This window comes from Metopolophium dirhodum, chromosome 1, assembly GCF_019925205.1.
Source record: "Metopolophium dirhodum isolate CAU chromosome 1, ASM1992520v1, whole genome shotgun sequence".
In the NCBI taxonomy this organism is placed as follows: Eukaryota; Metazoa; Arthropoda; class Insecta; order Hemiptera; family Aphididae; genus Metopolophium; species Metopolophium dirhodum.
In genome coordinates, this window is record NC_083560.1 from 93,090,475 (window position 1) to 93,234,653 (window position 144,179).

Here is a 144,179-nt window from a genome sequence, read left to right on the forward strand (position 1 = left end):
ATTATATGTTATTATAAAACCTTTAATTGCCGTCAATTTTGTACGCAATTATCAATATAACAGTATAAAATGAAATAAACAATTTGGTGAACAATTATTTTCATAAGCCATACTATAATTATTTTCATAAGCCATACTATAATTATTTAAAACATAATTTAACTTAAAATTAATTTGTTTTATTACTTATTTTGAGCTATGCTTAAAAATGCCACCCGAATTTTTAATAAAATGAGTAATAATCTGTTATTCCTGTCTAACACAATCATACTAACTTTAAAAAAACCCATTTTTACTATTTCTCACTTGATCCAACTGTTCAACTTAAGTAATTTTATATTAAAAATTTTAATAGCGACTTAGTTTAGTATTCTACATACTTAATACTGTTTTTAATACTTTTAAATATTCAAAACAGCTAGTATAGGGTATATAGCTAAAAAGCTACTAGCGTTTGGCTAGAACAGCTTGGCGAAAAAATTACCAACTAGAAAAACTGTTTTGCTAATAAATTTATGTATGTAAATAAAGACAAAATCTTTTGTCACCACAACCACAAATTTTGGCTAATGACAATACTGTGAACTTCAGCCAACAAAAGTGAATAATCTTAATACCAACCCGTACAATTATTATTATCCAACCACTGTTGGCAAAAGACCTAATAACAAACAATATCCATGAAAATCCAAACAACTTATACAAGCAATTGATTACATTTTAAATATTTATAACCCATCAAAATAAGGGGTCAAAAGTTTTTATAAGTCTTTATTAACCATTTTTTAAAAATTTAAGGTAGTTTTAAACCAATTTTCACTTGTTGAAAGAAAAATCTAAATTTTTTTTCCACATATAATTAATGATTAAATTTAAAACTTGATAAAATAAATAAATTATAAAACTCAAATGATTATTCATTAAAATATGATTTAATATAATATAAATAATTGATTGATACATGCATTTTAAAAATATTTATGAATGCTTGGTAATATTTGAATTTTTTTTTTTAATAGTAATTGTTTAATTTTTTTTTGGTCATAAGGTGGTTGTATAAAAAAAAAATGTAAGTGTAAGATTTTTGTGTATTATTTAAAATGTTTCAGCAAATGAATACTCTTACAAGTTTATAACATAAAGGGTTTAGAAATATAGTGGAATTTGAAGTGTCAAATTTGTTCTACATTTTATAACATGTAACAATTATAATTAATATTTTTATTTTTTATTTTAACACACATATCATCATTTATGTTATTGAATCAAATTGATTTTAATTTATAAATACAGTGAAACCTCTCCTAACACCTTCCAATAGCAGAGGTTTTTTTTTTTAGGAACGAAGACATTCTCAATAGCGGATACCTATTTTAATCTCCATTTAAAAATAATGACAAATCAACGACAGAAAAACACGCTAACACTAGTGTAACAATAAAGAATACTTTCGTAACACTCGTTATGGGACAATATAAAAAGATTTTTATGAATAACGACTGTTATGACAAAAATATCAAGCTCTTGATGGCCAATGTTTTGTGCATTATTGTTAGTTAGACCAAGCTAACCAATTTTTTCACACCAAATGTAATTGTTTTTAGGAAGTATGCATTTTTTTATTGTTGAAGAATCCATATTTATTTTTTGTTAAATATTTATTTAAATATGGATTGTTAAAATATAATAATATCATTATTATTATTTATAACTATTTTATAAATATATTATTACAATAAACAATGTTATATTAACCTTTTATGACTTTCTAAAATATACCCCCTCTAAATAGCAGATAAAATGTCTGTGATCGAGTTTCGCTATTCAGAGGTTTCACAGTAATGTTATTAAATCAATAGCCACACATAATTGGATAATTTTACTTATTGGTTGCTGATATCCAATATGTTGTCATTAGCCAAGCATCGGGCATTACTCGTAACACATGCCCAATGGAATTTTCAAATTTTTAATGGAGGGGCAAAAAAACTGATAGCAAATTTTGAAAACGAGTTGTATCTCCCTGAATCATCCCCACCCAGAGGCATGCTCACTGGTGGAGGTGAATGAGGGTGTCATATCCCCCCTTGGATTATTTTATCATATAAAATTCATCATAAGGCAATAAAAGTATACTTACTGCTATATGACGTGGTCTGAGAACAATAAAAAATGTACGCCCCCCCCCTTTCAAAGCACGCCACTATCACCACCAACACCAACACAATTACAATAGACATTATACATTGAATCTTAACAAATATAATTTTTCTTATACATCAGTTTTAAAAAAGTTTATAAATTTTTCTTGATTCTTTAGACATCAACATCACAAACTTATTTGGAATTAATAACCACTATTCTATGAATGACCAACAATGTTAACCCATTGAAACAGTTTTAAAAAAGGATAAAAAAAATGTCTTACTATATAAAAATGTCAGCTCAGGAGTTGACATAAAGAGCGTATTATGAGTAATAATTGTATACTAGACTGGTATGGTGCATAATATTTTAAATAATTGGCAAGTATAGAATGCAAAATGCAATAATTTATAAGCGTTTCTGGAAATTTATGATACTTTTAGTTTTGCATGTTATATTTTTAGTTTGGAAATAACAGTTTAAAGATAATTAAGAAAATGTTACACCGACATTTGTTGTCTCTGTCTTACAAGTGCGTGACATAGCAAATTGTACACTCAGCAGAATATGTTTAGCTTGCGGTTAGTTTCAAAATTAGAGCGAATTGACCTATTATACAATTTAAAGGTAAGATTATTATCCAGGCAATCTCATTGGCAATCTAATTATAACCTAACTGAGCTAAACATAATCTGCTGAGCGTACAATTTGCTATGTTGCACTTGTAAGACGGAGACAACAAATGTCGGTGTAACATCCTCTTAAAGATAAAATGTAACATGGTTTCAATTGTTTGATAGCAACAAATCAAAAGTGATATATTAATTATCACCAAACACATTATTTGCAATTAATGTAAGTGCATGAAAAATTTAAAAACACTCCAATATCAAAAGTACAAAATTATTTATCCAAATAACACAAATGGGATTATAAATTAAGGTCATGGCAAAGGGATCTATTTTATATATCACCCAGTGAGACACAAACATATATTATATTTTATAAAGTTTTCATTGTAAGAAAAGGTGAAGACAACAATTTATTATTAGTCCTGATCACACAATATTTAAATAAGGTTTTATTCTAATGATATGTCTTAATGAATTCAAATAATACCTGTACTAATATGAGTATTGGTGATATGAAACTATCTGTGTTTTCTTGATTATTAGTTGATTTATCAAGAGTCCAGCTCTCTCTAATCAACTCTTTTAAAATTGATTCAGTTTCAGAATTTTCAGAACTTGATTTATCTCCATATGATGTATTAGATGATGCTGTAGACGACCATGACGTATCGTCCATGTTATCGTCAATTATTGGATTCAGCTTACAAATATTATCATTTGAGTAACTTGATTCATCATCAATCATTTCTGATTCATCGGACGACATTTCTGATTCGTCTGTTGTTGTATAATCTAAATCTCGTAGTGGACACTGGTTGTCAAAAGTATATGGCATGGTTTGTGACGTTGAAGCTGATGATGTAGATGCTGTTGATGTAGATGCTGTTGGGATGTCACTCATTGTTCTGGTCAATAAATTCTAAAAAAAAATTAAATGCTTATCAGTTATTCACAATATAGATTTAAAAACATTCATTTACAAAAAGCATATTGAAAACATCCATCAGCCATTAAGTGCACCATCAACACATGATTATTCAATAGATAGTTTAAAATTTCAATAATTTAGTCTCATAAAATTTTAAGAAATTATTTTAAAGTAGTTATTTGTAATAATTATATTTAATGAACACTAAATTCAAATAGATTTAGTTAATAATTTAATAAAATGATCAGATAAATTTTTTTAAAGTATTATTTTTTATAGAATTTCAAAGAATAAACTATTACATTATATGTGGTTTTGTAATTAAATATGAGTTCATATTTAAAAATTAATACTATTATATTATATGAATTTTTTTTAGATTTATTTTGGAATATAATGATATATCTTACAATAAGTATATAAGCTAAAATATAATAATAAAACTTATAAAAAGCAGCCTCTCTTTTGTGATACTTGTATTATTAAATACATTATTTTATTTGAATTTATTAAATCTGCATTGTAATAATTTACCGCAATATACAGTAACATAAAATCGAGCTTGGTTAACTCAAAGTTATCGATACATCAAACTTTTTCCCTGGTCCCAAGAATGTCTTATTTAAACAGTGTAAAACAATTTTTTTAACTCAAATATTTTGTAGATAACTAGAAGTACCAATTTCATTAAAATTGGTGATATAAGGGTTATCCTTGTATGTATGTATAATTACTTTTTGAAATTAAGTCATTAATGTTATTGTTACTGATTAGTTTATCTAACAATTCACCACACATGTAGCAAAGCTAAAATTGTCAAAAAATAATTATTTTTTAAAAATGATAAATTATGGTAATAGTAAAATTAATATGTATAAATGAAGATATAAAAACAATAAATATTTTTTTGAAAAATATTGTATTAAAAGTAAATATACATGTAAATACAATATGGTACATGTGTACCCATGTACTTTTATTTAATACTTTTGTTTTTCTAGAATGACACACATTCTTTGCTGGCTCCTTAAACTTATAGTTGACCAAGTTTGATTATATTATATAATATATTTCAATTTATTGTATACCTATTTGCGAGTTTAGAAATTAAAGTTATTAAATATAATAACTTATTTAATTATCAAAAAATGAATGGGTATAATTTGCAATTTATATTTTATTCATGTCAAGAAAAAAATCATAAAATAACTTATTAGTAAATAATTAAGATCATACAGTTGAAATAAAAATATAATTTCAATGTAATACGTATTTAGAAGCACTGCAATATTTGTGTTTCAATTAACAGAAAAATATAACAAAATGATAAGTGGTGCCAATAAATCCTGATTTATGATATTGAACTGAATCCAAAGAAACCTCAATACGTTAGATTAATATTCAAAATAAAACCGAACCATTGAAATATTAAATTGAACCCATAGTTATAGAAAGTAGTTACTGAAAGTAAATGAACAATTATTGTGTTTAATTATGTTTATACATTAATAATTGTATCACATCATCAAAAAATTACTATACATTAATTTTCATAGTGTGTCATAATATGTTATTTTTGAAAATACTTGTTTTGATTTTGAAATAATATTTTATACTCATAAACAATTAATTGGTAAATAATATTAAGGATTTTTGATGAAATTCCGTCAATAATATTATATAATACCATACCCATGACCATGTCAAATAGTGAACAAATATGTTACTATACATCTAAAATATAAAAGGTAAGCGACAATAGAAATATTTAGTTAAATCTCAAAATAAAAATCCAATTATTAGAGTTAAGAAAATTTAAAAAGTTCCATCATTTTGAAGTGGAAACATTTATTAATTAGGTTATAGCATTGAGTTAAGGCTATTGACTTATAAAATTTCCACAGAATTAATTTAAAAATGTCGCCTTAATTTGCTTTGGATTCTTATTTTGATGAAAGAATTGAAATTTGATATATTTAGTTTAAAGTCACTAAGAAGATCCCGACATAAAAAAGTGTTAGATTAAAAGGCCTATCCAAAAAAAATATGAACATTTTTTTAAACTTAATATAGTGTTAGTATTATAGTACTCAGCTTGAAGTAAGGATACAAGAACAATTTAATTTTACTATTTACGTTAAATTTATGAAGGATCCAATCAAATAAGGATTGCTTTAATGCTTTGGTACATTTTTTGATACATCTATATCCATTTGATAGCATTTCCATATAACCAAACTATGTTGCCTATCAACGATAACAAAAAATAATAAGATTAATTTTGATTCAACCAGTAAGAAACAACTTTTGTTTTCACTATTTTTAATTTTAATAAATGTACACCACCAGTGGGAAAAAAAAATTTTAAAAGTTACATTTCTTTGGAACTATTCAAAATATCAAGATATTAAATATTTATATAGTAATCAATTTAGAGTTTTGAATTTAGAAACAATTTGGTGATGACAACATTTGAATAATTAAATTAAATTGTTTAAGTTAATTAAGTAAATTATCATAAATTATAATCCATAGGTAAGTGGTATATTTTAATTAATTAGAAAATGATAATTTAATTCATAGAATAAAAATTATTTTTTTTAATTAAATATAAAATATTAAGGAATATATTTAGGTGGGTAAGATTTAACTTAAATATAAATATATAAAAACCAAGTATTATATTTGTTGGGTAAATTAGAGATGCAAGACTTGATATATTAAATTAACTTTATTAATTAATGAGAGAAGAATTTTCCGAGCTCAACCGTCTGTTTAATACTTTAAATGTCAATTTACTCAAAGCTAAATGTTTACCGGTGTTACCTGTTTATTATAACATAGGCAAGTCGCCATAACCAATAATATTCAACCATAATTTTCCCACATACTAATGAAATACACATTAAAAGATTACAATAAATCTTTTGTATAGGAATAATAAAACCAATACTTTTAAGTAATAATATTATAATCTTAGAAACATATTTTTCTATATGTATATAAACAGTTTTACTGTGCACAATTCAAAGTAGTCTTATTTATTAATTGTATAAGAAATTTACATTTTAATTTAACACAGAAAACTAAAGTAATTAGGTAGTTAATTTAAAATCCATTTATTTAACTTAATTTTGATAGTTTGAATTGATATTCCCAGTCATTTGTTTAATAAACATAAAAGGTTTTGCAAAACTATAATTTTTACCCTATAATAATAATTAAAAATAAACATAAATGCAAAAAACAATATTTAAATACTGACATCATAAATTATAAGCTGTAAGTAAAAATAAAATTAGTACTTCAATGTGTGAAAAATATTTTTAAAATGTAAAATAAAAAAATTAAATTAATTATTTATCTTTGAAATGGATGAAAGTTTTTTAATCAAATAAAGTTCTAAATTAAAATACATTAATAAATAATTTTTCTAAACATATATTTTTAGTTAATTTGTAGTTCAAAATCAAATTGAATTTTAAAAATAAAGTGGTTTTCATAAGGCCTACTATTGCCTCCATTTAATTCTTGATGGAAAAAAAATATAAATAAAAAAGTATTTTATGGAAGTTTATTGGTAATGACTAATGAGGTAAGGGGACAGAATATAGAATTTGCAACGACCCATACAAATGTATGTAATAGGACTAATTATATTAACTAATAATATTAAAGGATTGCCTTGAACTTTCAAATTGATTCCTCTTAAATTATAAAAATTGATTATTTCTGCATGCGAAACAAAAGTAAGGCTGAGCCAACTACAAGTAGGCCAAGACTAATTAAGGTAATTTTTCACCATAATTCATATCATAAGTGGTAACTAAAATAAATAACATATATAATAAGTTTAAAAATTATTGTAATAAAAAATATCCAGAATAATCAATACCTAAAACAATATTATTTATTTAGGTACTTATTCGTCTACATTTTTTTATTAACTATATCTCACAATACCCAAAAATGAATTTCCTAATTTATGTAAATTCAGAGAAACTATTTGATACCAATTTGAAAGTTCTAGGAATACTTTGGTGGGATACATTGAGCTGACTTATCTGACTATAATTTTAATTTTATGTGTAGTTAGTTTGCTCGCATGTTATTAAAAATTGCACTTACAAATTTTTGTAAAAAAAAAATGGCATAGGATTGCTCTTGATATCTACTCGTACAAGTAGGTGGGACAACTTAACAGGCCTTGATGAAAACACAAAATTCGTTGTTGATCCATGAGCATCTGTAAACACAAAGTTTGACTACACACATACTTAGTAACGACCTGTGCATTTCACTCGTTGAGTGCATCAATTGGCGTTGAAAGCAAGGCCAATCTACACATCTCAAAATAATTAAAATAATCTATCGTGCAATAGAGACAAGTCATACTACATAATAAATATGTTGATGTTGACATTGTAACAATTTTTCTCATTCAAAGCGCATAGAAAACTTTAATTCTAGCGCGAACCCACAACAACACAATATTATCCTATTGATAATATAAAAATGCACAAGAACGTTATTGGCCCCCACACGCCATTAAACTGTAAAAGAAATCAAATACCTTATATTATATTATTAGTGAAAAATACATACTTAAAATTCCGGTTTAAGTACTGTGGTTGTCGAGTTCGGTTACAATGAGCCTATAGTGTAAGTTATCAGTTGAAAGAAATAAACGATCGTAAGTCGTGTCAAATCCTGATAAAAATTGGGTGCATTAATAAAAGCCGTCACAATAATGAATATAATGTTATTAATAATTATAATATATTATATTTTATACATATAAAAACGTGAATAAAAACATGTAGACAGTAACTAGTAAGTTGACTAGAGTTTCAACAATTTAAAATATATTCACGACGGACTAGCGACCACCAGTGATCGGGGGACGACTAATTTGATAAGACAATCGAGACGATAAGACGAATGACCTTAGATCAGTAACCACAGAATCACGACAATCGCTATCCACCACGTATTACGATATTGACAATTAGCATAATATCTCAATTCGTACTATCCACGGTGTGATGTGTCGAACAAAAATATTAATATTATTTGAATTTGTGGTGGTTCGTTCCGCATAGAAACAAACGTCTACGGTTGGTCAAAACTCAAAATAATATCTAACGGACAAAATACATCAAAATAATGTTTTGTTGTTTTCCTTTAACGATTTTTCGTGGGTATTGACACTCAGTTACCTAATAACAGTATGAAATAATTTAATCAAAACTCATTGAGTTAAGGCGCTTACGGTATACACGATGAGTTATGCGTGACGCCAAGTTTTTACATAATACATTATAAAATTGATTGTCCAGAATATTAAGGAATTGTCCTTGTTTATGTTTCCTTTGTTAAGTTACGTTCGATATCATTATTGTGATCAATTTAACGTTATTATAAAAAAAACACCAATGTTTATGAAAAACGTTTTTTTTAACTATTTTTTATCGTTATCATTTTTTTAAAGTTTTTTTCTCTTTTCAATGACAACCTCTGAACCACGGCTATAGATAATATAGCCGTAATGACCATAGATAATATAATATATTATCTATGGTAATGACAACATTAATTTCTAACTCAATATTCTAAAGTACTGGAACAGAATAATATTTGGGATACTTCGATCTATAAAAATCAAACTTTGGATAAGTAGATAGTATTAGTTATACTGGTATTCGGAAAAAAAAGCCCCGTACTAACTAAATACATAACGCATTTTCATTATAGTGTACATTTTATAATTTAATATTTGTATATAGGTAACCTAACCTTTTTTGGACATAAGTATATTCTATAACCATATTTACAGGGGCGGATTGGCCTATCGGGAAATCGGGAATCTTCCGGATGGGCCGGTATTTGTGAGGGCCGACCGGGCTGCTATAATTATTATATTAGAGTTACAAAAAAAAAATTATATTTTTTTCAATTAAGCATAAAGAGTCAAATTATTTTCAAAATTGTATGGTGTCAAAGGTAGGAAAACTTATGAGGAATCTTGTTTTACATTACAAATCTTAGATTTAAAAAGAACATTTTTTTATGAATTGCTAACTCAAAATAATTTGCAAATTTTTGTCATTTTCACTTATTTTGTCAATATTTGAACTTTAAATGCTTATAAAAAAATCGTAAATATGGATTTTTAATTTTTTGCATCTGCCTTTGAAGCAATATACTAGGAGCCTTCTATTAAATTTTCAAGCTTTTTTAAGCAACAAATAAAATTTTATTGATATTATTAAAAAAAAATGGAAACTGAAAATGTCCGTAAACAGCTCAAAATGAGTCAAAATATTTGGAATATAATATGGTGTATAGAAAATGCTAATATAAACATTCAGTCAAAATTTCATGTAACTACAGTCATTTTTTCTAGAGTTGCACCAAAAACCAAAATCGATTTTCTCAAAAACAGATTTTGCTTAAAAATTCCCGTTTTTCATTGATTTTTCGTTAGTTTTTCACGACGCTTTTGAAAACTAATGGGAAATTTTTACTCTTGACCCCCCAAAGTACCAACTAGATTCACTTTCCTATCAGAAAAGATACTGTTGAAGAAAATCTAAGTATTTTTACTGTCCTAAAAGATGATGACAGACACAAAAAAAAAATAAATAAATAAAAAAAAAAAGAATTAATTATTAAAAAAAACAAAACACACATTGTAAAATCAATACATTCATCGCTCCGTTCAGAATCTAAAATGTAATAAGATTAAACTTCAAGTTTAAGTTAGGACAGTCTGAACGGGAGATGGTAAACTGCGGCAAAATTAACCTTTGTCTAAAAGTTGATATGTAAACTATTAATCCAGATGACATAAGTACATAAATGAGTGAGAAAACATAACAAAAAACTAAGAGCATATGAGAGAGAAAATACATGTTTTGGCACACTGTAACGGCCAAATCCAAAATCCTCTCTTTTCTCTCTCAACGATCCCGTCTGGCGATTTCTCTCTCTATACCTACACTTTCCATAGGTCTACCTATTTTTAAATTCATTATAATAAGTACATAACTATTTATGATGAGTTATGATCAGTGGAATAGTGGAACAACATTTTGCGGAGTAGGTACCTCTGTACCACCACTACAACACCGCCACTCCACTTCGCTCATCGTGAATAAATAGGTACTTATAAATTATAACTTATGTTCAAAAGTATAAGTTATAATTCATAAGCTACTCGTTCAAAATTCGATTTTTATACATTGAAATACTTCATAGAATATTCTGCATTTCTGCTTCGGAATAAGGAATTAAAAATACATGATGTTTGATAACAATTAAAATAGTTAGTAAGAAACATAATTTTTTAGAAAAATATTTCTTAAGTCTTAACTAGGTAGTAGGTACTAGATAGGTTGAAGGTTCAGACTGATCAGAGGCGCAGGAATTATTTTTTATGAGGGGAGGCAAAACATAAAACACTTAACTATTATATATTTATTTGTGATTTAAAACAGAAAATCTTTCTTAATATTTTATAATTTTATAATAATTTTATAATTGTATTTATAATTAATAATACTATTAAAATATTAAATTGTTTAGTAGAACTGTAGAAATCTAACCTTAATTATCAAAAAGTTGAACCTTCTTAGTTTTTTCCATAAATGTCAATAAAAAATTGAATACAAGTTTCCTCAGAATTCACTATTAAAATAATTTAAAAATATTAAATTCATAACTTTTTTGTACAAGCATTTTAAGGGGTCTGCAGCCGGTTTTGTCAAAAGTCAAAACTAATGTAGATTTGACCAATCTAAACATTAATTTTGTTTGTTATAATGTTTTTCGATATATTTAAATTCCATATCATAAAATAAACCTTAAGGGGGCTGGAGGGGGCTCCAGTCAATGAAAAAAAAGTGACTTTTAGACCAATAAGCTAGACAAAACTGGAAGAATTTGGTTTGACAGATATTAATTTTGAAAACAGATTATGATTGATCAACAAGTTTACTAGAGAATTATCGAGGCAATTTTGAATATTCCAATTATTTTTAGTGTCATAATGAATAATATAAGTACAAAAATATCATATTTTTTTGATATTTTTATTCTTGGATATCAAAACTGATAAAAAAAATATTTAAAATTGCCTCGATCATTCCCTAGTAAACTTGTTGATCAATCATAATCCGTTATTATAATCCTGGCATAAGGTATTAAAATTCATATAAGTATCATAAATAATATTTGCTATTTAAGTTAACCATTATTATTTAAATAACTAAATAGAAGTAGATAAATAATAATAGTTACTCCACCATTGCTCCGGATAATCAAGGTTCTACTGTAATTGATTATTTAAATTGTCATCAATCAACAAACATTGCTTAAATACCTACAGGCTACAGCATATTATATTCTAGAAAATTATATTTTTACAATAAAACTATTTGGCAACTATAGAAATATTAAATTCCTTTAATTAATAGTTTTTTTGGTTTGTATCAAAAACACATTTTTTTTGCATATACTTTATTTTTAACTTTAATATTACATAATATGTAGTATACATTGGTAGTATTTAATGTAAGAACTACACTTTAAGTCAGTGGTTCTCAACTTTTTTATGTTCCCGGCACATTTTTCATAATAATACATTTAGATGGAACATTATATTAAAATATATAGTATGTAAAAGTTATAAATTATAAATAATGTTAATTTAAAAATGTTTTATTAAAACCACGACTAGTTTAGAAAATATTTACTTCTAACAACTAATAGTTATTCATAGGTTAGGTTAGGTTAACCTATAACTTGGCGACCACTAAACAATAAATGTAACAAAATATAATAATCGTTATTGATAATAAAAATTAAGTACTGGGAAATTTCTAATTTTAATAATGATACAATACAAATGTACAACAGTAGCGGCGTGAACTTTTTTATTTCAATGAAGCGACCTACGAATTGTTATCATGTTAATATGGATAGCAAAGCCTCACACCATCCCCAAAACCAAACCCATTTCATAAAAATACATTTTTTTTATAAATTATAAACAAGTTGATCATTAAGATTCTTATCCTGGACACTTCATAAAATAGTTATTCACACCGACACAACATATACACATGTACCGTAGAACACCGGTTGAGAACCACTGCCTTAAATGTACAACATGAACATAATAATATTTCCAAAATATGGCAACCAAAGGGAAATGGCAACACTAAAATGTATAATTCATGAGATAAAATAAAACAAGCCAACATAGAAGCAATTTAAACAAAAACTATGTAATTTGCAAAATATTATTTAATAATAATGGAATAGTTTTGATATACATGGTGATTCTTTTAAAGCAGTTTGTACTATTATTTTTTTGTTATAATAATGAAAATAAAAATTTGTATTTTAAGAAAATGAAACAAAATCAATATATTTTCATAACAATAGTAATTATATTTATTACTTTAAATTTAAAAAGAAAAGTACATTTTTGAACATTTTGACATGTTCTTATATAATGCATATGAGATTCTTATAATTATTTAAAATCAAGCTGAAATTGTTAACTCGAATATTTTTATAATAGTTTTTAATTGTTGACATTTTGAACACAATTATTATTACTATTACGAATGTGATAAAATGTTTAAAAATGTTGGGATATTTCCCACGATATTGTGTTGTTTGAGATAAATGAATCACCATATATTGATACTTCTTAATCATAATAACATTTTTAAATTCGACAGTCACACCTTTTTGTATTATTCAAGTTTTTGATTAACTCCATAATCATAAACAGATGAATGTATATGTGTACATAGATTTTATAGGATAAACATTTAAAAAAAAAAACACACAAACATTAACACATAAAATATTTCAAAACAATAATAGTTAAAAAAAACTTTGAATACATTTAAATTGTGTTTGTATTTTACTACTTACGACTACAATTTAAAATTGAACAGTTCTATGACTGAAACTACTATAAATATTTAAAGAGATAATATAATTTAAATAGAAATAGACAATCAAGAAAAACATAAACAATTGACATTTATTAAGCTAAAAATGTTTACTCGTAAAGTTTTCCGAGGCAAGCAACGGCACTAGTACGGACTTTAGGATTTGGATCAATCGTAAGATTTAACATTTTGCTTGATATCAAGTCAAAGGAAGATTTACTTGGATTAGCTTTATACAACGAACCTGAAAATGTATAAATATAAATATAATTTATTTATGTAATAAACTAAACAAAAACTTAACAGATAATATTATTATAGTTATTCTTACCGACAAATAATGCCGCATTGGCCCTTACATCAGGAAAAATGCTTTTTGAGTAAGATACTCCAACCATAGTATAAATGGTCACATGAGATAAAAATTCATCAGTCTGTCAACAAAAGTTTTAAATATAATAATTTATATCGGTAATTAGCTAAATATGAATATTGTTTTAAAATTACTGCACACAATGAATTATACAAACCATAATTTTACACATTTGAGTGATAAATTCCGTATACTTCAATCTTCCTTCTTCAATCAAATGATTGTGGGTCATGGTTATCATTTTTTCAGAATGTAATAAGATGCTTATCTTTTTCAATGAATATTTACAGGCCTATAAACCAAATTTATAAAAGCCTTAATAAGAACAGTATAACATAATATTCACAGGGAATATAAGTAATAAATTCAAATTTTAGTCTTAGATGATCTGTATTGAATGGATAGACAAATAGTAAAATATATGTATAATCCGTCACAGTATTAACCATTTTATTTGATATAAGTACTTATACCTAATACATGGACTGGAATTCAGTTGTTGTAGATGCAAAAGTAAAGAAATTAATCAGAGCATACAAAATGGGCAAATGAAAGAGGTGCATAATCAGGCACAACGCTAAGGGGTGCCTAGAGAAAGCTTTAGCCCCCTCTAAATATAATCCCGCGCCATCACCAGCCCACTCACTGAAAATGTAACAAAACTTCCATGTTTATAACAGTTAAATCATTAATTTTATCAGTTATTATTTTTATTGTTTCCTACAATTTCAACAAAATATATTTGGTGATTATAAAAAATAATAATAAATATTTTATTAATTTATTATTGGATTTACTAAATACCAATTATTAATTATTGAATGGAAATAAAGATAGGAACCACAAATCATTGTCTAAAATTCCAGTCCATCAAATTTATCTGCTTATAAATAATATACAATCATTTTAATTTATAATTATGAAACAAATGTTAAACGTAGTATACCATTCAGTCATAAAGGCGGTGTAATAAAAGTAAAATTTTAAATTTGTACATCATTGTTAATGTAATCATGCAAAGTCTGTGTTAAAATATTTCCTTATTTACATAAAAAAAATATTATGTAGCAATATAGGTAGTATCATTAAAACATTAGTTATTATTCAAAAGCTCATATATATTATCTATTAAGAACTTAGAACTAGTTAGAACATAAAAACTTTTGTAAAAAGTTAAATGGGTACTACTATAGCTATGTTATGTTAAAATAAATTAAATTATTTATTTAAGTAATTACTACAGTTTTTAAAAAACCCCTAGCCCATGCACAAATATTATCTGCTCCACTCAGCGTCTTTAATATTAACAAATATGTGTTTTAATTAATATGCAAGAAAGCGATAATTACACAAGAAAATATCAGATGGATAGTATTATCTTTAGTTGTAATTGATATCTTATCAATATTTGAAGAAGAAAATGATATAGTAAACAAAGAGATTAGACATTAAGAAATTTCCTTTAATTTAATAAAGTATTAAAAGACCAACATAGAAGATGATATCAGAAGATGATCAGAAAACTGATAGTAAATTTGTAGATGATAAGTATCGTAATAATAATTGTGAACAATGAAAAAAAAATTGAAAAAGTCGTTGAAAACCATGGAGATTAAACATTTAAAAAGAAAAAACTTTTAAGTAAATCCACAGAAAACCAAATTCTAATTTGTAGAAGAGTAAATGGTACAAAAATAGGAATAGATGTGAATGCAAAATGCATTATTTTTTGGGAAGTCCCAATGCTGTTCAAGTGCAAAATCAGTTTGATACATCAGAAAATTGAAAACTTAAACTTTTATTTTAGCATTTTTAGCAGTTTTGGCGTTTTTTAGAGCAGTTTCATAGTTAATAGGTAATTTTGTTTATTTGTAATGTATATTTATAAATTATATAAATTCTTATATTAAATTTAATTGGTATTTCAAAATATTAGCTCAAGAAATTTAAAATTTTGTTCCAACCATTTATCGTTTGTCAATTGTACTATTTATGATTTTGATATGTTTATACTTAATAACTTCTTTATCAATCTACCATAGAATAAATGGCTGTAGTGGGTGCGGGACTCAAACTAGTAACAAGTAATTAGTAATTTGTCAATTTGAATTACATAATAACTTCGTTTATTTCATTTATTTTCAGTTGCTCAAGAAGTGTTAAATATATTTTTTAAAGACATTATTGTGATTAAGAATGCATTTTTTGATAGTTTTTAGATTATTATTTGATAGTTTGTAGAGCATTTAAATCCGGCCCCTAATGATAACCAGTGAATTAGTGGATGAGTAATAATAATAAGTAATAATGCAAGAGACAGAAGAATATAGCAAAATGCATTTCCCAAGATAAAAAAGCTTTTAGTAAAAACAGAAACTATTAAATACAAATAATAGTTGTACATAGTGCATTCATGGAATATATTGAAGACATGTGTTTGGAGCATTATATTATATTGACACATAACCTGGGTGATATTAATAGAAGAACAAAAGAGATTAGAGGCATTAGAAATATGTTGTTACAGAATAAAGATGTCAAGAATAAGCTAGATGATGAAGAAGTACTTAATTAAATATAGAAAGAAGATTATGATGGAAAAAATTGATTATACTCCGGCCCACGAGAGAAGTAACCAGTGTCCCGACTGAATCGCGTATCCCCCACATATCGACGTTGCACTATCTCAACCGTTGACGTTCAGCAACGTTGTATAGTATGTATCATATGTTATGATTCATAACATATACTCGCTATAGTGTGTCAATACGTCTGTGTCACTATATTCCGCGCCACTTATACGTCTATAAACCACTTGTTTACTTAATTATTGTCGTTTTTTGTTGGTTAATATTTTTTTTTAATGAATATTTCTCAAGAGGAATGTCAATCAAAACATGACCCTGCTACATGTGCTGAAACAAGCATCGATGTTGCAGAAATACCTATTAAAAAAAATCGAAAAGGACAGGTAAGAATTTTTAAATTTTTTTTTATTTATTGAATTTATAGTTTTATTAACTCATTTTATATTTTTTATATATTATATAAAGGGTGTAACAGAAAGAACTGACTAATGCAATAACATTTGTTATAATCAATATTTTGAATTTTTTTTTATATATAATTTATATTTACTTGCGCAACATATATAATATAAAAAAATTATTTTTATTTTTTAATACTGAATATAAAAATTTTTAAATTTAACTAAATTTTTTTTGATGAGTTCAATACAACCAATTTGTTAATCAAATTATAATCTGATTATAAGAACAATTTTGATGGTACAAATATTTATCTAAGTATAATAGTTTATTTTTTAAAATTTTTTAAAATATCAATATTTTTTTGATTAAATTCATTTGGAACATAAAAACTTTTTTTTAAATAAAATTTTAGGAAATTTGTTGACATGAGTATATTTCTTAAATTATTTACTACTCATATAATGTTAAAATTTTTGTCCTACGTTAAGTTTAGTTATTTATTTTTTTTTTTTTGGTCAGGTCTATCTGTTACACCTTGTATATGTGTTACTTTATTCGTAAATTCTAAATTATGAATGAATCAAAATCATTTTTATATTTAAACGTCGTATTATAGTATTTTAATTATAATTATAATTAATAATTATTGTATCAGTTTGTTGGAAGAGGGCAAAAACAGAATATTGTTAATTGAAACAAGTCAAAAAAACATCAACAACCAGACATAAAGTACAAAGAAATAATAGCATCTATTTCAAAAGACATTGGGATTGGAAAGCGTACAGTGACAACCACAATAAGTGAGTACAAAAATACAGGACAGTTGAAGTCGCCATGTAAAACAAAAATTCGCGATAAAATTGACGATCTTGACAAAAACGCAATTTGTCAAAAAATTCATGGGTTTTGGTTTAGAGGTGAAATACCAACTTTAAAGAAAATTATCACTGCTATTGATGAGGATCCAGATATTCCGAGTTTACCTAGAACCTGTTTACAGTGGATATTGAAAGAATTCAATTTTGAATATACAAAAAGGAATCGGAATAGTGCGCTTACGAAAAGAGGAGATCTCGTTATTTGACGACAAAAATATATTGAGGACATAAGACGATATCGGAGTGAAGGTCGTACAATATATGTCCTTGATGAAACGTGGGTAAACGCAGGGGAGTGTAGCAGTAAAGTATGGATTGATACTTCGGTAAAATCTCATAGGGATGCATTCCTGAAAGAACTGTCTATAGGCCTCAAAAATCCAACAGGTAAAGGAAAACGTCTAATAGTTGTCCATATCGGTTCAGCAGATGGTTTCGTCGAGGGTGGTCTATTACGTTTTGAGTCGAAAAAAAACACAGCAGACTACCACGACGAAATAAATGTCGACACGTTTTACGAATGGTTTTGCGGAGTTCTGCCCCGATTAAAGGAAAATGCAATAATAGTCATGGACAATGCATCGTACCATTATATCAAAAAAGACCCGGTTCCTACAACGGCTTGGAAAAAAGACGACATAATAAATTGGTTGAAGTCCAAAGATATTGTTTTCGATAAACCGATGTTGAAATTTCGATTGCTTTATAAGGTAAACGAAATTAAACCTCTTCACAATAAATATGTAATTGATGAAGAAGCTTTGAAAACAAATTGACATGTATTACGTTTGCCACCTTACCATTGTGAACTTAATCCAATAGAACTTGCGTGGTCTGTAGTGAAGAATCATGTTAAACAAAATAATACAACATTTAACCTAAATGATGTTAAAAAATTGCTGATTGAAGGTGTCCAGAAAGTGACTTCTGACATGTGGGCCAATTTCGTTAGTCATACTATCAAAGAAGAAGACAAATTGTATGAAATCGACTTCATCACAGAAAATATGTTGGAAAATGAAGAATCACATATTATGACAATAACTGGTGACACTTCTTCTGATTTTTCTGACGAGTAATTCTTGTAAAATATATTATTTATAAAAGTGACTTAAATTTTTTTTTTGTATTCATGTACTAAATATTATGTATATATTTTTGTTTTTTATACGATTGTAAATTATATTATTAATACTAACATACCTAAATTACTTTTGAAAAATGTGAAATATCACGTTATATTATACATAATATGTACTTATATTATACTTTTAATTTTACATGTTTTTATACTATCACGTACAATTTTGTAAACGATTGAATATTTAAAAAATAAAAATAAATTTTAATTTAGATTTGTTCCACTATACGATAATATTATGAGTGATAATATATTATAATCACTCTGCACGCCACAGCCCGACACTGAATGACACAAAGTGGAGAAATAGAGGCCTCGGAACGGTCGCTGGCGCCAGTCTGCATGCGCGTAGCGGCAGGCCCGTATTTAGGGGGGGCAGGGTGGGCCATTGCCCCTGCTGGTGGTATTTGGGGGCGGTACATTTTCAGTTTTTTTTCCTTATGTAATGTGATTTGGTGGAGATTTCTCCAAAGTTTATTTTAGGATATTCTCTCAAATCTATTTTTATACTAACAACAATAATTCCTTGGAAAACTGATAACGGCATCGATATGAGAGCAGCCCGCGGCAGCTGCTAGCATTGTAAATAAGCAGCCAGTTTGTGTGCAGTCAGTTGTTGTAGTGTGGCAAATAATTATTTTTTATTTGTACAACATTTATATATTTTTTTTTCATCATCAACTCATTGCTGGCAGATACTAAACCAACATGCTGAGTCAACTCTAAAGGGACTTTCAGTAACAAGATGGTCTGCTAGAAATGATGCATGTCAGAGTCTTAATAAAAATTGGACAGCTGTAAAAAATGCATTGCAGGAGCTAGTAGATTCTGATAGTGAAAAACCACTTACACGTAGTGAAGCCAGTGGATTGTTACGGAATATAAATAAATTAGACACTGCATTTATGACATCGCTATGGTGTGATATTCTTCAAACATTTAATAATGTAAGTAAAAAATTGCAGTCTATTAAAATAGATCTCAGTTGTGTTGTTGAATTGTATAATACACTAATAGAATATATTAAAACATTACGAACAATGTTCAACACCTATGAAAAATTGGCTCAAGACAAATTTGAAGAAAATGTTCCTCAGTTTGAAACAAAAAATAGAAAAAGAAAAAAACAAATTGATGAATTTAATGAACCAAATACTGTGTTTAGTGGCTATCGACACTTTAAAATAAATACTTTTAATCCTATCTGTGATAATTTGTTGAATGAACTAGTAAAGAGAAAAGAGGCTTACGATAATTTAATTTCAACATATTTATTTATATTGAAATTACAAGAATACAGTCCGTCCACAATAAGAAAGGCCGCTAAAATGTTACGTACAGTTTACAATGAGGATCTGGATGAATTATTTGATAATGAATGTATACATTTTCAAAGTTTATTGAAGACATTGGAAGATCCACCAACAAGTTTACTTCAAATGAGTTTATTCTTAAGAAAATTTTATCTGGTAACTACTTTTCCATACATTAATATAGCATTAAATATGTTTTTATGTACACCAGTCTCAAATTGTTCAACTGAAAGATCGTTCTCAGCGTTAAAACGTATCAAGAATTATTTAAGATCTACCATGTCATCTGATAGACTTAACAGCTTGGCAGTTCTTGCTATTGAATTATCGATAACTAGTAAACTAGATTTTAGTGAAATTATAAAAACATTTGCTGAAAAACAGACAAGGAGAAAAAATATTTAAATTTATTGGTTATAATATAAGTTTTTTAATATAAAATATATTATATATTATATAGGGTTTTAATATATTATAAGTTAAGTTTGTTAAGTTTTTTTTATTGCAGTGTTAAATAAATAAAATTATGCATGATATGTTATGATTAAATGTATATTATACCTACTATTTGTCTAAACTTATTACCTTCATTATAATAATATAATTATTAATAATAAATGTGTTATATGTTTAATTGTTAATAAAAATTTATATTAATAATGGGTATTATTAAATTCGATTAAAGGCGAGATTCATGGCTGTAAACCGTAACGTTGCGCGCCTACATGAAAACAGAAAATCACAAGTTTTAGAAGGAAATTACTTCCAAAACAATGATTTGAACATTTTTTTTGTACCGTTGTTCTTAACTCATTTAAATATGTGTTAAAAAAAAAATTCATAAAAACGCTAGGTTAAACTAAATTTGTTCCTTTATTTAAAAATTAAAATACATGTAATGTTTTATAATTTGAAATAGGTATTTATAATTTTTATTTTTAACACTGGACATTCACCCCAACCCCCTCCCCCTCCCCCATGACACCAAAGGAGGGGGGCGGAAATTTATAAGTGCCCCAGGACACATTATTTCTAAATACGGGCCTGCGTAGCGGGTTACTTCTCTCGTGGGCCTCGAGTATAGAAGACAAAATTGAAGAATTATGTACAAAAAATCAGAAATAGAATAATAAAAGTTAATGGATAAAAGCTGTAGACAAATCTGAGGGTTGAAAAAAAAGAAGAAAACTTAAATCATTAAAAAAATCAATAGTATCATTATTCCAATTCAATATTGTAACTAACAATAATCAGTTCGGATGAACAATTTAAAAAAAATGCATCTATTGTTGAGAAATGTCATTTTACACGTTTTACTCCAATTCTACATACGTTTACGCAAGGTTTATCAATACTTTTGTGACAACTAATTTTGAGTTATATTTCGTGAGTGGAGCAGTCACAGCTATCATCAATTCATCATATAATATGTAATAGGTATGTTTTTTCGCATATTACTATGGAGTTGATACTGTTTTTAGATTTATTGAATCTACACATGTTTATGTATAAACTCAAAGATAATATGAATTTGGTTGAATAATGGTTTTGATTTCGCCTATTTGTTTATTGGGAAATTTATGGTATTGGATAAATTCAAATAAAAGTGACTTTTTGTAGGTAATTTGAGAAAAATTATTATTATTATTAATTATTCGTATAATATTTAAAAACGCGGTTGGTTGAAAACAAAATTGAAAATACTATAATCAGCTGTTTACTTTTTAAACCTTTGTCTCCAAAATCATGATCATTCTTATAATATAGGTATATTATAAATATCAAATTTTAAACAAAGAAAGTTAATATTTAACATTTTAAATTTAATACATAATTTCTTAGTAGGTACTAACCTTGACAATATTTGTATCATTTTCACACAAATGCAATAAAAAAGTAACCATATTGCTATGATGTAATGACATATCCACTTGAATGTTAAATTCTTTTGTTTTTGAACACAACTCACCATAAAGTCTTATGGACGTATAACGCATCTCATTATTTTCCTATAAAATTCAAATATTTTATGAATATTAAATAATACATACATACAAACTAACAAACTAACTTACATTCTCAAAAAATTGTTTTATACGAAATGTCAATGTCGTATAATGCTTTTCAAATTTATCTAATGATAAATGAGGAACTAATGATATAAGGCCACGTAATGCTTCTAATGTAACATCACTTTGTAGTGTTTGATATTCATCAAGACCTTGCATTAATGCATCGAGTATGTATTGAGACTGATTTTCAGACTAAAAAATAAATATGAAAATATAATTAAATTATATATTAAATAGATAACTGTCATAAGATTAATACAATAAATTAAAAATGAAATTGTAATTAGAATCTTATTCTTCATTTTTACCAAAATTTGCTGATGTTGACAAATTACTGTAAGACCTTTTAAACAGTACTTTTTTATATCATAAGAGGTATCGTTTAAGCACTTTAAGAAGATGTTTATTAAATTAGTTGTATATTTAACATCAGATGTTACGGTTTCTGTACACTAAAAATAAATATTTGAATAAATAAAAATATGATTATTGTAGATCATTATTTCTATAAATATACTTACACATAAACATAATACTACAATAGCAATTCGTTGACATTCTAGTGTATTGTTTAAATTTTGGTCAAAATTACTAATTATTTTTGAGATCAATTCAAAATGAGTTTCCACTAAACCTCTACAATTAAACAGAATAATTAAAATAGAGAAATATATTATTTTGTATAGCTTTAAATAATAATGAAAATGTAACCCAGATTGTTTTTACATATTTTGAAAATAGTATGAAAAATCTAACATATGTTTTCTTTTATTTATACAAATATTTAGGAAAAGGAAATAAAAGAACTTAACTAATAAAAATTTCTAAATGACAAAAAAATTGACTGATGTCTAAGTTATAAATCATAAATAGGAATAACAAAAAATGATAAGGTGAGTATTTTTCTAATATGATAAAGGTTTGGGATTTAACGATAGAATTGGCGATTCATAAATAAATAATTGTGAGGAATAGTTTAGACATAATAAGACAATTTTTTATGTCTAAAAAGAAGATAAAATAATTTATAATTTTAAAGTTGGAAAATAATTGAGATTTTAATGATATTTTAATGATTTCATAATATATATCTTTATATCCAAGAGGAAATAATTTTAACACAAAGCAGTCAATATTACAAAAAATTTACATTGAGATACATCTGTCAATCATTTTTAAGATTCTGAGCGGATCGAAGAAGCTAGTGATTTTACAATAGAGTTAATTCTATTTTTTTTATTGTGTATACGAAATTTCTACCAGAAAGAGTGCTTTAATTTCAACATATAGTATCTTTTAGCAAATTGGATAAAGATGGTACTTTAGAGAGGTAATTTTCGATTTTCTCAAAAGTTATTTAATGCCATGGAAAACCCACCAAAAAATTACGAAAAACTGCTAAAACAAGATTTTAATTTTTAACGCTTTATTTATTACCATAGTAACCAATGAAAATAATAATATTATAATATTGATTCATCTTTCAGACTATAATAAATAATAACAATATAAAGTATCCAGACTAACAAACCGTCTCCGCTCAGATTCGTTTTTCTTATACAATGATATTATATCATTGAATTCAAGTTTAATACAATCCATTATACATTGACAAACTTATAACCTACTATACAGCAGAGCGACATCCAATTATCCGCTTTTTTTTAAATATTAAGCTACTGTTGAAATATTATTTTAAATAAATTAAAAAATTACTTTATTATGCATGGTCCTAATTTATGCATTATAATATCAACTGTAGTATCCAAGCAATTTCCTGATTGCATTATATGATTGGAACATTCTTCTAATTTAATAGATTTGAATAAATGATATAATGTTTTATGAGCAATTCTAAAACAATTTAAAGTAAAAGATTAATAAAAAAAAAATCAGTTAAATAGGAAAATCGTAAAATATATGTATTACTTGGCAGGATTAATATCATAAGCTTCTTTAAAAGACACAAATAAATTCTTATTAGTCCCTCTTATGGGTGAACGGACATCAATCAATGCAGAAAAAGTCAAAAATATAATATTAAAAAGTTTTGGAAATGAGTTTATAGCTGAATCGTAAGAAATTTGTTTTAACACTTCATTCAAACCACTGAGTGCCTGAAAAAAATAAATATATTATTTAATATTTAAATATATCAGTAACACAACAATTTAAAGATATAGATGTGCAGCTATACAACTATACACTAATTAATATTGATAACATTTTTTGTGCATATTATAAAATTTTTAAGTTTTAATGCATTGTTAGGTTATTTTGGATATTATTTGATACATTTTGTCAAAAATATAAAAAAAATTTACATTTTTTTTGCTTCAAGATTTTATAAAACAATCCATATCACATTTCTAATTAGTTTATACAATAAGACGACCCAACTATTAATTGTCTTTCATCATAAAAAAAAGTGAAAGCCTGGTAGAACACAATATAGCAGTTTAGTGCTTAAAGAAATATGCTAATTATTATTAATTGATAACTAGCATAGCATTATATAATTCAATAAAAAACTGTTTTAAACAATTATTTTATAGGTTTATCTTAAAGTCAAAATAAATAAAAACATTATGAATAAGCTTATTGATTAAGTCTTATGAAGTTATTAACAAGAAAAGTGTTTAAATTTTTAAAACATTGCTGGAATATTAGATTTTTAAATGTAAAACAATAGTAATTTAACTACGCTAAGAATGTTATGATCATATAACATACAGCAGTGGAAGGCAAGGTATCAGTCCACTGAGTTTTAAGATATTAATCGGCTCTAAAAAAGTTAACAGTTCATTTTTAAATGAAACATTCTAATATTCATTATTTATTATTATTCATATTTTATTGTTCAGAGTTTGAGGTATTCAAATATTTTTGGACATATACTACTAACCCTATCCAAATTTTACGCGACCCACCTAGTTTTATTCGGTAACTCACCCGTCCTATCTGGATCTGATAACGTCTACTGCATTTAAAAATTGTCTATAAATACTTTTGATAAAATATACATTGCTAAGAACTATTAAGTACTGATAAAAAGTGACATAATTAGGAATTTGTTATGGGGATAGACATTTTTTTACACACAACATACTAAATTTTCAAGTACAGTGTTTAGTGGTATATAATATATCATATCAAATAAATTAAATGTGTGCCATGAGACCTTTTAGACCTTAACATGCACAATATACATAAATGTATTAATATGTATTAGTAGGACTCAGATTTTAAAGTAAAATTATATTTTAATATGACTTTACATTTATTATTTTTATTTTTTTATACCGAAACTAAAAATTTTAAATCTGATGTATCTCATTAATTTTGTCAAATAAAGTTGATCCAGTATTAAAAAAAAACATTAAACTTATAAACTTTTTAAAAGTATTTTATGAGAATTGTTTGATTGATACTTGTTAAAATCTAATTTACTTTTAAAAATATATTTACTTTTCAAATTAATGAGTTACTTCATAAAAAATAAACCATCTGACTTAGATAAATGTTTTTACAATCAAAAGTTTTCTAAAAACTAGAATTACAAATTGGCTATTTTTAATTTTCCAAAAAAATTATAATTAAATTTTATTTTTTGTAAAAAATAAAAATAAAAAATTAATGTTATACATTTAGCACAAACTTCAATAAATTATATATATAAAAATATTTTTAAATATTGATTAGGACAAAAGTTATTTCATTTGTCAGGTCTTCTTGTTACACCTTGTAATTGTATAATAATAAACAAGATTTTTATATTTTTTAAATGGTTTTAGTCATTTATTATTCTTAATTATTTCTATATAAATACAATTGATTTATGTTTGGTGTGATTAATAACACTGTAAAAAAGAATCCAAAATGAATTTGAACCTTAAATACCTAATACCTATATAATATTCCTAAAAATAACTCTACCAAAAGGTAAGTTTAGAATTCAATTTATAAAAATCGACTTACAAGCCTAAAGTATTAAAAATATAATGACGTTGATTAATATTTATACATATATAATACGTGATCGGAGCTCAGTGGATGGCACGACTACTACTAGTGCTTATAGTTCCCTAATCCCCCGTTTTGTGCCGCATTATTACACCTTGTATCGTAACTTGAGTAGATAATTGCAGTTTTAAATATATATATATATATATATTTATATTACCTTATCAGAGTAACGAGTAACCAAAAAGCGCCACCTATGATGACACGGTAGAAATATGAAGAGGGCCGGTCTATTAGTAAAAGGTATAGACCGGCTGTAGCACATCAGACTGGCAAAATTTATAGCCAAAAAAATCTTTCTAAAATCAATAGATAAAAAGACTAGAATAAAATTGGTTTGGGCATTAATTGTCGTAGAATACTAGCATTATACCCACCAGTCAACCCCTGCTTATGTCTTACATAATTAATAAATGTAATAGTCATATATTATCTTCAAACACACATATATTAACAAATAAAACAGATTCAAATAATACTCACTGAAATAGGAATTAGCGAAGCAACTGGTTTGTTTAAGAACTGTTTTGTACTTGTGTCATACAATGGTGTTAATGTAATGAACTCTATAAGTGTATCTATAATCTGGGAACACATTTGATCTTTCCCTAAAGATTGCCAAATAGCACATACAGTCCTGAAATTAATAAGTATTATATTATTGTATCCAATATAAATCAAAGATAATTTTCTAATTAATTCATAATTATAAAACAATGTTAATAAAACACACATAATTTTATAATATTGTATCTGACTTTTTATTGTCTATATATATAAAAATGGAGACAAAAAATTCGAAATTGCATCAGTTGAGAACGGCTGGGCCGATTTTGCCAAATTTTTTTTTAAATGATAGAAAATGTCGGGGAGCGGGTTTATAGCATAAATTATAGACCTAACTAATGTGAGTTAGAGATTTAGAGACAAAAACTGAGTTACACCGGTGGCGCCATCTAGCAGAAAAAAATATAAATAATATATGTATCTATACTAATATTATAAAGAGGAAAGATTTGATTGTTTGTATTGAATAGGCTCCGAAACTACAGAACCGATTTAAATGAAATTTGGTACATATATAGTTTAGACACTGAGAAACAACATAGGCTACTTTGTATTACTAAAAAAGGGCTGTAAGGGCTATACTGGTTCAAATTGAAAAATTATTTTTTTGTTGGATAGTCCATTCATTGAGGAAGGTCATAGGCTATATAACATCACGCTACATTAAATTAATAGAAGTGCTCAAACAGAGATTTTGAGATTTATGATAGAAATATTTGTTTATAAATGATTGTTATTGGTTATAAAAGAAATAATTAATAGAAATAGTATTTATTTGTTATTGGTTGCTATTGGTTAATCGGGCAGATCAGGTACAAGCATGCATCAAATCAAATTTTCACACATTGCCTACCAGGGTGGCTGAGTTGCACTTACTGCAGTGAGTTACACCAAAAAGGAGTTAAACAATCACAATTTATTTAAGAGTTGTCATTTTTTACAAGCCACAAAGTGTGCAGGATCAGCTATAGCCTATATTAAAATATATACGTTTGTGTGCAGATCTCTGTGAAGAAGATAGGCTAATTTAAAAAGAGTTAAATTTGGTTTTTATTCGTCGGAATTCAGTACGTTTAGGTTAGGTTAGGACTGTGTATTAATTGATTACATTAATCCGCCGTATTATATCAAAATAAACTTGGTATAACTTTGATACTTTAGAGTTAAATCATACACTTACGTACAAACCGCACCGGGTCCGCGATCTACCTGATAATATACTGCTGCGAACCAGAATTTTTATTCCAGGCATCAGAAAAGTTAAGATAAATTTTGAACACCGTACACCGAATATTAAATAACGAATTGAACAAAGTTTGAGTCATATAGAGTTGGTACATTTAACGGGCAATGAAGTGCACAGAATCAGCTAGTAATGTATACTTTATTTACAATAATTAATTAACTATAATCAAATTGTACAGCTTAACTGATATTTCAAACAATAGTTACTATAAGCACGCAATTAAATTATTAGGGAATAAGTAGGTTCTACTTGTTTAAAATAATGAACCGAAGAAAAAAATATGACTATATATCTGAAATATAAAATTAATAAATATTTTATTTGTAACTATATACTATTAGTTAAAACTTATGTTATACTAGGCAAAACAATAACGTACATGCCAATTGTTGAATCATATCTTATGCAATAATGTAAATTTTGGAACAGTACTTTAATTAAATTAATTACAATGAATACCGATTAATAAACTTTAAACTTAAATCATACCAAGAGTAGAAAAGAAAAACTTACTTATTAAATGGCAGGCTTTGATTAATAAGTAATTCTATAAAATCAGATTTGATAAACTTTCCAAAAGTAATCAACGCTTTTATATTGTTTGCCTTAATGATATCATTGGAGTTTTCAAGCTCTTTAAATAAATAATCTGTAAAAAAATAACTGATCTTAACATTTATGTTATATTAACACACAAGATTTAGCGTAAATGATAGATAAATTTAAGTTTGCCATGATTTAAATCGCTACTTAATATATAACACAAACATTTTCAAACAGAACACATGGTTTTCAAATTTTAAAATATTCTTCTAGAGATAAGAAAATTAACAAAAAATAATATATTTACACATAAAATAAAAAAAGCTAAACAAATACATAGTACATAATATAATAATATCGTACTTAAAATGTCATTACAGGCCTTCTGATTAAGTTGTTGAGCAACAATTGGGAATAATATATTTAATATTTCACTAGTTTTGAATTGACATTTTTCTTCATGGTCGTTCAAACCATCAATTAATAATTTACAAAACACAGGTAAATCTGATGGTTTTAATATTTTTTGTATAGCCTAAAAAATTCTCAATTGAAAAATATATTTATAATATAATATTTTTATAATACCTCCAAAAGATTTCTGCATGATTCGGGTTTATTGCTGTACAGTATTTTATCTACAAATTCAGATTCATTTATATAACTTTCAGTAAAAGTCCCTTTATATACAGCAGTTATTTTAAGTAAAACATCCAAACATTTAAAAACATTAAGACTTATTTTAAGATCGGGCTCAGCAATACGCACACACATTTTTGCAAATAAGGGTGCAGACGAATTCAAACAGATAGGCAGCTAAAAAAATATATGTATTTAAATAATATTTAACAATTTTAGCAATATTAAACATTACAGTTATTAATTAATAATTACATTTGTTAACTGAGAATTACTATGGCTATAATAGCAATTCAAAACACTTTGCAGTAAATAAACAGCGATAAATCTTTGCTGTTTCTTTTGTGATACTATGTATGGATCTAGTATAAGAACAATTTCATCAACTACTTCAAAGGACCCACTTCTAATTATAAGCAATTGATCAAGAATTTTACCTAAAAAATAAATTATATTCACATTTTGTTAGGAATTGCATCTAAAAAATCGTACAAATATAATTAACACTTACATAGATGTCCTAATGTTAATATTGTTTGCTGTCCATCAGTGTCTACAATCTCTGATGATGAGAGTAGAAATATCTTTTCAACACATTTTGTTATGATGTATGTCCTTGTACTTAAATCTATAGGTTCAATGTGTGGGACAGGTTTACTGTTAATGCATTTCATGAAAAATAAAACAAAATATAGTTTGATTTCACCTTTAAATCAATATCACAAATTAAGTACAGTAGTCACTCGATAATTCGAAATTCAGGGGACCGAGTTAAAAATTTGATTTATAGAGGTTTTTGATTTACCGAGTGTTCGAATTATCGAGGGAAAAAAAATTAATTCGAATTAAAGAGAGGTGGAAAATTGTACATAATGTATGTATGTATTATGTTTATTTTTACATTTACTTATTATAAATATTATTAAATATATATTTTAAAACTATTAATAGATATTTATTTATTATACATACATATTATTATATTTTACATTTATTTTTAATATTATTACATTTTAAAGAAATCTGTTATTTTTTTTTTGTGAAAAATTGTTGGTCACAATCTGGTCCATAGCGTTGTCTATCTTACTGATAGCATTGAAAATTGTATCGCATCTTTTTTCGTCCATTTCAGATTGCTCAAAAAATTTACGTAATCCTGACATAAAAAATTTTGCTTCTTTTAACGATATGACAGGAGCCTCCGCCTCCTCTTCCTCGTCATCATTGTCAGAACTGTGCTGATTGGCTAAAGTAGATTGAATAATTTCCTCGTCAGTAAAAGTACCAGCAGTTGCGACATTATCGTCAAAGTGAACAAATTTTTCAAATGATACAGGAACTTATAGTCTGTTCCATGTGTTTCAACTTCCTCACATTGAACAGGAATACATTCACCAATTGTCTGTCCGTCCTTAATAAAACCACAAGTTCTGAAGCAATTCGCGATGGTTTGTGCACTAACATTTTCCCATTCTTTGTGTACCATTTCCATAGCAGTGAGTATAGAAATTTTACATGGAACTTCACCAATGCACGCCAACACTTCTCGAACAATTTCCTTCCGATACATCGTTTTAAAATTTTTTATTATTCCCTGGTCTAGTGGTTGGAGAGTTGATGTAGTGTTGGGAGGTAAAAAATGAATTTTTATATTTTCAAGATGAGGAATATTATTGTGTGCGGTACAGTTGTCAACGAACATCAAAATTTTTCGATTTGCCTTTTTCATATCTACATCGATACATAACAACCACTCTGTAAATAATACACCTGTCATCCACGCCTTTTTATTTGACCGGTACATTAGTGGGAAAGATTTTACGTTTTTGAAACAGCGTGGGTTAGAAAATTTTCCGATCATTAAGGGCTTAAGTTTCTGGGATCCATCCATGTTCGCGGCCAACATCACTGTTATCCGTTCTTTACTATTTTTACCACCATGATATTTTTCGTTTTTAAATGTCAAAGTGCGATCTGGTAAACATTTGTAAAAAGTCCAGTCTCATCGGCATTAAAAATATCCCTAGCATCATAATCAACCAATAGATTGATTAATTCATTTTTCCAATCTTGTGAAATGCACGGGTCAACACTTGCACTCTCTCCACATACTTTTTTGAAAGTTAAATCATGACGTTTTTTAAATTTTTCTAACCAACCCTCACTAGCTTGAGAATTTGTGATACCTAAGTTGGTAGCAAACAACTTAGATTTTTCTTTTAAAATAGGTCCTGATATTGGAATATTATTTTGCCTACTTTGAGTAAACCAAGCCATAAGACATTCTTCCAGATCGGGGTACTCACATTTTTTCTGTCTGATCCGCGATGAATAAGGTGTTAATGTTGTAAGATGGTCCTTTTGTTTTAGTATTGTTGAAAGCGTAGAAGCTGGTATACCAAAACGTAGAGCAACATCTTTTTTTTTTCACCTGCTTCAACTGCTGCGATCACTTTTTGTTTGTCGGCTATCGACAAACACTTGTACACTTTTATGGGACCCATATTGCGACTGACTACGTTAGCTACGACTGATTTCGTTTGTTCAATTTCAATAACGGTTTACCCATAGCAGAGGTTTATTTTGGTATAGATTAGGTAGGTAAGATACGATAACATTAAACTACGATAATATTTAACTATCATAATCCTTATATGTACATATGAACGTACATATAATCGTGTTTAAAGAAATTCGAATTATAGAGATTCGTGAAAAAAAAATTCGAATTGTAGAGTGTGCCTCACCGACAGACATTTCGAATTATCGAGGGGACCGGAATACATGTATTTTTTTCTAATTATAGAGGTTTTCTCAGAGGACTTAGCGTTTAGTTCGATTTATGGAGTTTTTCGAATTATCGAGTGACTACTGTACATATATAAATAATATTAAACAAATATAGAAAACTTACATATAAGATGCCAAAACTTGATAATATATATAATCCGATATTAAATTTGAGTTTACAATTTGATTTACTAAGTTCTTAATGACCGTATCACGAATAATTGCTAAATTTGGTATTGTGTCACTAATCTCAACATTACTCATAACATTTGCTAATACTTGGAGGCACTCGACTAATGATTTTTTAGTTTCCAAATTCTGCAAATAAAAAAAATAATAGAATTAGGTACAATATGATATTTAAAAAAAAAAATTTGGTAAAAATATATATATTCAAATATACCTTTGTTAAAGTAATTTGGTGAGTAACCAATATGACAATATCATACATGCTATAAATAACACTTTGAAGCTTTCCATTCTTCACTATATCAGGTATAATTATGGAAATAGCAGATCGAATTTTATCTCTATTCACTTCATTACCTTTGTCTCTAATAAGGACTAAAAATTTATTTGGCTGTTTGGTTAATTCAGATTTGGTAAATTCTAATAATTTGTTCACCACTATTCCAGTATGAGCTTGGCTTAAAACACCAATAGCTCTAGAAAATTCCTATTAAATAAATATTAATCTAAAATTTTAACACTTAACAATTTAAAAATATAAAAATATAAAAATTATTAAGTAATATAAATATATTAATTTTCTAAAAAATTTATAGAAAAAAAATTTAATTTATATATTTTGATAATTAACTTTTAATAGTCAAAAAGTTCTTAAACCACCAAAAAATAATAATTTCAACTTATAAAAGAAAAATATAATATATTTATATTAAGTTCTTTGAGCAAAAAATAATAATCACTAAAATAGATAAATTAAACTTACGTGACTATTTTCAAATGACGTTTTTAAAAGAGTTTGAAAAATAAAATACAGTAGTTTTTTTGTTAGGGATAATTCTTCAGAATCGAAATAAGCAGCAACATATGAAATTATTTTAACCATTAAAAACATATCTGAAGAAAATATTTTTGTATTTTCACTGTTTTTTATTAGTTCATCAAACAGTTGTCCAACTAATGCTAAGCACCAATGTTTATTAAGTGTACATTCATCTAATATAATGCTGAGTCTACTTAACAAAACAACTTCCCAATCTTTTTCACTTTTTTCAGATGCAGCTATTTAAAAAAAATTAACATTATTATATAAAACAGTTTTATTATCAATTTATATGTCAAATAAAAATTTCATTTTTATACATACAATCCAGAAAATTTGTCAACACCTCAGCGTGTTTTGTCCAAAACTCTTTTTCATTATCTGATAAGTCATAAAAGCCATAGTTTAATAAGAAGTTTATAACATAACTACCCCTGTTATCTCTGAATGGTTGACATAACAAAAAAAGACATCGTGCAATTATCAAATCTTGTTCTTTTTCAAATCTTATAGATCCTAGAATTAAAATTATGTTTTAATTATTTAATACATTAAAATAAAATTAGCTATTTATCAACTCTTGTTTTCTTATAATAAAATATACTACAATTTTTAATTAATAATTCAAATTATTATTCAATATTCAATACAAATGACAACATTACCAACTTACTTAAATGTGATTTGGTGGCCATGTGTGCTAAAGACCGCGTAATTGATGGTACAGCATTTTCATATTCATTACTTAGTAAAAATGTTAATAACTTATTCCAACATAATACTTGCACTGGTTCTATAGATGTACACAGAATATATATTGCATCTTCACAAGTTTGTTTTATTAAGAGCCCATCATTATCAGTAGAATATTTATTCTAAAATAATAAAATATTTTATTCAACTAAAAATTATAGTAATTAGTTATTTAAATTCCCTAATTAAAAGTATTTTTAAGGTACATTTATTTAAAATCTATAGTATATTAACATGACCAGATTAAATCTAATACCTAAATGCCAAATTTTCATTTTAATGCAACATTCAACTATCGATAAATGGCTTTTATGTTAGTTGTTTTGTTTCGATCCAACTATACTCTAAAATCTATATTATTAATCAATATTTCATGTGTAATATTAATGTAAACTAATATTTTAATAGCTTGACATCGTTTTTAAATATCATCTTTAATTTATTTTATTTAATTTTGAAGAGTATAAGATATTCTTGTTCATTACATTGAACACAATATATTGAATATTCCTTGTATTATTATTATTGAAACAAATTATTTTATTATTATAATTAGTATGCAATTACATTATTTAGTAACACCAATTAGTATTGTGTTGCCAGACACACAGTATTAGCTGGCAGCTTATATTGTATTTATAGATCCAATAACATTTCTGAAAACATATTTGAATTTGTTATGATATTTACTTAAAAACAACGTCCTTACATTTTTTTTAATTTTCACTTTAACATTATTACTATTTTAATATGCTTAACATTCAAAATTTAAAAATCGAATTTAAAGTTTCTAATTTAAATTTAAAAAAATTGAAAAAGTTGTTTTCAACTTTTTTATCCGTGGACTAGGATAGTTGATAAGGGTGGCATAAGATAGAGAAATAGAGAGGGTGGGATTTTACTAAGGTAAAAAATCTCAGATAGGATCAAATCCCCCAAAAAATGATGGTAGCGCGTTTGACGACGCGTCATAATATTAATAAGAATTTGGGAACAGCTTCATCTTTTATGTTCATAAAAACATATTATAATATAAAAAATAGTAAAATTAATTTTTTATTAATTATCACAAAGAGCGTCTTAACACAATATAATGCACAGTAAGATATTAAGTAATAAATAAAATGTATTTTCAACAAATACACCCACAATAATAATATCAACTCATAATTAAATATACGAATTGAAAAGAAACATTTTGTACAGTATATATAAATAATTTTTAAAATACTAATAATTTAAAATATTAACTTAAGAGGACGTTATACCCGCATGTGTTGTCTCCGTCTTACTAGTGTGTAACATAGCAAATTGTACGCTCAGAAAAACACGTATAGCTCCATTAATTTAAAAATTAGAGTGAATTGACCTCTTATAAAATCTAAAAGTAAGATTATTATCTAGGCAACCTCATAGGCTTTTTAGTATATTATAATTTTAAAGCGAGTTATGAGTATTTTAAAATGTATAAAAAATTTACAATTTTAAAATACTCATAAATCGCGTTAAAATTAAAATATAATAAAAAGCCCATGAGGTTGCCTAGATTATCATCTTACCTTTAAATTTTATAATAGGTAAATTCGCTCTAATTTATATACTAACAAAGCTACACTTGTTCTGCTGAGCGTAAAATTTACTATGTTACGCACTTGTAAGACGGAGACAACACATGCGGGTATAACATCCTCTTAATACTTTTTAATTTACTTACATTTGATGGACCATAATAACAAATATTTTTTATCAAAAACTCAATAAAATAATCATCCTTTTCAGTTAAATGTCCTTGATATGCAAAGCATATAAAAATTTTTACTAATAAGTTCTTCATCTGGAAATTAATTATTAATTTTTAAAATTACATAAAATTAAATTATAATCTTTAATAAATACCTGATATGAGCTATTGTTTTTCAGCAGATCATACAAAATCGGAATAATTTCTGATGATTTTACTTTAATACTCTGATTGGAAGCATTTAATAAATGTGATGCAATCAATAAAGCACCCATTCTTCCTTGTTCTGAATTAGATTTTAGGTCTCGTAATATCAGTTCACATATTTTGTCACCAAAATGTTTACCTAACATATAAACTTATGTAAAAAAATCAATATTATAGAGCAATATATTATAAAACATGCATTTCATTTTTTACTGATACTGCATTTGTCTATATTTTTATTTATAGTAAAAATATACCTATGAATTATTTATTATTTAATAGTAAATGTATTGTTCTGTAAGAATGTAGAACAAAACATATGTTTTATTTATTTTTCTTTAGATATCTTAATTTTAGTATTTTACAGGGTTTTGTTGTTAAAATCTCAAGAAAATAATTTAGGACAATTTTTAAAATGTCCATAGAAAAAGTTCATACTTTGAGAACTTAAAAATGTGAATTTTATATTATCAACTGTTTATATACCTATTACTATAACTATAGGTTAAATATTAAATATATTATACATAGGCAACGCCAATTCAATTATTAATTTAATTTATATAATCATATTTAATTTGGATTTGACTCATTAGTAAGCATGGTGGCAGGAGACAAGTAGATACTCATTCCCCACCTTTGCGTCACTAGAGAGTATTATCCAAATTAATATAATGAGCAATAAATGGTAGAATTGGTGTTGCCTATCTATAGTGTTATATATTTTAATCTATGCTATAACTGAAATATTCAGGTATATAATTAATGTATCGAACAATAAATATCATTATTTCAATAGAAAATAAATGTTATGAGTTATTACCAGAATATAGTATTAAAACAAGAGCATATTATTGATTACATTTTTATCTACATATTTTTGTATATTATTAATATAATAAGATAAAATAAATTATAATTTTCCATTAATTTACCAATTACCAAGATAAAATAATACCTAAATAAGTGTAACATCTTAGAACTTCGGAATGATTTTTTATAGACATTGGAAAATCATAGTCTGGCATTACAATAACCTGAAAATAGAATAATTCTTAGGTTAAGATAAATTAGACATACCTTTAGAATAACTATAATTACCATTTCATGTAATATAGAAAAAAGATTATCTATTACTGGTTCAAGCATAATTTCCGGTATCACGGATAAAAAACTTGCCAAGTACTGTGAAACCCAATATCGAGACATGCCCATAGAAAGACATTTTTTATACAAGCTTAGTATATTAGTCAAAATTGGTATACAATCTCTATTTAATGTTTCTATACTCATCAGCATAACAATTGAGCTTAAAGCATCAAGAATATGTTCAATCAGCTGTAAAAAATAATAAAAAATACATTTTTTACAGATCAAACATTTAAGGAATATAAAAGATTAAATTTTTAAAAAAAAATACGACTTAGTTAGTTATTTGTTTGACACCCTTTATAGAAGTATAAAATGACAACTCTGAAGTAGGTGCCATGATTAATTAGTACCTCCGATGTGGAGTTTTAGACATTTTATTGCTATAAAATGAAGCTATTTTTTCCTCAGATACGTATTAAGTTATGTAAGATGGGAATTTTAACGAGATAAATATTTAAGAAGCCTATTAAAACTGAAATGGTGCAACTGTAAAAAGTTTAATTAACTTAATAAAAAAAAAATAAAACATTTAACATTAAACATCAATAAAAACATTCAGTCCGGAACATGATTTGCAAAATATTGTAGTTTTTGTAGAATAAATTGTACAGAAGAAGAATAAAATCAACATTTTCAAGGATATTATGTACCTATAACATATTATTAATCATATAAATAATGCATAACCATAAAGTTTAAACTTAAACAGAAGCAATACTCAATAATAGAATATGATTTATAATAACATGTATGTGCTTTATTAACGCTGATGATTAATGTTCAATATCAGCAGTTCTCACTATGATTTTTGAAAGGGCCAAATATTATTTTTAAAAATTGATTGAGGGCCATGCAGGAAATAAATTTAAATTTGTGCATAATATTGACCAACAAATAAAAAGGGTATCTTTGTTGGGCATATCCTCCCCCGCCCAGACCTGGGTGTAAAGATTCCTAGTTCCTAGTTATATTTTGAATAATAATAATTATGAAATTTAATAGTTATAAAAGTTAAACAAATAATATTTTAGTATAAGTATTTTATTTTATTTATTAAAGCGTAAAATGTTGGATTTTAGAAGGAAAAATTCAGTTTTAGTGCGGGCCGCACAAAATTTATTAAAAGGACACATGCAGTCGCAGGCCGCGTAGTGAGTGCTCTACATCTATATGGTAGACTCTAAATATGATTTGAACATTTATATTTTAAAATAATATAAAGCACAACTTACATATATTCTACAAACAAATATGTATAACATTAAAAAGGCAAAATTGTTTAATATTGACCTTCATATCCTTGGAAATTAACCAGACATCATTCATAATTTTGTATATTTCTTCTAATTTAGGTGACAAATTTTGTTTAATTTCATTTATATCTGATGGTTCACATTCAATAACAGATGCACAAACCTGACCAATTGCTAAAATAAAATAAATATTATGGTTAAAATATATTTATATTTTATGATTTGTGTTACATTAAATTAAACAATTTTAGTTAGTAACATTTGATGGTAATCATATTCGATCATATATAATTTTTTGGAATTATCAAAATTCATACATAAAAAGCGGGTAAGTGGATGTCACTCTGCTGTATAGTAGGTTACAAATGGGTCAATGTATAATGGATTGTATTAAACTTGAATTCAATGATATAATATCATTGTATAAGAAAAACGATTCTGAGCGGAGACGGTTTGTCAGTCAGGATATTTTATATCGGTTTTATTCATTATAGCTGGTATGTTGAATTAATTATGTAATGTTATTATTTTTGATTCATTTCTATGGTGTTAAAGAAAGCGTTAGAAATTAAAATAGCAGTTTTTTATAATTTTTCGGTGGTTTTTCTTGTGGCATTAAATAATTATTGAGAAAATCAAAAAATGACCTCTCTAAAGTACAATCTTCATCCAATTTGCTAAAAGATAAGATACATTAAAATCAAAGCCCTCCTTCTGGTAAAAATTTTGTATACAGGATAAAAAAAAAGATAAATAAATAAAGATCATTGTATAACCACTAGCTTCTTCAATCTTCGCTCCGCTCAGAATCTAAAATAAACGAAGTTAAAAATGAACACTACATTATTAATATATTAATAAATCGTTATGGCAACTTTCTAAAAATCCTCAAACACTATTAATTGTATACTTTATAATCACTTAATAATAGAGTATAATTAATACAGTATATTAATATATGTAAATATTACAAACCTGTGCCATAAATTTTACGTAAAGCATCTGATTTGGTCAGAAGTAAAATCGAGCAAATAGCTGATAAGAATGGATCAACAAAGTTAATAAACTTAAGAGGGTGATTTGAAGCAAGGTGCCCCAAAGAATATATAATAGAAGGATGCGGAGGAATGCCTTCTTTTAAATGAGACATAAGATTTTGTATTATCTATAGACAGAAAATTCAATTTTATTAGTCAACTATACTTTTTCCACAATAAGAATGTAACACGAGATGGCCCTAATTATTAGTTTATATTTTGAATTGTACCAAGATTCTTCTTCAATCTAATACATTTATACATGGTGACTCAACAGTAAAATAAAAGAAAACTAATTTAAGTGTATAAAAAATAGTTACATATTCATTGTGGATAGGGTATGATACAAATATACTTATTACCTAGATTAGTGATAGTAGTAAAATATACATTTGGGTAAAACATAATCACATATGATTTACTCTCTTGAGTAAATTTGATAATATTTGACAAATAACAAAGGAATTTCTTAAGAGAACACTACACTCACATGCCTCCATCTTACAAATGTACAACATAGCAAAAACTGTTTTGTGCAGTAAAGAACCACTCAAATTGTAGTGATAGTTAAGACTTCAAACTGATATACACTACAGTTCAGAACATTACCTGTGAAATATATTTTTTATTTTTTTGATATCACTTTTACGAAAAAGTTCTTATTGTTTCATAATCCATTATTTTAGTGTTTATCAAACTTGAATAACTTTTTTTATAGTTCCAATATCGAAAAATAAAAATGATATTTCACAGCTTAAGTTCTCTTTTTTATATGGTGAAAATGTTGTTGCTTAGTTGTAACTGATAACTGTAACCTTCTCGGTTCTTTCCTACGCCAAACAGTTTTTTTATGTTTTACATTTGTAAGACTGAAGCAACACATGCCGGTGTAATGTGCTCTTAATACAAAATGATTTTGTACTAAATCAGCATTAATATAGTAACATGTAAAATTATACAATTTTTAAAATACCCTAATCGTAATTAAATGTTTTGTTGGATTATAAAATGTATTAGTATGTAGGGTAAAATTGACTAATTTTTATTTTACTCATAATATTATAGTTAAACATTAAACATCTTTAAACTAATGATTAATTTAAAAATAAAATGGTTAATAGTTTAGAATAAATTTCGATATAAATTAAAAAATACATTATTTCCTTGAAATACATAGTTTTAATTGAAAATAATTTTGTCAATATATTTTTGAAAAAATTTTATATGAAGTACATAATTTAATTGAACTTTGATAACATTTTAAATTGGATAAAGCAATTTTTTATGGATAGATTGAATTTTGATATTGAAAAATGTTTATCTTTATTTCAATTTGTATATTTTCCATTAAAATTATAAGGTAACAGAGTGTAACTCTAAGTCTCAAACTTTCATAACTTGATTTCGTTTCTTGTCTTGAAGTGTTTATAAGTAGAATTTGAGATATATAAATCAAAAAAAAAAAATAAAATGTATTTTTATATCCCTTGAGATTTGAGTTATTGAGGCTTAACTGTATACTAATACCACATCTTGTGTTGATGTGCAAGCACAATGAAATAGGTAATATTGTGTAATATTATGTAACTTTCTGAAACGTTTGTTGTTCTAAAGATTTATTTTATTTTTAAGTTTTATAAAAGTAAATATTGTACAACAATTAGGCAAAACCACAAAAATAAAATTAATTTAACATACCTAATTGTTATAAAAAAGGTATCACCGATAAGCACCACACGCAATCATATTCTACCCACATATTTTACCTGATCAGATCTTCCTCGGCCTAAGATGATCAACATATCTGATGCTGGGAACTGAGAGTCTGAGGACTTAAACATTTCATTTGTGGCAAATTGAACCAAATTATTTGTAAGCTCTATATCAAAATCATCATAGTGGCTTTCACAAAGTTGTTTCATAGCAGATAGCAAGCTTTTAGATTCAACGACACTCAACTGAAAATAATAGGTATCAATAATAAGTTTAATAAATACATGTTATTTCTAATAATATTTCAACTATAAGAACCAACAAAATACTACAAATTAAAGAGTACACTAATAAACTTTTTATACTGCTGTTTTATGACTTAACAATGATTGTTAAGTAATTATTGATACAGTCATTTAGCTTAAATAGGTAATAAATAGTAATACAATAAAAAATTAAACTAATTTAAAAACTGCATAGTTAGTTATATATACTTAAACAAATATTATAATTACCGAATTTTGAAGTTTATAATGTATCATATTTTGAACTATTTGTGTGGAATGAGATTTTGATAAGGTTTGAAGAGACGCTAAAACTGAATTCAATACCATTTCATCTCTTTCCTCGGTTATCATATGAAGTAAACGGTCAATGGTACCTAAAATGCATACAAATTATAATCAATTGTAGAAATATTTTAACAAATAAAATATCATTGAATATTTTTTTCTTAAAGAAAAACGAGAAAACATCAATGTCTAAACAAAATTATTTTGAACTATTACAACACCTAGTAATCACTTAGCGAGTGGAAAATGGTTTTACTACTACTTCTTTCCTTAACCCTACGAGGAAGTAAGAATATTTGGGGTAAGTACAGAAGATTAGAATAAAAACTCTAGATGAAATTGCAGAGCAAAATGACCATGAGAGCCCAAGAAGCTAAAACAAAGAAACCAAGTAGACAAAGTGTCAGGCGGTGGGTTTTGTGGGTGAATGTTAAAAAAATTGCCGAACAAACAAAGCGCTTTACCGCCGTCGGATTTTCCCAATCTGATCATAACGATAACCTAACTTGATGCGCTTTCGTACGGGCTTACGGATGGGGGATACAATTAATACGCCATGATATTATATGTGATCGCTAAGTACTGTAATGAAAGTTGATGACGGTACTCACTCTGCATGCTGAGGTTTCGGTCGTCAACAACGTCGTTCGAAGTTGCTTCCTCCATGGCACACAAATGTCACGGACGAAATGAATGTGCGACAGGAAGACGGGAAATGCGACGTAAACCAATGAAAACCCAGCGCAAAACGCGACTGCCTCCTCGACGGAAGAAAGACGGAAAAACCGTCGGTAGACGACGGACTGCTCACTACTGCCGCAGACTGCGAGTGTCGCGTACGCAGTTAGACGGTGCCGTGTGAGACGTCAGACCTACGGCGGCGCGGCGTCGTCTCGACGACGACTGTTGCGGGTGGCCACCGGCGGCGGGAAACATAAATCGTTACGCGATTGCGCTGTGCCCGGTCGTCATCCGCCGCTGCTGAGCCCGCGCGTACGGTTCCTCTCAGCTTTTCCACCCGAAACTACGACGATGACGACGGCGTCGGCGCACACCTACGGATATATCTAGAATATTTCCCGGCCGATCACGGTAATAGTTACAATAGTCAACAGGTATATTATTATTGGCGATTATTCGCGAGTACGTAACTACGAAGGTTCTGCTTCTTCACGACGCCGCAACGGATCGAATAAATACGACAACGAACAGTCGGAAATGATGATAATGCGCGTGTTTACACAGCTTTACACCACTATCTCACATTCTCGCGTGATACGACTGTTTTTACTTTATTTACGACGTTATGATAAGGACACGCTCGCCGGACACTTGTCGCGCGTCGTGATAACCGGTCTCTAATCGTACTGCAATAATAATAATATTAATAATTATAATTATTATGATAGATGCGTACCTATAATATTAATTAAATATAGGAATTCTTTACAGAATAATATTATTACGGCCCGGCACGAAATTTTACTGTCACAAGAATATTATTTTTCAATAGTAAATTGACGCCCGACGTAATAAACCGAATTACATGCACCAACCACCGAAAATAATATCGATATCGTCGCTTATACATATAGTAATAATAATATACGGGCGATACGGGTCGAACGTAGGCGTCGGGTGTGGGAAACCTATGAAGTACAAAGTCGTCTTCACGTGCACGTCGTTTTAACAATAATATAATATAATATTAATAATAATTTATAATTATTATCGTCGTCGTATGTCTGCATCGGCGTATAGTATAATATCCGCCTCCGCAGCAATCTCGTATAAATGTAGTTTTTTTTTAATATTAATATTGGCATTATTAGTCATTCGATTGTACTTTGTTGCATAAATTACACTCGAGCTCAGTATTCCGGGAAATCAAATTGCTTAGGTATATTGTATATTTTATTATACACACATTGGAGTATCAGACACGCACGCGCACAGTGCACACACAATGAGCGCATTATATTATAATAGCGATTCGGAAAAACATTCGTCTTGGTACCTGGATGTGTGATATATTTTTAGTATAACCAATTTCACCTTGGTTAGGTTCATTATTTAAATAGTCCAAAGGGTGGCAATTTTTTTTTATAAATGTTATCCACATAAATAATATATAATAATTTTTTTCACTTGCTTGTTTAATGTATATAATATATTATAATTTTGTATATATTATAGGTACTCCAATACCAGTATATATGAATATTTTAACGTGTTTAAATGTTCTTTATATGATTAAATGTTTGTTAACATAATATTATTATAATATATTCTATTAATTATTATACATGAATATATTATAATGTATAAATATCCTATATTATAAATTTTAATATTTGTATATATATATATATGTATATATATATCAATATAAATTACAAATTACAATACAGACGGTATATCGGTATCGCCGTATCGGTATGGTAATTTTTGATGGACCTTCAAAAACTGTTCTGAATTTTTAAAGGATGCAAAACCAAAGTATAATTCGTCTATGTTTGAAAAAAAAATCTAATTAGGTCTCCTCTTCTAATTATAAAGGGTTTAACGTGCTACCACTTAATTACTATAGGTATAAGAAAATGGCAATTTCAATTTTAAATAAATAGTCTACTTTTTCTTCTTAAAGCAGAATGACGAACTCTTAAAAGAAAGAAAACCGATTTTATAACATTAAAGTCAGGTAACTACATAAATAATCAAGACTGGAGTGGGCAAGTTATCGATTTTTTTACTCGTTAAGTTAAGTTATTTTAAAATAATTAAATTAAATTAAGTTAAAAGTAACTTGTATTTTTTTTCGTTAACTCGTTAAGTTAAAAGTGAACTTTGAAAAAAGTAACTTAACTTAGTGTAAAGTTAAAATTTGCTAATTTGCAAAAATAAAATATTCCCGACATAATAATATGGTTTATTAGATAGTTTTTCTTTACACTCAAGAAAATTACTGAGGAAATTTAAAATGATCCATCAAAGTAAAAACATTCAAAAATTTGCATTATTCTTCGGACGAAAATTAACTTAATTTAGATATTTTTGAAATAAAGTTAACACTTTAATCTTGAAAAAAAGTAACTTATTAAGTTAAAAGTTAATTTGAAAAAAAAGTAACAAGTTAATTAACTTAACGTTTTAACTTAATTTTAATTTTTAACTCATTAATGCCCAGCCTTGTAAATATTGTACGTTTTGGTCAAAAATGCATTAATAATGTGGGTCCTATTATTTTTAACTCTTGTCTCTTTGAAAATTGATGTAAGCAAATAATATAATATTAATGATTTACAGTAATACACCGTAATCATTGTATAAATAATTTATTATTTAATGAATTAGGTTAATGGTTTTATATCTAGTATAGTTGTATTTTAATTTTTGGCTATTTTATATTGCTTTTGTATCATTTGACATTTCTTACATATTCGTATAATTTAGTTGACAAGAATGTCATACCCTACCGTCGTCACGATGCCACCTCAATCTCATATTAAAGGGATAGGTACCTAAATAATTGTTATAATACATTTACAATCGATTGAAGTAATCTAACCTAAAGGGTTTTACTATAATTTTACATACGTGTATAGCTCAAATTATATCATTTTTTTTTTTCGTAAAGGTACGTTTTCCTTGCAGCGTCTGGACGTATAGGGTCGGCGTGACGGCGTCTGACGCGGCCGTGCTGTTCCACTGTTTGACGCTTAAGGGAACGACATAGCAAATTTTCCAAAATAGCCAGTTTAAATAGTGTGCTGTTAATTTTGATATTGGAGTGAACTGTCATATTATCAAACTTTTAGGTACCTATCAACCTTATCTGTGTTCTCTCGTTGGTTTTATATGATATTTTAATTTTTAAATTAATTATAATCATTTTCAATTATTAATGTTTTACATAATCATAACTCACTTAAAAATTAAAATCTCGTAAAAAACCAACGAGAGAACACAGATAAGGTTGATAGGTACCTAAAAGTTTGATAATATGACAGTTCACTCTGCACGTGTGTAAAACAGAGACAACACATGCGGGTGCGACGTTCTCTTAAATGTTTGGTACCCACTATCCAGAAAATGTGGGGGTGGATAATATTTTTTATAAACTTCAGGTATAGGGCTTACCCCACCAATACCATAAAGCTGTTTTTTTTTTAAGACACCACTATTGGTGCACAGTCATATGATTTATATTGAACATTTTAAACACATTTTTTTAAGGATATTTTGGAAGTTAGTGGAAAAACATTGATTTTTGATAATTTTCATCAATATTATCAATTTCACTATTTATTTTTTCGGCATCAAGGGCTATTTTTAATATATAGCTAACATAGCTACCTTCGGTTAATACTTAAATTTAAAATTATAACATAAAAGAAGGTGCGTGACCTCTAAATATCAACTGAATGAGATATTACTTTCACAAAATATATTTTATATCATATATCACCTTTTGGGCGGGTAGGATAAAAAAAATTTTATTTTATTTTTTTCCATGTTTTTGATAGTCATCCTAGTGGGTATATCTTTATATATAAAAATGAATGTTTGTCCGTGTGTGTCTTTTATGCATTCCTAAACGGCTGGTCCGATTTTGATGACATTTTTAATATGTTTTTGAGTTGTTCCCGGGATGATTTAGATTCATAATTGAACCCGTGGAAGTACTCAAACAGTGGTTTTGAGATTTACGTTGGTAATGTTTGTTTATAAATGGTTGCCATTGGTTATAGGAGAAATAATTAGCAGAAATTAGTATTTATTTGTTATTGGTTTCCATTGATTAATCGGTCAGTTCAGGTACAAGCTTGCATCAAATCGAATTTTCGAAAATTGTCTACCAAGGTGGCTGAGTTGCATTTACTGCAGCAAGTCACACCCAAAAGGAGTTGAGCCCTAATTTTAACAGTTACCATTTTTAAGGGCAACGAAATGCGCGGTATCATCTAGTAAGCTATACAAAATACAAATTGAACATTTTGTATTTTAACAACAAAATAATTTGCAAATTGTCGAGATTTTGATGAATTTTGTCAACATTTTAACTTTAAATGTTTATACAAAAAACCCGTGCCTGTATAATATTATGTATATTTTAATCTTCAATATTTTTCAACAGCTATTATAACAATTTCCAATTAAATATAATAAATATAACAACTTTTATTAATTTTTTAAGCTTTTTGATAAAAAAAAAATTATATTACCTATATAATAGAATTATGTTACAAGCAATTTTTATAATCTATATAATATTATGTATCAAATAAAAGTATAATTATTTTATCTGTGTCCGAAAGTATACTGAAATAGTGAAACGTGTCAATTAAAGTTGATTTAAAGTTTAGAAATAATAATTGAGATGCATAATAATATACTTGCATAAAAATTTCTAATAGTGTGTAGGAAGGTACTCGCACCATTCAGAAAAAATATTAGACATAATAAGTAATTATAAGCAGTTTTAAAAATCTATCGAACCTCGAAGAGGAAAAAGTCTGGAAACATTTTCTTTTCAATATACAATTGATCCAAGTAAGATTAATTTATTAAACTATTAAAGTTATTCATAATTCAGAAAATAAATATATTTTACTTATATAGTTCTAGTTTAGAACTAGGTACATCAAAATGTTTCGTCTGTTTTCGGAAACCAGTTTTTTTAATTATTTAAAAAATAATGGAGTAGCTGTTTTTTAAATGAGAATCATCATTTTTTACTGTAATTTTTTTGTACCTACCTAAGTTGTAATTTGTACTACCGGTTTTTGAGTTATTTAACTTTGTGTAAGTACTAGGTAGGTACTATAAGAATAATAGTTTTCATAATAATATATAGGTTTATAAGATATGATTATATGAAGACTATGATAATTTGAAAAATATATAGTAGTTATAATATAAATGATTTCCAACTTGTCATAAATTTATAGATAAAAAATAATAAAAATAATCGTTTTTTTTTTCCATATACAATATGATTCATCATTGATCTCCAATTCAACACATTCATCATAGTGACCTATAGCTACTCAATGACGAGCTACACTTTAACTACAGCTATATGTTACTATATATACGTATTCCTTTGATAATGGATTTATTCCAAATCTGAGTTTTGGATATTTTAGGTATACTTATGGACCGTATATTTTCAATTACTTGGATTTTTATTTCCCATGCAGTAACGTTACAAACTTCTATTTTTCAAAAAAATAAGAATCATCATATTATTTCACATTAATTTGTCAAGCAACTAATTTTTTTTAAGTATTGATGTACCTATCTAAACTTGTACGAGTGGTTCTTGAATTATTAAACTTGGTGCACCTACTATATTCTACTGAGAATAATTATTCTCTGAACGTTCAAACTTAAACACTACCGTCACGCAGTGGCGTCATTTGGGGGGTAGGCAAGGTGGGCCTTTTATATTTTATCCTGTCTGATTTTAAAAGCAGCCCAATTGGCCGGAGCCCGGTGGTTTTCGATTAGCCATTATTATATTATATTAGCGCAAAAGCAGCCTATATATTTTATAGGAAAATATTATATTGTGTAGGTACTAAAAAATTATTGTCACAATGATAAATTAGTGATTACTAATTAATAGTTGTAATATATTTATATTTAGAAGTATGTGTAGATACGGACGTGCCTGAAAGTTGGTATGTATGTATGTATGTGTGCCTTATGAAGGAAAAGGAACATAATATATTAATATTCACTAGTGAGGGGTTGTTTTTTAAGTTAACCTTTTGGACTGGTCAAAACTTTTGCCTCTATTAAAAACTGAAATGACGCCACTGCCATCACAGTGGCCTACACGACGGACAATGGCGAGCTACACTTAAAACCTATTAAACAGGCCCACAGAAGAAATGCAAAAGCTTGTTTTTTGCTCCCAAGGCGTTGAAAACTTAAATAAGTACTGTCTTACCTGTCTCTGTAATCCTTATAGCTTAGATTATGCTATAGCCTATATATGGAACTAGAATTTGCCCATCAGATGTTTCAATGTTGGTTATAATTGTATTATTCAAACACATTTTTTAACGTTTAGAGGATTGTTGGTAATTTATTTTACGTAAGTATAAACTTTAAAACTCGACTAAACAGTGTTTCGAAATACGACTGTGTTATTTTGCTCTTTTTCACATAAATATATTGTTCTCCAAAATTGCATAAAATGTCCTATAAATTGATTATTTTTGTTTATCAGTTTTAATTGTTCCTACCTATTATAATATTTTAAACGCACTATATGCACTCTTGAATCGTGAATATGAATACTGAATAATAATAATAATAGTTTTCCACAACACAATATTTGAGTTAGTACAGAATTGAAGTAGGACATAAGTACATTATGTATTTTCTTGAACGGTAGATATATGGTTGTATACTATGTCAACATTAAAATTGAAAGATGATTCTGATCGGAGCTGTTTACTCGAATATTTTTTTTTAAAACCTTACCTGGTACGTACTTACATTTATTCTTGAAATAAATTTTAAAAATATTTTTAAAACTTACTACGCAATTCGTAAGTGTTTCATTCTATTTAATTTTAAATCTATAGAAGAATATCCTTTTAACAATAAACATCCAATTTTCCGAAAATTATTTTCAGCCTATGAAAAAAAAATTATTTTTTTTTATCGTTATTATTGTTTAAGTTTTCACATTTTTTAACCTTTTTTTTATTTCGTATTCGGATATTCCGCTGAAGAACATTTTTCCGAGAAATTTTATTTGTAAAAATTGAACTTTTAACAAGCCGTTAATTTGTTATAACTTATAAAAATATGTAAACTTAAAACTTTAGATGAGAGAAGGAAAGAGGCACAAGACTACGCTCATAAAAACTTTAAATAATTATTGCTTAAAATAACTTAATTACCCAAGAAATTCTAATACATAACACGTAAATTCTCAGAAAAATATTTTGCTAATATAATTCTATGAAATTTAAATGGTTTTTATCATACGAAAAAATTAAAACATCAAAAAGATTTTTAAAAACGTTAATACTTTTTGAGATAATGAGATGATGTATATATTGTTGAAAGAATCATCCAGTGTATAATATAGAATATTGTTCTGTTATTTTACTCATGGATACTGTTTAAGTTCTCAAAAAGAAACAATAATCACTCAACATTTTGGTAAACCACTAATAATATTGATATTGATAACATTTTTGAATAAAATACATTTCAAAACCTTTTATTTAATTAAATAATTTATTTTTATTAATATATAAAAATATATAAAATTATTTAAAAACCTATCTATAGGTAAAATGTTACTATCTTAAAATATGTTTGTATTAGTATTGTTATATGATACGTACACTACAGAGTTCAAAATACGTTGTAGAAATTCTGTATAAATTAATAATATTATAATAATCTCGGCAGTCTACACAATAAATAATTATTGTATGGCTAGATTGAACTATGGAGAATATATAAGAATTAATAGACATAATATAAGCAGTGTCGTATTGTAAAATCGTACTGTATTTTTCAAGTAATTCAACATAGTAGTTTTATACAAATTAAAATAAAATAAAATAATGCAGTATAATTAACATACAAATTAAAAACACACATTTTCAAATTCTAAATTTCTAAATTTCTATTTAGTAAAATGTATTCACTAATAAAGCAACATAATATGATACAGTTTAAACGTGTAAAAATATAAATAATCAATATTGTTACGAATGGAAAAAATTATGAAACAAGACATGAAACATAAAATGCATGACGCAGGGTGGGCACTGAGTTTTCTTGTTATTGCATAATACAGTTGACATTGGAAAACGTGAAAGCACAGTGGCCCACCCGATACTACCTAAGTCTGTTTAAATCATAGCAATAATATAAACCGAAATAGGTATCATATTGATTAAATTTAAAAATAATATATAATATTGTATTGCTACAATAGTATATTATTGAGGTGAACAGGCAATAGCCAAATACGTATATCAGACCTAAATGGCTTGAAACTTAAAATTAATTACAACACATAATTAATAATATATAATATATAGTTTCAACAGCAATATTGCATTTTAATTACTCGTTGAAATTACCGACGAATGCACAAGAACAATACAGACGATACAGTAAAAACATGGACTTAACGTTTAAAACATTGATCGTTGGCTAACAAAATGAACACGATTTCTTGTTCTCCGCATTAGGACCGGAGAGTTTAACGAGTTCTGGTTGGTCGGTTTCGTCGTTGTATTGTCCCATCATCGAGTTAATCAAAAACCTTAAAAAAAAAAATTTTAGACAGAGTTTTTGGACGAGGGGGCTGAGAAATTGGCTTACTGCATGGAATCGTTAACCATCAACCCGTCTTTAGCCGAAGTCTCTGTCCAGCCGATAAAATTGTTTTCTTTGTAGAACGCTTCGATATCCAACTGATCGATTTGACGTTGGGGCAAATCGCACTGTAACAATAATATAATATTATAAAATTGCAATATCTGTACGTATGTTACGGCCTACATGTGTGTACATTGTACTTATGCTAATATACCTAACACTGAACATTTAAATACCTACATTACACATTAAATCATTATTACACTTCTACGCATATACGAAGAGAAACTGAAGTTAAAAGTAGATATAATAGGTATACTAGTATGATTGTATAAAATATGAATACGCGTTAAAATTTGAAGTCTGTAATTTTTTCTGCAACACAGTCCGTGATACTAATATTGGTATCAAATATCACATATGACTTATATATATTACAAAATGCTAAACAAATATGTCTGCATAATAGTGACCAAAATAATTATAATATAAAGATTCTCAAGACTCAACGCGTTCTTCAACCCCTGCAGCTGTAGTGAAAACGGCATCTACTTAATACAGTATAATTTACTTATATAATATACATATGAATTATGATATTACTATTGTCGATACAAACCTTTTCGGTCGGTCAAACAACTTGAAAATATAATACAACGTTAGTCATAAGTTGATTTTGGTGAAAATTAAAAAAAAAGTCGAGTGTAAATCCACAATAACTTTTTATGAACGTCTGAAGTTAACATTTTGACACAATTCGTCAAAATCAGGAAAAATGGCAAATTATTTTGAGTTAGAAATTCAAAAAAATGTTTTCTATTTTTATCTAAGCTTTGAAAATTAAATATAAGATTCCTCTTAAGTTTTCCTAGATTCAACAAAAAAAAAAGTTTACCGGAAAGTAAAACTTGTTTTTACGAGCTTTTGAAACTAGACATTGGATATTCTCCCGTAAATTAACAAATTTTCATACAACGATTTTCTTATTTAGTCGTTATTCGAAAACTTATAACAGTCGGTACTTGACATTTTCATCAAATGTTTATTTTATAATTTTCTATACGAGATAAAATTTTCAAAATATTTCGACTAGTTTTAAGTTATTTATAGACATTTAAAATTTGAAATTTTTTAGTTTTTTATCCTATAAATGTCAATGAAAAAGAATAAAGATCCATCAGCACGATTTTTTACAAGTATTATTAAATATAAAATGTTGACAAAATGTATCAATATCTCGAAAATTATCAACTATTGTAATTAAAAAATGGTTAATTTTTACCGCTAAGGATTGAAAATTGAAGACAAAGATTCTCATAAATAGTTGTAACTGTAACCAAAATCTCTAAAAAATATATAATCACAATTTTTTTTACAGACATTTTAAATTCAAATTTTGACGAAATCATCCATATTTAAACCAAGAATTACGATTTTAGTTATTTTGTTGTAATTTGAAAATATTATTCGTGGGTATTTCAAACTTTTAGAGTATATTATTATATTTTATACTCACCAATTAATATATTTGCAAATATAATTTTTTGTCAAAAATTAATTTAACCTACTGTAGTTGATACTACAATGACTAATACTAAAATTGATTAGTTTAATCACAATAATATCATAAAATATACCTTAGTAATATTATAGGCTGACGATGATTTTGTATCATTGAATTCAGATTTAACACCATCCATTACAGTGACCCACTTATATGCTATCTACTGTACAGCAGAGTGACATTCACTTACGGATTTTTAGCTATGATAATGCATTTAATCAAAAATTGATTTTTGAAATTTATAATTATACTTATGGATCATATTTTCATATAAGCTTGGATTTTTTTACAACAAACTATTTTAAAATATGAAGTCACACATTTTTACTGTGAATTATTACTCAGATAATGTTTTTGGACATTAATTGAAATTAAATTGAAATTTAAATGAGTAGTTTCTGAGTCAATAAACTTTATGTACAATAAGGATAACAAACCTTCATAATAGGTTTATGAGATATTAGGATTATAGTTTATGCGAAACAATTATTAAGGACCATTATCCTTATTATACATTAAGTTTAATTACCTACTCAGAAACTATACTCATATAAATTTCGATTTAGAAGCTTTAACATTTCTAAAAAAATTAAGTAGGTACTAGGAGTAATAATTTACAGTAAAAAAGTATGTGTTCTCATTTGAAAAATGAGTTTATTGTCACGGCCCACAAGATTTTATTTAAATGGTGTAAAAAAATCCAAGTACCTATATATATATATGAAATAATTGATACTGTGATTAAAAATTTCAAAAATCAGAATTAAATAAATTCAATATTTAAACTCCTTCAAATAGGTATAGCTATTAGCTAAGTATTGCTGAACAGTAAGACGTGTCGAGTGTACCTCGTCATTGAGAAAGTCATATTGTAATGGATGTGTTAAGTTTTAATTCAATATAATAAATCATAGTATACCGATGAAAAATTATTCTGAGTGAAGAAGTTCTAATTTGTTGATAAATGATAGGTTACCAAACTGTTATTTTAATAATTATTTTTTTGTTTTTTCAATTATTTAAGAATTACTAAGAATTTTCAACTTTGAATTCCCAAAGGGGATGCTTGTAACCATCGAGATTAACCATTGATTTGCTATAGAAAACTCCCTCAAAATTGATGATCGATGTATTTTTTTACTAGAAAAAGTGTCTTCAGACACACAAATAAAAAAAAACACACATCATTGTAAAATCAATACAGTCTTCGCTCCACTCAGAATAGCCAGGATATAAAAAAAAATGAGGTTGAGCATACTTGGTGAATTATTACTCTGTATATTTAACAGTGATTGAGTGTTTATCTTTAGTATCCAGACCTACACTTATATGATCGATATTATATTGCAGTGATACGTATGGACAATAATAATAATAGTATGTTTGTATTTCGAAAAGAGCACTTGCATTTTCAATACTAAGATATAGCAAAACATAAAACAATCATTGTTTATTTACAGAAGACAATCGTAATATTATTTTTAACCTGAAAGTGAGACTTATATTGACTATTGAAGCCATAAATGAAAAGAGAAAAGTACAGTTTGATTTTTGTCTAACCAATTTACCATTGCCAACATTATATTAAACAAGATGATATTATACATATATTCTTCTTTAAATATATAATAAATTTTAGTAAATATATTATGATATAAATTATAATTATGGTGAGCTTTTATGTACCTACATATTTTATAGATTTACAAAAATTATATACTTATACTAATTATATCCATATTATGAAATAATAACAAAATTGTATTTTGATTATCTAACAGAAGTAGTATCTTATAGGTACATCTTATTGTTTTTATAGGTACACCGGTAATTAAAATCTTACACACAAATCTATTCACGCGTATTTATTGGTGTTGATTTTAAAGTAAATAAATAAAAAAACAGAAGTACTACTGCTAATTTAATTACATATGTACGGTTTAATAAAATTTTATAACTTATAGGTCATCATCCGTCATTACTCATTATCAAGTCACAAAAAGAATAGTATCTTCATGATAAAAGTAAATGTTAATTGTTGTGTTATGTAAAGAAACTGATAACAGAATTCATAGTTATTTATATAATGATATAAGCATTTGTATTATTAATTTTTTTTTAGTCTTAGCTATTTTATGTTTTCAATAAAAAAAAACACAAAATAAATAGTTATTTACTTTATATGAATTATATCTAACATACATGTATTAGTAATTAATGTATCGCAACTAACGTATGGTATTGTATTGTATTCGAATTAGTATTTTCGCTAATTAAATATTTTCTAAAATATAATTCGTACGACTGAATTATTTGACTGCCAGTTTCCACATATAAATACATCCATTTATATTTTAAATTAATTATTATTTATATATTATTTGAGATTAGGTATACAAACTATTTTTTAATATATTATACTAACAGCTATCCATTAAGTTTTTCGTCTTCATTACCAATAACTAATAACTACATAAATTCAAAAACAATTGTGTGTTTAGGTCATACATTTTACTTACGTTATCTCCAAACTAATTGACGATAATTACTACTCAACTATTCCTCACACAATAAAATTATTTACACTTCACAGCGCCTCTAATATAAATAAACAAACTATAAATACCACATCTATATACAATGAGTTTAATTTATGGTATTATCTCATAATGCATAGTTTAATACAAAGGAATGTAATTTGTTTATTGATTTAAAAATGAACGATTTACAATGACAACATGTCCACGGAGGACGCCACACACGTGCTATTTAAGGTGTTTGATACAGGCAATTGCAATCAAATGTTAAAATTTTAAATCTTAAATATATTTAATCACTAATTCAAAGTATTTTAAAAGTGGTCCCATGACAGTACCAACAAGGGTTGTTGTGTTATAACCCCGGAGGAATATACGTAAAAAGAGTTTCATGTGGAACAAGCTTGCGAGTATACAATTTGAATATATTTACAGCAGATTTACTAAATTTTCTCACTACATAGAAAAAAAACGTTATCTGTGCTGTAGTGTTTAATTTTTTTTTATATATTTATCAATGCTATCAATTGTAATAAACAAATGAAAAAAACAAAAATCACGAATCTTTTTGAATGAACGATTGTATTAAAATAAAACATGACACGGCATGGATAAAATTCTTCTCTTTGTATTGTGAAAATTTAATAAAGCTATTAAGAGTTACAGCCTGTGTAAGTTTGTCCGACATTTTCATGGATAAATTACAAAAATAAATATTTTTCTCGTTCACGTTAATTCTCGTGTGTAACGATTTCGTCTTATCGATTTCGCCTTATCTGATATGTATACGACTGCCGTTAAATCATTCTAAAGGTATTAAATGGGTATAGGGACAAAGACCTTTAAAACATAAAATATTTATATGAACCTAATGAGTAGAGCTTAAATAATTTGTAATATTATCGTAATTATTGTGACACCTGAAGCGTTGAAAGATAGTCAATTAATGTTACTTCGATGATGAAAAAACGTCCTTACTTTATTTCCCAACAACATGCACGGTATGGGACCGCCATCTAATTGAGTGCATTTTGCATCCACATCTTTTTTCCACTTGAGCGTGTTTAAAAACGAATTCTTATTTGACAAATCAAACATAATCACACATCCATGTGCGTCTTTGTAGTATACGCGGGTCATCCACGTAAACCTCTCTTGACCTAAACATGTAAAAAAACAGTGTCATGATTATACATACATAGGTAGGTAGTAGGTACATTTATATTCAAGGTTTACATAAAAAACTTGATAGCCATACGTAGGCACAGTTAGAGTGACTGACCTGCATTTTAATATATTTCACTTTAAGTTTATTTAATAATTACTAATTATAAGACATCAGTATTTGCATTTTTATATAAATTATAATTTTAAATTTACGCTATACAGCACAACCTAAATATACCTAAAATCCAAATGTACCCAAATATATAGGTTTTGTTATATAAGGTCTATATATAGGAATAAAAATTTCATTGACATTTTATAGAAAGTTTTCAAAAATACAGCAGCTCCGTTCTCCATTATTATTGTAATGAGAAGTATAAATAGATATGTTACTATGAAAATTAGACTGAATCACATGATGTAAGTAACCTGCAGTAGGTAAACATAATACATATATGTAACTAATGTTATACCACTATATAGTGTTATAGATATTTTTAACTTTCAAGGAATGGACAGTTAAAAGTTACATAATAATACAATAATTGTATTTGCCATTTCCGTTTATTTTTTCCATTTTTTTCGTAAGTTATTATTTGTACCTTATATGATTTATTGTAACTAAAATTATGTAATTATTGACTTATAACACAACAAATATTATAAAAAAAATCATCTTCGACAACACCCTATTATTTGAACTGTATAGTGTTTATATTATTATTAAACATTATATAAGACCTACAACAAACCTGCTATATCCCATAGTTGTAATTTAATAGTTTCCGTTTCGGAAACTTTGATAATTTTTAATGCGAAATCAACACCAACGGTACCCTTGTACTCTCTGCTGTATGATTTTTGTACATATCGTTTGACAAACGCAGTCTTGCCCACAGTCGGGTCTCCTATTATGATTACTTTGAACAACTTCTCTGGCATTATGGTATCTGGAATTTAAATAATTCAATTAACAAAGTTGCAAGACATAATTACGCAACAAGAAAAGATTAGTTTACAAGCATTAATAGAATTTGCAACAAATCGTGACAACTATATATTTTGATGTCCCAAAAATCTCGTATCGACCCCGTAAACATTCCAGCGGCAAAGGGATTGGTAAATTTTAACGCGGTGTTTGCAACAATGTATTATAGGTACACATTTAACATTTTAAAAACCCTCCCGTCGTTGTTAAAAACTAAGTGGAATTGTTTTCAATGTCTCCATGTATAATAACACTCGTAAATAGTCATCGATTTGGTTTTTTAAGTCTACAATTCCCTAAAATAATCTATTCAAGTGATATGCAGGCCAGATCGGGACTGATTTTACTAATTATGATAATTCTTGATTTTTTTGAATCGAACATTGTTTGCAAAAACTGGGGCCACGAGCCCACGACTATACACGTGAGATCGTATGGGGCTCATCTCACGTTGACAGACATGTGCTTGCCTGCAGTTGCCTACGCAGTCTATAATAAATAGACTATATACTGCTATAGACATTCGGCAATATAAAATAGCGTAGGACGATTAATTACTTGGCCGCGTGTTACAAACTTTTAAGTTACCTCTCAGTGTATACAACACGTACACTAGTTTTTTAAATTATCGTTTACACTCTGATTATGTTGCGTAATGGCTATATAGTGATACATAATATGAATTTGCGTACAAACAACTCTACGAAAGCGATAATATATAACAGTATAATATATTATAATATTATATAGTACCTCACCGGTTTTGTCTTCGAACACATTATATGCTATGCTCCTCTACCCACCTAACTAAACGTTAAAACTTACATAACTATTTGAATAAACTAAACGGGAATAATCACTTTAAAATATTTACATAAACAACAATATTATTATCTACCTACTATATTATAATCTCAGATTTGTATGTTTTGAATAAAAATAATATTCTGCACCAATTCATAGAAAATTACAATTGCTACTAATAATATTATATTCATCGCTAATATTATACAGGTAACCAATCATTATTATTAAATAAACTTAATGATAATTTTAATTTCAAGTAGGTAATCATAATTTAGATTGCATAATCGAATATTTAAATTTTAAATATAAATATATTATGTGGACATTGATTTTTTTATAAGAAATTTATATACTATTGACTAGTGATATAAGGAATGAACAGCGCTATCGTAACATACATCTATCGATAATATTACTCAGACACGGTATAAAGCATTATATAAGTATGAATATAATATCATCTATAAGCGTAACACATATTTACTTATATATATACGTAATATAGATAATAAAGTATTTGCAGTTTAAACAAAATCAATACAGTTAGACGCTTCTACAGCATTATATTCTGATATATAATCTAAAGCAGAAGCTATAGACCAACCAAAAGTTAATAACTGATACATTACTAATTACAATAGTTACAAAAAAGTACAGATTGGGTCATCGCTTCGAAAAAGCACTATTCTGATACATTTTGTCATATTGATGGTTGAATGGTTCTATAATGTATAGAAACCCAGTTATAATTATCGTTATATAGGTACATAATAATATATAGTATCTGAATAAGAATAAATAATTCATATAATCCAAGGAACTATATGAACATGATTCATAATATAATACTCGTTTCACTTAAAATTAATATATCTAGTTATTGTCTACTATAGTAGATATTAAATAAATAACTATTTATTTATTTTATTAAACTTATAGATAAATATGAGGTATACCTACCTAATAAACCAGATACTATAGGTACCCATAGACATTTAACATTTTAACGATTTCAGTAAATATTTAATAAATTTGAACGTATTAATTCATGCCAACATATTTTTAAGTATATGTACCTCTCAGATGAAAATCACGGATGTCATTCCCGATGTCATAATTTTCGTCTGACAAGCGCGCATTTGGTCTGCGGTAACAATCGTATAATTTGTCATGGTCATCCCGATATTTTTTTTCTTCTAAATTTGTATCGTTGTCATTTACGTACTGAGTCTTTAGCAAAGACATAACATATTCAATTTCTTCCAAAAATAATGAATTCGATCCAATTGTACAGTGCACACTTAAGGAAAAAAAATGTATTAAGGTAAATTTCATTCAAGTACAGTTTAATAAAACGTTTTTTTTTTAGAAACAAAAATAAATGTAGATTTAATTTTACTATACAATATTCATATACTAGGTAAACATTAAAATATGTATATACCAACAATTTAAAATAGGTATACTCTATACACAACACACTTTAACGTATTCTAATTATTAATTGAAAATATTTAATTCATTTCATATGCAAATTGTATTTTAGTAAGTAAGTACAAAAAGTAAATTAAATAAGAATATAACATTATTAAAACATACAAGAAAATAATATAAGAATTTTATAATTGATAGTGTTAACCCAATACTTTTCATATTAACTAAACGTGCTGTTATGATTGTATTTATACTGAAAACAAATTAAAAAACTGTAATGCCATTTTATTTAACATGATTTTATAATACCAATGTAATATGTATTATGTTTGAACAGGTTTTCTTTTATGTACTGTAATATTTCAAATACGTCGAATATTCGATTTTTTGTATTATACTTTTTTTTTAGATATAACCTACTACATTATGTAGGTAATGATAGGTAACGCCATTTTTAATATTAGGTATAGATACATATACTTATGTGTTAACATTTTAAACAACTTAACATTTCAGCCATCAATAGAATTAACACAAAACGATGATACTACAGAGTAAATATAATAAATTATTCATTAGATTCATCTCACTTCATGATTCATATATTGCCATAAATCGGTGTAGTTCTATACTTCTATTGTACCTAATTAGCAAATAGTCAAGTGCAACTTTAAGTGTTTTTACGATTCGGATATAAATCACGTTTGCTGTTTAGTATCTATACATTTTTGAAAATTGATTTAATTAAATGGTACAATTTGTCAATTCTGTGGAGATTCTATATGCCGACGAACAATTTCAAGTCATCTGCAATTGCAAAAGCTAAAAATAAAGGCAGAATCATAACTCTTAAGAAAATTTAAAATTACTCCAGTTCATTAATCAATTATACAAAATTTATTGGAGGTATATTATGATCAACTTGAAGACCATTATTTACACCAGATGAACACGATTTGAGCAAAAATTGGTATTACTGATGGCTAATTACAGTTAACTCATAATTATACGTACAACAGATAAACTGTCTGACACTCTGACCCAACTGACATAATATATTATATTATATTATATCTAGAGACAAATGATTAGTGAATGATAAAGATAGTTCGATAGATGGATATTAATACAAATTTCATAAGATAGGTCAGAGGCGTATTTACGATTTTGACGGCCAATAAGGTACACACATTTTGGCGTTCTTTTTTTTCTCAGTTTCCTTTTACTGATTGTCGCAAAAAACTTTTAAGCCCCCTCTAATTTAGAATTTACTTTTTCTCTCCATTAAAAGTGCAGTGCTTGAAACCGGTATAAACCATTAGGTATAAAACCAAAATCGAAAACAAAATCAAAACCCAAACCGAAAAAAATTGGATACCCGTATTATAATTAAAAACCGAAACCGAAAGTATAATTTAAAAAACGGTTTTTTTTTTAAATCTGTGTCTTGACATTTTGGAAAGTTTACTTTACACAACAGGTGAACGCTCGATCCGGCAATATAAACTAAGAATGAACGTAAATAGTCCAGGCCTTGAAACCGGTATAAACCGTTCAAAAACTGAAACCAAAAACAAAATCAAAAACAAAATCGGAAAAAAATGAAAATCGTTATTAAATCCAAAACCGAAACCGAAAAAAATTGGAAACCGGTATACAAAATCTAAAACAAATATTTCCTAATTCTGGTATTGAAAAATTGTTTCAAAACAATTGAAACCAAAACCGAAATTTTTTCAATCAGTTTCAATCCTTGTAAAAGTGATAACCCAAAATGTATATTTTTCCCTTGTTGCATTTATGCTTCCACTAATTTAAAGAATATTTTTATTTTACCATTAACACTCCATTTATTTCTAATAAAAGAGTCAACCTTCATAATCAAATAAAACAAATTCTAATTTTAGATTTTAGCTTTTTTATAACAATATAATAAAATAGATTATATATAGAAATATGTATATAAATGTAAAATATATTATAAGAAAGATACAGGTTATCAGTTATCACTAATATAATTTCTCAACAAATCCAATAAAATATAATAAAATAAAAAAAGGTGGATAAGTGGATGTCGCTCTGCTGTACAGTAGGTTACAAGTGGGTCACTGTAATGGATGGTGTTAAATTTGAATTCAATGATATAATATCATTGTATAAGAAAAACGATTCTGAGCGAAAACGGTCAGTCAGCCTATGATATTACCAAGTATATTTGATGATATTATTGTGAATAAAGTAATTTATATATAACCTATTTACGTGGAGCCTTGTTTTAAATTTTAAATCCTTAGCCATAAAAGTTAAACATTTTATACATTTTTAACCACAAAATAATTAATAAATTATAAATTTGATAAATGTTGTCAAAATTTGAACTTTAAATGCTTATAAAAAAAAATTGTGCCTATGTATTTTTAATATTTTTCAACTGCTATTAGAACGATATATCAGGAGCCTTATATTAAATTTTCACGCTTTTTTACCCAACAAATAAAAATTTATTGTTATTTATAGAAAAAAAAACTAAAAAAATTGAAAACTGACAATGTCCGTAAACAGCTCAAAAAGAGTCAAAATATTTTCAACATTTTATGGTGTATAGAAAATGCTAATATGAACATTCAGTGAAATTTTCAAGTATCTACAGTCATTTGTTTTTTAATTACAATAAAATAAGAAAATTGTTACATGAGAAATCGAGTAAATATCAAATGTTGTAAAAATATAAATTTCAGACGCTCATAAAAATTTAATTTAAGTTTCTTCTAGACATTTTTTTTTTGATAAAGGTAGACAAACTTATGAGTAATCTTATATTACATTTTTAAATCTTAGATTTAAAAAGAAAAATTTTTATGAATTCTCAACTCAAAATAATTTGCTATTTTTCGTGATTTTTCCGTATTTTGTCAAAATTTGAACTTTAAATGCTTATAATTAAAAACTGTGACTAAGGATTTTTAATTTTTTTCATCTGCCTTTTAAACAATAACCTAGGAGCCTTCTATTAAATTTTCAAGCTTTTTTACTCAACAGATAAAATTTTATTGATATTTATAGAAAAAAAAACTAAAAAAATTGAAAACTGACAATGGCCGTAAACAGCTCAAAAAGAGTCAAAATATTTTGTAAATTTTATTGTGTATAGAAAATGCAAATATAAACAACCAGTGAAAATTTCATGCATCTACGGTCATTTGTTTTAGAGTTACACCAATAACCAAAATCGATTTTGTTAAAAATCGATTTTGCGTAAAAATTCCCGTTTTTCCTTAATTTTTCTTTTGTTTTTCACATCGCTTTTGAAAACTACTGGGAAATTAAAATTTTGACCTCCCCAATGCACCAACGATATTCACTTTCCCATCGAACAAGATACTGAAGTCGAAAATCGAAGCATTATTTCGACTACTTATCGTGTACACAGACACAAAAATAAAAAAATAAAAAAAAAAATAAAAAAAAAAATAAAAAAAAAAACACACATCATTGTAAAATCAATACATTCATCGTTTCACTCAGAATCTAAAATAACTAATTTTTTTTGTTATAACCTCTAACGATGGCACCCCTTTGAGGACTCAGAATTTGGCACCCCTGGGTATTAGCCCCCCATCACCCTGACCATGATCACCCCATCACCGCCACAGGGGGGCCCTTAAATACACCACTGAGATGGGTAAATTAGGTTGATTAGATCTAAATTCGAGCATTGTACCTATATATTATCTCGTTCTAATCAACCTAATTTTGTCTAATTACTGAAAATCCATGATTATTTAAGTTAATTGTAAGCCTTTAGTCTATATAAACTTTATTGCCATTAATTTTAAAAATAACTAAAGCTTTCAAGAAATTAAAGTTTTTTTTAAGCACGGTCTTGTTTTAAATAAACCAAACGAATTAAATAATAAACGTTCTAATAGGGACCCAGATTATAAATCGCGGGTTATATGGGGGGAATATAGGTACCTTGACTAAATTCTAGTTTAGATTGTGTGTGTGTACAGTATATAATATACTATACATGTATTAAGTATTGACCAAACCACTTCCGTTAGTCTATTTCCAATTTAAATTTTGAACTGGATACTTTAAGTATAAAATAAAAATTATATCGTGCATTGACAATGTTCCAAAGTATTAAGGAAAATACATTTCATTCATTGTAAAAAGTAATATAAAATGTTTATTAAAATCTCCATAAATATTTGTAATACTTTAGAGAGGCTATAGAATTGTCAAGCTATGTCGTAGGTACGTCAATAATTATTATAATAATTATTATTTGACGTAAATCCAGTAACAAAAAGGACAGGTAGGTACTGCGTTTGTATGTCAAACTACGATATGTGCATAATAATAATATTGACTGTATTGTATGACTAGGTTTTTACTTTATTGGATTATTATATTTAAACATAATAGACAATAATAGATAATTATTATTTATTATGGTTTGGTTATCTTTTTATCGCGCCGATTTTCAACCCAACCGTGATCGACGTTCAGTGTTCACAAATAATATAATCGATAGTAGCTTATCTAAACAGCAATTTGCTACAACGGATGGAACTTTTTAACAGCTCGCATGGTACCTTGTTTTCATTTTATTAGGAATTGCTATCTACAAATTTAAACTCACATTACGAACTTAATACTTTTTATTAGTATTATGTATATTATTGTTAATTTAGTTACATAATTACATAAATAAAGATTGAATTTTTTAATTGCCTTTCTCTATGTAGTAATCGTTTTAAATTATTGCTTTAACTTTGAATTTAATATGTACCTACTAAAACACAGATTTTACAGTGGGAATTTAATTTATAATATTCACAAATTATTAAATGCTGGGGAAACCACCTATTAAATATTCTGGATCCGCACCTGAATTTCCAATGTATATTTTGAACTATATATGTTTGATAATATCTATTAATTATCTAATTTTTTAAAAATATTAAAATGATATTTTTTTTGTTTTTCAGTATTTTAAATTTCAACAACAATTTACCTTACCATATGATTCGACATTAGGTATATATAATTAAAACAACAAGGAATTCATTAGATTGCCTAATACCAGTACTTTGCCAACAATAATATTAATATAACTTATAAACAATAAACATGTATACGACAGAAAAATAACTTCATGGAAATGGATTGTGTAGCGTTATTTAATATCGTGGTTAGGAAACATACTATATTCTTTGGTGTTGTTAATTATTTGAAATTTACATAATTACAAAATATAAAATAAACACAGAAGACAGAAAGTATTTAAACGAACAACCATCGTGATTTATATATTTTTCTAAACCCATTAATTATTAAGCAATGCACTGAGTCAAATATTATGAAACATTTTATATTTTTGATTATATTACCTATATGGGTACATTTCGTATTGAATACTGAAAATATCTTCAATATAAGAAATGTATAACTGTTAAATATATATATATATAATACCTACATTAAATACGTTAAAATTATTTTTAAGTTTTATCAAATATTATTTATTCTTATGTGTTAACATCAAATTTTAATGCATTTAATTTGATTGAATATGTTTCCGAACACGCGGTTATTAGTAAGTAATGCATATTGGAACCATTAAGATTAAATATTAATGTATTTTCCAATAAGCAATAAGTCTGTTTGCTACTTTAAGATATCATTTTCTCAACATTCATTACAACGAAAATAAATTCCTAAAATCATCTTGCACCTACCTATATCAAATAAAATATCAGCTTTATATAACTTTTATCTTATTCGAACCATACAAAAAAAAATTAGAAATATTAAAATATACTTATATACTTGATGAAATGTATAATATTTTAGTACCTACCTGTATTATTAAGTATTGTAGGTACTGTATGGTAAGTACACAGTAGGTACACAATTGATCAATCAATCAATTTGTATTCTGCGTTTGTATCCAAGAATTTTTAGTTGTAATTTTATTAATTTACACAAAATCGAGAAATGTTTACAGTTTGAAATACCTAGTAAATTAGTGAATAAACTACATAGTATAAGGGTACTTTATTTAATAAATATATATAATTACATTGAAATTTGTTAGTTTTAAGTTTTTAAAAATACTTTTTTATTGACAATTTTTCGAGCAGGAATGTGTTTCAATAGTTCTAAGTAGCTGTGTAGTTTATTGAATTGTATATGCACTCAGTGTATAAGAAAAAACTACAGATAACCATTAAACATTTTTAGAAAAATCTTAGTAAGTCTGTTTTATCTAGTATCCACTCGGAATAATTTTTCAAATACAATGATTTATAATTTATATAAACATATAAATGTAGAAATTGATCAGCAAACTACTAAACTACTACTACACCTATGTAGTCAATAAATTTTTTAATTGCTTATGCCTTATGGGTTATGGTAATTGGTAAATATAATAGATAAAAAATTACTGAAATACGGAATACTGGATTACGGATATTTTAATTTTTTAAGACCAAATTTGATGGATCATGTGTATATATCCATATAGGTACCTTACAAAACCAATAATTAAAATTGTACGTAGGTTAATTAATAGTAGGTACAAAACACACGACATTGTTGGAATAAAAAATGTTGAAAACAGGTTGTTATAAAACAAGGTTAAAATATTATGTTTATTACAGGAAACTTATGAAAAGTGTTTATATTTACTTAATTAAAATATAGACAATAAAAAAAAACTATGTGAACATCATATTATGCCAATTTAACTACTCAACCTTCTACAAATATCCAAGGTCATATTGCGTATGGGAAAATCTTAAGTAGGAGTGAATACATTTTAGAAAACCAAGAATCAAGACAAATTTAATAAATGCTTACAATAAATAAAATAAACTGTTGCGTATAACAAAAATTAACAGCATAATTATTCTTATATCAGAAATATAATTGGTAACGCAATACCTACATCATTGATTAGACTAATACGTGATCTTAATAGATACATAATATAATCTTATACCATTATTGATTTTCTTACAGAGTAAGTACACGATTATTTTTTCTCATATGCAAATTCATACTATTGTTTATTTTAAGTTTTCTATTTATAATTGTTATTGTACTAAACCTAATACTTCTATAGGTCTAGGTATATACTATATTATGGTATATTACAATATTATTTTAATTTTTAAAAGCCAACCCGGGTTTAATTTCAATAAAAAAAACAAATATACACATTATGAGAAAGCCAGTTTCAGATATTATATAAATTACTAGTTTTTTTTATTAATTAGTAAAACGTAATTTGAACATTATACATACAATAAGTCTACAACATTTTTAAACTCAATTTTTATAGATATAAATCGTTATCTTTTCATTTTTCTTGGTGTTTAAACAACAACAGTACAAATATAACATATCTTCGTTATATATCATTTTTTAACAAATACACGTGACATTATCATTAAGTATATTATGTAGTAAGCATTAGCTATGTACAACATAATAGACAGTAGTATTATACCCTCGATTTAAAATTATCAACACTTGTCTGCAAAACAAACATTCAAAAAAGTATAATATTATAAATGTTTAAATAGTGAATAATTTTATTCATATTTATATCTAGAAATAAAAAAATAATTGGAATTAGGAACTTCGTGTCTTTTTAAGTTATTAGTATCTTGAACATGCTGCGTACTTTTGTAATTACTAATTTTTATTACTAATTATACGTATACACAAATTATTTACAAATCACTCACATTCCAGAACTGTTTATTAAGCTGATATTTTAACATAACGTCCCAGGGTAACCAAAATTCATTATAATACATACGCCCATACTATCTTGGTCATGGAACTTTCCACCATAATATCACCCCCGTGAATACGCACACGGGACTGGCGGTAATTTCGGTATAGGTACTATTAAATAACTTAAATACAGGTAATTGGATAAAGAGTTTTTTTTGAGCAGCACTGGTTGTGGATTCACTGAAAATGCCATACCCGGGTAATTATCGAAGATACTTTATTACACCAGTAATAAACAAATAATTAGGTACCACGGATACCGATGTCGACATTTGAAATACCATCAGCTCCATGGTACACACAGGCATATGTATTAATGTGGCTTTGACAATTCCATATGTAAATGTATGTGTTATAAATTATAATAATAATAAGAAGAATTAGATAAAAGAGGAAAATTCAATCATATCATAATGATACAGCACTATACACTTTTCCCATAACGTACATAATTATAGGTACCTATAATGTAATGCATTTATATATTATGACTATTTAGTTTATTGTACAATCTATAAACACGGATAACTAGTAACTACAAACTATACATGCCATTTATGACCTAACCAACAACTATTTATCATTATTTTATGACTTAGGTCGATGTAATAATGATATAGTAATATTAATACCTACACAGTTATTTTTTAATTATTCTACAAACATCAATACAATTTCGTTCTCGTTCAGGATTAAAAGAAATGTTTATAAACCAATTGTTATCAAAGCAACCTAAATATAATTAACTTTGGTTATTATTCTATAATAATAAAATTTAAAAACCTTACAATTTATGATATATTGATTATATTAAATTTGAATTATCATTAGTGACTAAAATAGCTAATTTTAATGAATGTTTAATTATAGTTGTTCAAAACTGAAAATTTGAAATATCTATATTTTAAGCGACAATATTTTTTGTGTTAGTTTTAGTAAACACGACTACTGTACAAGGTACAAACATACAGTTACATATACAGTAAAACATCACTCTTCAGTAGACGCTTTTGCACTTTTAATCTGGGGACATAAATATTTATATAGTTAAAATACTACAAAACGAATAAAATGAATTATAACTGTTTTGATTATGATGATTTAGTTAAACAATAGAAAATACAAAGCCATTATTCGTAATATTGTACAGCTCTAAAGAGTATAGAACAATGATAAACCCTTATCAGTTATCATAGAATATGTATTCACTATTCACATATTAATCACTATATTATGTCCTATATTATATTTTAAACAAGCCCATCTAATTATATTACAATACCAATATTGAATTGATATTAAAGCGCTTAGGTTTCTAAATTAATAAAATGTTAAGTAAGTAAATTGATTATATTTATATCATATATTATATTATAATCTAAATTCTAAATTAATGTTTGAACATTAGAATTGTAGTAACCTACACATACAAATATTGAAATATATAATATTATAATATATATATATATATATATATGTATATATTGTATATATATGTATATGTATTTATGACGTACCTCAGTATTTATATTTAAAATAATAGTAAGTATGACATGCTTGTTGTATAGATTGTATTTTTCTTAGTTAAATTTAAAAAATTAAAAATAAATATACATTTTTAGTTATTAGTTGATGATTAAATACTTAAGTACCTAATGCCAAATTCCAACCATATTATACTCGTATTTCAGTGTTAATATTCAACTTAGAGGTTAGAGGAAACTAAAATATTGACCAATATTGTGTATTAGCAATAAATTTTTATACATAATCATTAATCACATTTTCAAAATATTTTAGCTACCTAATTTTGAACTATTTATTAATATTTTAAATTTTCGATTTTGATTTTCTATGAACCTTGATACAAACAATTTTCTTGTCAAAAACCTTGAAAATGTATTACAAAGTTCCTCTTAAATTAAACCTATATTTTATACTCAAAACAATTAAAGAATACCTAGGTACATACATGCGCACGATTATTATTTATTTTATGTATATATTTTAAGTTGAATTGGATTGATATTTAAACGAAAAATAATGATTTTAGATGTTTGGTTATTGTTTTATTACTTATCAGTTATCACTCAAAATAATATTAATTTTAAAAAAAACTATGATATAATATACTTTAGATGGCATGTACGTTTATGTTTTTATTTCGTCATACTCATATAATTTACTTATTATGCTACTATTAGGTAGTAAAGATTGAAAATATTCTTTTAAATAAAAAAAAAGTTGTTTTATTATTGTATTATACAAAAAATATATTATTCATAAACTTAAAACTTTTTACCATTACGTAGGTATCTAGTATACTATTATTTTCTCAGCACAGTGGAATTGTTATGTTATTTAGATTAATATTAAGATATTAAACGATAATTAAACGATAATTTACGATATTAAACGAAAAGATATAAATGTCTGCGTCGGTATTTACTTACAACTCATAAGTTATACCTACCTAGTACCTTTAAGTTAATCACAATATTATATTATATGCGTTGATTTTGTTATAACTTAAAAATTTAAAATGCTACCAACCTTATTACTAATAGAAAATAAATTATTTTAGTAATAATCGTATTTATAATGTAGTAATGTAGTTTTTCATATGGGTACCTACAATTTATACAGAGATTTATCATTGAATTTCAATTCGAACACTTCCATCTACTCAGTCACGAAGTAAACACGAAACCTACTATGCAGCAGTACGAGTTCACTTTTTTTCACACTAGGTAGATACGAAAGAATTACGTACATACAACAATTTATTATTTGAAACAAATTTTTACAAATTTAATACAGTTTATTTATTTCACTAAAATATGAAACATAAGTTCTTTTATCAATTCATCTTTAAACTTATAGATATTGTGACAAGGAATAACTGGAAATCGTAATACTCGTTGATATATCGATCAGTACACTATACTAGTCAGACAAAATAGAAATACATAACACGTACCAATGTAAAATGCGTATTGTATTACTTATTAATAATTTAAAATGTCTTCCATAAAAAGTATCTATTTTCAATGATCCTTTTATTACATAATAACCAATGAAATAGAATTCATTATATTTGAGATGGATGATTAATCATAATAATAAAGGTATTTCCATGATTTCATATTTTATTATTTATATAAAACTATATTAAAGCACGTAAGTAATAGTGATAGTCAATATAAAAATAATCAGACTAATAGACTATAATTTGAATACCTACCTACTCATAATTAACGATTTAATTATATTATTTCACAAATTTTAGATATTGAATATTTTATTTTGTTTGATTTGTGGCCTACCAGCTACCATTACAGAATCTTGTTACATTCAAAGATCGTAATTTATATTAATATACTAATTAAAAAATTTACATAGATATATTGATGGAAATCAAACACTGTAAACATACGCATGAGGATTCGCATGCAACAAAAAATTACAAACAGAAAAATTGTGTTCAGCTAAACCAATCTTGTGCTGCTAGCTTAAGGGGATTCGATACCGTGATTTTCTGTTTTTGTCTAACACACGCGCGACATAGTATTTTAGACGTGTTTTTTGCCAAACATTCCAATTGATCTATTGAAGTGATAAGAATTCTGAAAACAGATTTGAATTCGTCGTCAAGTCTACTTGAAATCGACTTTGCCACATTTTTGATATTATCCCCCAAATTACAGAAAACGTCATATTAAAAAAGAATATTTAAACATTTTTATATTTCAATTTTTGGAGAAGCTAAAATCAAAAAAATCAAAATTGTGGGAAAGTCAATTTTAAGTAGACTTGACGACGAATTCAAATCTGTTTTCAAAATTCTCATCACTTCATTAGATCAATTGATATGTTTGGCAAAGAATCCGTCAAAAATCCTATGTCGCGAGTGTGTTAGACAAAAACAGAAAATCACGGTATGGAATCCCCTTAAGAGGAAGCCATACCCGCATGGGGTGTCTCTGAGTGAATTGACCCATTGCCAAATTTAGAAGTAAGAATATTATTAATGACATAGATTTTGTTTTATATTATAATTTTAAAGCGTGTTATGAACTTATGAGTTATGATCATTTTAAAATCTAGGTACAAACAATTAACTATTTTAAAACACTCGTATTAAAACTAAAATATAAAAAAAACCTTTCGTCATTGAATAGATAATATTCTTACTTTAAAATTTGGTTAATTTGGTTATAGATTAATTCAATATAAAAATTAAACATAACTACATAGTTAAATTAATTATTCAGAATGTACTATTTGGTATGTTATGCGTCTGTAAGACGGAGACAACGCCTACGGTTAATACTACAATGAATCGACTTGTTATCAAACTTAAAAACAGTAGCTACCTGTGTTTATATCTTGGTTTTTTACGATATTTTAATTTTAATAAAATTATGAGCATTTCGAAATAGTAATATTTTACGAAAACATTCTTACGTTTAATTTTGATATTACGTCAATTCACTCTAATATTGAAGTTGTTTGATTTGTTCTGCTGAACGCAATGTTGGTGTGTCGTATACGTTTGACAATGCATCAACCTAATGTAGGTTAGTATATAAAATTAATAAGTCAAACAACATTATTCGTTATAGCTTATATTATAAGCTCTACACCAATAGAAATATGACAATAACCACAGTAAAATATACCCAAAATAATATCTGAATCACCTGCCGTTTTAAATAAAATAACTGCGTAGCTGGTATTAAAATATATTTTATTTTAAAATCGAAATAAATATATATATATATATTATATTGGTAGTTCGTTATAGCCGGTGTGCAGCAGAATTCTCGAGACTACACAAAAAGAAAGAACTGATCCCTTGTACAGATCTACGACCACTCCACTGTGACATATATTGTGTTGCAGCGACGCAGTACCACCCTCTTTTTTTCTAAAACCATTCGAGAGAGGTTGTTGCTGCAGGTAGTTGGGGATTTTAGAACCAAGTCGTTTGAACACAAACGTTTCAAAAATTCAAAAGTAAGATTGAAAATAAAAAAAGGGAGATACTTATTTATTATTTAGAACTCGAGTTTGAACAACTTACACAACATTTTCTTAGTGTACGACCAGTAAGCAATATATAAAATATAATATTATCTATAATACTGTATTATATATACATGGGTGTACGCCGAGCTCAATTTTATTATATTATTTTGGCTACAGTTTTTATATTATTATGATATTATCTTATAACACCTATTATTACATACAAAAACAAATTAACCTAGTCCTTTATTCACATTGTTAATATCGAATAGGAATGATCAGTGCACACGTTCTGAGGTAAAAGAGTATACAAGTGCACTATATAATAATATAATATAAGATAGACAAATACAATAGAAAATGTACTTATCTACATTCTTCACGTATTACTTATATTCTATAATATTATGTACCCAATTATCATAAGTGTAATACCTAGCGTTAATTAATATTATTATTAATATGCTTATATTATTTTTAATTACATTTTTTTTCGACATTATTATTTTGACAATTCATTACAATACCGTCGGTTTTTTTTACAAGCGGCGCATATTTAAGTTGGTACGCGGTGTCATCATAATAACAATATTGTAATGTTATTCGGGTTATAAAAACGTGCCGGCTGCAGACGGTTTCCAAAATGTGCATAGGATCTACGACCTACGTATAATATAACGTGTTATATAATTATTAAACTATTTTATACTGTATATTATATTATTATCAACTGTAATAAATAATAATAATACAATACTATGCGGAGATTGGAAATTTTAATATTTTCGACGAGGCGCATTGCGACATATTTGTTAATTTTTTATGGCTTTTTTCTAGCACCAACGACCATTCTCGAATAATATTTTCAAATTATGATATCACGAATTGTCTTCTCTATCTTCCTTTTCGATTGTTATCCACAACAAATGTGGATTCTGTGACCTACCCATAATTAATAAAAATATAGATTCAAAATTATCAGAACATTTCTGGTTGGTGAGGTTAGGTACTTAGGTCTGGAAAGAGAAACCTCTCTAAAGCGTAGATGACAATATATTATAATATTTTTTCTTTCTTCTGAAAAAAAGATCGTGGCCCCAAATTAGCGTAGTTGGTATAGCCTATCCATATCTCAGAGCTGGAAGTGTCCAATACTAAAAAACAATGACCTAGACCTAGTGACTAACTGTGATAAAAAGTGTTCTTTTAAAATATTATTTTATTAGGAGTATATTGGCATTACTATTATATAGCGAGACTGTTGGCTATACTTAATTTTACCAAAACAATTAACATAATAACATATTATATAGTGTACTATGAGTTAAGCAAATGTTAATACTATTCAAATTTACATAATAAGTGATCATTTTCTAATAAGTGACAAAAAGTGACATTTAGTCGAAGATGGGGCGTACTTTCACCCCTGCCTATCTTTGTCGTGTATGCACCACCCACATTGCCACGATGATGAAGCTACGATAATAGTATATAAAAAAAAAAATACGATATTTAAATAATATGTTATAATGTTTAATACTCACGAGGATCAAAACATGTCAACCGTACTAACAATATTATTGTATAACGGTGTGATAACGTCGCCGCCGTTACGTAACGCACATGGAGAACACAACACGACTGCGCGCCAAAAGACCGGGTACCGGGTGGACGGTGTGAACAAGACAACGACGACGACGGCGCGCGGACACTCGCTGTTGGCGAACTGGTGGGACATACGTACGAGCCTGAGTGCTGTGTTGCGTTGGCGGGCGGGCAGGCGGGCGGGCAGGAGGGCGGGCGGGCGGACGACGCGTTTATCGCATTTACACGGCCGCCGTCGCCGCCATGGAGGGAATGCTGTTTAACCGCTCTTATACCGCCTCGCGTCTCCGGGCAGCCAAGTGCCGAGTACCATCGCAGCTGCTCACTGCTGGCACGGCTTATTATTATAAATTATTTTAGTAGGTAGGTATAGGTGGTGATAATGTGGTAGATTTTTCGTCGGCGGTCGCGGTCGTAGTGCACCAGTGTCTTTCGACAACCGCATAAAATACTGTTTTACGGTCGTTATTTGCCGGACAAGACGATATTATTATTATTTTATTTAAATTAATAATGTTTACGGGACGCAGTCTGGCAGTGTGGATATTATGTATAATATGGTTGCACTCTGAAGCCCGTTGTACTGCACCGCTTACGCAACTATCGATAGTCGTCGTGTTGATCGACAACCAATGACTACACATTGCGCGAGTTTACGTAATATCGAGGCGAGGGTAAAATTGGAAGTTTTTTTCCAAAAAGACGCTAAAGTTATATTATGGGGATTTGATCACGGCTGGGTTTCTTCCAAAATTATACACCTGTCTTATGCCAATAAATTGTACCGACTGTTCTAGTAATCGGATTGAACTTTTGAAATCATATTCGAATTTACAAAGAAGTTTTCAAACGGCTCTTCAACTTTTTAAAATTGAACTCTTAAACCCTTAAATTTTTATATTTGAAGTTTGAATTTTAAGTATTTTAAAATTTTAATAATATTAAACTAAAAAAAATAATTGAAAAATGTACCTAGGTACTCATTTTCAACTCAACTTCGTGATGATTTTAAATATTTTTTCAGATATTTTATTGGATAAATAGGTAAGTTAATACAACTGGCAATAGATCGAAAGTTTTAGAAAAGTAAAAGCACGCGGGAGCACTCCGCTATTTCTTTTAAACTACTGTCACTCACATAATTAATGATCACTTTCTACGCACATGTATTTTACACGACAGCAAACATTTAGAAAATTGCCTATACTGAACTCCTTAAAAACGGCCAGTATAGAATTCCATGATGCCAAACATAATAATATTACTATAATCGTCATCGGTTTACACCACGGTTGTAGATATTATACAATCGGGGAATATAGGGTGATTCGAAAACACCATGAGGCGTACGAGTGGAAACCACTATATATACCACTATATGTATTATATATATATATCTACAACCGTGGTTTCCACTCGTGCGCCTCATGGTGTTTTCCAATCATCCTATATTCCTATAATAGCACAGAGTTCCCGGGCCGTAAATGATAAGTATCCATTTTGAATCCATTAAGAGTCCTATACCACGATTCCGTATATAACCACTCTGAATGACTTATACTAGCCTGTATTATATATTTATATTAAACGACAGCCAACGCCAATTGGGTACGTAAATTAAAAATACCGATAATAATTCTATAATAATAACATTTTGATGTGTATCACCAATGTTTAAGATTGAATATATTATAATTGTTAAAAAATATATTTATCAAAAATGCAATTAGTCTACTAAAACTATTAAATATTCATAATGTTTGTTGCTAATTTGAAAGTCTATTGATGATAATTAATAATGCTCGATTGTGTTTAAAATTTTAAATATAACATAATACCTATGTATGTAAATATTTAAGTGTTTTAACTTAAAACAAATGTGTAAGTATTGTAACATCATATATTACAGTATATAAGTATATTATTTTGTATTTGGAATTACTTCTATATACAATAATAATAGGCATGTACTATTTTTTTTTATTATTTCTCCATTTATTGTTCATTTAATATGTATTTAATATGACGTAGTAAATTACAAATTTTCATTTGTATCACCAATGTTTTTTATTAAATATATTATTGTTAAAAAAACGTATTACTTACAATTTTTAATTGTAAATAATATAATAAGTCCTAAAAATATTAATTATTAATAACATTTGTTTATAATTTGGAGTTAATTACTAATGAATAATAATTATAGGTAGTGTCGTAGTGAATAGGTAATATATAAGTAATTATGTATTCAATAGTTGGTCCGTTGGTTTCCTAAAGGAACTCTGTTCAGGGCTGGATTTAAGAAGGTCCTCACAAGATTCAATTATAATAAGAGGCCCCCACAAAATAAGTCCCTTTTGTAGTAAGTTTCTCAATATTATAAGGTCCTGAGGCCCCCACAACCCTAAATCTAAGAGTCTGTTGATAATCAATATAGTATAATTAATGGATAAGATGTTAGCATTCGGGTGGACATAAATAATTAAAAAATTATTTCCAAAGGAACATCCCGCAGTAAGACTAATCTATGGATGTGAACATTGGGCCATTAGGGTATCCATTTGATATCTACGGACGACTTTTATAAAGTGCCCAATACCCTATAAGGACGTATAGTGAGGGTCTGATGGATGACTTTGTGCTGTTAGGGATGGCTACATTCGAGTTTGTTCCTAGTGTTCCTACTATCATTTATCATTCAGTATTCAGATACTATTTTTAATCAGTGCTATTATAGTATAGGTATACTTTATAGTAACTACATATATGGCTGTATAATATAATATTATCAACTAAATAATAAAATGTAAGAATTAGAAAGTATCATGCCAAGATAATTATTTAGGTAAATATTATAATGTGGTCGTATAGGTAAGAATGAAATTGGTATAGGTGCTACTATATGTGGACGTGTTTACGAGATGATCACCCAGATGATATTGTTATAATATATTATGTTGTGCATATAGCACATACAATATTATCAAAGTACCTTTTCAAAAGTCGTCCAGTTAAGAGAACGTCCATGTGTTACCTCTGTCTTACTGCGCTAACGCATAATATGTACAATTTTACGATAAGCTAAATACATTATACTCTGTTATTTTAAATTCCGAGCGGATTAATGAATGAATTAGTTTCATAATGATATGTGTTTTATTATGTCTGTCATCAGCTTTGATTTCTTGGACTTTGGAGCAGTAATTATGATTTTATTATCAACTTAGAAGGTGGTTTCTGGTAGTAAATTGGATCTAGTCGGTACTTTATAGGAAACACATTTCAGGTGATTTTCAACTTAATAGAATAATTACACAAAACCAGTTTTTGACAAAATCTAATGATTGTTTTTTTGCAGTACCTAACTAAAAATGAATAACTGTAGAGACTTGCAATTTCCACTAAATATTTATATTTGAATCTGCTAGGCATGATTTCATTTTTTAATATTTTTGCTCCCTTTGTGCTATGTATAGCTTGTTAAAACACGTTGAAGGACATGACTGCTAATGCAGTTATGCAAATTACTGTAATTTGGTTGTCTCTCTGATTGGGCATAGTCCATAAATTTTTATATATTTCTTAGAATATTTTTTTTATTTTTTTGCCTAAATTGTTAGTAAGTCACGATAGGACACTAGATAATTTCCAATTTGGTGAAGCCACAAGAAACGCAACTGCTCTAGCAGTCATGCCATTTTACGACTTTTACTATATAACTGCTATACCAGTCATGGTCATATTACAACTTAAATTAGTATGACTGCTATTATAGTTACTGTCCGTCAACTTGTTAAAATTTAAAATTTCTATTTTTTTCATTCGTGTGTTAGGTATTAGGTAAGTATAGTATAAATTATTATTGTTTAGAGTTTAGAGGTAAAATAGCTTGGTAATTGAATACAAGATTTATAATTTGTCCATATTCCAAATAAAATATCAAAAGTACATGGGCAAAATGTTTTTTAATTGCATTTAAAGTATATTTGTATATTTTTACGAGATTTATCAAAACCACAAATATTTGCTTATCATTGTTGGATTTGAAAACAGTTGGTTTGAACTTTGAGATATACAAGAGACAACATACTAAATATCTTAATTTGAGAGACCCACTAGTTTTGGACTTTGGTTAATATATTATGTGATTTTATCTTATCATTGTATCATATTACGAATACAATATCCTATGACTTTTATACCACTCTCCTACAGGTCATAAATCATGAATGGCTGTATAATATAGAGGTCTTAAATAATATTTGTACACAACCATTATTAGGCGTATAAAGCATTCCATAATATTATATTACTTAAGTTTATTTTAGTTTCAGTAATATGTTATATTATGTACCTAAAGATTTTAAATTTAGATATAGTTGCCTAAAATTAAAATTAAACATTTTCATAAAAAATTATATACATACCTACATATTATTTAGAAAACTATAAACAAATAACATTATAATAATTTGTTAAAAACTAAATTAAATCTTGGTTTTGATAATAATTGATCATTGACGGTGCAACGTTACCACAACGCAGATATGGGGAAATCGTGTTTTCCCAAAGTTTGGTATATAGTATCGTCTACTTATGAAATAAAACATTTATTATAATATTATATAATAATTATAACTGTTTTGGTTACATAATTGTAATTATAATTTTGTTTAATACTCTTTTATTTGACGATTTGATTTATTTGTATTATTCATTTTATTATCTTTTTTTTTTATTAGTTAACCCGCGGCAACTTAGGCCATTGTGTGGTTTTTAAACTGTGAGGAGGGAACAGTAAGTGTAAACATGTGTGTGTAGTTTCGGCAGATTTTCATGTGGGCACCCGTAGGTATCTGCCATGCCCGGGTGGGGGATGGCGGCACTTATTTTCCAGACACCGTGACTTGCCCAAAGAAAAATGCCACCCGTGAACCGAGGTTTGAACCAGCGCCGGTGTGCGTCACAACTGACGCCTTAGTCCACTCGGCCACTCCGCCCCCCTTATAATGGGCTACAAAATGCTAATGGCCATAGTTGCTTAAGATCATTAAAAAAATTATGTTTAGCTTATATATATTATACATTTATACATATATCGGATATATGCCTATATCCATTATCCATATATATGATATCTGTATGTGTATAAACAAAATTAAATGTATAGATTTACTATCTATAATAATATCGTCATTATATAATAATCAATCAAAATGTATACTTCATAAATTAATATGTATTACACAAATTATTTATTGTAGCAGTTGTTATTAGTACAATTTATTATATCAATTGTTTTCTTTTTATAATTATATATTTTCTTATATTTATTAGTTATTAATCTTTACCAGTGAAGAAAATTAAAATCAATTTACTTGACTGTATACTAATATGGCAATATGTTTAGATAAGTTTTATTGGAGTGATAAGTACTTACTTGTCTGCACTCGGCAGCCATTTATGTAGGTAGATATAAGGTATGCCTTACATGAGTATTGAGCTATTACTGAATAATAGGTTCCTATACGTGTTTAAAAATTGAAAGTTAATACTTAAAACAGTCGCATTAAACAGAAAAGAGGGTAATTTAGACAACTGTAGTAGGGGCTAAATTTAATACTTTTATGTTTTTATACGAATTCTATTAGATATAGGTTCTATTTTTTTGACAAATACATTTAACAGTAGGTAAATTAAATTACGGAAGTAAAATAATCATAACATTCAAAGTACCTAACCTAGACAATCATCACCTAGTTTACAAGTGGATCATTTTATATTTTAAAAAATGGAAAGCTTTTAATACCTAAATACATAGGAGTTAATGTAAATAATGAGAATGACATGCATCAGGAAATAGTCAAAAGAATATCTAGCAATTACCATTCTAGCAGAAACAAATGTTACCAAATTACCATGCTCTGCCATCCATTGTTCACATATAAGTACTCCATAGCATCAATAAGGTATCCAAATCAAAACTATTGTCGATAAAATCAATAATATTACTTCACACTTATAGTTATTTGAGGCTAATAATAACATAGGCACCTATATGAGACCTGCGATTAAAGATGACTGAAAAAACTTAGTTTTTCTAGGTACTATATTGGACAGAAAAATCTTTAGAGATAATGATTTTTGTCCGTGACATTTTAGAAACATACGAAAGAAGACAAACTGAAAAAATATATACGTGTTAGTAGGTCTATGGAAAACTATGGTTTCACTGTTAACATTATCAGTTACCTACCTATAATACCTATATATTTGATTAAAAGTTAAACCGTGTTTATTTTGCGATTTCGTATAATATTTAATACAAAGAATAATTTATTGTATAATTAATTATAAGTGTAATGTAGCTATGGAGTAGGAGACAGGAGTAACTATGTAAAATTACAAACTATGTACCAAAGGTACAGTATCCTAGGTATACAAAAAAAAAACATACTTGTTGCAATATAAACTTTTATAGCTATATAGATATATCTGTTACATATATATAGTGTTAAACAGTTGAGCACTTATTGATTTCTGAGGAATCTCTGACACTCATAAAATACCAAACCAGCGACTGGTTAAAACAAAGAGAAAGTGAAAATATTCTTTTTCGAATACTATTATTTATATGAGTTTATTTTGATATGGAATAAGTTTTCAATTTTAATACAATACAGTATATATTTATGTATTTAAAACCTACTTTTTCCCGTTTAATATGTTAAATTAAATTATAATATAAAATTATGCCATGTGCCCATGCGTAATGTGTAATATTATATACGTAATATTATAACTAGGGCTCGGATTTCAATGCATTTGTATCTTTTTTTTGAAATGTCTTACACGAGCTTTCCAAGTTGCAAATGTGTTTTAAATACGACATGTTGTAACCACAACATTTTTTGGGAGGAATTTTTGAGGTTTTTTAATGCATTTTTTAATTTTTTAAGACATTTTTGACCTGTTTCTCATATTATGACTAAATAATTGACTTCATTGAAACATAAATAAATACGTATTACGTATAGTAAATCATTTTCATTTTGAACTACCTATGTACTATCAAGTAATCTAGTTTTAAATTAGACAAGGCTAAAATTTATCTAAGTCACACCAACTATAATTGGCCGATTTTTTTATATTTATAAACGTACTTGAACAGTTTTACATGTTAAAAGCATTTTTTTTAAAGGTAATTTCAATCGGAGCCCTAATTAGTAATTATAACCCACTACAGTAGGTATAGCCGTATAAGTACCTATACTATACTTAAATTAATATGAATATAATATAATATCGGTTACATGATTTAGAGTAGGTAATATGATATGTTTTGTATTCACTGGATTGATTTTAATATTAAAAAAAAAGGGAAAGTGGATACCACTCTGATGTACAATTACATTAGGTGTCGTATGGATCTTTGTAATGAATGTGTTGAATTTTAATTCAATAATATAAAATAATTGTACCTATATATGAAAAACGATTTTGAATGAAGACGGTCTGTCAGCCTATATTATAATAATATTTTTAAATTACCATAAATCTGGTTGACTTGAAACATTATTTTTCTTATTTTGGACTGAAAATAATCACAGATAGGTATCTGCAAAAAAATAATTTGTTGTCACGTAAGGCGACAACCACTTAAATACGTAATACTGTGTAAAACATTTTAAGCCCAAAAAAACATTTCAAATTTAAACATTTTAAAACAGTTTCAAGTCACCGCAAAATTTCAAGTCACCCAAATTGACAGTACAAAAAATAATTAAAATCGATGTTCTCTGTTTGAATATCTAATTTTGTCCAAATTTGAACTTAAAATATATATTAAAATGACTGTTTATATAATTTTTAGATTTTTTAGTTACAATGTGAAACACTTAAGAGAAACCTACTTTAGATCTTTAGCTATAAAAAATTTTACATTTCAATTTCATACATTCAACAAAATATACGCAAATGTTTGTGATTTTGATGAATTTTATCGAAATTTGAACTTTAAATGGTTATAAAAATAATTTATCCATATATTGTATTTTTAATATTTTAAGCTAATTTTATAACAACTTGTATTACATTTTCAAGCTATTGAACGAACAGCAAAAATGTTTTAATCGATGTTTAAAGAAAAAAAACGAGCTAGGCTGCTTAATTAAATATCTTAATACAAATAATCGTTGCTATATGTACCACGGGTAGGTATTTATTAGATATTATTAAGTCAAGTAGATAACCTTGTTATGTACTGGTAATTAACGGACGGACGTCGAATATACTAACGGACAAAATGTGATACCTAAAAGGTGTTCTCACTTATGTTTAGAAACCCAAAACTAAAATAAAACTAAAAAAATATTGAAAATGTGTGGAAAAATAGCCAAAATAGTTAGAAAATGCTAATATGTCCATTCAGTGAATGTTTTAAGTACCTATCTACAGTTATTTGTTTTTTAGTTTCAACAAAAGAAGAAAATCATTCAACGAGAAATCGTTAGTTTAAGTGTGAATATAATGTACCTAAAACGGACGAAGTTGTAAAAACTTGAATTTGACTTTCTTTTTTTTAATTGTGGAAAAAAAACAAAGAATTTCATATTAAACTTGCAAATCCTAGATATATAAAAAGAAAAATTTTTATGAATTTTTAACTCAAAATAATTTGCAAATTATTGTGATATAAACGAATTTTGTATAAATTATAACTTCAGACGCTCATAAAATATTATTGTGAATTTATGCTATTTTTTTAATTACACTAATAACAGTTTTATTAAATTTTTAAGTTTTTTGACAGAGCAAAAATGTTGTAACTACAGTTCCTATCGAAAATGTCTTGTGTTCAAAAAAAAATAACTTGAAAAGAGTCAAAATATTTGGAAAGCGTAGGAAATGCTAATATAGACATACGGTGAACCTTTCAAATATCTTTCAGTTATTCGTTATCGAGCTGTTACACCAAAAAACAAAATCAATTTCGTTGAAAACTTGATTTTTTTTCTCGACGCTTTGTAAGCTTCTGGGAATTTTTCATTATGACCTTTCGAACGGTGCAACTATATCTATAGATTCACTTTCCCATCAGAAAAGTTACTGAAGTTGGAAATCGAAGCATTATTTCAACTATACCTACCTATCGTGTACGAAGACACAAAAAAACACACATCACTGTGCTCCGCTCGGAATCTAAAATAAACTTTGTAAGTATAAATGTATGTTGTATAGTCTCTTACTCTCTTGTACCTGTACAAGTTGGCGGTTTTATACAGAAAATATGACTCATGTATATAAGAGGAAGCCTAAGGACCTCCATGGCACCATTGATCGATAAAAAATGGTTTTGCGCAGACAAACTTACGGAGACGGTATTCTCAGTATAGCTTGCCGAATTTTTACAATACAATTTAAACTATGACGTAGCGTTTTCTTTTTCAATAACTTAAATATAAGTACAATTTAAATCATTCTTTCATAAAGATTCATGTATTTTTCATTTGCATATTACAAAATATAATGAGAATTTATATCAACAAAATAAAAATGTTACACATGTATAAAGTTCTCTTTTATATGTAATATGACAGTATGGAAAATCAGTTGTAAATTGTTAAAATTGCGAGTTTGACACGCTCGAAATTATTTTTCTATACCTATAATTAATTTCGTCATCTCGATATTACGCAACATTGCAACAACCATTGTTGGTTCTAACATGGGACCACTTCTAATAAACTTTTAGTTATTATTTAAAATTATAGTTATTCTCTTTGTCTTTAAAATGGTCTTTATTAAACCCCTTAAATAGCAAGTGAGTTCAAGTGAACTCTTATCCGTGTTAGCTGACCTGATTTGTATTTTGACAGATTCATAATTTGTTTTATTCTTGGTGCTTCAAAATGCAATACTTTATGCTACTTTAGAATCTTAAGAATATTAATTGTGCTATTAATTTTCATAAAATATATATAATATTTAAATTTTAAGTATAATAATATTATAAATTATTATCTCGAATCGGGAGTTTCTTAATTAAACCTTAAGACCTATTATGCTTTTGTTGTTACACTTCACATGGCGCGTATGATATGTGCTGCCATTGGTAACCAAAATGGTTTTATAGTTTATACGTCTTTACATTAATTATAAATTTGTAAAAAAAATTTAAATTAGGTGAAAACCAAAATGTTACTTTTGATTAAAAACAGGTACAGCTCTGAAAATATCTAATAAAAATTAGTAAAGCACTAACGTACTAAAATATCTTTAAAAAGTATATACAAGTACTATTGTACTAATCACAATTCACATTTATCTACTAGTAGATAACCGTGGTAGATACTAATATATCATTAAAGTATTTTTTAAACTTAAATTTAATAATCAAATGAAATAATTTAAAAAAATTTAGAATGTTCATATTATGCATAATTTAGAAGAATAATTCAATAATCATGAAAGTTTTATTTGAATTAATACAAAGGTAGATAAATATTTTAAATTTAGACTAATTTTGTTTCAGCTTGAAAATGTCAGTTCTATATTTGGATAGTTAAAAAATATATAATATAATAACACAGTAATTGTATGTTGTATTAACATAAGATGATTATGAGTATAATGTACAAATTATAAGGTATATTAAATCATAGTTTTGTAACAATTGCAATTTTTGTATTATTTGTCTACTAACCACTATAAGTAGGTGCGAGGCCGTATCCAGAAATTTTTTGGCGGGGGGGGGGGGGGGGTCATAAATACCTGCTACCAATAATCGTGTATTAAAAATACAGTATCATAAGTCATAACTAAGGAATAATTATCAGCATTTTTAAAGTTAAATTAATATCTAGGTAGGTAATAATTATTAATACATTTATTAATTTAATGAGATTTCAACTAAAAGTTATTACATCTCAACAGTTATTTTACAATATAAAAGAATAGAGAATAATAAAAATGAATATTGATAATAAATATTAGTATTATGGAGTGGAAGTAGAGGAAGTTGGATATTTTATGATTACAGATGTTAATAAAATAGATTTAAATATTTTTGAGACCAAAAATCATTTTCAAAGTGCAGTTTGTTGGCCTTCATCATACATGTTAATTTTATAATTTTATAAATTATTTAATGATTCAGATTTTATTTCTTCTGCTTATTGTACCAAATTTACTTAGTATAAATTAAACAATTTTCAAATAGATATTTAAAAAAAACTGCACTGTACAGCAAAAATAGCAAATGTTATATTTATAAGCTGAGTTGAGATTAAAAAAAAAAAAAGATATCCTATCTATTGGAGGTTGAATGTGGCATAGAGTGCACTTGGCAGGATCTGATGAAGATTTTAAACATTTGCTAGTGATTATGATCCTACTCGTACAAATAAAATAATAATTATTGCATTAACATGAGATTATGTATTTTTAAACAATGTACAGATTATTATTATTTGTAATCATTCTCTTACTTTGAAAATTATATTTGATATGTGCGTTGACTCGGTGGGGGACAACAGTTCTTATTTTGAATAGAGTATTGTTAGGTTACATATTAAATACATATATAAATCTATACAATAATTGAGAATACTGATATTTATTTGCAAAGTTATGAAGTATGGTAAGTTACTAATAATAAAAAACAATAATTGTACCTAATAAAAACAGTTTTTACAATCACAATAATTATTATAATATTCAGATAAATTAGTACAAAAAAAAATTAATATTTACATACATTGTTATTACTTATAGCTAGTCATTTAAATTTTCAATAAGTTAATTGAAATTTAATATAATTTTAAGAAGGTGGAATTGGGGGTGGCGTTAAAGGTAAAGATGTAGTTGAATGAGATGGTGGCGTTAATGGTAATGTGACAGTTGAATTTAATGGTGGTGTTAATGGTAAGACTATTATTGATTGTGAAGGTGGTGTTAATGGTAACAGTGCATTTGAATACGAAGGCGGTGTTAATGGTAAAACTATAGCTGGTTGTGATGGTGGTGTTAATGGTAATGATATAATTGAAGGCGCAGGTGTAGTTGAGACGCTAACAAAATTTGAATGAATGTTTCTAGTAGATTGAGTTGTAATTGATTTTCTAATTTCTTTGTCTTTATAATTATTTGATCTATTCCTTTTAAAGTCATCCAGATTTAAAGGTGGTCTAAAACTTCTTACTCTACCGCCAAATCTAAGTTGACCTGATTGTTTTTCTCCTCCAAAACCTCCACCTAAACATAGTTTAAAAGTAAATTATATTAATTCTTTTTATTAGAAAAATTAAAAAAAAACATATCAATATACCTAATCTTCGAGGTTTCCAACCAGGTAGCAATCGTCCACATTCAAAGTCCACAAATACCTCAGAATTCTTTAGTACTAGTTTTTTACAAAGTACATAAGTATTCAATGCCATTTTAAATGTTTCATATTCTATAAAAGCATATCGTTTACTTAAACCAGTTATTATATCTTTAACCAGCCTTAAAGCTATCATTTTACCATAGCGACAAAATTCCTAAAACAAAATAAACAACAATAAATTATTTAATTTATATTATAATATTTTCAGTTAAATAGTATGATTTTAACCAGTTAGTTGTAGTTTTTCTATTTGTATCTAAGTGCATACATTCATTATATAATATGGTAAAAAAGCCTTCCCCCGACAAAAAAAAAGAATGATGATAATTATTATGCAATAAAACAGTGTATAAGTATATATCAATAAAACTATTTATTGAAATTAAAATTCAGAATATTTTGTACAATGTATGTACCTATGAAACTATGAAAACAAAATTATTTCATAATTCATGTACATATATACATGGTAACAACATTTGTATAGACGGAAGGAAATAGTATACTGTTTCATATGTTTCAATAAAAATACATAACAAGTTTTTAACCAATTTGCACTTATTATCATAATCTTTATAACATACAGGTTTCAGTTTGTTTTTGTTGATCTATTATTTTCTGTTTTTAGATAAAATAATATTAAATCAATCTACCTATTTTCTAGTTATTGTTTCAGAATAATAATAATAATTATCTTACATTTTCTAAATCTTTTTCCGTTGTATCTAAGCTTAGTCTGCCAACAAATATTGTATTTAGAGGATTCCCTTTCGCCTTGTAAGACGTTTTATAGTTGGAATTTAAGGCTCTAATAATTCCAGCATCGTGTGGTTCATTATCAGTGCCATCTATACTGCCAGCTTTGATCACATCATACACTATTGATTTTGGATACCAGCATTTTATTTCTGGTATTTTTTTTTCATGTCCTTTATAATAGAATGTCATTTTTTTATACAAGTAAATATTGATTTTAAACTATTGTTTATAAATTCTGTAAAAAAAAAAATATTAATATTATACATTTATTTTTTCCAATAAAATGCAATGCCCTACCCACCCCACATCAATATGTTTTAAATGTCAAACCATAAATATATAGATAAATATTAAAGTTTGAGATAAACGAATATAAAATAATGTTTAAATGTTATAGACTATCAAGTACACAGATCATTTCCATTAGCAAAAAAAAAAAAACGTAAGATGCAGAATGCGCCATGTCTAACTTGTCTCAATTGCCTCACTTGTAATATTACAGACTTTAAAAATCCCAAATTATTATTAAAAGTAAATATTTTATTTTGTTGAGACCAACAACCCGTATTGAAATTAATAGATGTCGGTGGTAAAAATATTGTTGCACTGCTCATGTACATAAATTAAATTTAACTAAAGAGAAGAAGCAAAAATACAAATTACAGAAACAGTGAGTGTACACCATTCACACGCTGTTCCATCAATACAGTAAAAGGTACACAAATCAGATGTTTGTTGATAGGTGAACGTAAAAATATAATACCCGAAAAGTGGAAAGATGAAAATAATATTCTTACGACCGTTTGAACCAGTTTTGAGTGGAATTAACGAGTATGATATAGTGATCAGTAGGTAATAGTGATACGACTCTAGAATGGAACATACCTCTGTTGCTCTGTGCGTGTACTTCATTGAATGACTTAATTCGGGTTATAAGGTGGTAACTCTGAAATTATTATGACGTCCACGAATTAAAATCGAAAACTAATCGACGAATATTTGTCAAACGTCGCAATCACCCACATGAAGATCTTCTAGCGTTCTCGATTTGACGATTTATAAGTGCGCCAGGACCACGTCTCGACCAGTTCACAAATCACAAGTCTCAAGTTCGTTCATTCGTTGTTCGTACCTTGTTCTAATCAGCAATACACGAAATAACAACAATTGTGAGCGAGATAAGGGTACAGCAACTACCTACTGCTTTGTTGATAACACACCGCTGGCGATGTACCGCCGAACATCATTGAAGTTGCCTACCCAGCTCCTTACTTGAGTGATGTAAAAACTAATTCAAATTTTTTGGCGCTAATTACTGACTGAATGTACCCAAACTTTTATTTTTTTAATAGGACATTTGTTCTTTCCGTCTTAAAAATGCATAACACAACAAACGTACCTACGGGCTAAAATGCACTTAACCTAACCTAACCACGCCCCTCGGCCCATACGAATTTCTAAAACGTTTTTTCTAAAGACGTATTTCAACGGTGATTTTGAAATTGTATGAACTTTTGGAACTTAATTGTTTTACTGGATACTCTATTTTTTTTTTCATTTCAAATTAATGTAGTTAGGCATGTTAAAAATTATGACGAAGTCAGAATTTGGCGGCCGGACTTAGTTTTAAAATTATGGCTAATTTAAATTTATGTTATTTTCATATACACCTGGCGTAGTCATTCGCTCGGTCAATTAAAATCGAAAAAATCACTCGACTTGTTAAGTATAGCCACGGGTGGATCTCGGACTTCAATACTTCATACAGCTATAACTTCAAAACTAAGTCCGACCGCCCAATTCTGACTTTACCAACGTTTTCAGCATGCTTACAAAGTTACAACTACTTACTTAGAAACAAAAAAATTGCAAAAAAAGGTGTCCGGTAAAACAGAAATATGTAAAAATGTTTGCGGAAATCATTATTAAAGAAATTGTAACAAAAATACTCATAGTGCTTTCGTAAAACGATGGTTTGGCATTCAAAATTCCCAAAATCATATTTTTTTAAAGTTATATTTTCTTTCACTTTTTTATAGCAAATCGAGGGATATTTTTTGTTTGCGGAGCTTAGTGACATTGCCGAGTGAGTAATAAGCGTAATAACTTTATTTTGAGGGATTTGATCACCAGACCATCATTTTAAGAATTTTACCAATCATTATGAGTATTTTTAATATAACTTCTTTAATAATAATTTCTGCAAAAAAATTAATATAGTTTCAAAATAGGTGTTAAAAACACGTCGTTAAAAAACAAAATTTTTAATTCGTGAGGGGCGTGGTAAAGTGCATTTGTTGCAATTCACTCTCAACAGATGACGTTTAGCTTGTTAGTTTAAAAATTAAAGTGAACCGAAGACCTATTATGAAACTTAATGGTAAGAACTAAAAACTGGTAGAACTAAGGACATTATCTGTCCTTGTATGTAGGGTTTTTTACGATAATTTAGTTTTTAAGTTATGAGCAATTTTTGCTTTATTTGCACTACGTACCTATATTATTTACGCAAAACTTGCTATCGTACAAAACCCGCATACTCTTAAGTATTAATACTTATTTAATTGCAAAATATAGAAAACCAAAATAAACAGTACCGTCGGTACCTATATCATTTTTACCTTATTACTGTTTTAAATTGTACCTTCCACTATTGTCTTGTAATGAATTGGTAAAAAAAAAACTATGCTTCGTATTAAATTGAAAATTGTAATGAAACTGGCAGAGATAAAATTAAAATGTAATTTCATAGATTTCCAGCTGGTCAAATTATGTTATTGAATATTTATTTATTATATTATATACGCAAGATATAAACGAGGGTAAGTTATGTCATCACATATTTTGGTACAATTATAATATTTTATAAGTGTAAAAGTAGTCGTATTTATAAGTTTATAACTTTGTAAGTACGTGTATTATGCAAGGCTGGGTATTAACGAGTTAAAAAGTTAATTTTATTTTAACTTTTTAACTTAACTAGTTACTTTTGGCTTTTCATTAACTTAACTGTTGTTTTACTAAATTTTTTTCTCAATTAACGTGAAATGAACGAGTTAATTTTTCATTTTAAGAAATAAGTTAAGTTAATTTATTTTGTTTTTAATTTTATAATATTTCACTATTTCAGTTTATTTCGTTTTCATGTCGAAAAATATGTATCGTAAATTATTTGTTTAAAGTTAAAAATGTATATCATTCGAATCTAACTTATATGAAAATACTGTATGAAGTATTAACGCTATATCCTATAAATTAGTTTTGGGTTGGAGAAAAATTAAGTACGCTAGCGTTGTATAAACATATTAACTTTTTTTTAACTTAATAAAAAGTTAACAAAAAGTGTGTATTAACTTTTAACTTAACTGAGTTAACCTATAGTTAAATTAACTTTTAACTTTTAACTTTTTGTTATTGGTGCATATAAACTTAACTTATAACTGAGGTAAATTATACTTTATTAGGGTATTATGTAACATACTATGCATGTACCAAAATAATAATTTCTTTTGGTTTAATTTACTGTATGATTATTTAACATAAGTACCTAACAATTTAACATAATCCAATACCTATATATTATACATCATATTGAAAAACAATCCATTCACATCCTCTTACCAACTATAGCTTATAGAGTTTACAGTAAATATTGCTTTAACGTGTCATACTGTCATTATAACAAGTATAATTCAGATAAATGAGTAGTAAAACTTATTGGCTATTACACATTACACTATTACGTTAAGACTTAAGAGTTTAGAGCAACACTTATTGTAATTTGTAAGATTCTTGAAATTTAAGAAATGGAATAGTTACCAATTGCCATCAGGAATCAGATTGGATATTACATAATATAATAGGTAAATCCATATGCGATGATGAACTTGAGTATATTCACGGTTCTCAGCATTGGCGACAGTAAAAACCCTATAGTAAAATAAGGTTGTTTTTCCACGCAGTAGCAATAATTGCTACTAATTAACAGTTTTGAAGTGGACTGATCCGGCATATTTTGTAATATCAAAAGTAGTACATACCTATCAGCCATGAGGTAGCAGTATGTTCATAACATTTGAATAATGAAGATTTTTATATGCAGTTGGGAACAGAATAAAGTTGGTAATTAATTATTCCTTAAGATAGTATAACATTAGTTCTTTAACTATCCACTTTCCCTATTCACACATTATTGACAAAACAATAATTATAAAATTTGCTGCACAGGAAATCCTATTAGGTATCTGTAAAACTTTATTGTCTTGACTGTAGTGATGAGACTGAATTCTGGAATGAATAAGCAGTCAATGTGAATTTGTGACATCCAAATGTATCAACATTTAATATGGAATGTATTTATGCAAGTATTTTTAAACTATTTTATATTTTTATATATTTTATATAATATTATGTTATGTTATTTTTAGATTTTGAGCCGAGCGAGGAAGATAGTGGTTTTACCATGGTGTTTATTGTTTTCTTTTTCATCCATGATACAAAATGTCTACCGAAGGAGTGCTTTGATTTCAACATAATATATTATCTTATCTTTTAGCAAATTGGATCAAGATGGTGCTTTAGAGAGGTCATTTTTCGACTTTCTTAATAGTTATTTAATGCCACGGAAAAAATCACAGACAAATTACGAAAAACCACTTTGATTATCACTATAGAAACGAATAAACAATTGTGACGAATTAGTGTTTTTTACAATATAAAAATAATATCCAGACTGACAAAACGTCTCCGCTCAGAATCGTTTTTTGTATACAATGATATTATATCATTGAATTATAATTTAATACAATCCATTATACAGTTACCCACTTGTAACTTACTGTACGGCAGAACGAAATCCATTTACCGCCGCTTTTTATATATTTTTATAATACCTATACTTTAATCTTGCGTTATTCACATTTTACTTGTTTAAAGGACTACCTACATTAATACCATCAAGAAACATTTTTTTGGAAAATTATGTTTATCACCACACGAGTACAGTGGGTCAGTGGGACTTACATTAATACCTAGTACCTACTCAACTTAAAATATCTTTGTATTGATCTATATTGTATAGGTATAAGTTTCAGCTGTCATTAGCCTATTAAAAAAATATTGGATGTAAACATTGGTTTTTAAAAATACACAGTTAACAAATAAAATCTATAAACAGTTTTTTTTTTAAATAATAATGTATGTATAAATTTGATTTTACTGCAGTATAATAACAGAAAAAAATTGTTGTATATGAACAGGGGCGTATACAAGGGGGATCTGTGGGTCAGATTCCGCATAGGCTTTTTTAAAAAAAACTTATAAAATAGTGTTCTTAGTGTTAGGGCGTTACAAGGAAACATAAAAAAAATGACTAGGATTTTTGTAAATTTTTATTTTGTAACATCCAACAGACGGCATACTATTTATACTAATGATTAATCAGTTATCAATAATAATACATTAATTTCATAAATATAATTATTTCAAGAATAAAATTTGACCGACTGACGATTGCCGATAATAACGCTGCAAAGAAGACCGGCTCGTGTCCTTAGGAACTACTAGGAACTACTAGGAATGACAAAAAAATTTTCAGCCGGCCAATAGGTATATATTGTATTATAGTTATTACAAATATTATTTTTCTCACTAAGCTCGAAAATTAAAATCTTAATATTTTTCATGTATTTATCTAATATACTATTATATTCTAAATTAAATCATTAGTACATAAAACAAACCCTGGAATCCTCAATCACACATAAAATATCTAATATAAACCAAACATTTTTATATTTAATTTAAATAATTTAATAATACATTAATAATAATATTATACATAGGTATCACTTAGGCATGGTTGTCGATACTTAAGACCAATTAAAAAAAGATTATTTTTGCCTGACGCAGAAAAATTATAGTTTCCCTCATATTTGTTAAATTCTTAGATAATATTTGGGCCAATCTTCTTATATTCTTAATTGTTTCATTTATTTTATTCATACCCAACATATTTTTTTTCTAATAAAGTATGCTATGTTTTATAAAATAATATTTATATAATTTTACAGCTAGAGTAAAGTAAAGAATAAAGTTGTTGGTAATAAGCTATTACCAACAACTTTTATACCGAACATTCCAGTAAACTAAAATTATCCATATCAGATAATACCGACGATAATAAAATTATCTATATCTATACTAATATTATAAATAGGAAAGATTTGATTGTTTGTTGGGGATAAACTCCGAAACTACTGAACCGATTTCGAAAATTCTTTCACTAATACAAAGCCACATTCTTTGTGAGTGTCATAGGCTAATTTAAAAAGGGAAGTGATCACCCCCGGTAGGTGCTCAAACAGGAATTTTGAGATTTACGATAGACATTTTTGTTTTTTAATGGTTGCTATGGGTTAAATATATAGATAAAAATAATTGTATAGACGTTGTTGTTGTTTTTGGCCATGTCACCAGGTGTGCACTTAAGAGGCCATAACTCCGGAACCACTTATCCCACAGCGAACAAACTTCACAGAAACCATCTACATATCAATCTTAATATGCATTGAAATTTTTATCGAAATCGGTTTGGTGCATCTTGAGTTATAAAATGTATTCAAAATGTACACTTATTTTTATATATATAGATTATAATATCAATAGTATTATATTATTATTTAGTATAATTATTACTATTAATTAATAAATAAATATATTCAATGATAATCTATTTATACAAAAATATAGAGCGTGGAAAATGTACGTTACCTCATCAATCGAGAACGACTGGTCCGATTTGGCTCAAATTTTTTTTAAAATTATTCTTCTATAAACCAATAGCGACCTTTATATAAACAAACACTTCCACCTTACATCTCAAAATTCCTGTTTGAGCACTTCCCCAGGCTTCTATAAATTTGTAGTAGCGTGGTGTTATGATATAGCCTATAGCCTTCCTCCATGAATGGACAACAAGAAAATAATTTTTCATTTCAAACCAGTAGTTCCTGAGATTAGCACGTTCAAACAAACAAACTCTACAGCTTTATATATTAAAGTATAGATATATAAATTAATGTTTTTGTGTAGATTAGACCTCTGGGAAGAAGACAGGCTAATTTAAAAATGGTTAAATTTGGTTTTCTTTTATTCATCTGATATTAGTACGGTTAGGTTAGGTTAGGATTTTGTATTAATTGATTATATTAATCCACCATAGGTGGAATACGACAAACTTGGTATAACTTTGATACTTTAGAGTTTAATCATACACTTACGTACAAACAGCACGGGGTCCGCGATCTACGGCAGATAGATTGCCTACCTGATAATATACTGCTGCGAATCAGAATTTTTATTTCGGGTAACGGAGAAGTTAAGATAAATTTTGAACACCATACACCGAATATTAAATAACGAATTGAACGAAGTTTGAGTCATATAGAGCTGGTGCATTTAACGGGCAACGAAGTGCACGGGATCAGCTAGTGTATATATATATTGATAATGGCTCTTAAGGGGATTCGATACCGTGATTTTCTGTTTTTGTCTAACACACGCGCGACATAGTATTTTAGACGTGTTTTTGCCAAACATTCCAATTGATCTATTGAAGCGATAAGAATTCTGAAAACAGATTTGAATTCGTCGCCAAGTCTACTTGAAATCGACTTTCCCACATTTTTGATATTATCCCCCAAATTCCAGAAAACGTCATATTACAAAGAATATTTAAACATTTTTGTATTTCAATTTTTGGAGAAGCTAAAATCAAAAAATCAAAATTGTGGGAAAGTCGATTTCAAGTAGACTTGACGACGAATTCAAATCTGTTTTCAGGATTCTTATCACTTCATTAGAATTTATATGTTTGGAAAAGAATCCGCCTTAAATCCTATGTCACACGTGTGTTAGACAAAAACAGAAAATCACGGTATGGAATCCCCTTAATATAATGGTTTTATGGTACAACCACAGATTATCTACTCACAACGAAAACTCCGTATGCCATTAACTCATAATAGCGTTTTACACAATAAATGTAGCCGAGTTAAAATTTTTGTTAATTTAAACACAAAATTTTATAAAATTGCAAAAAATTGCATTAAAAAATTAAATAGGTATAACACTTTAAGTATATATCGACTATACATTTGATCAAATTAGGTTTTTCTTAACTGCAAAAAAATTGCAATATCAATTAAATCCAGTCTTTAGTAACAACTTATTAAATTCATCTACGTTCAGTTGGCGACATTGCCAATTTTATACCCATAAACTGACTTATATTTTAATATTTAATTAATAATAATAGGTACAGTCAGTTTTAATATAATTCTATTCTACAATCATCAAAAAGAATCATACTTCAATTCAAACTAAATATAAAAATATGATGGATTATAAATATATGTTCAACATTGAGTACACATGAAACTATTTAGTTTTATATTTTCATAAAAACATTTTCTTTTAAATTTTCATAAAAAAAAAGTATAAAAACTATATCAGCCAAAAATGCTTACAATTATATACCAAATCCAAATTTATGTGTAACAGCTTTTTTTTTTATAATACATCAAAAGCACCAGTATAGAAAAACAATATTATAATAACTGATTGAAAATCGCTCATAAATATAATTATTTAAAATAATTAACAAAGCTATCCAAATTAATTAACTCTATAAAAACATTGTTTAAGGATTTAAGGAAATAAAAATGTATTAGGTTAAATCTTAAATACAAAAAAATAATTATTTCAAATATATTCCTCATATTTTCTTTGAAATACAATACTATTAAAAAAAATAATTATCAAGAAAAAAAAATAATATAATATAAAAATTATTTTCTGTTTAATGAACAATCACATCATATATTAATAAAAAAATCTACAATTCAAATTATTTGTCAAAAAATATTTATGTAAATAATAAGCGATACAAAACAAATATATTATATAAATCAATAAGCTTAAAAAAAAGGACAAATAAATGTATATAAAATCACATCGATGTATTTTCTACCTATTTTAAGGTCATAGCAAAGAATAAGAACATTGATAATAAAATATCAACGAAATAATATTATTCTACAATTAGATAACGTAAGAATGTTAAGATAACAATATTATTATGAAAAAAGTTTTACGAAGATTGAAGATCAATCATCTTAGCAGATGATAAATCACATTTTTATTGTACCTACATAATTTAATGGAAAAATTATGATTTCATATGAATATACTAGTCAGCCTTTTTGAAATTGTTAATTAACTGTAGACATTAAATAAAAGCATATGATTATTTAATCAACTATAGGCAAAATATTTAAATACATATTATTAGATATGCTGTCATGATTATCATATTATTATTTTAGTTGAAACAGATAATACAAATAAAAATTATAACAGTTAACTTATATTTGGAAACAAAAAAATAAAAATTGTAAATATCATGGAGTTTTCTAACAATCTAAGAATAGTACTGAAAAAATAATACACGATATACAAACAAAAATATGATGAAAAATATATACAAATAATTAATATTATTTGATATATTAAATAATTAAAAGCCTAAACTAAAATTGATGATGTTAATTTAGTAAAAGATGTGTTATTAAGATAAAGTAACACAATAAGGTAAATAATGCACTTTCATATAATATTAAATACATTAAAAGATACATTTATATACATTAAACAATAAAGGATTGTAACGAAAATTTGTACTTCGTAAATGAAGATTAGCATAGCTTGAATGTTATGCAATACAAAGAATTTAAAAAAAACATATATATTTAAGATAACAGTTGATGAGATAAGTAACATAAAAAAATGATTCATACATAAAAATAAATAAATTAATTAAAAAAACACTGCCTACTCTAAAATGTTTTTTTGAAAAATGAAAAAAGCAGGTTAACTAATCAGCCTTAAAATAAAAACAATACGTTAATTTACTTCTTAGAAACATTTTAAGTTTTAAAAATATGTAATAATAGTAATACAAATATTAAAATTGCATACTCTTATCATATTTATGCAGTCTTAATATACAAAATTAGGATGATTGGATAAAATATATTTTTTTGTTTCTGATTGCCAACATCTAATAGAACATTATTTTAAATAAAATTAAACGCGTGTAGTTAAGACCAAATGAGCGTTGTTAAATACAATTTGGCTTATAAACAAAGTAAATTCAATAATATTAAATTGTACAATCACAGTTTTAACATCTACAAATTTTAAACTTATGTTTATACATAAAAGTAGTTCATAATATATAATTAAATATTATTTCTAATATTATAATAAGTAAATTATACTGGGAATTGAGGGTAGATCCAATAGATCCAGTGGATTATAGCCCAATAGTATGAATTTTTAAATTTAAAATAAGAAATATTTATTATCAAGGTGGATAATTATTTTTACATCTAAGAATCAATATTTATATTAAAATAATATATACTAATTGGTTTGGACTTCAAAAAAAGAAATAAAACATACTAAAAAATACTAAAAATCAATAGAAAAAGAAAAAAAAATGGACAAATATGACAAATTTAACTCATTATCAAACATAAACTCGAGTATAAGTAAAAACATCAACTATAAATACGAATTATCTTTCATAATAAATCAGAATTTCCATTCAGTGCGTTGATGGCTATGTGAATAAATAAAGTTAATAAGTCCATTTGAAGAGTCTTGTGAAAAATACATGTACATAAAATGAATACTTGAGAAGATAAAAATAAGTTAATTTAGACCTTTGCAATAAATCAAGAATATAAAAAAAAAAAACAAAAAAAACAATATGAATATGACATTATATCACATCATTTCAGTCAACATTGAATTGTGGTCAAAACAAAAACATTGAAAATAATAAATTAGTCCAGGATTTTTTAATAAATTAAAAATAAATATGTAGGTGCTATAAAGAAAACAGAAATAGATAAGTTGCACGCATGCCATTTAAGGTATTTATTTTGTTTCGCATTAAGAGTTAGCGTATGACCTCATAAAATACGAACAGAAGCGAATCTATAATCGTTTTTTTGTTAATAATTAAATCTAACACTAAAATGATAATACAAAATAATGATTGTCCTGGACTATGAAATTAACATAAGAATTATGTACGTTTTAAGTTAAACATAGAAAGCTAAGTTGAGGACGGAGTTCAATTTTTCTTATTACGTTTCAAGTAGGAATCAGCATAGTGGCCGCCAATTCCTTGTGAATGCTGTCCAATATACATACCCTCAGGACTAAGTTCAGGTGATGGAGGAATTCCTCTTTTTTGACCACGAGCTGTTTCATGTTGATTTGACAACGATGAGGTGGATGAAGTAGGTGTCCAGATATTCGGAGCTAAAGGAGAATACATAGATTGTGGGGATGGAGTCGAAGCAATGCTCTGCATAGAGGACCATGTGGATGATGGCGAGTAACTCACAGACGATTTTTCCGGTGCAGCAATGGGACTGGCTAGATACGAATCAGTTGTTGAAGACTGAGTATTTTTTGGCCACTGTTGGTCCAAGTTAAGAGATAATGATGAACCAAATGGATAAGTAGGTGTAGTTGGAGTTGGTGTTGCGGGAGGTGTAGTAGTATTAACACCTCCATAGATATTAATAACAACATTTTGTTGTTGACTTATATTATGTTGGCCAATATTATTATTATGTTGTTGTTGTTGTTGTTGTTGTTGTTGTTGTTGCTGTTGATGAACTAACTGTTGATTCATCTGTTGTTGAGCTATATGTTGTTGAGCTATTTGTTGTTGAGCTATTTGTTGAGCTAATTGTTGGCCAATACTTTGTAAATTTTGGTTTTGATAAACTTTTTGTACAGCATCAATTTGATTCAAAGTATTATTGTTATTTGCAGTTTGTTGTACGGAATCAACAAACGCAGGATTAAGGTTGGCAGTCAAACCTCCATATCCATTAGCCTTTTGTGTTCCAGCCAAAATCTGAGCGGTTATTAGTTCTCTATAATAATTAGCCAATAGTGGGTTGGTTAAATCTGCATCAAATAATCCAGAATTTAAATGTGGTGGAACTTCTCCAACAGGTGGGCTAGGTAATAACCTTGATCCATAAGTCTAAAATAACAAAATAAAACATAATATAACCTTACAAATCAATTAATTATTTAAAAAAAAAAATTGAATTTACCTCTGGAGTAGCACCCATGTAAGGTAAACTTGTTGGAGAATGCAACATAGTCGGTGGAGCTTTGTTGTTTATTAAATGTGATCTTAGTGTTGCTATAAACATTTGCAATAAAAATCAGTTATAATACAATTAAGTTGATTAAACAACCAAACATTTTAATAGACTTACAATCGTTAAAATCTTGCAGTTCAGACCCCATTTGAGCGGCTTTGATTTGATTAAAAATAATATTTTGAAGATTTTGTGCAACTAAAATTTTTAAAAAAAAATCATAAAAATCAATTTTAAATTAATATTGTACTATCTCTATTGGGTACTTACAGATTGGATTCTGTTTGGAAAGGTTTTGCAACGATTGTTCAATGACTTCCTGCGGAGGGTCTGGCAAGAGTCCACCACATTTAGATTTACTCTGAAAAAAAAAAATTAAAATAATTAAAATAGAATAAAATAGAATAAAAACAAATATTAGATTGTTTCCACACCATTACCGGTTCGTTCAATAGTTTCAAAAACAAATTTATAGCTCTGACTCCGGGTATGTAGTATGTAATGCGAATATTATGGCCTCTCAATGTATGTCCATTCAACTCCGATTGCGCTCGTTCTGCATCTTCAGCTGTGTTATACTCCACTAAACCCCAATCTAATGGACATCCATTTTTAAGCGCAATCTAAACAATAGATTTATTCAATTTAGCATGGATAGTACAACAATAAAATAATGCTCAGTAGGTACACTATTCTACCAACATGGTCGTAGATTCTGTATAGATACTAACCTGGCAATATGGCGGGTTCACAACTTTGGCAAACACTTTACGGAATTCGCTCATGTCTCTGAATGACTTGGGCAAGTTGTCCACATACAGGCATTTGGAGTGAAGTGATTCGTAGGTAATATGACTACCGTCCAACCAATCACAAACCAGTGTCTGGTCATCGATACCTTTGCCGTCCAAACCGCATTTGGCCGTGATCGCGCACTCCTTGTTCAAATACTCGACAAATCCATATCCCTTGCTCTCGCCGGTCTTCTCACTGATTATCAGAAATGTCTTGCGCACCTCACCGTACATTTGCACCAACCGGGTGAACTGGTCCTCCGTGTAGCTGTACGGCAACCTGGCCACGCACAAGAGCATTTCGGTGGGAGTCGGCGACACTGGTATGCGCTGTCCTCTCAACACGAATTGCTTGTGGAAATCCCATTCTTCCATTCTTAGTTCCGGATCCTCCAACGTCACTCGGGCCATGCTGCTGCCGGATGTCGTGCTGATGTGAATGCTTTCAACGGGAAATTCGATTAAAAGTTTTCTGATTTCCTGTAACAAACCAAAAAAAATTGTTAATTATGTTCAATACTTTTTTTATAAACGGGTCATTATTACTATAGGTAAGTAGATATACTAGCAAAATACAAGAAGTAGGAAAATATCGATCTGATACGATTCGCGGATCTGCCTTCCATATAAAAATAAGGTATACTATATGTCTATATAATATAAACGTGTTTAGTTTAAACATTTACGTTATACATAATTATATATAAAGCCCAAACACACTTCTACACACTCGGGCGGCTGGATAAACCTGAATTCAGTCACTTTAAATTTGGGTTTATTTTATTTTATTACTCAAGTTAACTAATTGTAAATGCGATCCTTAAAGGGTGAAAGACCATAGGAAATCCGCTTAACTCACATAAGTACTAGGTACTAGAGTACTACCTGAATGATTTTCAAACTAGCTTATTATATAGCTAACAACTAAACAACCTTACATTTAACTTATCAGTTCGTGTTGTTCGAATTTGGTTGAAATATTTAATTCAACGATGTCTGGTTGTCGAGGTAGTAGTTACCTACTATATCGATTATGCTCGGAAAATTATACGACCTTCAACTGAAAAAATGTATAAGGGCAAGAGGCACTTACATGTTATCGACACTGTCTCGTGATTACTCACCTACATTAATTACTTCTAGATGTGATCCGTTTTTATTCTCTATAGGTTTAGTTGTTGTGATAACAATTAATAAATTATTTTAGCGACATGAGACACTCTGTAGGTAATTAACATTTTTTACTGAAATGGATTATTCAAATAATACACAGATTTTTTATATGCTGATTATAGTTATTATTTCTACTAGTTAAACAAAACAAGTATTGTAATCGAGACGATCGAGTAGAAAATTAAGCCATACAAATACTACAAACAAACATTGAAAAAAAAAAGCCTGTCTAACAGTAGTTAAATTAAAACGGTATTAGAATTGTTTAATCGAGTTTTTACTAACATTAACATCTCAACAAATATACAAATATGGTGTTATGTTAAAAAAATATGTTAACTATCGAACACGTGAATAGGTAAACTGCACTTCCGGTGAATATCATGCTTCACTAATTTTTTATTCGGCGCGGTGAACATTACATGGGACCATTTTACCCTAACGCATTGATTCGTCTAGCATAGATACCATATTATATTATTTTAACAGCAATAATTTTTCTACACGATTCAAAAAATTCAACAATATTCATAATAACTGCATGTCCCTCCTAAAAGGTTTTAAAAAAATATATTTATAATAATTAAAACAGTTTGGTAAGCATAACATATTAGACAAAAGTAATTTTGAAATAATTATTGTTATTATAATAATCTTTCATAAAATATTATTGTTATAATGACGAATTTCCAATGACCCTAAAATGTTATTTATGAAAAAAATAATGCAAACATCTTCATTATAAAAACCATTACAGAAACACTTCACCATGATAAGATATTATTTATCGTTTCTTAACAAATATCCAAACAAATTAAGTAAAGCCCACGACAGTAAGTTAATGAAAAATAAAAATTATACATTATTCAAATATGTGTCAGTAATGATGCAATATATAAAATCTGCAAGAATATTTTAACAAAAAATAAAAACGGTTACATCATAATTCACGTTAGTCTGTTTTTTATTTTTCAATAAAAGTACCTATGGATTTTGTATTGTTATGCTTTATGTCCAAATATTATTGAATGCACGTGTGTTGTATTGACAATTACTAATTTTTCCACAAACAATTAGAACATTTCAATATAGATATATGATACAAATATAAATATAATAATACTATACTATCTATACTGTCTCTACAATTGTTGATGGTAATTTCTGTTAAGCGTGCCAGTCAATTGCCCAAATAAGGGGTGTTTCACTGTTCTTAAGGAGACGAAGACTCTTGGAAGTGAGAACCCAAGTGACAACGATGAAACTCATTTTATAACCAGACATGAAAAATGGTGATGCGTAAACGAAAATCCACGTGCCCAACCGAAAAACGAATCAATAGAGTTATCATTTATGTTAATATGTTAATAAAAATTTAAAAGCATACGCTTCAAAAAAAAAAAAAAAAACGTAACACGATCCGAGTAGACTCAATGTTTTTTTTTTACTACATACATCACACAGTGTAGTCAAATATGTGTAAACACGGATAAATAACAATACTCGGTCATGTGTGGAAGTAATTTTTTACAAACACAAACACGTGTTATTCCATTTCCAAACACACTGTAATACCATGCCTAATATTATTATTGTTGTAACCATAAAATAAATAAACAAATATCTTATCACTTATTGATACCGAAAGTTTTTCACAATTTTGAACTCAATTCACACAAGGATATTTACAGTTGTATATTTTTAAATTTTTGTCAGTGATCTTTACGAATCGTAATAGCTTCAAACCGATGAAAACAATTTTTCTTGCGTATTGAAGTGAAATAAAATTATATTCAGTTTTCCAAATCTAACAAAAGTGTAAAATAATATTTCGTCGAATAGAAAATTTCATCAAAAATACATTTTTTTGACTACGAACCTACGTTGTTTTTTGGTAAACAAATTGGTACCTATCAATTTTATAATTTTTAAAGCAAGTGAACTTTCTTGTTCATAATCTTGCCAAGATATTTTACTAAAAAAATGATTTGTATACAATATCATTGAATATTGTACAATACTCAATGATAATATCTACATTAATAATTATCAAAAAACGATTCAATTTGGAACATTTTTTTTACTATTATTTATTTATTTTTTTGCATATTTTCAAGGTTTTTATTACATATAATATGTCATATTGTGATACTTGTAAGTGCAATCTATGTAATATACACGTATATGCTGTATTTTTAAAATGTTGATATTTTGATTTTTCTTAGTATGCTAACATTTTATAAAAAGTGAGCAAGGTGAATGACAATTTTTTTTTATAGATATATAATAATGATCTTTTGTTTTGGAAGTTTACGGAAAAACAAAAATAATAATTTTATTACCACAATACGAGTTCACGTAAAGTAAGTACCGATAAACTATGATTAAAGATCTAATACTTTAAGCGCATCTCGGGAATATCGTACATTGCCGTTTTGGAGTCACCCTCAAGGAGGTAACTCTGAACAGCGAAAAAAATACATTATCTGTAATCTGTATACAATTTATGAACACTAAACATAGACACTATTATTAGATACTATTATTGTTATTATTACGTATACGCACATAGTCATAACACAACATTAAAGTTTTACGGCTGGCAACGTGCATTATGAGCCGTTGAAGTATATAATAATTTATTTCAAACAGTCGTCATATAGTACGTATTTAATTTTTGTTTTGTTTTGTTATTATTATCGCATCTTTAGGGCGAAAACACTAAACACACTTCTCGCGATATTCAATCGCGCTGTAGCCCATTCGTATATTATTATGTTATTCCGTCCCAAATCGAAAAACAGGATTAAAAAAAAGAAAAAGAAGTGGAACACATGGCTGAATTCCAATAGTTATAATATATGCCAATTTTTTTTTTCATTTTTTCCCTTAAAAAAAACGTCTGCGATATATAATAATATATATCATTTTTTTTCCCATTTACTAAGATACGGAGATCATACAGTATACCATATACCTATAATACTATAGTCGTGACGGAGGAACTCTGCAGAGGCGATAGATATATTGTTTATTATACAGAGTGAATCATCAAGCACGCACGCGTATTTAGTAATACTTAATGAGTTATGACTAATGACCTTATATTAAAATGATAGATTTTTTTATACCATTAATTAAGAAGAAGTGTCTTGTAGCAGTGTGATTGTAATAGCTTCTATTTTTCAAATGAGAATAAAATTTGTCAGTGTTAATTATTATGCAGTCTTAAAAATGTTAATGCATTCAAACCGAAATCCGAACTATCAGTTTTTAAGTATTTTAACTTTATGTACCAAGAATAATAAGTAGGTACATGATATTTGGTTGAAAAATGTATACATAGATGATTTACGATGATTTAAAAATTGTAGAAATTCAATATATCAATATATGTTATATTATTCTTATTATTTGATTTATTCTGCTACCTATCCTTAGTATATATATTTTAATAACTCAAAAATGACTTGTTCAAATTTTTATTTAGATAGGTACATCAATACATTTTCAACAAAAAAAAAAACACCTGTTTATTAATTTACAGTAAAAAAGGTTGGTTTTTATTTGGAAAGAAGAAGTATGTACAGTCCCAGGACTTTCCCTTTAAATTATGTTAAAGTCCGAGTATTTTGAAATGAAGCCTAAGCACAAGTTTACGTATACGGAGTATAAACCTATATAAAAATTCCAAAAATCAAAATTCAAATACATGCATAATCAAAGGGAAAAAAGGGGAGGGTGAATTTGAAAAAAAAAATTGGTGAATCGCCCTGTATACATATAATTTAACAAATGCAATAGACTGTCGTCGTCCCATCACAATTATTTTTCGACGAGCATAAACATCGTCCTGCTGGCACGGGCACGATATGGCGATGCGATGTCATCTCAAACGACGATAATCGCGCAACACATATTTTAAACGATGATGGGTTATGATATAGGTAATCGCGAGAAAAACACACAGCAGCCGCGTTTAAGAATATTGGCCGGGTTCGTATAAATAATGAGCGAATTTCCTCGGTCGCAGAAACCATATAATTCGGCAGAACTACACACATGGCACACTCGCTATTTTCGTTTATCTGGTGCGCGTACTGCGCAGCGGAAACCGACCGCCGAAAGTTTATTAACGGTGTACCGCGTGAGTGGAAATTCTAATATATTATTATCTCGGCGGAGAGCGATGCAGAATAATATTACGCCGCCTAAAACACCACGAGTTATAATATTATAGCCGCGATCCGAGAATAAGTCGAATTCGAATAACGAACTAATTCAAGAGGGCACCACACTCACTGTAATAATATTAATTCACCAAGACTATTTTATCAAAATTAATTTCTGTTGGACAGTTTTCGTGATCAGAGTCGGATTTAGGGGCCAATGCCAAAAATCTACCCTTTGAAAAAAGCCATCGTATTTTTAGGTTTGCGCAATAACTTTTCTTCCTTCAACGTTTTTTTTTTATATTGAGAACCATTTTTATTTTTTTGCACTCTTTATTACGACAACCGGACAACAGACTGACAAGACGACAAATACAGGTAATACTTTACAACACAGTGCACTAGACTCTCGTCAACTGTTCATGAAACATTGCACTTTGCAGTTGTAGATAAATTGACAAACACAAATTGCTAGACCATTATAAGGCAACTGCAAGCAAGTGCAGACTAGTTCAGAAATCACGGAAATAATTTGATTTTCAACCGATTATTTACAACGAAGGAATCACCGAACATCGTATACACTAACAGAGCTGCGTTATTCGAGCTACAAACATAATTTTCTATACGAGGTTTCGCCTCCCGATATCGCCACTAAAATAATTATAAACAGTGGCGCAACAAGCGGGAAATTTTCAGGGCAAGTCTTTCTGGCCTCTGAGATCAATGTCGTAATAGAAAAATTATTACATATCTTATTTATAATGTAATAAAAATATAGTACTATAAAGTCTATAATAAACATAGAAGACGAATTTCGTCTTACACCTAGTCTATCTCTTTTTTGTTTATACATTAAAATATTAAATCATCGACGAAATTAATACCTACAAATTACGGTAAAGTATCAAATATTGGTTTTAAATGAGTAAACTATTTAGTTTGATCATTTTGAATCAATTTAAAAATCATTAAGATTAATATCGGTGAAATGAATTTAAAAAAACCATTAGAGGTTAAGCTAAATGAGCCTATCAAAGAAAAATGTCAAGTTTCATAAATGTAGTTCTCGAAAAACGAAGTATCTAACTACAATATCGAACGAACCAAAGTCAACACACAACATGATGACTACCTCTGTGAAGTATACGTATATTATAATGTAATAATATATATATTATTATATATAATATATATTTCATAATATTATACATTTATACATATTATATAGTACCTACTAATGGGGTGCCGGTGCGTAATACAGAGTTTATGAATACGATTTATCGTACAGAGCACATACACGACCAAAGAAACGTATATTATTATTGTTATTTCGTCGACGGGACGCGTATGTGACGAGTCAATTGATTGATAATAATAACAAATCTATGTCAACGAGACGACGCACGCACTGCTCTTTATGTCGGCGAAGCAAAGTAATACAGTGATTCATTCATTCATGATATATTTAATTGGTTATTTTTCTTTTTCTTTTTTAACACAACCCAACAAACAAACTCGTTTTCCATTACTTTTGCTAATGAAACGCTGAACTCGTTGATTGTGAGACAAAATAATAACAGTCATCGATATATACATCTCTATTCTATACAAAAAACAAAATGTCGAACTTTCGAAACTTTTTGTAGATACGGAGGATGATTTATCAACCAATCTAAATAACAGTTTCATACGGATCTCGTATGGCTTGCGATAACCGATAAGTGTTAAAAACATTTATTTTAACGTAATAGGGTAAAAAAAAATTAGCATCGCCCCAAAATAAATAGATCTATTTGTATTATTCTAAGAAACCGTATAACAATAATAGTATGTGTATGTCAGCGGTCAACAATAAGCAACAAGAAAGAGTTTAGAAATAAAAAACGATTAAAAACGACTAAATAGTATAAATAGGTATAGTTTTGACTTCTTATTATAAACGGCACAGTTGAAAATGTTCAATTAAATTACGTACCAGTTTATAGCTTCATAAAAAAACTATACGATTATTTTTATTTAGTATTACACGTCGCGCAAACTTAACTAACTATAATATACATAGAATATTATGGTTTTGCGTATTTTTTTTATTTTTTTGCTGTAGACCGTAAACCATAAAATTTGCATATCTAAAGCGTCGATAGTACGGTAATAATCTCAAATAATACAATACCCACGAGATATTATATTAACATGCCTATATACATAATATATCAATTTTTTATCGGGCGTAGAAACCAAGACGATAATTTACAAATGATATAACTTGGGAAACCAAGAACGTGTTAATTACGTAGAACTAAATTCCCCGAGATAAAATTATATCAAATGCGCAATTGATAATAATTACAGTGTACAGTCGAAATGTATAAATCAACGCACTCGAAAAATTGACTATGAAAACAATATAACAAACACGTTTATACAAACGTTATACAAACTACTATGGTTATTGATCAAATCTAGGAAAAAAGATCCAGACGAAAAAAAGCCCCGAAATAATAATACGTTAAAAAACACTATAAGCATTCAATGATTATGCTCTAATATTTCAATTTCTAATTATGAGTTATTTATGAATTATCAGAATTATTGATATTATTTAGAGATTAATAATTATGTAACACAACATAATAATATGTACTTTAACATAATGTATTGTTGTGCTTTAAATTAATTTAATATAATTATTCTTTTTTTGTTCTTTTATATCATATTATTTAATAACAATATTGGTAAGTACACTAAACACTATTGTTGTTCATTAACTAATCATATGAAATAAAAATATAAAATAGGAAAATAGACAAAAAAATATAGTACTTACCCAAGTTAAAAAATCGTACAACTATATAGCTTTTACGTACATGCACCTAATTTTTTTTCCATTGGACTTGAACCCGGCCAAAAGTACTTAATTTATTATACTACTTACTATATTTAGGTATTTTATTAATTAATTATAAAAGACAAATTACATATAGTACAATATGACATTAAAAATAACTAATAATAAGAATAATTAACTAATTAAAGGTTTTTTTTCTAGGACTTTTTTACCGTTTTTTTTTATTTAGGGGTTTTTTCCGGGATTTTTTTCCGAAACCTATCAATCAAATGCTCAAAATGTTTTCTAGTTAAATTTTTTTTTATCGAATTAAAATATTTAAGGGTGTAAAATTATTTGTGTGTATGTTTTTTCAGAGAAATACGACGCTAGCAAGTGATGGACAATAATAATTGTATCGCATGATATTTTTTATTCCGTTTGTGTGCAGTGGAAATAATGTAAAACCACATTTGTATAATATATAAAATAAAACATACAGAGAAAAAAAAAGCTGATATTTTACGAACCATACGACATCTATTCATGTGTATAATATTAATATTATTTTCAAAAAAAAATATTGTCCAAACCGACATAAAACGAATTTTGGGGAAAAAAAATACACAATAATAAAAAATTTCAATCGTATTCTCAATACTGTCAATAGGATATGTCCTTACAACGAAGAATCGTTTGTATAACGTACCGTGTAAATAAATGTTTGAGAAATAACGAAAAAATTCAACTGCAGGCACAACCGACGAGAGCGTTAACTCGCCCAAGGACACGAACACGGAGAACTCTGCAAGAATGAGAGAGAGAGAGAGAGATATAGTGTTAGGAGGGAGAGAGAAGGAATCTTCTCGACAACAAGTCCCTAGAGAACGGTACTTTTGTAAGACACACACATGATTTTTAATTCTAACGGTTCTTCGGCGTCAGTATATTATTTATCATGCGTGTATAAATGTATAGTATAATAATATATAATACACTATACAGGTTAGATATATACTGTGGGTACATACAATTTGTATATAATATTATACGCTACGAACATTAGGTTACGTGATTTAATATTACATATATTATCGTGTACGAGTGACGACGATAAGACGCATGCTAAAGAATGTCGAGTTTTAATAAAATAAAAAAACTATGAGGATGATGTGTAGAGTTGATGTGTCAAATCGATAAAGTGTGAATTGGGATGTTATAAAGGTGAATTAACGGTATTTGTTCGAATTAAATTAATAATAAAAAAACGTGAACAAGGATATAAAGTATATTATACTCTCTGCAAGGCTGATCCGTTGTGGATCAACTGGTGGGACGCGAAATAGGGAAAATAATATTGATTTTTAGAAATATCTACACACCGGACACGAGTCCATCGCTACATTATTATTATAACGAAAAGTGTGACTAGACGTAAATCGTAATATTTAGAAATATTTAAAACGCACGTGTGAAGTACATTCCCCATTAGCGCATTTTTTTTAAAACCAAACATGATAGGTACCTACTATTATTATGCCATGCCGTAATAATATTATTCGATTATAATATTTTGCAGTGCGTTACTTTGTCGTTTAACGTGTCCTTATCTCAAATACACGCGCAAAATTCTGGGACACGATGTTGAAATATTTTTTCTGTACTATTATCTACAAATTTTTATTTTTTTTTTTTACGTTATAATATAAAATATGATATAAATGAGGTATCGTGCGACAATAATTGCCGCAATTTGATACTTTTCAACGATTGTGATGTAAATTAAAAAAAGTCAAGCATAATACGTTTGTATTGGCGGAAAATAAGATAAAAACAATTCGTTCAGGAAATCCTACATTGAAATTAAATGCTATAAGTTACATTGACGAGTGGTTTTAATATAGAACTATAATATTATTGAAATTACCTATATTATTTTGCATTTGGTATAATATTATTGAAATTATATGTACCTACAGTTATTAATACGGTCTGATTTATCAAGAATGAAAAAAAAACTTAATTTCATTATAAACATAACCAATACCTATTTAAGCAAAGAAAGAATATTGTTAATTAGAGTGTACGAGCCGTTTAGTTTTCTCTTTTATCGTGTTGAAAAAAAATGTTGTTAATGAAAAGATGAAAACTAACGACGACGCTGTGAGAAACACAGATAAGACACACGTTCTACTTATTCAGTGTTAAATAATAATGGTAGCACGACGAGAACCAATCGGGTGGTTTAAACGTACCGCAAACAAATAACATTGAATTATTATGACAATACTGTTCATGGTAAAAAAGTAACAGTTCTATTATAGAACTGTCATGCAAACCCTAGTGGTGTTAAGTGTATTTTGTCTTTTTTCCGTAGTAACGAATCTAAGTCAATTGCCAACCCGATACGGTAGGTAAGAGCTGGTTAATAAATCTAGAAATTGTGCCATAACTTCGCACACCCAGAACAAAACGTTAACAGATTTTCAAGATGCAGTTTTGAGAAAGATATCTTTGAAATCTAGAGTTGATCACTATCGTATTATTAAAAACATACAAATACTTAAAATACTTACAAGAATGCTTTACAAAATTAAATTTTCAAATATTAAAAATACCACCTAAATATTATGTTAACTTTTAGATTTTTCAAGGAAACGTAAGCAAGCCTTATTTTAAGATGTGGTCTACACATATTGTCTTTGAGAACGAAATAAACTGAAAATATGATAGTATTGAATCCAATATTATGCTGAAATATCCAAAAATTATGAAATGCATATCTCTAAATGTTGCTGATTTGCATTAAACACCAGATTACAGAAAATTATATTCAACATAAGAATGTCACAATTCGAAATAAAGCAGTCATGGTATTTTCACTTATATATTATGATTTGTTGGATAAAATTAAAAACGTAAATAAATGGCTGTTTTACTTTGTAATTTAGAACCAAAATTGAAAAATGTAAGGAAATATCCCAAAATGTATAGATGTTGTTTGGTTCTATAGGTGTGTGATTCGTCATTGAACCTTATTCGAAAACGACGAAAAAATGTGTACACAATAATATTTCGACGAGTGGTGGAAACCGAAGGTCAGGCGCCGTCTCAACGTTGTTGGCCTGAACGGAAGAATCAGATACGACTCTGTACGGGCGACAAACGCGATTTGCCGGTCCGCCATCACACTAGGGGACAGAACACATATAATAGGGATTAGGGGTTGTTCTCAGAAACCACGATCATTGAACACATGCAGTGCTTTTCGTGATTTTCTCAACGTAATAAATTATACACCATCTTTAAATAAAAAGTATAATACCATAAGACTTGTCGTTATTCTCATATTCTTGTATTATTCCGATCCCTGCTCGGGCGGACGGTGTACGTGCCTGTACCTGTTCGGGACCACCCCCGGACGAACAGTGCGACGGTTTATATTATATTATACAGTTAAATATAGTGCATGTCATGGTGTTACCATCACTTCGTTATGTATTTATATAATAAATATAAGTATATAATATATTACCTATTATGTACAAGTACGTTATTGTTGTGTTTACGGTAAGAATACGGATTATTGTTCGGTCGAAATTCGGACAGTTTTTTTTTTTTTTGTAGTTATTTCAATCGAATGGTACACGTCTGTGTAATACGCGCGAAAACGTGTTTACATTCGATATTGTTCGTATTATATTATATTATGAATTTTCAGCTCAGTCAGTATAACGATATTCGCGCGTTTAACACGTACGGACGGACCATGACCGAAAAAAAAATAACACGCGAAAATAAACGAGCGGCGATTCGACACAAGATGTGTTATAAATAATTTGATTTCCGAATTTGTACCGCTCGAATTTATTTTATTTAAACACAAATCGTTTGAATTACAAATTGAACAATTAAAACGAATCGTGGAAAAAACCACCGAAAAAAAATCTTCCCGCAGGAATACAACTCTCATGGTTGTTGTAATGTTTGAATAGAGTAAGACTATAGTCGACATTGTGATACAGACAATTTAAGATATTGTGGTTTTTTTTCGAATATAAATTAAATTCTAATTTTTCTTTTATCTACACAACAAGCAACTAATAGTTAAACGTAATATGAGTGATATAACTAGGTAGTAGGTATACAAAAATTTTAAATAAATTAAACTGTAGATACTTTTTTCAGAACAGTTCATACAATATTATGTCGACATTTTTATCATAGTTGGTTAATACAATTATATTGTAATTTATTGAAAGGTCTATTCAATAAAAAGTGTATTTCCGTTTAGTGTACACACTACACTTGGTAAAACCTTGTCCAACAACTAAAGTTCATTCAGAACAATTACATTTTTGTATTTTTTTTACTTTTTAAATTATTATTTCTAATATTTAATTAATCGCAAAAGTAGAGATTATAACTTCAAGTTAAAAGTGACGATAAATTATGTCATAGTAAATTGTTATTTGTACGTGGATATTGGATAAACATACTTAATATCCCATTTACAAAACAGTATATTAATATAATATTATGCATATTATAAATATAGTTCTACATAATATTATAACTATTATGTCACCCGCATGGGTTTTCATTACTGTGGAATTTTTCCTTATACCGAATACCGATTACATGTACCTACCTATCAAATATCGATTACGGTAAGTATATAGACACTAAATAATAAATATGACTCGTCATAATACAAAAAACAGGGTTGAACTGTTAGGGTTCTACAAGCCACAACAAACAAATTTACATAATAGAGTTCGAATTTTATTATTCTAATTTCTAATAAATTGTACTTCCATTTATCATTATCAATACTGTTTTGAGTTGTTTTACGTTAAGGGGATTCCATACCGTGATTTTCTATTTTTATCTAACACACGCGTGACATAGGATTTTTGACGAATTCTATGCCAAACATATCAATTGATCTAATGAAGTGATAAGAATTCTGAAAACAGATTTGAATTCGTCGTCAAGTCTACTTGAAATCGACTTTCCCACAATTTTGATTTTAGCTTCTCCAGAAATTGAAATACAAAAATGTTTAAATACTCTCTTTTAATATGACATTTTCTGGAATTTGGGGGATAATTTCAAAACTGTGGGAAAGTCGTTTTCAAGTAGACTTGACGACGAATTCAAGTCTGTTTTCAGAATTCTTATCGCTTCAATAGATCAATTGGAATGTTAGACAAAAACCGAAAATCACGGTATCGAATCCCCTTAAACCGAAATATGTCCACGTATCTACTGTCTCATACCAATCCGAAACTAGAAAGACATATTATTATTAATTATTATATTATATAATACATTATATTATATATTATATATTACATATATTATTTACTATGACGGTTTGAATGGATATAGTATTTTTTATTGAAGTGTAATATTATAACGGACTATAGAATTGAATCAATCAATCGATTCGTTGACGTAAATAATTGTTGTTTAAAATTTAAATGTAGGAATATTAATTGACGCAATTAAAATGTTTAAAGCGAATAAGCACATCACGTTTTAAATTTTTAGAGAATTATATTATATTTCTATCATAGGTAATCAATAGGGTTATCCGAATTCTTCGATTTCGAAAATACGACTCTCTGCAAGTATAAATTGAACATTAAATACACAATAATGTATTATAATTAAACTTGTAAATTATAATCAATAAAACTGCAACTGTTCTGGGCCATAAATTGGTTACATCGAAATATTATTAGATTTAATAGCATTCCAATGAAAAATGTTAAGTTAACGAGTAACGACATCGTCGAAACAATCAACAAGACGATATAATAATAATATTAATGCGCAGTTGAATGTGTACTTAAATTAATCATTAGCAAAACAAACACATTACATACCAATCGGGAGACCGGAGTAGCCCTAAATAATATAATATTATATTACGGACAGGTAATTTATAAGCGAGTACTGCACCCACTTGAATAAATTGCAAACATTTCAAAATAAATCCTTAAGAATAAGCCCAAAATATGCTTTATGGCTCGTAAGAAAATAAACATAATATACAAAGACCTCGATATTCCAAAACTCAAAGATCGCGTTAGCTGAAGCTTGAAAATGTCTTCAAGTCCATAAATGAGGTATCGCTTCAACACCACCACTCATCGACGCTCAAGACTCTGTTCGCATGACTTAATTATTTAATAACTTCGGTACGACGTATAGCTACCAAAGTCTTTTGTTACAATCACAATTTAATATTAATTGTCTTTATAGGAAGGGGGGCGTATACGGGGTGGTTATTAAAATATTTAAGAAATTTACGATTTTTGGTTTTCGTTGACCGGGTTATAAATAGCGTTTACAGGTCGGCTTTCTTCTGCAGTACCGTTCGGTAGATTTAATAATATAATATTATTATGTACAATATACCTGGTATGTATAATATGGTATAATGGTAAATAGGTATATAATATTATTATGTATTATGTAGCCCAAACCACACGCATAAACGGCAAAACCGTTATTTGGCGACCACCACCGCCGCCGCCGCCGTCGACATTATTCGCTCTGGGTCAACCGGCCGGCCGTACGTTGTACGCCGTCGGAACGACGATGAACCGATTCCTCGAACGATTTCTTTACCAGATATATAATAATAACAATAACAACAGCAATTTAATAGTAATATTATAACATTATATTATTATTATTAAATTGAGCAGTCCGGGTGAACGAACCAACGGTACACGAACCGTTGATGATATTCCAATGTCGATTTATGTATTTGATATAACACATTATCGTGCGCGCACATACTAATAATAATGATGACAATACTATAATAATGGAACGAATATGACATATTATGGTTAATAATAATATGTCATTTAGACGCGTTCTCTAGACCGTGATTATTTAATACATGTTTTTTTTTTTCACGACGAATTCGCACGGTCGCAGTCAAAACGCCATTAGCGAGTAGCGACGACGCGCACGTCTTCGACCGACCGACCAAAAGAAGAAAATAATATGATGGTAACGTTTTTTTTAAAAAAAACCGTACAAAACTACAAGACACAATGGACGGACACAACACGCCATTATTGTTGTATTATTATTATATTGCCGAAATCCGATCGAACGCGGGGCCAACAAACCGCGAACGCGGTAGAAGTTTAAGCGCAGAGTTCTTATACTCGTATTATACATACCACAACCAGACGGTACTCCCAAGTGGCTCGGAAGACGATGTGTGAAAAAACCAATACTAAAAACGACTTACGAACTCGTACGTGCGTTTCGGCGTCGCAATAACGGGAATTCGAAACTATGTAATATAATTATATTAATATAAGGTGGCCAATGGCCATATTAAAAAAATCTGGAAATACAAGACGAAAATATAACTAAGAACGGAATGCTAATGAAATAAATTAGTTTAAAGTAGCTTTTAAAGAAAAAAAAATATTTATTTATATCGTTTAATATTAGTTATTAAATCCAACATAAAATTGTTAAATAAAATTAGAACACGATAGTATATATTTATAAATAAATATTATGTTTTATATTATACAGAGTGGCGAGTGCATTTTATTTTAAAAACAAATATTTTTGTTCAGTGATCTCGGGTTGAAATGGGGTTTTTGGAAAGTATACTAAGGAATACTGAAATACACATTTTTAAACGATTTTTAAATTGGAGGCCTATTTTATTGGACGCATACGCATATATTATAAATTGTATTTTTTTTAATGTCAACACCTACCTCTAAAACCAATATCCACTGATTTACAAGTTCATCCTGTTTATAAGTCTCTTTTGGTGAGACAAATACAAATAACATTTTTTGTTTTACGAGACCAGTAGCGTAACTAGGGCTAAAATGTCGGAAGCTACAGTTCCCCCTAACATGACATGAAAAGTAAAAGGTGGGCGTTCCATATATAATTAATAAAAAATATAAAAAATTATACAAAAAAAACAAATATTTATTTATTTAAGTTTTATTTTACATTTCTACACAATAATAATAAGATTAATAATAATATTATACCGTCTGTATCAGTGCATATACTGTACAGTTGTGAATAATAATCGTAGTAAAGTGCCGACATAAATCGTTTCCTTAAAAGCAAATACAGGCATACATTTACCATATTATTTATCATAGACAATATAAAATAGTTATACATTTAAATAAAAATGTAATAATTTAATAATTTAATTTTTTAAATAGAATATTTTATTTTGGAGAGGAGGGCTATTACAAGTTGTACAGGTGCTATCTGGATATAATTCTGAAATACGGTAAGGCCGCTTTAGCATGATATCTTTAGTCTATTAGAATTATTATAACAATATTTAATACTTCTTTTATTATACAGATCGATAACTACGCATTCCTTCGTATATTTAATAATATTATAATACGCTTTTCTCTAGCGTTTTTATTTTGCGCGAGCACCGGGTTTACTGCGTATGGGTTTGGATTTGAAAATAAATAATAAAACAAAAAGGTATGAAATGGGTTTTTTGTTGTAGTTGAAGAACTGGTTTTCACTGAATTAATTTAATAAGTTCCAAAATAGACCATTAAAACGAATGATTGATTGCGTTTTAAGACTACGTAAGATTAGTTAATTTAAAATATTTAAATACCAAGTTTTTTGTGACAGGAAAACGTCAAATTCGAAAATTGATTAATCGACTAGTATACCAATGAGGAAAAACTTATTGGAGAAAAAACATACATTAAAAAATTAGCATAGTAATATTGTAAAACCAAAACCAACCACCGTGAAAAACTAACTAAACGCCAACTAATGAAAAAAATACAAACAATGGGTATATGGGTTTATATTATGCACATTGCATGGTATAAAAACGTATTTCGGTATCTATAGATCTTGTATGTAGATTTTATATCATATAATGTTATTATTAATTTTAATAGTGTTATAAAATATTATATAATTAACGTTTAAAGAAATACTAATTTAAAGTACATCACAATAATTGTTTTTACAAACACATAAATACAAGTTATGACCGCGATTAAAAGTAAAACTTACTTTTTCTTAATCAGCGTACTATCATCTTATATAATTATATAATATATGTAGTACCTATGCACACTAATGAAACATTTGAAATAAAAATACTAACGGCATGTAATATAATATCTTCTATACAATTCTTTAGATACATTTAAAAGAAAAAACATTGTACTTAGACCTTTATAAATATTAAATCGAGAGAAAATGGAGTGCAGTGTCAAGAAATAATTCATTTACAAGTGCGATTATTTATTTATAAACAAAATGGTGGTAATATTAATAATATTATAAGCGCTTTACGATGTTATTGTAAGTTGTAGTGGGGTGTATAATATACGGCGTGTGTCATATGTGAACGGTGAACCATTTCGTCTCGCCTCTGTTAGTAAGTTATGCTCACCATTTTATAGGTCAATTTGTGCCTCGGGGCAAAAGAAGCAAAGAATAATAATATATTTCGGACAACCCGTGGCCTCCGCCACGGCTCTGTGGTAGGTCATTGGCGTACATTGACACACGCCGAGTAATTAATACAATATGATAAATACGCGCGAAACTTTAGTGTACTCTCTGTGTACAGTACGCATATAGCACCGACAAAAGTCATTTATTTCCTGCGAGTCCCATTAACCTAAAAAAAAAAAATCGCTGAATGAATTTAAAACGCCCGAATACAATGAAGATTGTACTCGAGAAACCGCACACGCGCACAATGGGTGTATAAAAATAAAAGTTGGTGCATTTTTCATGAACTATATTATACTGCACCGATAGACGCATTAATACAATAATTAAAAAAAAAACAAAAAGAGCCAACACGGTTTTATCACAGAGCAGCAAACGCACACCGTAGCCCGTAGGCATATGACAAATCATGTAACGATTATTGAACGGTGTAAATAAAGTATAAACCGATATTATACAATCCATCACAGCAAAAATGTAGACAAATTCAAACACTATTGTTCTAAGTAGAAGACATCACGGGAAACGAAATAGAGACGTTCGTTGGACTAACAACTTGGATATAATATCACAGAAACGAGTAAAGCAATTACTTTGAGCTGTATATTATCACGAGAAGAAAACTATAGTAAATAGTAACGTATTAATAGCGCAGCAAACCAAATGGCGATAACGTGCGAGAGAACCCACAAACGCAACGAGTATGTTAATATATTATTATGATAAAACAATATGACGACTTATTGAAGACATGGGAATCATCGTTGTCATTATACTATTATTTCAATGAAACATATTTAACCGATCAAACAAATTAGTCGATTCGCGTAATATTCCACCGTCCACTTGGCTAGTTGGTGGGAACGAAACGTTGCATATTTTTACACGTGTCAAACTGGTTTGGCTGATACACCTAAATAACCGGAAGTGCAACGACACCACACACAACAGGAATAAAATGTAATTTTCTTCCAGTTGAATACGAGAAACAAAAAATACGTATATGGCAAACCCCTATTTTTTAAATATAGGCATACCCGGCGTTTATAATAATAATAATAATAAAGTTATATCAATCGTACTACCAAGCCAAGATCGAATCAGAATACCACCAATGAACGAGGAAATCATTCTGCGTTACTCCTCCTAGACCCTATCTATAGTGTGTAAGTAAATTTACAATCATCGGAGGGGATGGCGTCTCTTTTAAAATAATTTCTTACCAATATCTTTTGTTTTGCTCATTTTTGATGTGTCCATAAAATAACAATTTTAAAGGTGGCTTGAGTAATGAAGTCAAATACGAAGTTAAACTTTAAATAATGTATAATTTAATACCTATGTACAGACTTAATCAAGCTCAAACGTCTCTCGTTTCAAACAGACTTGTTATTCAATATTGAAACATATTTTTTAATATTATGTAAAATAGACATTTCTCGCTTTATGTACAAGACCCAATCCATGTATTTACCCTACGCAACGATCTACCATATTATGTCTCTGTTTAAATTGCATGGCAAAAAGTACCACCCTAAATTTCTTTGTGGGGGAGCTTGAGCCCTCCAAAGTTTCACCCCGAGTCGCCTGCCCATACCGTCGAACATCCAAATTCGTTTGGACATTGATGAGTAGAGTAAAAAAGATACAAAGCCATCTACAATTTTAGCGCGTCATCGACCGTGACCGCTGAAAACTGCGAGCCGATGTCATATTGCGCCGCGCCGCACACGATATAGGTACGATTATCTGTACATTTCGTACATAAACGCCGGCCACGATCGTCGGAAGATCGTGCAAGACGACCGTCGATTGGGGGGGGGGGGAGGGCGGCGAAGAGGCTTTTCCTCCGTCAGCGGCAGCCTTAACACGGTAATGGGGTGGGGAGGAGGTGGTATTCTTTGCACGGTTGTCCATTGTAACACACACACACACACAAACACACTCATAGTGCAATAACAACAACAACTATTACTATTACTATTTTACTACTACTATTACTAGTTGCTTACACGCACACGAGCGCGCAGAGTATTAACAACAACCGGCAGTGGTGGACACGCAAGTGTAGTGCCCGTGGTACTGAACTTGGCGGACCGGTGCCATTGACCGGCGACGGTTTCAAGGTTCCGCCGCCGCCGTTGTTCTTCGGTCGCCGCCACCGATGCCGCCGCAGCAGCGAGCTGGCTGCTGTTACTACTACAACTACTACCACTACCACCACCACCACCACCACCGCTGCCGCTGCGGCCGATGACTATGACTATAATAATAATAGTAATAATAATATTATAGTATAACCACTAAGCAAGAGAGTAGTAACCGGCCGTCGTCAACGGACCATAAGAAACGCGTTAAATATAATAATATTATTTTATTCTCTCCGAAAAGAAAAAAAAAAATTATTTAATATTTTTTTTCGACGGTAGCGACTGAGCCCCCTCCCACCTGTCACCCACCATGGTTGTCGTTTTCCCCGTCCGCGTTTTATACACGGTTGAACCCGCCGCCGATGCGCCTCGAGTAGTATTTCGTTACACCTCGCGCGGTCGCCGGTATAGTCGACGTTCGTCGATTCAACAGGTGTAACGGCGGCGGGGGCGATGCGCGCCTTTTGTGCGTCGTCGTCGTCGTTATTATTATTGTTACAGTAGGCATAAATAATATTATTAAAACGATGTTGTGTGTGCACGATAATAATACCCATGGTCGGCGGTAGAACGTTACTCGAGCTAAGAAGGGGGGGGAAGAACACAAAACGCCAATTTTCGCGACCTTCGAGGCGGAGACTGCGAAAAATTGGTTAGGGTGAACCTCGTTCGCCGCGCAAGTCTACCGGAGAATATACCTATGCCGTCAGTGGGAAGACACTCAATATGTACGCATTTTAAAATGTTTGTAACTCAATATTAAAAAATCAAAAAAAAAACCCTTGTGTGGCAATGAATGATATTTTTACCTTCATAATCACTTTAATCACTTAGATCGATTCACCCTAGTATTAAAAATAACAGGGTAAAACGGATTCTTTTTAACGTTAAATTTACATTATTATGCGTTGGTAAGACTATTATCAGTTGTCACATGGGTACATCCCTACAGAATAGTTAATAATTACTTAAAATATGACCAGTTACAAAATTTTTAGAGGAGAACTGTGCTCGAGCAGAGTTTTTTTTATCATATTATAAAATACAATAGTTATATGAATTAAAAAAATTAAATTATTTTAATACTTATTGCAACCACATAAAAAATAAAAAAAGTCAGTCTACAAATTTCAGTAAATTTAATTTTATCTAATATTATTCTAATATATATAATCTTTAAACTATAGTGAGAATCCGATTGTTAACAGAGACACACGTCATACTGGTACGAACAACGAATGACGTCCTTTTAACAACGATTATTTTTAAATTTAAAAATGAATTCACCAATTACATATTACACGACGCCCTCGCACACACACGAGCAACCGATTATTGGGTTAGCGGCGTACATGATAATTAGATTTTTTTATTATTTATGATGTGCGTTGGGTACATTGTCGTTTATTTGTACTACGAAGAAAAACCCCGTTACGGCAATGAGATACACGAATATTATAAAAATCATTTTATATTATTATAATATTATGCGCATGTCATAATGTACGGACAAACCGTATGACTGTCTTACAATAATATAATTATTATTACGATAGGTAACCTTGTGGAGGCGAGACGCAGCGTGGACACGTGGTATACTGGTATTATAATTTTTGCATTATTTGCATCTGATATTATCATAACGCCGCGGAAATAATAATACAACTGTGTCGGCCGACAATTTAACGTGAAAAACTACATAATGCTTTTAAGATAGCCAATGTATATTCTACATACTCTATACACTAGTCACTAGAAATTTTTACACCTTGTATTATAAGCGTACTCGATATTTTATTTGTCAAATAAACCAATATTTGAGCATCATATAGGTACGTCCTATGATAATAAATTATTAATATTATTAAGGACATGAAAGAGCATACAATCATGATAATAATTATTTATCTATTTGATTTATAATGTTTTCGATGTTAAAAGTACATTTGCGATTAACGAAACGATTAATGTACCTTAACAAGCGCTAAGTTGATATAAATAATTAAACACACACACAAATAAACTGCCTACTTATTTAAAATAATAATTTTAATCTGTCCATAAATTATATTTAAGTATATTTATTATTTTTTCACGCATAAAATATAATATAATTTATGTTAAATAGTTAAAGAAGACTATAAGTACATGATTTGCCAAAATTAATATAATATTAAGTATTTTATTTATAAAAAAAAAATTGCAACAATCTCAATGTTGATTAAATACTCATTTACGTACAATTTCGTACATTTGTTATTAAATTGTAATTATTGTTGTGTTACTTCAAATCTGTATATTTTTAAAATTTGTTTCTTGGAAACAATTAGTGGTTTCGATGGACAGCTATTATTTGGAACCCATGATTATTATTTTACATACAATAAAAAAACAGTTTTAGTCCAAAAACCTTTAAAATAAGAGGAAATAAACGCACTATGTATTTTTCCCACACACGCAAGTCAAAACAAGTATCAGGTAAACTAATTATCTATATAAGCCCACGTGAATTTATGAATATGGGTTATGCGACTCACCAACACCAGTGAAAAGCGTGATAATGAATAGAAAACTTGTGGGTTCAACTACTCCTTTTTTGTTTTCTGGAGTAACAATGGATAAGATCGGGCAATTACGATTTAAATAATTGCACTAGGTCGGATAAGAATAAGAAAATATCCTATTAAACCGTCTATCTTTTGTAAGTTAAAAATACGTTTTTGGCCTGAGAATTAAACTAAACTAAACCACGTAAACTGAATTTATAAAATAAAAAATGAATTTTGTACGAAATGATTACATTAGTAGAAGATTCAAAAATTGAAGTAAAAACAATAAAACATAATACGTTATCCTTTATACTTTGGTTTGTAAATTAGAAAAAAAAATCAAAAACCGAAAAGCACTCATTGACCACGTAGTTACCTTGGAATAGAGAACGGACTTTTCGTTTAACACATTTGTCAAGAGCGCAAAAATTACATGCCTAAATCCACCAAGGTCTAACTCTTCAATTTCATCCTTGTTTTCAAATAAAATACCAAGTAATCACGTTTTCAAGTCACGTAATTTATCTCCTACCTACAACCGAAATGAAATATGAGTCCTAGAATCGCGTTAAAACTTGTGAAATTGACATTTTATAAAATGATCCATAGCAATAGGTATATTATATTATTTATCTATAACTTAATAGGTATTAGGTACCAATATGTAGGATATGACTAAATTATGGGTATAACAATAATGGTTAATACGAATATTATTTAGATGCATGGGCATTATTTGTAAGTCAATATTAGTATAATAATTATTATATTATACTGGTGATATAAACTATGATCAACAGGATAGTCAACATGCATAACATAATAATATATAATAAATATATTATGATGTAGGTAGGTTTGTTATAAGTAGCGTATGTACATTGCGCGAATTGTCATGTTTCGGGTCAGGGTTCATGGTTTTATATTGAATTCACGTCATCATTTATTTTATTGAAATTTATTGTGAAACGTGAGTACTTAAGAAACTTGAGGTAACTGATTATAATTTATAAATATATAAATGAATAATACATCGATACTTATTATTTACTTATTACTTTTGTACAAAATTATGTATAATATACGATGAATAATAATTAAAATAATGATTTAACAAAACAAGTTACCTAATGATTAGAGAGCATAGACAAATATGGACCATTACATTTACATATTTTTTTTTGTTTGTTTAAATTTAAAAGTATACTAATTAAGACGAAAATACATTTCTTGGTATAACAAATTAAACAGATATTTTTTGCAGATATTTCTAGATTCGTTTCATACTAGGTTTCATTAGCAAAACTATGTTCTTAATGACATTTAAATGTTAGTCAAGCGGGTATAATCATTAATCATTATACTGATACAGTATTATGATATAAATTTAAATTATTCATTTTTATAAATATAGTTTTTTAAAACTACATGAAACCATTTTAATACATTGAGCACACCTACAAATCAAAAATGTTATTTGTTTAGTTTTTAAATCTAAAAATAAATTGTTTTTATGTTATTTCATTTTTTTTTTGTAATTATATATACAATATAATATATACGCATTAAGTACCTACCTAAATATAATTTTTTGAATGGTTTTATTTTAGTATTTTTCAGAAAGATAATGTTTTATTAGCAATAAAATATACTTTTGTCTAGACTCTAGGTGACAATTAAGAAAATATTTTCAAGTTAACGATACTTTCGTATGTAGGTATTGCTTTTTCAATTTCTAAATTATAATTTATATGCTCAGCGCTAAGAGTTGCATAGGACATACTCTGAGGATTTGGAGAATCTGGATTTGTCAACAGAGTAAGATTTAAAAAGTTTGCAATTACTTTTACGAGTTTTAAAATACTACGGATAACATATTACAACTTTTTAATATTGAATATTAAGAAATAAGTCTAACAGTATACAACCATTTTGTTAACTTGTTTTCTCAGTTCTAGAATGTGACTATATAAAATGTACAATAAAATAAATATTGAAGGGTCAGAGGTTCAATTGCAAAGCCTAAGAAAAAAAAACAATAGGATGGTATTGCTGTTGAAAAAAAGACCGTTTGTAATATAAAAAAAATGATTCACTAACAATATAATATATAATATGATAGGTATGCAAGATATATTTTTAAAACAAGAAATTAAATTAAACGTAAAACTGTGTAAATTTAAGTATTGAACACCGAACGTGTGGACAACATAATATTATTATATGTACCTAAATATGATAGATCATAGAAATATAAATAACGAATGACGAGGAGATTTTTTTTAAGTGTTTAAAAACATTTGACTCAAAAAATGAAAAAAAATTAACCTCCATTTAACTTACAATTCATTGTTTGAATAACAACTGTATATTTATAATTAAGTGCATTAATGCATCAAGTTTTTTTATACCTATAGTGTAAGTATTAAGATAATGTCAATTAATATTCAGGTCGAAATAAAAAGTTAAACCTTAATCTTAAAATATTTAATAAATTAAAGTGGCCACAGATTATCTGATCGATACTAATAGGTAAACGATTTTTAGGATTCATTCTGGTGATGGGTAAATATCCAGTTAAGGGGATTCGATACCGTGATTTTCTGTTTTTGTCTAACACACGCGCGACATAGTATTTTAGACGTGTTTTTTGCCAAACATTCCAATTGATCTATTGAAGCGATAAGAATTCTGAAAACAGATTTGAATTCGTCGTCAAGTCTACTTGAAATCGACTTTGCCACATTTTTGATATTATCCCCCAAATTCCAGAAAACGTCATATTAAAAAAGAATATTTAAACATTTTTGTATTTCAATTTTTGGAAAAGCTAAAATCAAAATTGTGGGAAAGTCGATTTCAAGTAGACTTGACGACGAATTCAAATCTGTTTTCAGAATTCTTATCACTTCATTAGATCAATTGATATGTTTGGCAACGAATCCGTCAAAAATCCTATGTCGCGCGTGTGTTAGACAAAAACAGAAAATCATGGTATGGAATCCCCTTAACAAAATTCAACGTTAGTAATAACCGGTATTTATTTGGTGTTTTGAGTAAAAATATTTGTCGTTTATAATGATTTGAAGTAGGCACAAGGCCAAATTAGAGGGCAACAAACCCGTATTATTGGACTTTTGAATTTGAACGTAATTGTATTAATATTTTGTTTAGTATCAAAAATAGCAATGTGGCCAATATATTATATGGATAATATCTTAAAATGAAAAAGAGTTTATAAAACAACACTGTTAGGTATTATATCGTCATAATACACAAGCAATGTAACAACTACGATAAGAATATGTTGCGTGATTCAACTGAAGCTATAAAAAAATAATTACAGTAAATCGAAATGAGGAATCCTTTATATAATATTATAAAAACCTCGCAAAAAAAGTGGCACAAAAAATATTACATGGTGACAACTGATAAGTCTAATATTTCGATGAGATAAAATTTAAAAATTATAATTAACACGTATTTAGCATTTAATATTGTAGCAAATACGGAACCAAGTGGATACAGATTTATAAATATAAAAATATGATTACTTTATACTCATTACTTTATTTTTGTCGTGTGCATCATACAATAAGTTAATAGCATTTAAATAATAATTATACAGCTAAGTGAATAATTAATGACTATTAATATTAACCATTGACGTTTTTAACTTATGATATTTAAACGTAAAAAAACATCACTACATTAATTTCTACCAGAATTTTAAAAGATCTAAAGCCACGCAATTTTTACTAATATAGGAATGAATATTTTGGACATTAAGGTAATTGTAAATTAGTCCGAGTATTTTAGATTTACTTTAAATCGACGTCAAATAAAAATAAACGTTTTAACGGAAATGAGAAAATTAGGAAAACAGATTCTTTCCAATATTGTTTACAATGATATTACATTTAAATACTAAATTGCCATTTGATTTTGATTTGTTTAAAACAACTCTATTGAACGTCCACTAATATTTTATATTTTTGTGTAGGAACTTATTATTTCACGCTCGATAAATTATAATAACCGGAAAGCTGCAAAATTGTAATTTATAATAATACATTGATTGGTATTACCACACGTTTTATAACATATTATTATTTTTAACTTAAAAATTATTTAATGTGTGGTCAATGTTTTTAAAGCATAAACATATAAATGTTTACAATATTACTATTTTGTATAGGTAACACAGAGTTAAATATGTATGTATTTTAAATTTGTTAAAGTCTATAAGAACAGATCAATTGATTTTAAGCTCCATTAATTAATTCAATGTTTAATCATCATTCATAACATTTAACAATCAATTAATATCAATAAGAAATTTTAAACATGAAGACTAATTCACTAGAGTCCTCGCCAATTAATTATCAGTTCTAACAATAATATTTAGTCATGTTTAAAGTAATAAGTAATATCTAATAAATCAAATAGAAAATAAAAGTAGCCCACGTTCTCACAAAATAGTGTTCTATAGAGTTCTATAGAAAATACCTATTGTGTATACGTAGATCGTAGATAAACATTAAGTGCAGATAAACATCCATATTTATAATTTTGATATTATAAGCTGTTAATTCGACTTTAAATTATATTTTGTATGCATAGGTATAGGTATACACAATAGTTTTGAATTTAAAATTTGTTTTTATTGTTTAAAACAAATTATTTATGTAATTTCTAATTAGTTAAACAAACACTAGTATTGTTGATATTCTCAAGAAGTTTCTAGTCATATACTGAGATGTACCTACTTAAATAATCACGCCCGTCGTCTAAAAAAATAAGGCGGTTAAGGTTTACATATTCATAATTCAGGCATTGTTTTCTTAAAAATAAAAGTTAAAATGGAAAAACATATTAACTAAATAATGATAACAACTAGATACCAGATTGAATACGGATACACCATTTAAAAAAAATACGGGAGACTCACTCCCGTTCCGGTATCGTATCCGCACCGGTCTCTGTATTTAATTTTAAACACAATATTATACTCAAACATTTTATAATACCCACCCCAGCTAATTTACATGACAAAAGCCGTTTTCGCAAAACGGATTACGTAAGAACGGCAGTTGTAGTAGTCGATATAAAACAAAAATATAAAATACGATTCGCAAAAGAGGTTATGATAATGAGTCGCACAGCACAAGTCACAGCGTAGGTATCATAAACGTGAAAATAATATTACTTTATCGGTCGTTGAATGTACCTATGCAAGACGTGAGTAAGTAAGGGTACCCGCAGATTAAATAGGCACACGAGCGGTATTTATCAATTCTCTATTTCACGCTAAACGGACGATGCGCATAATAATAATAATATTATTGAGACTGCTTTCAATGAGAATACTATCGGGACATGACACATGTGTAACCAGTTTTAACTTGGGGAAATCCGTATCGCTGCGCGAGCTTGTCGTACGAGCTGTCGATGATAATGTCAAATTGTCAACCCGTAATTGCAATTTATGTCGGAAGCCGCAGTTAAATTTAGATCGATATATCGGTTCGGCGCGCGTGGCCGTCGTGCATCAGCCAACAATAAACAATGTGTGCGTTTATTATATATAAAAAAAAAAAACGTTTGGATTAAGGTCGGAAATCATCTTTGTTGAGACGATGACGCGGTTTCGGGACAGACGAGGCCGAATCTAAAGGCCAGCGTATAAGGACCGCATAGCGGGCACACAAAAACATGACCCCAGGGCATTTCCCGGTTCTATTTCCGGTGTAGAAGATAATAAAATATCGGTCGGTCGTAATCAATAATATCATTGTACGTACATAATAATCGTTACCAAACGCAAAAACGATACGAAAAATCAAACCAAAAAAGATACTCATTTATAGGTAGTCACTCCTACTTAAATTTGCTTACTTGCTAGTTACTTAACCACTTGTACTTAAACTTATGACTCTATACTTATATTTATTTATTACTATATACTACCTAGTACTACAACAGAACTATAATTTAATCACTACGTTACTCTGCGTTCCACACACTACTCACCTCTTCGCTAACGTTTCTGGGCAAGTGCTTGACCTGCAGCTGCCTGTCCTTGTGAAATTTGATCTTTGCATCCTGCACTTTCCGCTTGATCTCCTCCTCCGGTTCTTCTTCCCAAAACCGTTCGGTGGACGCCGTAGCCTGCAGTACCTGGTGGTTGCCGGCGATGCCGACGCCGGCACCGGCACCGTTCCAAAACGCCTTTGGATCATTGAGCTTGTACTTGAAACACGGGTGTCCCTCGACGGCGAACACCGATTTGGCGGTTTCCGTCGTCATCGTTCGGTACAACACGAGCCGGTCAAGCAGGTAATATTATGTTTCGCGCGTAGTTTGAAAAAACGTGGGACGACTTAACGGTTTTTTTTTTTGAACTGCTTCGTTTTCGCTGCAGGACGTATTGGTTTGGCGGTCGATCCGAACGTGGACGAAAATAATCGATCGTTTAGGTGTTCAATAAAAATATATATTACGAAAATATATCAAAATGCACGTTGTCGTTGTCGCCGTCGTCGTCGTCGTCGGTGTTATAATATTCTCGTGTTGGCGACGGTGCCGGACGACGTTCGAGAGCGCCAAGACGAGTGACAATGAAATACCTGGTCGGTTGCGACGACGCGGTTCCGGAGAGGAGGTGAACCGGGCCACGCACGCGCAGTACTGGTCGCATGCACGTGTCTATGTGTGCGTGAGTGCGCGTGTACTTGTGCACGTGTGTGTGAGCTGCTGTGTGTTGCGTGCGCACGAGTTTGTACGAATCCGCGCGCGCGCGTTTTGCCGTGCGTGTGTGTATGGTTATGCGCCGCCGTTCAGCGCGCGCACTTCGAACGCACATGTTCGGTCTGCCGGCGAAGACGACATAGCGACGACGACGCGGCCGTTGGTAACGCGTCGGCGACAAACGGAACGTGTGATACGGTGACGGCGGCGAACGGACTCGCGCGTGCCGGTTTTATCGTCGCTGCAAAAGTTATTTTCCCGGGGACCCCATTTTCTCTTATTTTCCGTCTTTATTAGTTTTCTCATCTTCGAGGCGGGTGCCCTCCTGGCGGACTTACAATATTATTATTATTACTTAACCGCAGTGCAGCCAGTGAAAATTTCCCACTATATTATAATTTACTGCACATATGATAAAGTGACCAAGTGTGACTAAGTGTGACTAAATTATAATATGATTATTTGCCATTTGGTGTTGCGATCAAGGCCGTCTCAAAGGAATAGTTGGTTAACAATCCTTTCATTTCACTTGTTTATAGGTCCTCAAAACTCACTGTGAATACATTGATTTTTTAGTTAGTAAAACACGAAATATTCAAAGAAGAACCAAAATTAAATAATTTTTTTCTGGAACAGTATAATATTTTTTATATTTTAGTAACTACACGTGGGATTTGGGACTTTAGATTCTTGACATTATAACATCACCACCAAAAGAGTAGACACGTACTGACCTGTATGTGACATGTATCGGCAAGCGAATATCGAAAAACAATGTGTTTATTCTTTTCCATCGCATGGCCAGACTATACGGGCATAGGACAATTAATAATAATTGATTAAAGTTGTAATAAACTATGATACAAATTAAAATCGTACAGAGCGGAGAGCGAAAAAAGATTTTTCAAGTCAGTTAATTAATTAACTTAGCCCTCCCATAAATTATTTTTCGGCGCAAGCTGCTATTTTGTCGTCTTAAATTACAACTACCAAAACGGTTTGACTATTTATTTTTTAAATATGTAAATAGGTGTCGAGGAGTGAGGACTTGAGGTACTTAAAGTATGAATTTATTACGAATCTAACCAATATAATTGTCGTAAAGTTGGTTGTTTTTATAATTCCTATTTCAATTCCAATAGTTTATTTCCCATTATTATTAAATCACAAAACACCTAAGATGTAATGTATCAATTTATCATTTTTATAAAATAATGATTTTTTTAAACTTTTTTTTCTAATCACCTATTGAACAGTTCTTGTCAGAGTGCTCTAAAAGTTTCAAGTAGATATTCTAGGTGTCTAGGCGTATAATAAGATAAGAAATCGAATTTTATATTAGTACTATATGAAAAGGATGTTTCCGGTGTGTCTATGCGTAAAAATAAAAAAGTATTGTGAAATGATAAAATGTACGTATGCGAAAGCTCAGAACATTCTAACAAATCATCATTAAAGTATGTAATATTGTAACATTATAAAAATAAATACAATTTTTATTTAATTAATTGTGTCAACATACTTAAAAAGGACTTCTTACTCGCATGTGTTGTCTCTGTCTGACATACAAGTAACACGGCAAATCTACGTACCTTTAACCTATAGGGTTCAGTTCTCACGGTTCTACAGTTTATTTATAGTCAATACATACTAGAATTAGAGCATATTATTTACTTAATAGTTACTATCAAATTTGTAGAAGAGTTTAATATAAACAGTGCTCATACAAAGTTTTTTTTTCATATTTCAATATTTATAGTTGATATTGAGTTATAATTAATAATTAAAAAATAAAAATATAAAAATTACAAATATTGTATAGTTAATATAATATAATATAATATAGGTATATTTGCAAATAAGTTCATAATAGTACAATATTACACTGAATAGATAGGTGGTGTATCTTACATATACACATAAAATGATTATAAATAAAATTAAATAAATAAAGATACAGATAATATAGGTTTTGCAAATAATAATTTGCAACTCTCCGATAAGCTGACCTTGTGGTAGAGGTATTGAAAGATAATTCACAATATTTTTCTAATAGTTTATACTATTTTCCTTCAGATACGAGCTTATTGTTCCGCTGGTATTACTATTATTAATGTAATTTATTGTAATTGATTTGGCTGAAATAAATAAATAAAAATATAATATTTAATACTTTATTTAATATTTTAATATTTCAATATTATTTTAACTTGACTTGTTTAAAGTATAACTTAAAATTTTTTAAATCATAAAAATCAAATATATTTGTAGATATTAAGAATTCTACATAAATTAATAGCAATAGAAAACATACTTTTTATACCAAACTGTTTATTATATTTAGGCATTTGTATATTAACGTTTTTTTTATATTATTTAGTCGAATATGATGCATACGTGACATTTGATAAATGATAATACATTGTATCTATACTTAAACAGTTAAATTAAGACATTTTCAAAATACAAAGTTATGTTTAATATCTAACTAATATATTATAATATATAATATATTTATATTTATTATATTCCTTACGTTTGATTCATTATATTATACTATACTAGCCCTCCAGTCTAGCCGGAAAATTTAATTAAGCTTTTTTACCTATCTTTAATGGATTGATATACCTAACTGTCATATTATATTATATGACAATTACATTGTATGATAATAATATAAATATGCTATATACCGGGTGTCGTCAACTAGCTGCTCGCGCTTTTTTTACAAAAACCTAATTTAATTTACTTATTGTTATTATTTATTATAAATCTTAATGTTTTTGAGAAACATAAAAAAAAAGTTTTTATTGTAAATGAACAAAATATAATATACTTATAATAAAATATAAATAAATATTATGAGTACATAAATCAATGTACCTTTTTTTTTCTGGTTGGAATCGTGGGCAGCGAGGGAAATATGGATTCTCATTGTTGCCTCCCTGTTCACATCATTTATTTACACAAACAAACAGATAATTACACTTAAATCAATGTACCTTAATAATTAAAATATTTTTTTGGTGAGCTTTTTTTAAGATCTTGTTGTAGTTCTGACTTTCTGAGTAACTCTTAAGATGATCATCATTCATCAGTTAAATTTGAACGATATTTCGATTCAATTATTTTCATTATTGAATAAAGCGATGATGTCGTTTCAAAAATTGATATTAATTATTTTGCCGCACAGTTTTTAATATTTGAGTATTTTAAAATAGGAATATGCTTCCAAAATAGAGTTACAATGGTTTTTAAAATGTTTATCTTATTATAAGTTATAACTAATAACTCTAAAGAGTTCTATTTCAAAATCTGTTTTATTTTTAACAAAAAGATGATTAGGATGTGATATTGGACATCCGTTTTTAGATATTTACTAAAAATGTTGATTAAACAATCTTGTCTCTTGATGTCATTGGTGGCTCCGCGTGGCTCGCAAACATATTATTCATGTTGGCCATCTCTGCTAATAATTGCTATATATACCTATAAAAAAATATTACAATCGTATACATAGTTTATATCCATAGTTTTATCACTTATCACTTATCACCATCATCCAAAGTTGTAAATTAAATCTTTAATTAATTATTACACCCAATGGGCAATGGCCAGTACGACAATAGTCAATACTCAAAACTCAATAGATAATAAGTATATAGCCATATAGGAGGTGTATACCGTATACGTATAGTTGTTACTTTGTTAGGTCTGCTAAATTTGGTTTATATATAAATATACTTATATAACTATCTTATTTAGAAAATAGCTATACGACGGTAGTGATTTGGTCGGGAGTTGATAATATCATAATAATATATACTTTTACAAATATAAAATAGTATAATATAAAAGCATTGGAAACCATAAAATTAAAATTGAAATTTGACATAATCCTCAATTTAATTACAACGATTATCATTTACCATATAATCATAGACTTAATAATAGACGGAACATTAGGTATGATAACGCGTGCAAGGGTAGAGCTTGTTACGAGGATCGGCGCTATTAAGCTATGTATTGGTTGTCCTCGGGACAGTGCTATTTCTCTCACTCTTAAGATAAAACTCATGCTATCTCTCTTCATCAGTTTGGCACGACCACGCCTACCAGTCCTCGGAACAAATGTTCCATTTATTTCTATAAGTCTATGCATATAATAGATATAACTATATAAGAAATAATAATACTCGAATAGTTCAATAATGTCGACTTAAAATTCATGTCTTTAAAAAAAACTCTACAACCAAACACAGCTATTTTTCTAAATCTAGGAAAAAAAATCCCCAAAGCTATAATACTTAACCGTACTGTTGGGTACAACAGCTGTCAAAAATAATAAAAATATATACAATTTGAATGATAATTATTATATTATTAAAATATTCATAAATAGGTATATATTATATTATATAAATATTTTTTATTTATTTATAAACAGATAGGTATACCCTTTACTAATAAAAATTAAAAGTACAGTAAGTTTAATCTCAATTTGACAAATATTATACAGAAATTAAATAATATTATATTATAAATGAGTTAATATTTTTAAAACTAATCGTATTACTGTTTATGAATCCTAACATCTTAAATTATTTTTTAACTTAAGTATTAATATGTAATTAAATACTAAAATTATCAATTTTATAATTAAAGACAATAGACATAACTAATAACATTATCTAGACGAAAAAAAGTAATAGGTAACATCGCAATTATTTGTATCTAGTGGGAGGTAATTTCGACGACTATTATATAAGAAACAAATTTGTTTAGATTTTACTGTAAATTTAGAGTATCATATTTTAATAGTCAATCATATTACATAGCATTATAGCCCACCCCAAAAATTATTTCTATAGGGTGTCCCATAAAATGCGCAACTTTTAAATCGGCTGTCATTTTTTAAATATTTTGTTGGCAGCCCTGTTCTTCTCATTTCTAGTATCTATTATTACTCCGATTTAATTATCAGCTGTTGTTTTTTATATTGGTTCAGTCGTCATGGAGCGGTTTACAAATACACAACGTGTTCAGATCGTTAAAACGTATTATCAAAATCATGAAAGTGGGGCTGAGATGGTAAGGCGACTACGGTCGATTTTCGGAAGAAATGAAGCACCCAACAAGTCTACAGTTTTGCGACTGATAAAAAAGTTTGAAACAACTGGTTCTGTTTTCTAGTGTGAAGTCACTTGGGCGAAATCGCACTCAACGCAATGCACAACAAATCGCTGTTGTGCAACAAAGTGTAACAGTGAGTCCAGGGAAATCAATTCACCGACGGTCACAACAGCTGAGTATTCCACGCAGTTCATTGCAAAGAATGTTAAGTAAAGACCTCCATATGCATGCATACAAAATCCAATTCGTGCAGCAGCTCAAGCCGGCGGACCATCAAAAAAGAAGACAATTTTGCGAATGGATTGAAGAGAGACTGGCCGTGGATGAAAATTTCGCGGAAAACATAATTTTCAGTGACGAGGCACACTTCCATCTCAGTGGATTTGTTAACAAACAGTACTGCAGGATTTGGGGGAATGAAAATCTACGAGTAACCTACGAACATCAAATGCACCCTGAAAGAACGACTGTGTGGTGTGGTTTTTGGGCCGGTGGAGTGATAGGCCCGTTTTTCTTTGAGGACGACGAAGGTGTTACGACTACAATCAATGGAGAACGTTATCGTCACATGTTAACCAACTTCTTATGGCCTTTCCTTTAAAATATTGATATGCAAAACTTATGGTTTCAACAGGACGGTGCAACATGCCACAATTCACGTGAAACAATTGAGATTGTCAAATAAAAATTCCCGGGAAGACTGATTTCACTGCTCGGTGACCAGGGGTGGCCTGACAGGTCCTGCCACCTTACCCCCTGTGATTTCTTTTTGTGGGGTTATGTCAAATCTAAAGTGTACGCTAACAAACCGCGTACCATTCAACAACTGAAAGCGGAAATCTTACGCGTCATTGCCGACGTCACATCAGACATTTGTGAGCTGGTTATTATCAATTTCATCGAGCGCGTCAACACATGCCGACTTAGTGGAGGTGGTCATATGCCAGATATTGTTTTTCACTATTAAATCGAAGATGTTATTGAATGTAAATATATAAAAATAAATAAATTTCGATTGATACATAACTGTGTTATTAATTATTTAAAAGTTGCGCACTTTGTGGGACACCCTATATATACGCCACTGGAGTGAATTGACTTCTATTCAATTATTATAACTTCTATTATTTAAAGTTAAGATTATTATTTAGGCAATATCATATAGGGTTTTATATTATATTTTAATTTTAAAGCGAGTTATGAGTATATTTATTATTTTATGATGTACAATTATATATAAGTATTTGCTTTGTGGATTTTGGATTTTATTCAACAATACAGTTAGGTATATATTAGCTTTGGGGATTTTTTTTTGATTACCATTTTTCTTATCCACAATTTATTAATTCGATTATATTCTGTCGATTTGGTCTAATATTCACCCTAAATAAACTGTGAGAATCCGGTTAAGTACATTTGCTATGTTACGCGTATGTCAGACAAAGACATTACATGCGGGTACAACCATAAACATTAAGCTTAGGACTAAGGAATACATACTAACATAACTCATAAGGTCTATGGGTACAACGTCCTCCAAGTATGTTGACTTCATTAAATAAATAAAAAATAGATCATTAATAATTAAGATTAATATTTTTATAAATATTTATTTTATGTGAATTGTGAAACGTGCAATTGATAATTTTAATGAGTTTTAATTTAATAATTAAACTTACCAAGTATTTTAGTATAAGACTTATTTTAATAGCTATAACATTATCAATAACAATATAATATGTATTTAAATATACCATACATTTAAATTTAAAAAGGTGGACAAGTGGGTACCGCTCTGCTGTACAGTATAGTTGTCGAGCATGTCATTGTAATGGATGTGTTATATTTGAATTCAACATTTCAAACATTTCAACGAGAAATCATTGCACATGAAATACGATTCTGAGCGGAGACGTTGTGTCGTCCTATAATTAGTAATCTTTATAATCAAATTTAATAAATATTGTAAACATTTTAAATTCAAATGCTCATAAAAAGTTAATATTCCGTTCCTGTAAACTTTTTGATAAAGGTAGACAAGCTTGGGTGGAATCTACTATTAAGATGCCTATTGTTAACTATGAAAAGAAAAACATTTATAAATTTTTAACCGAAAAATAATTTACAAACTTTAAAAATTTCTTATGGATATAAATAGCTGAAAAATATATAATATAATTAATATTTGATAACAATTTCAAGTGTTATTTTATATTTTATATTTATATTTCTAATTTCTATGGTTATTAGATTTTGAATTGCGCCAAAATAATAAAATCGTTATTTTCAAAAGTTGGTTTTTATGATTTTTTTGGTTTTCCAAAACATACTGGGATTGTCAGGCTAAAATTTCAATTGCATTATTGTCTTGTATGTTTCCCGCAGACATGCCAAAAATAATATAAAATGGATAATGTAGATTACTAGATTATGATTATAGCGTTTATTCCAAGTCTGGAGAACATTTTATCACAATTTTATGAGCAGTGTTATCGAGCTGATATGCATGTTTATTTATAGTCATGATCAAAAGTACATTTTTACGTTATTGTAATAGTGGTTAGACGATTTTTATAAATTAAAATGATCTAAAATTTGTTTTTAAACTTCATGTGTTGTAGAATTTTTACTGAATTGATTATATATATATATATATAAAAAGTTGGGCAAAACCCATTTTGAAAATATTTCACGAAGAAAAGTGACAACTACTAGATAAAAACTGTTACTTCTGATGTAGGTAACTATATTGGCTTTTACCCAACAATGTTTTGTGTTTATTCCGAATGTCTGATTAATAAAATGATTGACAACCACGAAGTCCATAGTCCACAAAAGTAAATGAACATGGAACAATATACTATAAATAATATAATAATTATAGATTTATAGGTACTTTATCGATTTCAGATATTTTGTATTTCCATTATTGAAATAGTTTGGCTAATCGATAATTTAAAACATTTTAATTATAGAGATATTATAATAGGTACCATAACGTAATTAAATCTAAGATTTGAAAATGTAATACAAGATTCCTCATAAATTTGTATACATTTATCCAAAAAAAAATGTCTACAACAAAGTCAAATTACATTTTTATGAGCGTTTGAAATTCATATTTTTACAACACTCAATTTCTCATGTAACAATTTCATTATTTTGTTGTAATTCAAAAACGAATGACTGTAGATACTAGAAAATTTTACTGAATGTTTATACCTATTAGCCTTTTCTATACATCATACAATTTTGAAAATAATTTAACTCTTTTTGAGCTGTTTACGGACGTTGTCAGTTTTCAATTTTTTTAGTTTTTTTTCTATAAATAACAATAAAATTTTATTTGTTGAGTAAAAAAGCTTGAAAATTTAATGCGAGGCTCCGGATATATTGTTACAATAGCAGTTAATTAATAATACATGCGCATAATTTTTTTTTATAAGCATTTAAATTTCAAATTTCGACAACATTTTTCAAATTTTAAATTAAATAATTATTTTGTAGTTAAAAATTTATAAAATTTTCAACTTTTAATAATAGCTAAGGATTGAAAATTTAAAACAAGATTCTATGTAAATAGGTTATATATAAATTACTTTATTCACAATAATATCATCAAATATACTTAGATATACCATACGCTGTCTGACCGTCTTCGCTCAGAATTGTTTTTCTTATACAATGATATTTTATCATTGAATTCAAATTTAACAGTTAACACCATCCATTACAGTGACCCACTTGTAACCTACTGTGTAGCAGAGCGACACCCACTTGCCCACCTTTTTTTAATGTTTTTTATTATTACATGTGAACCTATATAATATCAATCGTCTTCAGTCGTTATAGGGTCAACTTATGACTTTGATTTCGATTGCTTGCACTTTGGTGCACTATAATATATTGTCACTATTAACGTTCAATGGCCAGCTCTGAGATTGGAGACTTATATGGTATCTAGGCACACTAAATATTAATATCTTTTGATTTTCATTGAAACGATTGTTAACTTTTAAATTCGAAGTAAAGTATAAACAAAAAATCATATCGTTTGACTTTAAAGTTTAAATCATACAGTGGGTATTAACAATATTAAGTATTGGATGATTTCCTACTGTGTTTTGGAATTACAGTTCAATTGAAAAATCTAACAGCATACTAATCGGTTTCGATATTAAATAATAAAAAAACTAGTATTATAATTTACATTTAGGAGCAAACCCAGGAGAGGTCAACTTACCTAACAGTTTTTTCCTCAATAAATGTAACCTTAACCCCTATTCTAACATATTAACTATGGTATATATATTATTATACATAAGACGTACATTATTATAGGAACAGGTAATTATGTACAAAAATAATCATTTACCATTTTATTATTTTAACTATAAATTATTGTATACAGCTGGCGTCTCTTGAATCTTTACAATATAGTGTATATGCCAATTTGTATTACATAATAGATACTCGTACAGTCATACTGATATAGTGCTATACAATTATGTTTGGTTCCTATAGTTCACCTAGTTTAAACAAAGGATATTATATTATATTAAATATTTTATTCCAAAACGTACTATTTTGGATTTCTATGTTTACATTTTTTTCAAAATGTTTTTTTGCCCATGTTATAAGTTATAACACACGCATGCATGTTTGAATGTATTTAGATGACCGATTTTCCCGTGAATCGAAATACACTTAAACCGTCCTACACTGGTGGTAACCTTGTTCATAGTTAGAAACTTAATCACAGCTTTTAACTTGACATTTTTTTCATATTAAAACATACCAGACAAGCTCCGGAGCGTTGTACGCAATTCACCTAATTTGGCTTTCCGAAACCTACTGATCTACCAGGTGATATGTTATGTAACAATAGGTACGAATCATTTCAGCAATTCAGCTGCAAGTGAACGGATATTTCTCATTTTTCAAATTGCTTAATAAGTATATCATAGGATAAGAAGGGTTTATAGTTGTTGTTTTCATTATTTATTTTAAATAGGTAGGTACCTAGAGAAAAAGATATTGCTAATTTAATCAACACCAAGTTGATTGTTGATAATTTTTCAAATAAGAATACCTAGTCGATAAAGGTGAATTACTTATTAATTATTCATAAACATTAATAATAGGTATTATAGTAACTATATAATGTTACCTATTTTATTAATATACTGTTTGTATATTCTTATTTGTGGAGTAGATGCCTGTATGAGAAGATAAAATACACAATCTGCAATAGCTGCTTAAAATACAATCATTTTTAAGGCGTACCCGCGTACCTATTAATATATTTACTTATTTTGAATAATTGATGTCACTCTTGTCTAAGTGATGCCCGGTAGCACATAGCTCGATTGAAAACAACAAATTTTAGCCCACCCAGATTATTCACTCAAGTAGTCTAGTATTGTGGCCTTCTATGCATCATATATTCATATTCATCATAGGTGTGACAATATACGGTGGCGTCAGATGTATGAGCCATTATGTGCTGCCTCTGCAATTTTCAAAATCATAGCCACACTGGTCGATGGAGATCGTCTGTAGAAAAAAATTTATGATATACTTGAGTAAAATAACGAATAATGAATACGTTCCAGATATTTTTTTATCTGTTTCAGACTTATATTTATAAATATTTGTTAGCCGGTCGATATAAATTCTATTAGAACAGTGTTGCGTCTAATTATATATTAATAGACATTATAAAATCGCAGTCACACACATACCACATATACATGTGTGGCGTGCAGTATCTTAGTATATACATAAAAATCGAGAGGACATGTCCTGAGAGAAAATGCGGATAAGTCCATCTGAGCCGGTCAGCCGCATATGAACAAATCTCTAGGTGATTTAAATTTAATTTAAAAATATAAACCTGTGGTATTAATAAGACCGAATATGTAGAAATAACATTCCGAAATCATTTTTTTTCGCATTGTTTTAGATTCTGTGTAAAGTGAAGAATGTATTGGTTTTGCAATGATGTGTGTTTTATTTTTTTTGCATGTCATTAAGCAATAAAAACGTTTCAATCTTCAATTTTGAATACTTATTGGTCTCTGGTAGCAAATTAGATTTAATTGGTACTACCATTAAATTTATAATGTTCTAAAATAAGATCAATGGTACTACGTCAACTGTTAACTGTTAACTGTTTCAAGTGATCAAAAGTAAAAATTCCTAGTACTTTTAAAAGTAAAAACGGAAATATTTACTGAAGATCAGTTTTTGGTCAGTTATATTCAATTATACCTAATCAAAAATAAATTTCCACAAATATGATTATGCAATTTTTACCAAATATTTAGTTTATAATTAATTTGGAGTTTGGCATTATATTATATTATTTAAAATATTTTGGCTCTTTGTGAAAATTCATAGACATTGGTGATTTAAAAATATGTTCTATACTTTATTTATTTATTCTATGGAGAATACACTGTTGTGTATCTGCATACTGAAATATACAATAACAATATTATATTTATTTATTTTTTTTTACGAAAATAAATTAAATTCTGTTTTAAAATTGTAAATAATTTTTAATCGAACTGATAATATAAACATGTTTGAATAAAGGCAATGAATACGATGAGGGGCCGTTCCGATACTCGGAGTGTCATAGGTGTATGGACTACGGATCAAATATCAGTATATCACAAATGTATGGCATCTGGAGAACAAATTATTTTAGGGCGTTCCTGACTATCTGAATATTGATATATTAGGTTATTATGACGTAACCACTAACCATAACCGGGTGCCCGGACTCGATTATAATAGAAAACACGCAACAGAAAAATCCAGCCTAGAAATATTATAATATAAAAAAAATTATTAACAAATACAATATAAAAGCTGATATATTAAAAAAATTCCTTGTACTTGCGTATTATATACATAAACCACGTGAGACGTTAATTGTCTATAAATAATACAAAAAAATGTTTAAGTTATATGAATATACATTTTTCAATTTAAAAACGAATAATTCATAAATAATATGCCATTGATGATATTGATTATTAACTTATTAAACTCTAAAATTAATAAATTTTGATTCAAACATCATTTATTGTATAAGGTTTTGAAGTTGAGAATTGAAAAAGGTTAGGACCAGTTAGTGCCTTGTTAACGAATACCTAATAGTCACGTGTGAGCAAATTTTAAAATGCCGTCCCTTATTATTCCTTCCTTTTTACAGAAAATTTAATATTTATGAGTTTAAACTATAACAATCTTATAATTGAAATGCACTCATAACTCACATGTACCCACATAAACTTAACACCACTGAAATAAGAAAAAACAATCAAAAAAAAGTTGTAATAAAATATTAAAAGACCTTTGACATCAAATAAAATTGTCTGTTTTTCAGTCAATCGAATTCGTTTATTCAACCATATAGCCATATAGATCTCTGTTGAAGACGTGTGTGTACTAAAAGTGTTACTATATTTATTGGTACATACCTACATCTAATGGATAACAAAAACGTTTTGAACTATAACTATATCAAATTCAGATAATTCAATAGTCTTGTAGCCGTGTAGCCATGTAGCTAAATGCGATCAAGAATCAAAATGTATAGGTAGGTACTGCTGTAGTGCTATGTATATAATATATATTATTGTACATAGTATAATATATACTCAGAAATAATACTGACGAGAATACATCAGCTCAAGTGGAAAGTTCTATAATTTGGTCTTTTCAAGATAAAGGTTAGTTGTAGTGCATACACATATTATTATTTACATACAATTATTACCGTCACAGCCAGGTCCAAATTAATAAATTATTTTCTTAAAATTAAACTAACACTAGGGACTAATGGGGCTATAGCCTAGGGTACAGTATAATATTATGAACATTGAAATAGAGGCGTTAGTTAAAACTTGTCCTCACTATGAGATATTTTCAAATTATTAGGTACTTTAAATTTCTATTTTGTAACTTAAAATTGTTTATTTAATATTAATGTGTATGCAATATGAATAGTTATTTTATTCACATGAAAGTCATAATATATTATTTAATGAATCTTTATCGAGTATTATTAGGTTGAACTTTATCAATATATAATAATATACATAATATAATATATATAACTTTTACTATGTTCCTATGATCTAAAATTTCATTTGAAAAAAAATAAATCCAAATTTCAAAATTATTTTTGCAATTTAGGCTATAAACTCAACTCCTGATTTTGTATAACTTATTATATCAATTACCGATTCTTCCATTTCTTTTCCAATTAAATATTAATGCCTCATAAATAGGTTTAGGTAAATCATCATTAGATTTATGACACAAATATTCAGAGTCTGATTAATTAGAAATATTACCGTTAGAACTTGCACTTGGCACCGACTGTTCTGTATCCTCATTTTGGTCATGTCGTCGTTCATGTTATTATAGTTGAGTATTTTCATCATTATCGTCACTCGAAACATCTCCTAATAAATTATTTTCTTCAGTGCTTTCTAATGGACACTCAATCGACGTCTCTCAATTTCATCCATTTTTTTTACCTTATTGTTGTCTTTACTTTATCGTTTTTATTTCCTTTTTCCGGTTTTGAGTTTTGTGTTTTCTTTTTTCTTTTAATATATTATAAAATATTATAATGACATTGCCACATTGTGTTAATATAAATATTTCTTTTTCGTTACCTTTCGTCGGAACATTAAAATAATAATTAGGTATTATAGGTACGTGCTATTTTTTGCCTTGTAATTATTTTCGTCTATTGAATTATTTCGGCATCGACAGATGTGCGTTTTTACTCGCGGATAGAGTTTTCTCTGTATGATTTCTACCGCTGCCGCCCATCATCAAATAAATATAATTTTTTTCATACCTACATAAAAAATATTATTCGTAATTCATCCATATCGCCGTGTTGCAACAATGTAACTAAAATCTGTAAGTATTTTGGTACTTAAAAGCTGTGTATGTTATTAATCATTATTAATGTTTTTCTTTTCTTCACCATAGAGTAACGTCCCCTCGCTACACTATAAACTAAACTCTAACTAATCATTACCAACATCACCTTTAGTTTTTCCACATTTTAGTTTTTACATATTACATAAAAAAAACACCCAAGCGTCGTCCTAAGCGTCGTCTTAAGAGTCCTACTTGCTCACTGATAAGTGATCAGTGATAAATGAACATACTTAAACTTGGCTTTCAACAACTTTACTATTTCACAGTAAAAATAGGTACACCTGACATGTAAAAGACCGCCTAATCATTGGTATCAATAAACAAAACAATACATGTTTCTGCGAGAAGACTTTTAACTGGTATCTTTCAATTAGCTGGTACCTAGGAGTCCTAGGCTAGGACCCAGGTCCAAGGAACATTCCAATTTAAGGGTATTCCCGGCGAAGCGAGGTTTATTTAACCCGCGACCCACCAGCAGCTAGTTTAACTATTAAACATTTTGCACATTTTCGTGATTTTAACAAATCTCCACAAAATTTAAAATTCAAACGCTCATTAAAAAATAATGTAGCTTTTTTAGCTCCATCAAAAACAATTATGAGAAGGAACCTTTTTTTAAGTATACAAACCTTTTAATTTGCGATTAAAATGTTATCAACATTAATTTAAAAAAAAAACTAAAATTCAAACATTTCGTATGTTTATATAAATAATTCAG

The 144,179-nt window shown here is 28.1% G+C and overlaps 5 protein-coding genes across 14 annotated transcripts in view; all 5 read right to left on the reverse strand.

Annotated features, from left to right (window-relative positions):
• Positions 1–9,179, reverse strand: part of LOC132934929 (uncharacterized) — a 10,597-nt gene extending 1,418 nt beyond the window's left edge. Inside the window, exons 1-5 of one of the 8 annotated variants that reach the window (XM_061001350.1) lie at positions 8,978–9,179; positions 8,311–8,415; positions 7,834–7,951; positions 5,842–5,952; positions 3,265–3,696 (exon numbers count right to left, since the gene is read on the reverse strand). In XM_061001350.1, coding sequence (XP_060857333.1) covers positions 3,265–3,696; positions 5,842–5,934 — 525 coding nt within the window. In that variant the 5' untranslated portion in view covers positions 5,935–5,952; positions 7,834–7,951; positions 8,311–8,415; positions 8,978–9,179. Of the gene's footprint in view, positions 1–3,264; positions 3,697–5,841; positions 5,953–7,833; positions 7,971–8,310; positions 8,947–8,977 lie in introns of those variants that run through there. The other 7 variants (XM_061001352.1, XM_061001351.1, XM_061001353.1 and 4 more) reach the window with 7 other exon arrangements.
• Positions 9,180–12,193: 3,014 nt separating this feature from the next.
• LOC132934812 (maestro heat-like repeat-containing protein family member 1) lies at positions 12,194–42,993 on the reverse strand. 2 transcript variants are annotated; one of them, XM_061001179.1, is made up of 29 exons: positions 42,300–42,993; positions 41,632–41,777; positions 41,170–41,361; positions 39,342–39,531; positions 38,404–38,540; positions 37,063–37,299; positions 36,920–36,998; positions 35,910–36,100; positions 35,728–35,847; positions 33,934–34,135; positions 33,585–33,776; positions 33,204–33,499; positions 32,655–32,927; positions 32,376–32,569; positions 29,973–30,118; positions 29,717–29,898; positions 29,411–29,638; positions 29,186–29,357; positions 28,793–28,928; positions 26,950–27,103; positions 24,373–24,560; positions 24,160–24,297; positions 22,965–23,079; positions 22,752–22,895; positions 22,447–22,635; positions 22,225–22,380; positions 14,207–14,341; positions 14,008–14,110; positions 12,194–13,920 (listed from the first exon to the last, which is right to left on the reverse strand). In XM_061001179.1, exons 1-29 carry the CDS (start codon positions 42,352–42,354, stop codon positions 13,787–13,789), a joined length of 4,824 nt encoding a protein of 1,607 aa, XP_060857162.1. In that variant the 5' UTR covers positions 42,355–42,993; the 3' UTR covers positions 12,194–13,786. The 2 variants fall into 2 exon arrangements, with proteins under 2 accessions (XP_060857162.1, XP_060857163.1); XM_061001180.1 differs by lacking the exons at positions 39,342–39,531; positions 41,170–41,361; positions 41,632–41,777; positions 42,300–42,993 and having other exon boundaries at positions 38,346–38,479.
• A 7,221-nt stretch (positions 42,994–50,214) lies between these two features.
• LOC132936093 (ras-related protein Rab-7L1-like) lies at positions 50,215–74,148 on the reverse strand. The gene is made up of 6 exons (XM_061002785.1): positions 73,945–74,148; positions 59,194–59,417; positions 57,075–57,272; positions 56,134–56,315; positions 51,058–51,179; positions 50,215–50,998 (listed from the first exon to the last, which is right to left on the reverse strand). The coding sequence occupies exons 2-6, from the start codon at positions 59,360–59,362 to the stop codon at positions 50,887–50,889; spliced, it is 783 nt and encodes a 260-aa protein (XP_060858768.1). The 5' UTR covers positions 59,363–59,417; positions 73,945–74,148; the 3' UTR covers positions 50,215–50,886.
• An 11,455-nt stretch (positions 74,149–85,603) lies between these two features.
• LOC132934299 (U11/U12 small nuclear ribonucleoprotein 35 kDa protein-like) lies at positions 85,604–88,312 on the reverse strand. Its single transcript, XM_061000584.1, has 4 exons — positions 88,038–88,312; positions 87,093–87,387; positions 86,334–86,547; positions 85,604–86,260 (listed from the first exon to the last, which is right to left on the reverse strand). Exons 2-4 carry the CDS (start codon positions 87,339–87,341, stop codon positions 85,827–85,829), a joined length of 897 nt encoding a protein of 298 aa, XP_060856567.1. The 5' UTR covers positions 87,342–87,387; positions 88,038–88,312; the 3' UTR covers positions 85,604–85,826.
• Positions 88,313–96,539: 8,227 nt separating this feature from the next.
• On the reverse strand, positions 96,540–129,240 carry LOC132936011 (ribonucleoprotein PTB-binding 2-like). 2 transcript variants are annotated; one of them, XM_061002664.1, is made up of 7 exons: positions 128,636–129,240; positions 100,141–100,683; positions 99,844–100,032; positions 99,680–99,770; positions 99,527–99,607; positions 99,359–99,450; positions 96,540–99,285 (listed from the first exon to the last, which is right to left on the reverse strand). In XM_061002664.1, exons 1-7 carry the CDS (start codon positions 128,909–128,911, stop codon positions 98,356–98,358), a joined length of 2,202 nt encoding a protein of 733 aa, XP_060858647.1. In that variant the 5' UTR covers positions 128,912–129,240; the 3' UTR covers positions 96,540–98,355. The 2 variants fall into 2 exon arrangements, with proteins under 2 accessions (XP_060858647.1, XP_060858648.1); XM_061002665.1 differs by having other exon boundaries at positions 96,542–99,285; positions 99,850–100,032.
• Positions 129,241–144,179: the final 14,939 nt, after the last annotated feature.

Bases quoted from the DNA above. Each gene is read 5' to 3' on its own strand.
- LOC132934812 (XM_061001179.1), bottom strand. From the start codon at position 42,354: ATGGAGGAAGCAACTTCGAACGACGTTGTTGACGACCGAAACCTCAGC. The intron at 29,358-29,410 runs GTATTATAAAAA...AGAATTTTTTAG, and splicing joins CATGCAGAAATCTTTTGGAG to GCTATACAAAAAATATTAAA. The intron at 14,342-22,224 runs GTTAGTACCTAC...TTTGGTTTATAG, and splicing joins ATGATACAAATATTGTCAAG to GCCTGTAAATATTCATTGAA.
- LOC132936093 (XM_061002785.1), bottom strand. From the start codon at position 59,362: ATGTCTTTGCTAAAGACTCAGTACGTAAATGACAACGATACAAATTTA. The intron at 51,180-56,133 runs GTAAGGACGTTT...TTATTGTTACAG, and splicing joins GCATGTTGTTGGGAAATAAA to TGCGATTTGCCCCAACGTCA. The intron at 50,999-51,057 runs GTAAGCCAATTT...TTTTTTTTTAAG, and splicing joins ATGGTTAACGATTCCATGCA to GTTTTTGATTAACTCGATGA.
- LOC132934299 (XM_061000584.1), bottom strand. From the start codon at position 87,341: ATGACATTCTATTATAAAGGACATGAAAAAAAAATACCAGAAATAAAA. The intron at 86,548-87,092 runs GTAAGATAATTA...ATTTTGTTTTAG, and splicing joins CGGAAAAAGATTTAGAAAAT to GAATTTTGTCGCTATGGTAA. The intron at 86,261-86,333 runs GTATATTGATAT...AACTATGTTTAG, and splicing joins TTGGAAACCTCGAAGATTAG to GTGGAGGTTTTGGAGGAGAA.
- LOC132936011 (XM_061002664.1), bottom strand. From the start codon at position 128,911: ATGACGACGGAAACCGCCAAATCGGTGTTCGCCGTCGAGGGACACCCG. The intron at 99,771-99,843 runs GTGTGGAAACAA...TTTTTTTTTCAG, and splicing joins TATTGAACGAACCGGTAATG to AGTAAATCTAAATGTGGTGG. The intron at 99,608-99,679 runs GTAAGTACCCAA...TAAAAATTTTAG, and splicing joins TTCCAAACAGAATCCAATCT to TTGCACAAAATCTTCAAAAT.